Source organism: Mesoplodon mirus (genome assembly GCF_964341445.2).
Source record: "Mesoplodon mirus genome assembly, chromosome: 2".
NCBI classification, from domain to species: domain Eukaryota; kingdom Metazoa; phylum Chordata; class Mammalia; order Artiodactyla; family Ziphiidae; genus Mesoplodon; species Mesoplodon mirus.
The window spans coordinates 89,778,381-89,898,371 of NC_138977.1; the positions used below are offsets into that span (position 1 = coordinate 89,778,381).

The following is a 119,991-nucleotide window of genomic DNA, read 5'->3' on the forward strand; positions in this document are numbered from 1 at the left end:
TGGGTTGTTGTACAAGAAAGAATTTGTTCCTCACCAGAGGGTTGCTGGAAATGAAGACGCGGCGATGCTTTATCCAGTTTCTAGCTGTACGAAACGGCTAGCAAGAGAAGTCCCAGTTCAAGTTCGGGGCGGACTGGGCTCTTGCAGAGAGCCGCTCGGAGGCGTGGAGACAAGCAGGAGACTCCGACGCGTCGCGCCAGGCGCGAGGGAAGAGCCGATCCCCCTACTCTGTGCAGCGGGATGTAAGCCACACCAACTGCTCTTCCCCTTCTCGGTTCTTCGGGAAACACTTCGCGTGCTTTGTTTCAGACGCCAACCCATCTTTCTCGGTTGGTCTACAGCTCCACCAATCCCGCCCGCCCAGGGCGGGGCTTCAGGGTCAAGGTGGACCAATTCCCCATCCTCGCCCCTACACGCGCTTTCGGACCCCCGGGGCTGAGTGACAGTGGTCGGGTCCAACCTGCTCTCCCAGAACGTGGCCTCCGCCAGGGGCGTTAGGGAACGAGGCGTCGGGACCAATCGCATTGAACCTTGGGGGGCGGGGCCTCTTTGCCAGCTCCAGACCGGCGCTCTCCGCACTCCTTTTGCCAAATGAGAGATGAGGGGGCGGTCGCTCAGTCAAGGTTCAGCCAGTGGAGGAGGAGAGGTGGGCGGGCCGGGAGTGCCTGGCGGCGGGTCCTCAGCTCCTAGCCGAGGTGCGGCGAGCCGGTGGGGGGACCGCGAGGCGAGCGCGGGAGCCTGGGCGGCGAGCGCGGTGTGAGCTACCCGAAAATGCACTCGGATGCCGCCGCTGTCAGTGAGTAACAGAGAGCTAGCCGGCCGGGACCGGGCGGCTGCCAACACTCTCCGCTGATCTCCCACAGTCCCCGCTCTGCGCCTCCTGTCCCAAAACGCACCGGGAGCCCCTGCCCGGGAGCCACCCCTTCCCCTCCCGGGGCCGGGGCGGGCGGTGACGCTGCGGGCGGCGCGGGGCGGGGGCGGGCGTGGGGGGAAGGGGCCGGCCTGCCGGGGGAGGGCGGAGGTGAGGGGGGTGGGGGCTGGCTCCATTTCAGTGTTGGGGGAAGGGGGGGGCGGGACGTGCGATGAAGGGCCGGGACCAGAGTGTCCCGGGTGAATGGAGGTGGAGGCGGCGGCGGGCGCTAGCGAGCAGGGCTGGGGGTTGGCACCGGCGGCGGGGGAGAGAGAGGGAGCGAGCGAGCGGAGTGCAGGGGTGAGGATTTCCTAGGGGCCGAGCGGTGCGGGCGGCTCCGTGAGAAAGGCGGGTGAGTGCTAGGGGAGCGCGGGGGCGGGGACAATGGGAAGAAGGGCTGGATGGCGGGGGTGGGGGGGAAACAATGGGGTGGGGGATTGGGGGCAGCGGCCGTGCGGGGCAGGAGGGCGGGCGAGGAGATGAGGGCTGATGTAATGGGAAAGCGAATGGTGGGAGGGATTGGGGTGTGATGGGATAGTTGGGGAGTCCGGCGGACGGGAGGGCCTTAGGAAGCGTGGAGGGGTAACTGGGAGTGGTGAGAGGAGGCAGACGTCGGGGTAATAGGATGGAGCAGGTGTTGGGAAGGTAGGGTAATTGGGAGTGGAGAGGAAGAAGGTGGAGAGGGTTTGGGGTGACGGGATGGAGGTAGGGTAGAGGAGGTGCAGTGGGGGTGAAGATCTGGTTGGGAGGGAAGGGAGGTTGGGAGGGGCCGGGGCAGGGGTAAAACTGTCTTGTCCAGATTCGGTCCGCGTGGGGCTGGGGGGAAGGTGTCAGACTACGTGTTCGGGGGAGCTGTATCCTCCCCCGGATTAGGGCCTGCCTCCTTGAGGGGGAGCTCTGAGGTTTGGGGTGCTTGGAAAGGAGGGGGCGGGGCTGAGGTGGAGGGGACGGGGAGGTGCCCAGAGGTTGGCGCTGGCCGCGGTTTCCCCCGAGCGGCGGGAAGCGAGGTCAGCGCTGGCGCGGGCTCTGGCTGCGGGAGTGGGAGGCGGGGCAGGGGAGCGGGCTGCGGGTTTTCCGTGGCGGGAGCCGGAGGGGTCGGCCCTGGAGGCCAGGAGCGTGGGGCGGAGGGTGGTCCCTGGCGGTCCGTGGATTTGGCAGTCTGTGACGCAGTTGTCTAATTTCTGGTCGTCAGGTGTGGAGGCTGGTGCCTCGGGACCCGCTTCCCCGCCGGGAGGGCCGGACCACAGGGCCAGCGCAGCGCCCGTGGGACGCGACCTCTCCCAGCCTTGCGGAGAAGGCGCTTTAGGGGCTTCCTTTAGGGTCTGGCTCCAGTCGCCGGGTGTGAGGGGAAAGGCAGTCCCGCGGAAAGGGGAAAAGCAGCCCTGCGGAATTCTGGGACTTGTAGTCCGGGCCGCGGTTGGGTTGGGTGCACGTGGGTAACTGTGGAAACGAGTCCCAGAATGCAGCGCGCCCCTCGGAGCTTCCCAGCTCTGCTAACTCGTGTTTTATTCCCCGCGGACCCGAGCGCGTTGTAGGGCGGTGCTCCAGTCCCCTGGGACCTTCTCCCTGTGTCAGCGGCTGGGGGAGAACCAAGCCAGACGCAGTCCTTTCGCACTTAGGTTCTTGATCCCCGAGTTGACTACTTCCCTCTGCGTTTGGTGGCCTTACTTGTAGAATAAATGCTTGGTTTTGAACCATCTAGTACATAGGTTGTGGAAAAACATTCAAGATGCAACACAATCTAAAGCAGCGTTTAGGATGGGGTATATTTGTGACATCCAGTGTATATAAACACTAGGTTAAAATGTTCCGTCTTAGACAAATCTGGGAATGCAGTGGAGACACACGTAAACCTTGTGAAGATAGTATAAATGATGTGTTTGTAGTTCTTGGGCTGTTTGGATTGCCAAAGGATAAGGGGACTTTTGGAAAAAAGATGGTCTTGAAATGAATTGACTGTTGGAGGAGGCTTAATGGAATTGAGGGTGGCCATGGTCCCATTCCTTTAAACCAGCGTGAAAATGTGAAGATGAGCGAAGGGAATATTTGATGTCTTCAGTTTTCAGAGAAGCATGGGAAGCAAATGAGACTAGAGGAAGGTAAACTCAGTGCAGGACCTTAAGAGGTTTCCATGTTTTTTCGTTTCTGTTCTTTAATATTAGAAACCATCCATTTAGACTGTAGACTCTCCAAACATCACATCCTTTGCCAGATTTCTTTACCATTTATATGCGATGATTCCAAAACCTGTAATGATTAACTCAGAGATGACAGTGTATTTTTATGTGTTGTATAGGGTATTTTGAAACTGTTGGTAGCATGGTCACTAGAAGAGTATTATGATGACCCTAATGATAAAAATTTTACCAAGAAGTCCAAAGATTTGGAAACTGTCTGGTATGGTTACAAATAAACTGAACTTGAGTACTTGTGTGATTTTATCAGGAAAAGATTTATATCTATTTTATATTTTACTTAAGCTTATGGTGAAATACCCAGGAAATCTTTTGTGATATGTAACATGGTCATGTTTGTTTGTTTGTTTTAATGTGCATGTATCACTGGAATTTGCTCCTGTAAAGGGTGAAGTGTATGAGGTTGAAAACAAGAGCTGTACAAGATGGTGTTTTTATTTTTATTTTTTTTATTTTTATTTATTTATTTATTTATTTATTTTTTGCTGTACGCGGGCCTCTCACTGCTGTGGCCTCTCCCGTTGCGGAGCACAGGCTCCGGACGCACAGGCTCAGCGGCCATGGCTCACGGGCCCAGCCGCTCCGCGGCATATGGGATCCTCCCAGACCGGGGCACGAACCCGTATCCCCTGCATCGGCAGGCGGACTCCCAACCACTGCGCCACCAGGGAGGCCCCAAGATGGTGTTTTTAAAGAAAATATTGGGCTAGTCATTTTTTTCCCTTTTCTTTTTTTTTCAATTTCATCCCAAAGGGCAGGTGCCCTATACACACACACATGACACTCCCACTCCCCCAGCCCCCAAACCCTGGGTTCCTGTACATAATCACCTTATACCTTCTGCTCTGGTTTTTAGGTTCCTCTTTGATTTTTGGCCTTTGGGGGAGGTTCTGTGTTTTCTTATGAACAAAATTTTTTGACTGTTTTAAACAGATGGTTCCAACTTAATGATGGTTCGACTTTCCAATGGTGCTAAAGCAATATGCATTTGATAAAAGCTGTACCTCGAATTTTGGATCTTGATCTTTTCCCAGACTGGTGATGTATGATAACTCTCGTGATGCTGGGCAGCAAGCGGCATCTAGTCAGACACAGCAGCTCCCAGTCAGACACAATACGCTTATTACCATTTTGTACCCAGACAACCCTCCTGTTTTTCACTTTCAATACAGTTTTCAATAAATTACCTGAGATATTCAACATTTTATTATAAAATAGGCTTTGAGTGAGATGATTTTACCCAAGTATATGCTAAGGTAATAAGAGTTCTGATCATGTTTAAAATAGGGTAGGCTAAGCGGTTATCTGTAGGTTAGGCATATTAAATGCATTTTTGACCTAGGATATTTTCAGTTTGCAGTGGTCTTACTCAGGGTAAGTGGAGGAGGATCTGTACTGGTAAGGATTTTCAGGTTATCTTATCAATAACGTTGCCAGGAAAGAAAGCCCCTCATTTTCTCCACTTCAGAGGATTTCTGTATTTGTACTCTTTTCTTCCTCAGTTCTTGCCTGCAAGAATTACCCCTATTAACACTTGATCACATTTTTTTCAAATGTTATTTATCATCATATCCTTTTCTCTTTTCATCTTTAACTGCTCCCAGAAGGTCTTATTAGCTTATTGCTTGCTTCCTGACAATAATATATGCTTGCATTTTTCTCATCTCGATAATAACAATCTTGCTTAATCAGCAGTGTAAAAATCATGGTTTCAGAAACTGACCTCATGATGACTTTTGTTGTATCAGTTAGGATGCCTCTGGCAAATAACAGTACTCAATCAAAAATGGCTTAAGTAGTAGAACTTATTATTGTTAGCAAGAAGTTTAGCGATAGATGGTTCTAAGGCTGGTGCAGAGTCCTAATGATGTCTTAAGAATCTAGGCTCTTTGTATACTTTTTTCCTCTCTTCTTAGTATTTGGTTTATCAAGAGCCTCAGGCTCATTGCCTCATGTTTGCAATATGGTTGCTGCAGCACCAGACATCATGCCTATGTAAGAAAAGGAGGGAAGGAACATACTTCCTTACAGTTCCCTCTTAACAGAGTGGAGTCTTTTTCTCACCTTGGTGACTTCCCCTTTAGTCTCACTGGGTAGAATTGACCTCATGCCACTGCTAGTTGTGAGGGAGGTGGAGAAAGTGAAAGTCTGGCATTTTCAGCTTCTGTTGTGGGATGTGGACTTTGCTAGGGTGGAAGAAGGGTGAGGAGAATGCCCTGGTTTGGTAGCCTGCAGTTATTTCCCTGAATCAGCTACTTTGTCCAATTGTCTCTGGGTTGGACTCAGTTTTTTTTATCTGTTGATTTATTTTCTGTTTCATTCTAAAATAGAGGTGACTTACTAAATATAGATAAAATTCTGTCGAGAGAAAGAAAATATAGATTTACAGGCTACACATAAATGCTTGCCATATGTTAGAAATGGGCCATATATTTGGCTCTGAGCTTCCTAGTAGCCAAAATAAAGAGGAAAACAAGACCAATTAATTTTATTCATTTGGTTAATGAAACTGCAGTTCATTTAATAACCCAAGCTGGAAGCTTAGACATTTCTCATCCTCTCTTTCCCTGGTCAGTAGCGAGAGAGAGGCTGTATCTCTTCCCATGCCTGTCCTTTCTTTTCCATACCTATTGCCATTGCCCTAGGTCTGATCCATTCTTTCTTATATTGTAATAACCAGTAATCCTTCTGCCAGGCTCAGCCTCCTTTTTATCCTCTCCATCACCAGTTGAATATCTTTGTCCTTATGATCCCCCTACCCCAAAACCTCAGAGGCTCCTAGTTGCTTACTGAAATAGACTCCTCAGAAGCTGGGGTTGAACCTGTTCTGTAGTTTAAGCTCAGTTTTGAATTCCCCCAGTACTGCTCCCTCCCCACTGCCTTCAGTGCTACTTCTGTGGAAGTTCTGTGTTCCTTGTTCCCTCTCTCAAGGCTCTCCTTCCATTGAATCTCCAAAGACTGTTTACTTCTATTCTCAGTTTTATCTTATTTAATAGTAGCTGCTTGTTCACTTATTTGTCCCCTCCCCAATTAGATGATAAGCCCCCTGAGATCTGGGACTGTGTCTTACTTAGTAACCACTTTATGGTCCAGCAGAATGCCTCGTTAGGACCTCAAATATGTAATGAATTGAACTTAAATGGTCAACTCTTGAGCAGTTAGTGAATTATCTGGAAAATTTTAATGTTTCCCCCTGCTATCCTGCATGCTTCCGAGGTGTCTTTCATTGTCTTTAGATTTTTCTTCCGGGCATACAAACTTCCGCTTATTCATTCTATGCCCTTTTTTGACAAAGTTGTCCTGTGCAAACCAATTTAAGTAATATATATGTTTAAATACATGCAGATACCAGTTTTGAAGAATGACTGTGGCATGGAGCAGTTCTCGGGGAGGGAGCGGAGTGCTGGTGATATGCTGAGGGGCCGAGAGCATGCGTGACAGTACACAGCGCGTCTGCTTCTGACCTGGTGTGTAACAGGCCGCCGAGGTGGGGAAGGCTTGGGCAGAGGGCTTGGACGGCCTGGATGTGTCTGTTTTTCCCTTCTTCTTGTTTTATGACCAGATTCTGGTCCAAAGGGCTTATTTCTTAATGTTAACAATACATTGAGGCTCACTAAAGGCTTTCTTTCTTTAGAAAGTGAACTATGTTAGTTGGAGGTGAAGTTTCTGAGCCTCTGACATTAATGCTAACATCTCTTCATAGGTGGTCAGCTTAAATTAGAGTTAATAGCTCTTCACAGCTTATTCTTTTTTCTTGTTCTGAGATTCAAGTTAGGAGAAGTACCTCTTGAGAGTTATTCTTTTAAGCAGAATGTACATTTAAAAATATTTGTGGCTATAAAAGAGGCTATAATTTGTGGCTTATGTTTTAAATAGAAAAAGTATTGAAATACATTTTAAATAGAATCATATATTTTAGTAATTGTTGCTTGACTGTTTCAGATCTAAGGATCTTTTTTCTATCATGTTCAGTATTCTAGTAGACAAAGTATCTGCTACTTTAGATTTTAATTGTTTTTCTTTTAATCAGAAGATGCCGTTAATGAGTTATTTTCCATCTAGGAAGGTAGGCTTGTAGTTTTTGAAACTACTAATTAATATATTGAGTAAAACACTAAATAATGCAGAAAAAAATCCCCACCCTCCCCAAATAACATTACCTCTGGGTATGATTTTTTTTAGTTCCATCTTTGAGGATTTTTTTCCTTGTGAATATTTTTTGAAAACCTTTCATTACTTGCTGGCTGTATCAGTAGTACTTGCAGAGATGGTGTGTCATCCTTCTGTGTCCGTGATGGCCTTTGCCAGTCTTCGGGGCCCAGGCTCTTCCCCTGATTGGGGAATTCTTACCATCAAAGGCAGAGCTGCCCAGATACACCCACACCAGGGTGTGAATCTGAAGCTGAAGGCAAAACATGGGAAGAAATTGGAAGTGCCTGGGGTCCATTAGAGAGGATAGACAGTGGTGACTGCTGTTTCTAGAGGCCGTGGGAGCTACAGTCCAGGCAGGTCCGGGCTGTGTCAGTGGTGCACTCTGCAGTATGCCCTTAGGCATTGTTTTGGTTGTACAGCTGATGTGCTTGGTCCTCTGGTTTTCCTAGAGATTCTGTGAACTACCCAATAACCTTTTAAAAAAAAAAAATCGCTGTTCAAATAGCTAGTTGGTTTCTGATGCTCGCAACTAAGAATTCGGACAAATCCAACATCCAGACCCGTCATGGGTTGGTACTTGGCTGAGGCCCTTGTGGAGAAGAGCAGTGAACTGCCTTTCTACCCTGGTTGGACTCTGTTCAGAGTCCAAGAGTCCTGGCTCGAGGTGACCCAAAAGGCTAAAGGGGGACACAGGCAGTGTCAGTGGGAGCTGCCTTTGCCAGTGGTCAGGCAGGATTCTGAGGCACGCATCAGTCCCCCCACCGATCGCACTCTATGGAGCTCTTACTGCTATCTTTGCCTGATTCCATCTTTGTCCCCCCGCCCCCTCCCCAAAATTCTTGAGAATATTACGTATGGAAATAATATTGGTAGAATATTTATTTTGTTTAGCCAAAATTATATCTAATAGTCCTAATTGCTTTTTAATTGACTTTATTGAGTATAATTTACATTCTATAAAATTGTACCCATTTGATAAATACGTGTGTGTGTAACCACTACTATAATTAAGATATAGAATGGTTTCATTACCCCCTAAAGTTCCCTCATATCCCCTTGCAGCCTGTACTTCTCTACCTCCCACCACAGTTTTTTTTTAAAGATTTTTTTGATGTGGACCATTTTTTTTTAAAGTCTTTATGGAATTTGTTACAGTATTGCTTCTGTTTTATGTTTTGGTTTTTTGGCCACAGAGGCATGTGGGATCTTAGCTCCCCAACCAGGGATCGAACCTGCACCCCCTGCATTGGAAGGTGAAGTCTCAACCCCTGGACCGCCAGGGAAGTCCCCCACCACAATTTTTGGCTTTTAATATATATCATCTTAGGCTTCCTCTGTGTTAGTTGATGATTTGTCATTTTGCTGTTCATGGGGATAGTACAGTATAAAAAGGTGTAATAATCTCTCTGTCTTTTTACTGAACTGTTAAATCCAAAGAAAAACTATCAGTGCTCTATAAATTATAAATCTGGTAATTAATACTTTACCACATAGAATGGGCTTGAATTAGATGACTTGTTCCCTTGAAAGATTTTCTGGTGGCTGGCTTTTCTTGCTTCTCTGTGGGCCAAAGGCATACAATGCTAGGATTTGCTCCTTGGATACCACGATTTCTTTTAATTGTTATCTGGGTCAGGTTGAGAGGAGGAAAGCATAGTAGTTAAGTGTGGGCCCTGGTTCTGGGTTCTGCCTCTGTTAGTTGTGTGACCGTAGATAAATTACTCAACTACTCTGTATAAGCTTCAGATTCCTCATGCATAAAGAATACCTCCTGTATGGTATGGAGTTGTTTAGTCAACAGTGTTTATTGAACACCTACTACGTACCAGGCCGTCTTCTTCATCTGTCATGAAGTTCCCCTTCCAGTGTGGGGGAAGATGCAGATAATAAGCAGATAAATCATGTAGTATGTCAGATGGTGAGCAGTTCATTTGAGAAAACTGAAGCAGGGAAGGGCAGTGCACAGGTGCCCCTGTGTGTGCAGGTGGGAGAGGAGCAAGAGCAGGGACGCTGTAATTGTACAAGGCTGGGTCAGGGAAGGCCTCACTAAGAGGGTTGTCAGATAACCCTCATGGAGGTGAGGGGGCATTCCAGGGAGAGGGGACACAAACTCAGAGACTGAGGAGGGGAGCAAGGCTGTATTTGAGGAACAGCAAAGAGGCTGGTGTGCTAGGAGTGGAGTTGGGGACTGGGCAGAGAGAAAGAAGTAGGAGGCAAGATCAAAAGTGATCCTGGCGTCTGGAGCCTGTGCTCCGCAACGGGAGAGGCCGCAACAGTGAGAGGCCCGCGTACCGCAAAAAAAAAAAAAAAAAAGTGATCCTGAACATTAAATTAGATAGAACACAAAGTATTTAGAGAAATGCTGGCCCTTTTCTAATGATTACTGTGTAATGACAATTCCTTCATTAGGCTTTAAAAGGAGACCCTTGAGAGGAAAACAGGTTATAAGAAAGAAAAGAAGCAAGTGAAGCGTTCCCTCACTTAGTCACTCACCAAACCTTTTTTCTTGCTGCTGGGTGCTGCTGTAACAGCATGACTGAGCCTGGTCCTCGTGTTTAAGGAGCTTCCTTCCAGCAGGCTTAGTGGTGGATGCAGAGAGGTCCTGGACAGTTGAAGTATGGGACAGGGCAAGCCCAGGGTGCTTTGGGAACAAATAGGGAGTCATTAAAATTAGACTTCAGGGAAGGGTTAGCTATTGTCATGTGGGTTTAGCTTTTGAAGTTTTATCACGTGACGAAAAAGATAGGTGTGTGTGCCTGAGGGGTGAGGTGGGAGGGTGCTTTCCAAGCAGAGGGAACAGCCTGGCAATAGCATGGGAGTTGGATAGGTCAGAGCGAAGGGGGGCGAGGTGGAGGGATGGTCAGGAGCCACGTGAGAAGGGCTGAAAAGAGGCACCAGGGAGGGTTTATGAGTGGAAAGGAGGTGAGGGGAGAGAGAGAAGTTAGAGGAGGTGGGGTGTGGGGAGAGAAGAGGAACAAAGTGGGATGGGGAGGGGAGGGACTGACACATGTTTATACACAGTGATTATCCTTGGGCTGCTCCAGCTGCCGTGCCTGCGTTAACTCATGTAATCCTCACCACAGCGCTCTGAAGTACGTTATGTAGGTACTGTTATCCCCATTTTACAGATGAGGAAGCTGAGATACAGAAAGGTTAACTAACCTTCTCAAGGTCACACAGCTGATAGGTGGTGAACTGAGATTCTAACTCAGGCATTTTGACTCCGGGGTTTAGGTTCCCACCACTGCCTATGAAATAATACTCACTGTTTTATCTGTGCTTTTCATTTAATCCTTATGGTAACCTGGCAGGTATATTGGAATTCCATATTTTGTCACTGTTATCTTTGTTTTGCAGTTGGTTCTTTTCTTCTTGGAATGGGTCCCAACAGGATGAGGTCTAGGATGAATTCCTCCTTTCCCACTGCTGTTCTTCCCCTCATTTCTGCCATCTCACAACGACAGTGGGCATTTAAAAATGGATTCTCGCTGGGCAACTGATTGTTGAGTATTTCCATACTTTTTCTTTACTCACTAATGAAATAGTCCTTTTTAGTCTTAGATTTTATTTTAAACAGACATGTGTATTAAGAACTTTTTAAACACATAATTTTTATACATAGGAGATACCTAACAACATTGCAGAAAAGCCAGAAAGCTTACCTTTCAGTAGAGCTACTAATGTAGTTTTTGTGTAACATCTTTGAAATGATTCTTTCCTTTTCCTGTAGTTGAGGGTGGGTTTAAGTCTTTTTCCCCTTTAAGATCTCTTTCTACAGATTCCATTCCCAAAATTATTAGACCGCAGATTACTTGTTCTTAATTAAACAGGAAGCTGAGAAGGAGTGTTGTACATTCAAGTCCAGGCAACTGGCGATTGAAGTGAGAGTTTTAAACAAGAGTTTTCCTCTTGTCATCCCTTCTGCCCCGTCTTTACTTTTTGATCTTCTGGGTTTAGTCTGTCTTAGTCTCTTCTATGTTGAATAATAATAGGGATTAAAATAATAAACCTTCATTAGTGCACAGTATGGGCCAGCGCTGTGCTGAGTGCTTGGCATGCACCGTCTCAGGAGCCCTCACAAGCCCTTGTGAGGAGGGGCCTGCTGTTCTGGTCTGGTGAGGTTGGGTTATAGGCAGGGCCCTCAGCTAGGACGCCGCAGAGCAGGGACTCTAACCCAGGGCTTTCCGAGGCCAGAGCTGCACTCTTTACCCTAAATCTGGCCTCTTCTGACATTAGTGAGATGAGAGGGTGATTTTTACTCTGAGCAATGGAGTGGACGGATCTGTGTTCTTCCGTGGGTAGGGTGGGGTGAAGAGAATGAATCTAGGGCCCTGTGTACCTTGTCACGGTGGGAGAGCAGCCAGACCGGCTGTCCTGAAGTGGCCGACTCCGTTGAGATGGCACCACCAGCAGGCACAGGCTGGGCAGTGGATGACGGGTGCTAGGTGGCACGCCGCCTGTCCTGGGCGGGTGGCTTCTCTCCCAGCCGCTTCTACAGGTCCTGTGAGAGTTAGGAGGAAAAAGCCAGCAGCAGTGGTGTGCTTGGTTGGTTTTAACTTCAGATCTTGTGTTCTGTGAAAGCGCCGAGTCACCTGTGATGACCTGCTCCCATTCCTTGTCAGTTTTCCCTTCCATGCTCCCCTTTTTGGCTTTGTGCCTTATAAATAGCAAATATTTATTGATGAGGAAACACCTTCCTCACTGCTACTTTGCTTCATTTAGTTTTCACCTAGCTTTTCGACCTTGAAAAGCCTGGATCTTGATCTTTTCTTCACGCTGCAGGGCTTGCAGTGAATGAGTTGAACTCCCCTCTGGCCCATGCTGAGATTGTGACGTGGATAGGGATTGGCTGCGGCGGGCTGGGGATCGAGGCGAGGGTGGGGACGGAGCTCTCCTCTCTGGTTGCACTGTAGAGTCACCTGGACTGCTTGAGAAGCCTTTGACAACCCCACTCCTATTTTTATTTAGTTGGTCTGGATTGGGGCCCAGGCCCTGGCAATTATTCGCACTGCCCAGGTGACTCTGATGTGCAGCGGCTGGATTAATGCTCAGGAACTTCCTGGGTGCTTGGGGTTTGGTTTGGGCTCGGGGGCAGAGGACTCCAAAGCTTGCGGCTGCCCGCCTCGGGCCCTGCCCTGGGCGGAGAGCACAGGCCACCCCGCTCGCCATGCAAGTGAAGCAGAGTGCCGCGGAGCCGCCGCTCAGGTGGCGCCTGCCGTGTGCCGGGCACCGTGCTGGGCACCTTGCGGCACGGGTTAGTTTGATCCTTACAGTGTCCTTAGGAGGCAAGCACTATTACCATCCATTTCATAGACCAAGAAATTCCTACTTCTGACAAGTTAGACAGGCGCGTGGTATGAAGCTGACCCACAACCTGGCTTTCGGTTTTTTCCTAGCTGTGGAAAACTCGTTTCGGATCTTTGTGTTTTAATAATTTGGCCTCAAATGTGAATATGTTTGTGTTAACGAATGAGACGTGTACTTGTGCCATCTCACATAGCTAAATGACGATCAGTTGGTATGCAGAAGTGTAAATTGGTGTCTGTAATCCCAGTTGAAAATACTACTTTTTATAGCGTCAAAAGTAGACTTCATTTTATGGTGGATTTTGTCTGTCAAGTTATTTTGAGATAAAACTCATTTCTAATGACCTTTTTTACTTAAAATTGCATTTTGTATTTGTCTTTTAAAATGACTTATACTCTGTATGCTTGAGCTCATGTATAGATCCTCCCTGACTTGTAAGCTGACCCCCTCTTTACACTCTGGCTTCTGTAACCTTCCAGGGTACTAAGCAAATCGAATCTCAGCATTTTAAATGTGCTCCAGTCTCGCCATTGCAAAGCCCAAACTCAGCAGTCCCTCAGTCCCCCACCCGCACCCCAAAAGCCATTACTGATTTAGTTCTTCATATTCATTGTCATCAGAATGCATTTATTAGTACATATCTGTGCATAGTGCTTATTAAAAATTTTTATACCCGAGAGCATTGCTCACTGATTGGCCACCTGGAGCTTAGCTAATAATAAAATACTTTTGTGAATCTTTAGTGACAAGAGGAAAGAGGTGTACTTAATAGAAATAATATAGGCGTTATGTATCTTTTCTGAACCACCTTTTCTCCAAAAAAGAAAAAAAGAAGTTGGTAGGTTGTTTTAGATTTTACCAGTTTTAGTATCTTTTTATTTAATATTAAAGTTCTCTAACTTTGTGTGCTTGCTTATTAACAACCTTGGGTGGGAAATGCTGCTGCTTTTTACCCCTGATGGAGTGTGAAGATACATGGACACTTGCTCCCATCAGAAATAAGCTAGAATGGAGGAAGGGGCTTTGGATTGGGAATTAGAAGATGTGAATTATCCCAGCTTGGCCACAACTAGTTACCTGACCCTGCTTGGGCTAATTTTCGTAGCTCAAGGAGAATTTTTGAGACTTGGACAAAAGGACATGAAATGTTAAGCTTCCTTCTCAGCACCTGAAAGCAGTCTTGTTGGTTTTCCTCCCAGTACAATCACATTTTGTGTAGGGGTTAGTTCTAAAGTCCACAGGTAAGGTGAAAATCACCTGTATGAAAAATATCACTGGAAATACTTTCAGAAGGTGCCCCTCATCAGAGATTGTCTCCAGCACAGCAGTTCTTTCCTCTAGCATTGGGACAGGTCGCTAGCTCTTCAGGTGAGCACCAGTTGCAGCAGCTGGCTTATGTTTAGGGACTGTGTTTTATAAAGAATACATTTCTTTAAATACTTGACTCATACAGGTTGTGAGATCCACGTGGCAACTGAGCCGACCCCAGTGACTGTCAGATTCCTGTTGCCCAGCTCCCACTCATTAAGTAGAGGCCTTGAGGGCAGTTACTGGGACAATTGACTTTTCTTCTCTCTCCCTCTTCATTTTGCCAAGCAATTGAGTTGAATTTGTGTGAGTTGAATGTGGATGTCCTGCAATCCCGTTGTACTCAGGATGTCTTCCCTCCACTTTTGCTGCCACAGTATACCTTAAGACCCTAATCATCTCCCACCTCAGCCACTTCCAGTAGTCTTCATGAAAGGCCGCTCTAAATCCAGGCCACACACTCGCGTAGGGAAGTTTATCCAAAAAACTGATTAAAACACTTTCATGGCACCCAGGCTCACAGCAGTGCTTCTCAGACTTCTCTGCCAGCGTTCTGCTATGGCAGAATTAAGGACTCTTGGGATTCTGGGAGCGTAACTTGGTCTGGTGAAATTTCTTTCAAATTTTGTGCCATAGTCATTTTTTTTGTTTTCATGTGAAAACAGTTGTACATGAATTACCTTTGAGTAGGACTGATACTGCTTGAATGTGCCGTGTTTATCTGTTACATTTGCATACCCTCTGATGGTCCAATTGGAAATACAAGTCCTTAGGAGATTAAACTCTTAAGCAGGATTCAGAGCTGCCTTTTTCTGACCTTGCCTGCCTTTTGAGTCTCCTGATACCATGCTGCTTCTCACATATGAAGATCTAATGGTGTGAATGCACTGAAATACCCTGAACATATTGAATTTAAGTCTTGATGCCTTTGTACCTGCATTCATTTATTTCTTGAGTACTTATCGAGCACCTGATGTTTCCCAGGTATTGCTTTAGGTACGAGGGATACAGCAGTGGACAAGAGCAAGCAAGTTCTCACCTTTGTGAAGCTTACATTCTAATGCGAGAGGAAGATGACACACAAATATGACATATATGAGGAGGTACTAATGCCATAAAGAGAGGTAAAGCATGGTAAAGTGATAGTGAAGAATGGGTCCTGTTTGTTGGGTCTGGCAAGGTTCTGTAAGAAGGTGATATTTCAGTGGCAACCTGATTAAGTGTGAGAGCAAGCCATGTTATTATTAGAGGAGAGAGTGCTCAATACAACGAGAATAGCACGTGCAAAGACCCTGAGGTAGGAGCATGCTTGGAGTGTTCACAGAATAGCAGAAAGCTCACTGCAACTGAGAAGAGTGAGCAAGGGGAAGAGTGAGTAAGAGACGAGATTGGGTACATGGGTAGAGGTGGAATGTGCAGAGAGAGCCCTGAGTCCATGATACGGACTTTTCTTTTGCTTTGGATGCCTTGCCCTTCCATGCTTTGGGTGAGGTTGAAATTAATTTTAATTTGTTCCACATGGTAGTTGGTTGCCCCTCTGTTTGCGAAATAATTATCTCTTGCCCATTGGTTTGAAAAAAAAAAGGCAAAAGATTTATTCGATCTGAAGAGAAACCAGAGTATTTCATTGATTTGAAATGCCAGTTAATCATATTAATTATATGTGTTTATACATACTTACAAACATACAGACATGCTTGCAGGCATATATACAGACATATGTTTATTAGCTCTCTTCCATTGATTTGTATTATAATTATTTTTATAATTACCTCTATACCAGGCATTGCCAAACTACAGCCCATGGCCCCAGTCAGGCCCACCACCAAGTTTTTATAAATAAAGTTTTATAAATAAAGTTTTATTGGAACACAGCCACGCTCTTTTGCTTGTGTATTGTTTATGGCTGCTTTTGAGTTACAATGACAGGGTAGTTATAACAGAGGTCGGATGGCCCACAAAGCCTAAAATATTTAAGATCTGGCCCTCTGCAGAGAATTTACCAACCTCTGCTTTATATTATGTATTGTCTGATAGGGCAAATTCTTCCTCATTCTTCTTTTTCAACAATTTCTTGGCAAGTCAGGCATGTTTGTTCTTTTCAGATGAACTTTAGAATCAATCTGCTAAGCTTGCCTGACTCCCTTCCTTTTCCCCCACTTCTTTTTTGGGGTGGGGAAGTGGGAGGCAGGGAGAATAGGAATTTGACTGCATTTAATTTGTACTTTAGTAAAGGGTGAAGTGATCGCCTTACAATACTGGGTCTTTCCATTCCAGGAATATAATACCTCTGCGTTTTTGTCTTTCAGGAAACTTTCATTGTTTCTTCATTTGGTTGTTGCATGTTTTTTTTTTTTTTTTTTTTTTTTTTTTGCTGTACACGGGCCTCTCACTGTCGTGGCCTCTCCCGTTGCGGAGGACAGGCTCCGGACGCGCAGGCCCAGCGGCCATGGCTCACGGGCCCAGCCGCTCTGCAGCATGTGGGATCTTCCCGGACTGGGGCACGAACCTGTGTCCCCTGTATCGGCAGGCGGACTCTCAACCACTGCGCCACCAGGGAAGCCCCGGTTGTTGCATGTTTAAGCTTATTCCTACGTGTATTATTGCTTTTCATTGCTGTTGCAATTAAGATCACCTCCCAGCTATATTTAACAAGTGACTATTTATGTCATAAAAGAAAGGTTTGGATTTTTATGTATTTAAATTGTTTCTGACCCTCTTACGGAAGTAAACTCCTTAGGACTGTTAATTCTGAAATATGATTCTTTTGGTTGATGGTCATTGTCTGAACTTACCAATAATTGTTTTATTCCTAATATTTATGTCTCTGCCTATGTTGTGGGATTCTATACCGAGAGTAGTTTGGGGGAAGTGAATTTTGACTCTCATTGGCGTTCACTTTCTTCTATCATGTAGGTCACAGCAAATGGTAATTATGTAAAAACCCAAACAAACAAACCAAAAAAAACCCTGAAAAACTTTATGCCCAGTCAGCATTTGTTGATCATTTTTAAGAATGCCCAGAAGATAATTTAGGCAGACCATTTATCAAGCAGGCTGTGCCTTTCTGCAGAGCCATTTGTCGCTTTTAATACAGAATGTAGGGTTCGCATGTCACACAGGAGAGTCAAACCCAGTGACTACTGTGGAGGGCCTTTTGATCATGGACTAAAGTTGACTTAACTGAGCATTTATACTTTGGAATTAAAATATGAGCAGAAGGGCTTCCCTGGTGGCGCAGTGGTTGAGAGTCCACCTGCCGATGCAGGGGACACGGGTTCGTGCCCCGGTCCAGGAAGATCCCACATGCCGTGGAGCAGCTGGGCCCGTGAGCCATGGCCACTGAGCCTGCACATCCGGAGCCTGTGCTCCACAACGGGAGAGGCCACAACAGTGAGAGGCCTGCGTCAGCACAAAAAAAAAAAAAAAAAAGAGCAGAAGGAGATTTTATGAATGAGTTAGTACTTTCCTAAATATGTTCTCTATAAAGCATTTGATCTTTATCCTTAACATCTATTCCTTAAGGATGTGAAATCTATTTTAGATTTCAAGGTCTGTTACTTGCCCTGAGCACTGAACAGATGAACCGTAAATTCAATATGTGTTAACCTTTGTGGATTTATCTTTTAATGCCATTTTGGTCTTTTTTTCCTGAATTTGTGTCTTCTCCCCAGCTTCTTACCTTGGTGAAACTAAAGAAGAACTATTCTGTTCATGCTGCTGTTCCTTTTCTTTTTCCCTTTCTTTTTGGTGAAGCGATGATAAGGTGGTTATGGTAGTAGACGCTGGATATGGAAATAGAGAATTGCTGACATATACTATGTGACTTGTGAAATGAACCTTGTTGCTTGTGTTGTCTGTAAAGTGAAGCTTCATGTATAGAACCCGATCTTAAATGCTTTTGTATATTTTTTCCACCATCATTATGAACGTCAGTTGGTGATATGAATATAGATAGAAATGCCATCATACACAGTAGAGATGAATCAGGCCACATGCCTCAGTCACAGAGGGAGCTCCAACTTTGAGATCTTTGATGTGTGGCTTGACTTGGACCTACAGAAAGTAGAAACCATTGTAGATAGCTGTGTGGTGTGGAAAATGGTATAATTGAATAGAGTGATAATTGATGTCTTTTATTCGGCACTCACTGTGATCCAGGCATTACATTGGCTGTCTGCCACATCCAGGCATTGTAATCTCACTTCACAACTGAGGACATTGAAATTTAGGTTAAATAACTGGTAGGCCTGAGATTCAAATTGACTGTTAGACTCCAGAGTCAGGTTGTAAAGCTCAGTGAGTGGTATTTTGGCAGAAACCGTGTGTGTGTGTGTGTGTGTGTGTGTGTGCGCGTGTGCGCGCGCGTGTGTGTGTCTAGAAGGATTTAGCAGTTTTATTTTGTTTAGATTCTCCTGTGTGAATCTTGACAGTTGAATTAACATCAGGGTGGTATGGCATGAGTTCTGGAGACCTCATTGCTTCAATGATCTTTGGCAAACCCCTTCTGTGTGGCCTCAGTGAGAGAGAATCTAGACCCTTAAGTTTTCTGGTTTTGTTTTTTTGGGGGGCCCAGGAGCTTAATTAATATTTCAAGATGTTAATGTAGTATATCATTTGTCTTCCAAATTTTAAATTGAGAGAGTACAAAAAGGGGGTTTATGGCTTGGTTGTAGGTGCCAGGGGAGGGGGGCAATGTAAGATTAAGCTCCCAAAGCCTTTGCAGGTCAGGAGGAGGCTGTTGCTTCTAGTTTTAGAGCCCCCTACTCAGCTTTATGAAACAGAAGCATAAGTAAATAAATACACACACATATACACACTCGGATACCCCAAATGGTTTTTAATCCTTTTCTGTGCAGTCGCACTAATTAAGATGGAAAATCAAGGTCTGTGCACATTATGTCATTTACCTTAAATATAGCTAAACCATTCAGATGCCAAATAATTAATAATGCAAAATAGTTAACACATGTCTATATTTGAAGCCCTGCTCTGGTTGCCTCTCAGCCAAGAACTCTGATTCTTTGGACCATTCTCGGTGGCTGTGCCTGCAGCGTGCATGTGCCAGAGCTGTGCGTGTGCGCATGTACACGTGCAGCCCGCTGCTCCCAGCAGCGGCATGTGCATGTCAGGGTCTCCGCTGCCTGCTGGCCCCTCTGCCCTCCAGGCCAGCCTAGACCTGGATTCCTGGCACAATTTAGAAAAGAAGGTGAAGCTTTCTAAATGCTGGCAAGTCCGCTTGCTTTCCAGATTCGGAGCAGCAGCCCAGAGAGTCCAGCCCCAGCAGAGACAATTCGTGTTGTAGTGTCCGTGCTTTGCATCTGATACGTGTCCCACATAAAATTCCAGTGAAGGGAGATTATTTTCTTTTTTATCCGAATGGCATAACTTGGAAAGTTACAGCATCTTTTCAAGGTTATTTTCAGACTAACCTTTACTAGTCTTTATGATAGTAAAGAAAAGGAACTACTGTAAATCTTGATATTTTATGAAAATGCTTCTATTGCTTGTTCAAATATGAAATTATTCATAGACTTTTAACCCATATTCGCATAGCCTAATATGTAGGCAAGCATACTTTATAAAAGACATTTGAAATTGGAGATTCAAAAGCCTAACAGTTTAAAGTTTTATGTTGTGCAGGATTGTATGATGGAGCAACTTAATTCGCCTTGTGTGTATGATTCATTGTGCAGTTACTAGAGACGGCATGTGGAGACAGTCTTTGATTTGGCCATGTTTCTCTGCGAGTGTGAGTTCTGCCTCTGTGTTTCTGGTTCTGTGGCACATTTTACTGTTGCCATGCAGGTAACTATAGACTACATCCCAGAGCCCTGGCCTTTCAGACTGGGAGCTTGCAGGATAGTCCTTTGATCTGTCTGTGTTTGTTAAATTAGGAAGGGGAGGGGCTTAGATTCCATTTCTGCTCTATGTTACATAAGAGCCAACAAAATAAGTATATTGTAAGAAATGCTGAATGGTTGAGATGCTTTCCTATTATTTTCTTGCCAGGAGCTTGATATTGTGCTTGTAATTCTGGGGAAGAGAAAGAGAAAGTGAACAAGTTTCATTTGAGATCTGTCTTCTATTTTTGTGACTTGTTTAATTTGCTAGCATTATTGATATTTTTCTTTTAAGCTCAAGTTTATTGCTGATAGGCTATTGTAACTACTGAAGTATTTTTGTTTTACCTTACAATTCACATGAAGATTTCATGAACTTTATTTTAACATGTGGTTGGGAATTTAATTTTATTGTCAGACTTTATTTCTAGCAGATAGGTTGGTAGTTGCATGTTGTATCTTATTTAATAAGTATCAAATTAATGGAGATAGAATTCAGTTGTATCAAACCATTTGTTTATCTTCACTTCTGAGCTTTCTTTTTTAATAGTCCTTTTGCAATATGAGAAGTAAATGACACTGAATTTTCCCCTTTTCTTTTAAAGACTTTCAGCTGAACTCTCATCTCTCAACACTGGCAAATATTCATAAGATCTACCACACCCTTAATAAGCTAGTAAGTCAATCTTTTAAAGACAAAACTACCAGCTGTTTAAAGTAGTAGTTTTAAATGGATTTGATAAAATTTAGATTATGGATATTAAGATATCAGCTGTTTATGAAAATATTGAATTTTAAAGCTTGCTGTATGGTATGTGATTTCTTGGTAATGATGAACATATTTCTTGCAGAATCTAACAGAAGACGTTGGCCAAGACGATCACCAAACAGGTATCTATAAATGCTAACACTACTTAATTTTAAATAAACTTCCTAATATAAAGTTATAATGCATTCCATTAGCAAGTTGTTACTTGGTTGAGGGTTGTTTTTCAGGGTGTATGGAGGTAGCCATCTCACAGCTCCTTCCCTGGAGGAAATCTGTTCTAGGGCTCTGGTTTACAACAGAGTACTTCAGTTCCTTTAAAGGGGCTGGGGAGTCTCCCCAGTGGTTTCAAAATAATCATTTCTCTACTGAAGTGTTTTAGTTTATACTAAAAAGTTGCTACAGTTGTGCAATTTGGAAGGTATTCCATAAATATTTGTTGACTTGAGATGTAAAATGAGTTGATAGGTCAGTAGGGGCATGTGTGTGTATATGTTGTATAGGTCTTGAGGGTTTATGAATGGGAAAACTGAAAGTTGATAATTGTAAACAATTCTCTAGCCCTGTGGTTCTCAAACTGTAGCTGGCATTATAATCACGGGGGGCAGGGGTAGTTCCAATGGATTGCTGGGCTCCACCCACAGAGTTTTTGATTCTGTAGGTTCGGGGTGGGGCCCTAGAGTTTTTGCATTTCTAACCAGCTCCCAGATGATGGTGATGCAGCTGGTCTGGAGACCACACCTTGAGAACCACTTCTCTAAACTGTAATGATCATAAAGTTCAGAAACTTGCACTTGATCTGTAGTTATGAAAACTTCCAGCAAAAATGATTAAAATATATTTTAAAGTTTTTGAAACTTACTACAGTAATACATGAATACATGGTTGTTAGAGAATTGTGAATAGCACAGAAGCAAATGAAGTAAAAAGCCACAGTCCTCTTTCACGTCTCCCAGTCCAGCCTTCCCCCAGTTTGCCACTTAATGTTTGTTCTTTCAGACATTTTTGTACCTGCATATATTTTTGTAGTAGTGTTTTTTTTAAATTTATCATTGATGAGCTCATACTATACATACTATATAGCATCGTTCTTTTTTCATTTAATTTTTTAACTTAATGGTGTATCTTAGAGGTTGTTGGGATTTAGAACTCTCCCCACCCTTCCCCTCCAGATTGGTTCAGGATCAATTGAAAATTAGGCACAAGATGGAGATTGAAGTAACTGTTGTGTTGGAAAACACAGCTTAGAAGAGCAATAAAAATGCAGAGCCTTTTCAGTATTTCAACTTAATTAGATAGCCTTAACACGCAATCACTGCCACAGCTAATTAAGCACAGCACACCTCCCGGCCCCTCTGTAACCCACCACTTATGGTGGAAGGATATCAGCTTCTGCTGGCAAGTTGATCTGAAAGGGAGTTCAGAAGGGGCTGGGCCCCTCTGCTCAGTTCCTCCCCGCCCCAATCACCAGTTAGATCAGACATTCCTTCTTCCAGAGGAAGGAATGAGAGAAGGGGGAATGTATTCTAGAAGGCCAGGCCACGGAGGGTCCCTTCACCTGATCTTTCTGTTTTAGTAAATATAGGTCAACTCAAGGCAGTCAGAAACAGTTTGCTTAATAATTTTATTTATTGATTGATTATAGCTCCTTAATTTTAGAAGCAGTGTATGCACATGGTTTTAAAAGAAATGTCAGAAAGGTGTAAAGAAGCGAAGGTTGCTGGCCCATTTTATGAGCCCTAGCTCCCATCCCCACTAGTACTACACCCTTGACTCTCCAGAGATAACTCATATATTCTTGTATTTGTTTCCCAAATGACGATGATCTGTGTTTTTCCCCAAATGCAAGGAAATGTATGTGCCTCTTGTTTTTGTCACTCAGTATATCTTGGAGATCTTTTCATTGCAGCACATTTATAAAACTTTATTTTTCAATGACTGCATGATTTTCTGTTTCATGGATATATCATAATATGTTTCTATTGATACACATTTAAGTGTGTTGAACTTTTAGCTAGTTTTCAGGGCCAGTTTTAAAAGTTTAAAAAAAACCCCACATTTCTCTCTACTATTCTGGAACAATATATTGGTAGACATCAGAGATTTTTTAAACTTAAGAGTTAGTGTAGTTTTGATTTTTTAAAACTGAATTTTGTGTTTGTAAAGCCTTTAGGTTGTCTTTCCCTTGGCTAAGGTAATAAAACATCTAAGTGCTGAGTCTTGTACATTCTGTAGTTAACGTTGAACTTTGGATTTAAATGAGTATTGTTACCGTGGTAATTTCACATTTAAATATTTAACCTGAATGTGGCAATTTAATAACTATAAGCTAAAATTAAGGAAAACGAAAGTGGAGAGTGTGTTTGGCCTCATGCCTCCTCTTTCACCCTTGGGGACAGTGGATGTGCCTGATATTTGGTATATGACTTGCTGGTGCAGTGCCTGGTACCTCGTATGTGCCAGTCAATGTCAATTAACAGTAGTAATTTCTCAGAGTGGTCCATTTCCCCATCTGGTTATAGCATCACTTGTGATTACCATACCTGACAGAGTATACTTTAAAAATTAAGTAACGTAAAATCCATAGTGTTTGGAAATCTGAGAAAGTTAATCACTATAGCGCCTCTTTGTAGTACCTCTTTGAATTTCTTGGCCCATCAGTAGTCTGCGCCATTTTTATAACAACTGTATATGGAAGAACCAAACTAAGTGCAAAAGAGGCCTGTATCTTCTTCCTGCTCTGTTTCCTTTAACACTTTTCTTTGGTGCTTTCAGTCTTCCACCAAAAAAAGAAGAAAGAAAAAAAAAAGAGAGAGTGTGTATGTTAAAATTGGAGAAGTAGCACAAAATACTAGGAGTGAATTTAAAAAGCCAGAGAGGACCAAAAAAAAAATGATGAAGGAGGATGGTAGATGTCAAAAGTCAGTATTGTTTAGAGAGAAAGGAAAGGAAATTTTTTGGTCTTAAATAGTAGGATAAAAATTGCGCATTTGGACACTACTAGTTTTACTGAAGCAAGCAAGTAGTTCAATGCTCTGTTTAAGAAAATGAAATAAAATAATTAGGTACTGGTAAGATGTCTTAAAATGCATACTATTTACCAACTTAAATTACTATATTGTGACATTATTCAGTGAAAAGTGAGGCGAAATGGCTATATGAAAATATTGAAATGGCAGAATGAACATGTAAAATGTTATTAAGTGAGTCAAGGCTATATGATACAACAAACTCATTATAATGAAAATTATAGACAGTGAGATTTTTGTATTGGAACATGCGTTTATACTGAGTTTGGAAAAGTCAGAAAAATTCTCTAATTGTATAAACCTCTTTGGGGATGACTAGAAACTGGGCACACAATTTAATATGTCTTACAAAAAATGAATCCTGAACAGGACCTTTTTTTACTTGAGGCCCACAGCAGGAAGATTAAATTAACAAAACAAAACAAAACAAAACAAAACAAAACAGTGGAGCAGTGACTTAGATACCATTTATTAAGAATAACATGCTTAGTTAAATTATTTTCAAAACAGCCAGCTGCATAGGCATTAAAAGGCCTTTGGTTTGATCCAGGTAAACTTAAATTGCTCTTTAAAATTGATTTTTCTGCGACCAAATATTGGAATAGATATGTTAAAAATGTTGGCGGTATTTCTAGTTGTTTAATGTAAGAAGAATAGCTATATTCATTGACTACCTGATTTATTTGAAAATATAGTCAGTTAATAGAATAATTTATTTGTTCTTCTTAAAAACTGAACCAAAAAGAAACGACCCTGAACTCAAATCATAACCTTTGGTTAAAAAATAGAAACAATTTTTATTGCCTTCCTAAGGATCATTTAAACACTTCAGCATCAAGAAAGAGCTTCTAACGATGGGAGAGGTGATTTCAGAGTCACTGTCACAATGTAGAAATATTATAGACTGAACACCAGAATGTCTATCACGATAATGTGAAGGAGCCTGAACCATAGTTTGGGGTTACTAGTTGAGATTATTCATCTCCTCCTCTTCCTACTTCTTTTTTTTTAAAAATAAATAAATAAATAAATAAATAAATAAATTAATTTTATTAGCTTCTGCTTTATAACAAAGTGAATCAGTCATACATATACATCTGTTCCCACATCCCTTCCCTCCTGCGTCTCCCTCCCTCCTAATTAAGGTAGATAAAGTGATATAAGTTCTCAAGCAGTAAAGTCTAAATTTAATGATACGAGTAAATACAAATTTGTAAAACATTCATTTAGGTCTAAGTGTTTTTATTATAAAAAGACATCACAGAGTTATTTTAAGAAGCAGACATTCTAGAATATTTGTGTTTAAAAAAATCCAACCTGCCAGGAAACTTAGAATCAAGTGCTTGTCTTAACTGACAAATGGGAAAGAAAATCTGAAATGGTGGTGTATTATCTATTCATAGATATTTCAAATTTCTGGAAACATACTGATCTCTAAGCGTAACTTGATTTACGCTTGTTTTAGGAACACATTTATTCAACAAATATTTGCGAGTCTACTGTGGGACTCTCAGTACTGTATATACTGTATTACTGCTGTACTAAGATGATATATTAGCTGCTGTGTCTGCACAGGTGAACAAAGCAGAACCCTGCAAACCAAGGTGTACTTTTGTGCATGAACCTAAAAACCTGAGTTGTTGCTCTTGCTCAGGTAGAATCCCTGGAGCCATGTGGGGTTGGGGGAGCAGCTTCCGGGCCACCGAGCCGTGAGTTGCGTGCTCTTTGTGTATTTTTGTTGACTTGGTTCATGTTGGCAAATTATTTTAGGTAAACTTGTTTTCCTCAGCGTTAAAAAATTGCTTTTGAGATAGCCTGGAACTTTTCACTGTCATAATGGGTTCCAGGGTTCTACCTGTGGAGCTGTGCTGTGTCGTGCGAGTTGGACTCGTCCTTCCTGTGAGGTGGGGGGATGGCAAGAGGCTCAGTGAGCCAGTGGGTGCCTGGGCTGTAATGGGCACCGGGGACGAACAGACGCCGTTTCATTATGAAAGGTGGCCCCTAACAGTCACTCGCTTATGCCGATGATTAGAGCAGAGAGGTCTGAACGAACGCCATAGGAATAAGTGAAAGAACAAAATGCCAAATTTGGGATGCTTTGGCGCTAAAATACGAGTAAGTTTTACACCAGGAAAAGCGATTTGTGGAACTTCAACAGTAAGAAAAAAATAAAGTTGAAAAAGTTAGTTACTTTATGATGTTTGTATGTTTACCGGAAACATGATACTCTTGTCAAGTAGGAATCCGTGAAAGCAAGACATTATGCTAGTGTTTCTATGAAGAGGCAAATAGTAGAGGAGCCGGTGGGTTGATCTTTATTGGTGAATATTGGTGAAGACATTATTTTATTTTATTTTATTTTTTTATTTTTATTTTTTCCCCCTTGTATACCCATGAACTCATCCAGCTTTAATATTTACCAACTGATGGCTGTCATGTTTTATCTATACCCCCACCTGTTTCACCCCATTCCATATTATCTTTTTTTTTTTTTACATCTTTATTGGAGTATAACTGCTTTACAATGGTGTGTTAGTTTCTGCTTTATAACAAAGTGAATCAGCTATACATATACTTATATCCCCATATCTCCTCCCTCTTGTGTCTCCCTCCCACCCTCCCTATCCCACCCCTCTAGGTGGTCACAGAGCACCGAGCTGATCTCCCTGTGCTATGCGGCTGCTTCCCACTAGCTATCTACTTTACGTTTGTAAATATATGTGTATATATGTCCATGTGTATATATGTCCATGCCACTCTCTCACTTTGAAGACATTATTTTAAATGGTGTTCATCTTCCCACGCGCTGAGGAGATGAGTGCATTTCCTCTGTGTTCTGCAAACGCTGGTAGGAGGGAGAGGTTCCTCCCGGAACAGATGCTCAGAACCCGACCGTGACCAGTACCAGGAGACAGTGTCTTTCCTTCAGACGTGCACGTCCAAGGCGGGAGAAGCAAGCCTCGAGGTTGAAGGCAGACTCGTTTCTGAGCAGCGTGGCAGGCTTTCCGGCAAGGCGAGACCCACTTTTTCATTCTGCAAGCCCCACCCCGAGGCATTAACGGACAAGAATAAATCTTGACCGTTGGCAGTCTGCAAAAGCTTGGGTCTCCGTGCACCTCTTCAGACCTTTCTGCACGCTTCAGTGTAAACAGGACTGCCGTTGCCCTGGGAGGACGAGCGGGGCACGTGTGGTGGGCAGCACGTTCTCTGGCTCTTTCTCTTCCTGATTTTGCTGCTGTTGTGGGGAGAGAGATACGGGCGTGCCTTGTGTCTCTGAAGAACCTCCTACTCCCTCCGTTGTTGGGCCCCGGGAAGGGTGGCTGAGGATCATCGTCTTTTCAGTCTGGTGGGCGCTGCCTCTGGCTGAAGGAGCAGGCAGGGTCCAGTACCCGGCGCTGCACCCACGCCTCGTTCGCGCTGTCATCCTGGTTTGTGGCAGAAGAGGTGCTTTCGGCTGTTCTGTTCCTGAAGCGCATCGCCCGGGAACTTAGCGTGGTGGTGGAAGCCTGAGTATGTCCTGAGATTGAGGTTCCAGTCCCGACCATTGCGCTTACCAGGTTGGGACCGTTAGCTACTGACAACTCTCTCCCTGCCTTCTGAACAGCTTTCTAGAGAGAACTGTCCACATTCACTGGGATCACACCCTCCTCTCACATCCTTCCCCAGCCTGTTGCAGCCCTGTCCCCAGCCTCTTCTGCATCTGACTGTTGCCACCGCCCTGTGCATTCCTCCTGCTTTGGCTTCCGGGAGTGCACACTCGCCCAGGTTTTCTCCCCACCCAGGTCTTCACCCTCTTTTCCCAGCCCTCGAATATCCACACTCCATGGGCTCTGGCCTTAGTCCCCAGCTTCTCAGTCTCTGCTGCTGAGGCTGCGTGGAGGCGGCAGTGAGTGGTGGTGGGGAGCTTGGCCTCGCCGCTGAGCTGCTTGGGTTCCATCCTCGACTTCACCTACTGCCTTCCAGCTGCCGCTTCATCTCTCTGCCTGAGTTTCCTCATTCGTAAGAATGGGGTGATTTTGAGGATTGGGTCAACGCGGAGGTCCAGCCTGAGCACGCACCTCCCTGGTGGCACTCAGATCCCAACATCTGTCTACTCGCAACACTTGGCCATGTGAGCACGTGTTGAATGGATATTTTTCCCTCATAAAACTCCGGAGAGGTAGATCTCATAGCTCTCATTCTTCAGATGATGCACCAGAGACCCAGAATAGGTCACTGGCTGACTGAGCCACGTGACTAGGTGAGGAGCTGGAGCTCATCCACTGAATGCAGAGCACTCAGACCCTATCACCCGGTGCTGCCCTGTCCCAGCGGCTCACTGAGGGCCCTGGGCCCTCCCACCAAGGCACCAGCGGAAGGAGGAGGACGCGCAGTCCAGATTTCACCACTTAGCACTTCCGAGACCTTGGAAAGTCTCTTGAATGCCTAAGCCTTACTTTTTACCATCAGTCAGTAGAGATAATTAACTCTGCCCTGCAGGTCATTCAGCGTTATTGTGGGAACCAAATGACATAATATCTCTGATAGTACTTGTGCCAAGATGGGTATTTTAATTATGTTATAATTGTCTTGTAATTTATAATGGTTTAAGACAGTCTAAAGTGAGACTGTCTGGGTTTGAATTCCAATTTTGCCCCTTACCTGACCCCTCTCTGCCTCCGTTTTCTTATCTGCATAAGCAGTAATGATTATTCTTTTTTTGTAAGCTTGTTGTGAGGTTAAGTGAGGCGTCATACGTGTAAATGTTAAGAGCAGGGCCTGGCTCACCATAAGGTTTCCATAGGTGTTCCATGTTGTTGTTACATTTTAATATCTTTTACCAAATGAAAGTTAATGCTTCCGAAAACCCTGACTGAAAGTGGCAGAAACAAATTAAAAATTTTTATGGAAGTTTTGCTCAAGATCATGTCAGGCTTTTGCCCCAAAAATCCAAATTCTGTTTTTTTTTTAATTTTTTTTCTTTCTTTGTGGTACGCGGGCCTCTCACTGTTGTGGCCTCTCCCGTTGCGGAGCACAGGCTCCGGATGCGCAGGCTCAGTGGCCACGGCTCACGGGCCCAGCCGCTCTGCAGCATGTGGGATCTTCCTGGACCGGGGCATGAACCCATGTCCCCCGCATCGGCAGGCGGGCTCTCAACCACTGTGCTACCAGGGAAGCCCTGTTTTTTTTTAAATCAGATATTCCTTGAAGCTTAAGAGTGTTGGGACTGATGTACTTGTATGTATTTTAGACCCAAGGTCACCAGTCGAGCTGGCCTTGCTTAATGAAGTACAGAAATGAGATAGCAGTGCAATTCCTTCTGAAGGAACATTGTCGTGTAAAGGAAGCTGGAAGCTTAGATGATTTATATTAGTATTTTTGGAGAGTAGACTGAAGTTATGATAACTTCATTTCTGGTGTGTGTTTTCGGGGGACTATTAACTTAGTTGTGTCATTGCTAGGTTTATTTCTTGACTCTAACATTTTCTCAAAGAAGAACTGAAAACCAGTTTTTCACTTTTCATTTTTTCATGTTTACAGATAACGTCTAAACCCTTTGCAGTGTAAGTTGTGAAAGCTCTTCATTTAGCGCTGATGTTCTTTGGAAGGGTTTCAATGTGGCATTCCTTACTTTTGTGCTCTTCACTCTGTTTTGTAGGAAGTCTGCGGTCTTGCAGTTCTTCGGACTGCTTTAGTAAAGTGATGCCGCCGAGGAAAAAGAGAAGACCTGCCTCTGGAGATGATTTATCTGCCAAGAAAAGTAGGCACGATAGGTACGTCGCAGAGACAGTGGAACCACATTGATGGCATATATGTTGAAGAGGCACCTTTCTACCCAAGCCCAGTGTGGGTCTTCTAAGTGTACAAATGCCAACCGGAATATTGTTTTGGTTCTGCCAGGAAAACTTTCAAAGTGTAATTTTTCGTGATACTTACTTAACGTGTGGGCTCGTGAAACAAAAACAAGTTAGGTAACCTGAGTTCTTAGAAATTCAAATTTTATCTCAGTCCATTGATCCACCAGAACTGGTGTAGAGTTTCCTTCTTTGCTTTTAAGAGCTTGCCCTCTGTGCCTGTTGAGGACCTCAGGATTGGTACTTATCTCTTCTTTAAGAGGGTCTCACTCACTACCTACAACTGCAGGAATCCTGTAGCTGCCTTTTCCAGGACCTGGGCTGCGTGGCTGGAGAGAGCTGCCTGCACCAAGTGCTCTAAGCCTGCCTGGAATATTAGCTGAGCTGACATTTCTTCTCAGAAGAGTGAGCATTTGTTAGAAACCATGAAAAACAAGACTGTTGAAACCACTTCTCTTTCAGACAAGTGAACTGTTAATTTTGGTAACTCCCAAGGTCCATTAGACTTGCTTATTTTAGGCATCTTTACTGTTTCACCCAGATTTTATTAGACATTTTTTGGTTCTTTCTCTCTCTCTCTCTCTCTTTTTTTTTTTTTTTTAAACAATGAACAAACATCTAGTTTTAATCTTTTCTGCCTTTTCCCATCTTCCTCCATTCTGGCTCTATAGGTCACTTCACTTCACTTATGTGGCCTGAATTGCCACATCGATAAATCAAGGGAATTAGATGAGATTTTTCTGCTTCTTTCTCTTTTTTTTAATTAATCAATTTATTTATTTATTTATTTTTGGCTGCATTTGGTCTTCGTTGCTGTGTGCGGGCTTTTCTCTAGTTGCAGAGAGCGGGGGCTATTCTTCGTTGTGGTGCGTGGGCTTCTCATTGTGTTGGCTTCTCTTGTTGTGGAGCACAGGCTCTAGGCGGGCGGGCTTCAGTAGCTTTGGCACGTGGGCTCAGTAGTTGTGGCCCGTGGGCTGTAGATCACAGGCTCAGAAGCTGTGGCGCACGGGCTTAGTTGCTCCGTGGCATGTGGGATCTTCCCGGACCAGGGCTCGAACACATGGTGGATTCTTAACTACTGTGCCACCAGGGAAGCCCTGAAGCCAGTTTAAAAACTGGTAATTGAGTTGCAGAAGGGTGCGAGGTACTCTCATTGATAGCATTTTATCGGTCACCTAGGGGATGGGGAGCTGCAGCGTTATCCTAGTTTCATTCTTGGTCTTTTTTGAAAAACAACTTTATTTACATACCACAATGTATATGATTTTAAGTGAACAGTTTAGTGATCTTTACGGAGTTGTTGGAGCTGTGCAGCCATGACTGCAAACCAGTGTTAGAAGAGTCCCATCACTCCAGTTGGAGCCTTGACGCCCATTCACAGTCCATCCCTGTGCTTATTCCCAGCCCCAGGAAACCACAAATTCACCTTCTGTCCCTACGATTTGCCTTTTCTGAACAGTTCACGTCAATGGTCTTTTTGTGCCTCGCTTCTTTCACTTAGCATAATTTTTTTGAGGTTCATCCGTGTAATAGCATGTATTGGTATCTTTTTTTTGTAATGTTATTCCATTGTCCTTTTTTATGTAGAGTATTTTTAAGTGATTCAATCATTACAGTGTCATATAGAGGTCTCCAGGATATTGACTAGTTACAGACTTTTGAGCTGAGATAGGATGTCCAGGCCCAGGGTTGGAGCAAATCTGTTTGAACCCCTGGGCAGTATCCACCTTTGTTTCCAGGTGGGATGGCTACTTTTTATAGAAGAAATACAAAACTGGTGGTTTGCGGTTTCAGTATCTTAATACTTTATAACCATGTTTTGGGGGTTTTCTGGGTATTAAAACCCAGAATCTCTGATCAGCAGTGTATACAGATATTCTGGTGAAAGCCTTGATCATGAATAAATGCTCTTTTAAAAAGAATTATACATGATTTTATATTATATGCTATGTAAATAAAAACTGTATTCATAATGTTTATATAACTATCTAGACAGTTTATTTATAAATACTCATAATTTTTCTATCAAAATCACTGTTTTAAAAGTACTGCTGCTTCTCCCCTCCCCAAGTAGGGCCTATCTTGGTTCTCAGCCCCGTGTCATCATGAAATAAGGAATCCCTGCCAAGGGTCACAGTGTTGGCAGGAGGAGGCTGCTGTGCTTGCTGACTCAGTTCTCCAGCTTATGTGTCTGTTTCCACAATGCTAGGGCATGATAGGAGAAGGGCAGAAGCCAAGGGTTCTCTGTACTTCGTTTTCCTGAGGTTTTTTTCCTGGAGGCTTGGACATAATTTGATGTTTCTTTTTATTTGCTTGACAAGTTCCTTGGTGGTGTCTAATACTGCCAGGTTCTTCCTTAGACCATGTGCTGCCCAGCCTGACTCGTATGGCACGGGAGTCAGGAGAACTTGATGCAGAGACATGAGTGAGTCCTAGGGTCACCAGTTGAAGAAACACCATCCACATTTCTTGCTGTATCACTAGTGTTCTGTAGTTAGTTCTGGCTAGAGAGGTAGAAAGGAGAATATTAAATACTTGTTCTCTTCAGTTTTTACTGATTATTTGTTCATCAGAGAAAAACCTTTATTAAGTGCTTACCACTTAATTTTATACTGGGTGTGACTGTGTTTAAAACTATAGTTATAAAAGCTGAAGCTTCCAAATGCAAGAAGTGAAATATTTTAAATATACATGAAATAGTGACTGAATAGATGTTTGGTTGGGTAAAAGAATAAAAACTATTTGCTACTTAAAAAAACTCAGTATCTTTACTTTAAATAATTTAAAACCCCTTTCTTAATTTCTAGCATGTATAGAAAATATGATACAACTAGAATAAAGACTGAAGAAGAAGCCTTTTCAAGTAAGAGGTGCTTAGAATGGTTCTATGAATATGCAGGTAGGTAATCATTTATATCATCTAAGACTGAGCCTCATAAAAATAAGGAGTGCCTTAGAGGAGATTAAAGAATTAAAAAGGAGTACTTTTCAAATTTGGTGTGTGTGTGTGTGTGTGTGTGTGTGTGTGTGTGTGTGTGTGTGTCTGTCTGTCTGTCTGTCTGTCTGTCTCCCTGTTTTCGGGAGGGAACACAGTTGAAACAAATCACCAAATGTCCTATTTATAGCCAGCAGCTAAGCCAAAGAATTCAGAACACTAGAAGGGAACTGAAAAGATGAAATGTACTTGGGAGAAATACTTTGGATTGCTAGGAAACCTCTTGAGAATGCTGGTAATGGGTGACTATTTGGTTTATGCATCCAAGTTAAAATAAGCTTTGCTGCTTTGAACCTTTATGTAGCGCAATGGAATTTCTTATATTGTGTCTCTATTTTGAAAGATAATTTGGCAGACAGTGTTTGTTTTGTCATTTAAAATGTCTTAAATCCAATCCCATTTTTGCAACTTATTATAATTGGTTGGATAATGTAATACTGAAATAAAGGGTTTGTTTGTTTTTGTGGCTGTGTATGTGTAAAAAAGGGGGAAAGAAAAATTTTCAGACAAGTTTGAACTGAAGGCTCTTTTACCTTTCCTCTTCCCCACCATATTTCTGGCCCTATCATAACTTATCAACTTGACAGTTCCAGTGACCTTCAAACTAATTTTCTTGACATCAGCCTCTACTCCCAGTCAGTTTCTATGTGTTTCCTGTTGTATTATTTGAAAAAAAAAAAAAAACTGAACAGATCATACATGTCATTCCCTAATAATCCGCTGTGCCCTTGCCCCCCACTTAAAAATCCCTGCTACCTACAGGATAAAAGACAACTAACTCAGTGCCATCCCTTTGCCTGGAGTGTTTTTCTCCACTTTTCCATATGACAAGCTGCTATGCATCTCTTAGCTTACTTAGCTTAATAGCCTTCTTTGTACTCTTACAGGAAGGACATTGTTCATAACTGGTTTTGATACCCTTTTATTGGGTATCAAAATGAGGATTCCTCCTGGGGCCAGTGTTTGCCTCCTACCCCTACCCTACCCTTTTTCTGATAAAAGTCTTGCCCCTTTGGCCACAGAGATTTTTCCAGGGGCTGCCAGGTAACCCAGGTCAGGACAATCAGATAAAATTTCCTAGGGTTTTCAGATTGAAGCTGGGAGAAGAGCATCTTTCTCTTCTGGTGGTAGACTTGAAAGGATGCGATCCTGATTCCTGTAGTTTTTTGGATTTTTGTGAGCTACCCCAATATCCTTCTAGTGAATTCTCTTTCATTACTTGAACTAGTTTGAGCTGGATTTTGTTTGCAGGGCACAGAGACATGGTACAGACACTAACATAGTATTAGAATTTATCTGTTTTTAGGTCTTGAGAACATGAGTCTCTTGAAGACATTTTGTGAAAGTGGCTAGCACGTTTCCAAGTGTTCAGTACTTGGGTCTGAATGATGGAACGTTTTCTCATGTTCATATCACTTTGATTATGAAGATCTCTTGCTTCCTCATATTGGTTCACATTTATTGTTATGAAATATATTATAAAAAGGAAAGTTTAAACAGAAAAAGTATACTAAATCCCACCACCATAGCACAGCTATTTTGATATTTTTGTGTCTTCCTTTATAAGCAAATATGAATTTTTCCATAGTAAAAGCCACACTTCTGTTTTCTTTTAAAAGGAAGCAAGGTACAGTTTTCCTTCTTGTTTGCTTTTCTCTGGCTCAGAAAGGTGACATTTGGGATAAAGATTAAGCCACATTCTTTAGGTTCCTTGAGGCCCCTGCCAGGTGGTTCCTTGGGATTTCATCACTGTGAGAAGTTTATGTGGGTGTGGCTATCCCTATTTTTATTAATGCCCTCACCTTTCCTTTTTTTTTTTTTTTTTTTTGCTTTCTTTTTTTGTATTTTATCAGGGAAAATAGCTTGAAACTGAGAACAACTGGCACCTGCTTTCTTTTTTCAAAAATTAATTAATTAATTAATTTTTGACTGCATTGGGTCTTCGTTGCTGGGCGTGGGCTTTTCTCTAGTTGCGGTGAGCGGGGGGCTACTCTTCTTTGCGGTGCGCAGGCTTCTCATTGTGGTGGCTTCTCTTTGTTGTGGAGCACGGGCTCTAGAGCGCAGGCTCAGTAGTTGTGGCGCGCGGGCTTAGTTGCTCCGCGACATGTGGGATCTTCCCGGACCAGGGCTCGAACCTGTGTCCCCTGCATTGGCAGGCGGATTCTTCATCACTGTGCCACCAGGGAAGTCCTCATTTTTTAATATCCCAACTACATGAATAAAAACCGAAGATAAGTATTATTCAAGAAAAATGCATGGCGAGAAGTCCCTGGAAGGTTGTGCTCTGGGCAAGTCTGTGGGAGCAGACAGTGAGGCCGTGGGCCCCCTGTGCTAGGGTGAGGGCCTTCCCCCCCTCACTGTGCTCCTCTTCCCTCGGAGAGAGCCACCTGCTTTTGGTTGACTCCCTGCACTGAATCTGGAGTGCAGTGGAGGGTGGTAGGGGTCTTGGTGCTGCAGTTGTGCTACACAGATGGACCTTAGTTCTTTCCAGAGTCCTCAGTTCCACGCTTGCCCTGTGCTCTGCGCTCTGTCCTCTGCACTCCTTTAGCCTGAGCCCAGCTCCTCCCAGCTCCTGCCTGGCCAGTTACTCCCAGCCCTCTTTTGCACATCCTGTGCTGCAGCTTCTCACCTTTTTAAATCCCTGTCAACTCAGTTTCTGATTCTCAGAGATTTAATAAATGAAATGCTCTCCACTGGGGCTCTTGTCCTGTTCTCTGTGGTTATAGGCTTACTCCTTTTTGTACTTTGGTTCTTGAGTCCTCTGTGACTTTAGAAAGGATTGCTGGGGGCAAGATTGGGGGAGTGTCTTATTGAGACCTCCGTCTGAAACTGGAATCCCATTTCTTTTCATTAAAATAACCAGTTTTACATAAATGATTTATCTAATAACTTCCACTTTCTGAAATATATCTAAGAGTAAGAGATGAGACCAGATACACAAGTGCCAGCATTTCAGAGTCACACTGAAGCTCACACATGTAGGTCATAAAAGTTCTACAAATCCTGACTGTAGGCCCTTCATCTCTACTTTCGATTAGGTTCTATAGCAGAATTGTTTCTTGGTTTACCAAAGTGAGATTTGGAACCAGGAGTAGGTGCCAAGTGACAAAGGAGACAAAGGTTTTGCTGACAAAGGTTTCTTGGCAAAGGAGACAGTGTGGCCCCGTTTGCCCCAGAGATGCAGCATGGTGTGATTATGGAAATTCTGCCACGAGCATCTTGGGCTCTCATGAAAGGGTTATGTGTATTTAGTTAGGGGCCCCTGCTTAAAATGGCAGTGAAAGTGGGAGGACCACTTTTTTCTAGATTATTGTCAGTACATCCGCCTTCTAAATGTACCTCTAGTATCTTTCACCAGGGCATTCTATAGCTTTTAAACCATCTCCCTCAAACCTACTTTTAATCCACTTTGTGTTAACCAGTGGCCTATTTATTAGATTAAGATTGTTCAATTCTACAGGTAAAATGATAATCTAGTGTAAATATACCCATAGTCCCAATGAACAACGCGATTACAAATAGATCTAAATGTGTACATGGGAATGATAATGAGAAGAAAGGAAAAGTTGTTGTAGATATCAGGATTCTGGGTAACCTTTAAGTAATGTTGACTGATAAGCTATATTTAATATTTTTAGGATAAAATATTAAAGTAATGTGAGTCATGCCATTGCAGATCATATTGTTAAAACCTTGCTCTTTTCAAATACACAGGTGCATGTGTATATAAGTAACATGACAATGGCATCACATAAAATGTGGAAAAAAGAAAAAAGCATGGCTAACTTAATGTTTACCACTGCCCAGTGTACCTCAGCCAACCTTTGAGGGCCTGCTGTGTGCCAGGCTCTGGTGTGTGGATGACAGAAGCACTGTACTCAGAGCTTGTTTTCTGGTGTGGCAAACAGACAAACAAATGAGAAGCATCGTCATTGTAATGAGCACTGGCAGGGAGAGGAGGCCAGGTTGGAGGGGGTGTGAGTGGGACAGCCAGCTGGGAGACCCCAGGGCCCTGTGCACAGGCAGGGGAAGGGCAGGTGACTTGCCAGGCTCAAGAATAGGTTGCAGTAAGAGAGCTTTTTTAAATCACGAAGAATAGAAGCCAAAGACAAATTTTTTTAAGATTATAAAGTACCTTTTTTTTTTTCAGCTCTGTGCAGCCACCTGCCAATGAGTCCTATCAGTAGATACCAAAGAGTCATCTGTTCCTACAACCAAACGTCTTAGCAAAATAGTAATAGATGGATACTTCCATATGAGAATAATTACTCTTTAATGTCACAGCCTAAATACTTTACAGTAGTGGAATGAGGAAAAGAACGATGAAACATGGGATACACACACACACAGTCACCTACAGGGGGGTAATGTAAAGTATGTCAGCTAGGTGCTCTCACAGGAAGATTATCAGACACAGTTGGTGAAAAAAGCAAGGTGTAGAATTTATAGGTACAGTATGAACCCATGTGTATAGATAAACAAATTCAGGGCTACATTTCACTGTATATTTGTACATACATAAATACACAGCAAAAAGGTCTGGGAGGATACATGCCTGTCTCGTAAGGAAAGGAAGAAGGCAGTCTTTCTCTTTTTACTCTATTTTACTTGGACTTCTTTATTTGAACATTTCATCATGTGAATGTCTTCATATATCGTTTGTGTAATATACACATGAGTGCCCACATGCGGGGCTGTGCACACTCAAACCCAAGTGATAAAATGCTAACTGTATTTTCATTTGAGTCAAGAATGAGATAAAGATGCCCACTCTCACTCTTCTTATTTGCCATCGTTTTGGGAGTTATTAACTAATGCTGTTAGGTAGGAGAAAGAAAGAAGGGGCATGAATACAGGAAAGGAGGAGGCAAAAATGATCATTCATTGAAGGTGAAATGATTGAATTGTTGTGTACCTGGAAAGCCAAAGAGAATTGCCTGAAAAACTAAATAAATATGTATATATATTCTGCAGGTAGAATTTATAAAATGGCTTATTTGGGGAAGGGTTCTTAAAGAAATTCTTTTATTTATTTATGGGCTCTGTAGTTTGCAACACGTGGGCTGTCTGGTTGAGGCACGTGGGCTCGGTAGTTGTGGCGCGCTGGCTTAGTTGCTCCGCAGCATGTGGGATTTTAGTTCCCTGACCAGGGATCGAACCTGTGTCCCCTGCATTGGAAGGCGGATTCTTTACCACTGGACCACCAGGGAAGTCCCAGAAATTCTTTAATAAGTGGTCGTCTCTGGGGAGTAGAGAGAAGTTAGGGGGAAACTTTTGCTTTTTTAACATTTTTATTATCAGTTTTACTTTTAAATGAAATTTTATATCATGTTCATGTATTAATGTTGCCCAAAAAACTAAGTTAAAAATTAAGTAAACTTTTATTTGATTTTCCCTCCATAATTAAGATTAAAAAATTAAGAATTCATAGGAAAACATGTAAAATAAAAGGAGAAAAAAGAAAGTCCCAGAAAAAGGTAACAAAGTTGAATATGTGAAATAAAACTTTGTAACAAAGTAACACATTTCTGATTAAAAGGAAAACAACACATGCAGAAAAAGTATTTGCTCTGGCTAGATTATGTGGAAGAGCCTGAGTTTGGACTTCAGGGGAAGCCAAGGATTAGAAGCAGAAAAGTGACACGAGACTGTCCAAGGTGATTTTAATGGTCACCCTTTGTTGAGAACAACCACCTTACACTTTTATTGTGATCTAGTTATTACTGTATTGAAATTACTCTTATGCTTTGTCTCCCTTCCTGGAGGGCAAGGACCATGGATTACTCCTCTTTAGCCCCTTCTATGGTGCATCGCTCCAGGGTGTGCCCAGTAGATAATATTTGAATGAAACTGAGACATTTTCAGATGGTGGATCCTGCTGGTCTTGGCAGCTTGCTAGATCTGAAGGCTATGGAAGATTGTAGAGTGATTCTTGTGTGGTCCAGTGGCTAAGACTCTGTGCTCCCAATGCAGGGGGCCCAGGTTTGATCCCTGGTCAGGGAACTAGATCCCACATGTCGTAAGTAAAAGATACTGTGTGCCACAACTAAGACCCAATGCAACCAAATAAATAATTTTTTTTTTTTTTAAAGAATAAATAGCTCTTACACTTGAGGAACTTAGAAGGAAAGGCATATGAGTTGGGACTTAATGCAAATGTGAGAAAAGCATTCCTAGCATTGCACAGGGTCACACAAGACTGCCTGACCCAGCCTCCACTGCTGGGGGTGGGGAGATTGGGAGGACTGCCTGTGTGGTTCCTGTCTTAAAGATTGAAGAAGCTGGCATGGGAAGATGGTGGGAGGGGAGAGGGAGATGGGCTGAGGCCACAAAGAGTTAGTACTGCGTTGGGTATGTGTCAGGATGTGTGTGCATAGCAAACAATGGGTAGGTGTTTCTGGATCTTAATTTTTGTTCATTCAGCAGTATCTATTTGATTCTTTTATTTCCAAGAAACTTGATATGAAGGTGGAAAGCTATGAGGCTGAAGAGGAAGGGACACAGTAGATCATAGAGAACCTTATTTGATATGCCAGAGACTTTGGACTTTATCCGTAGGTAGTAGGGAACTTAAAATCGAAGGAGTTTGTGTTTGAGGTGGACCCTCCAGGTGGCTTTGTAAGGGATGGGTCCGAGGGGGATGAGGCTCTGGAATTAGGGAGATCCTGAGGAGACTGCTGTGGTCATCTAAGTGAGAGAATGACATCTGAACAGGTCAGTGCAGTTAAGAAATATTTGGAAAATAAGATTGGCAGCACACTTGGTAACTGATTGGCTCTGGAGAATGTAGGAGAAGGGGGGACTCCAGGATGATGCCTCAGTTTCTATTTCTGGTGGTGCCCCCGTTGAGACGCTACAGGAGGATAATCTCAGCTACCACAGAGAAGCCACATAAAATAAAGATTGACTGTGTCTACTGGATGTGGCGATTAGGAGTTTATTGGTGACCTTGGCAAGAAGAGTTGCAGTGGAGGGAGATGAGCAAAAACCAGATTGCAGTGGTTGAAGAACGAATGGGGGCTACAGTGGAGCTGGGACATGTGGACCGTTCTTTCAGGAAGAAACAGAGATAACGTGGAATGTGAAGAAAGGGGTTATTGCCTTGTCTAGAACAAGAAGACTGCTTGCTTTTTTTTCTGTGTAAAAGAAACAATTATGTTATCTCCCAGTTAATTTTTAAAAGAATATTAGGTGGTTCTTTGCTGTGTTTCCAAAAATTATTGTATGTGTTGAAATTATTACCAAACTAAGAGTAGAGATTTAAGCTACTTTAAAGAACAGGAATTGAATGCCTGTAGCCTTATCTTTAGACATAAATTATGTGTCCATCTGTCCACAGGTTGAAGCCATAAACTGAATTAAATGACTGTGCAGAACAGAGTCCTTTAAAGATAGAACTGAAATTCTAGAATATTTTTCAATATATTCTTGGTGATTTCTTCCTTCAGAAAGGATTTATGGTCTTTAAGTGTTATTTGATCTAAGTTTACTTTAATAATAAGTATTTTAACAGTATAATACTACTATAGTAGTAATAGTGTATGTACATGGTTAGATTTAATTTCTGTAAATTGCATTTCATCACAGGTACTGATGATGTTGTAGGTCCCGAAGGCATGGAGAAATTTTGTGAAGACATTGGTGTTGAACCAGAAAATGTAAGTCTAACTTGCTAATTTGGGTAGATCAGTTGATCTGATTTTGTCTCTTGGCAAATAAAGCAACAATGAAGAAGTAAGGGTGCATTAGTTTTTATGAGGCAATCTAAGAAATAAGTTCCAATTCTAAATTGGTTTGTAAGCAAAAGTTTTTTTGCAATTGGTATGGTGTAACTACAGTCAGTCATTTTTTTCTCTCATTTAATTTCTTGTCTCTAAAAGGTACATTAATAAAGTAATTAAACTAGATGTTTAAAAAGTGGCGTGGGCATGTGTGCCTACCATGACGGATAACTGGGGACTGGGGGACTGAGGGCTTTGTGTATCTTTGTCCCCCTCCGTAGTTGTTCCAGCCTAATGTAGAGTTTGTCCAGGACTTTGAATAATTAATTATTCATAAGAGTTTTGAATAGGTTATAATTAAAAAGGTTTTTTCACAGTTCCTTCACTTCCAGGTGAACTTAGCTCAGAAAGTGATTGCTTTTTAGTGTAAAGCCCCTAAATATTTCCTTTAAAACATTTAATTAGAAGTTTTTTTATATGCTTCATTATTTTTGCATAATTCTTATCATCATGTTATTTTTGAATATTTTTTCCTATTCCCACATTTGTCTTACTGCAAAATGAAACATACAAATGCTCTGACTCATTAACTATGCAGTTTAATATTACATCAGCCTCCAACTTAACAAATACCTCTTATATCCTAAATGAATTTATGCTCTGGAAGAGCTCTCAAGGGATCATCCCTTTCATTCAGACTGTTGGTGAGATATCTGGTACCCATGCATATCATGCTCTTCGAGACGTCACACTTTTTTCTTTAAAAAAATTTTGTTGGGCTTCCCTGGTGACGCAGTGGTTAAGAATCCGCCTGCCAATGCAGGGGACATGGGTTCGACCCCTGGCCCGGGAAGATCCCACATGCCACAGAACAACTAAGCCCATGCGCCACAACTACTGAGCCTGCACTCTAGAGCCCGCGAGCCACAACTGCTGAGCCCGCGAGCCACAACTACTGAAGCCCGTGTGCCTAGAGCCCGTGCTCCGCAACAAGAGAAGCCCACGCACCGCAACAAAGAGTAGCCCCTGCTCACTACAACTAGAGAAAGCCCATGCACAGCAATGAAGACGCAACGCAGCCAAAAATAAAAACAAATTAATTAATTAAAAAAAATTTTTTTTTGTTACCATTTCTATGCCTCCATCCTCCCCACTCCCCCCCGCCCCAGTAACACTGTAAATTTTCTAAAGAGCCTTTGGACTGTCTTTAACTTACTACATGGATTTTAGTCTTGTATTTTTATTTTAATGTAATCTAGTTCAGGTGTCTTGATAAATTATTGAGTTTGGTACAGAGGTTTGGGGACAGCTAGGTCAGTAGTATTTTGCCTGATCTAGTCCATAGCCTGGTCATAGACAGACAAAAACATTTCACGGACTTTAAGAAGGAAGTTTTCTGACGGGCTGGGCCAAGGTTGGCAGTGTTTTCTGGACAGTAGTGTAAAAGGGGCGAGAGTGAGCTGGGCCTGAGAGGAGATCCAGAGGTTCCACCCAGGGGACAGTAATCAGCATGTGATCAAAGGGGTGGGTAGCAGGGCCCAATGGTGGGGAGGCTGGGAGGCATCAGGCCGCCAGTGTGAGAGGGATCAGGTGGGCATCTACTCAGGGCCAGAAAGGCCTGTCAGGTGGGAGGAGTGCTGACACTGATTCTAACCGAGAAAACAGGGAGGCCCAGCTCTTTAAAGTTCCTCAGCCCCAAATACCAGTACTCAATAAAAAAATAGCTACTGTTATTATCGTTTTTTGGCAATTATGAGTCTTTGGTTCTCTATTTCTGTAGCAGTAGAAATAGTCTTGAAATGTTGAATCACATAGAAGATTGAACGACTGAATTTAGACTATTATTCCAAAGTATTGATTCCTGTACTTCAATTCTAAGATGCCACTAATAGAATTTTTATTATTTTATTCATCACTAAAAAGGAAAAATGTTGTTAAGTAAATTCTGATAAGCCATCCATTGTGGATACATCCCAGTTTCAGAAATTGTTTGAAAAACCGGCACAAAAATAGTTTTTTAGAGGCTTGTCTGCATTGATGAGTGAGCACTTTAAAGTATTTAAAACCCTCACCTTGCCTGATATTTATAGCTTATGAAATTTAAGCAGGCTTGTAAAATTCAGTTCAACTTCCATTTACTAAGGTAACAGCAAAATCCTTTAAGTAGCTAGCTTCCTTTTTAGCTGTGCTAGGGAAAGGTCTGTTTGTAAAGAAGTACTCATTGTGAATATCTGCTTTGGCTGTTTGGCCACATTACGTGCATACTTGTATGTGTGTTCCTTTACCATAACGGGTTTTTTTTTTAACTTAACAGGTATTTATGTGGAATTTTTTAATCCTTCTGATAGAGGATTGAGTATAGATAATGTTTGAGAACATACGAAGTTTGAATTAGAAAATATGTAAATAGATACATAGGAGTCAGAGTTCCAAGAAAAGCTGAGGGATGAGGAGAAAATCCACTAATGTGTGAATAGTTTGAAGAACATGTAACACCTTCTTTTTGGAAAATCCTTCCTAGTAGGCCCCTGGTCTCTTAAGTCACCATTTACTAACCAATTTAACAATCGTGTTTTGTGGTGATGTGCATAATATGTAGAAAAATAGGTTCACTTATCAGTTCTAGTTATCTACCTAGTAATCTAGATTTTTAAAATCTAAAAAACCTAGTGACTTAAAAAAAATGGGTAAGTACTGATTGAATTGATATTTGATTGATATGTCCTAAAGATTTACTGGGTTCTCACTGATACTAATCTCCAAAGTAGAAAACCATAAAGTCAGCACCAAGAGAAAGCTTTGCATTAATCTTCCAGTTATAAATTAAACAAAGCTGGAGATTTTTAGTCTACAAATGAGCTCATTGGCAGTTGAAAGGACAGACCTTCTGAACCTCCTGAATGCTGTTGTTCTGGAGTCCTTCATGTGCCTTTTGGCTCTCAGGGCCTAGTTAAATCATCTAAAGTGATTTCTGAGTGGCTGCTTGCCTCATTATGGTGGGGAGTGTTATGCTTTTTGCATTTTGTTGTTGTTTGGGATTTTATAAACTTTGGTTCTATTACAAAAAATAATATGAGGCAGGTGTGAAATTGTATTTTTTGATTCATTTTCAGGGATAACAGCCTAAAAATATGTTGATGCTCCTTTTTTTAAAATTTTTATTTTATATTGGGGTATAGTTGATTTACAACATTGTGTTAGTTTCAGGTGTACAGCAGAGTGATTCAGTTGTACACATACATGTATCTATTCTTTTTCAGATTCTTTTCCCATGTAGTTTATTACAGAATACTGAGTAGAGTTCCCTGTGCTATACAGTAGGTCCTTGTTGATGATCTATTTTATATATAGTAGTGTGTATATGTTAATCCCAAACTCCTAATTTACCCCTCCCTGCCCCCGCCTTTCCCCTTTGGTAGCTGTAAGTCTGCTCTCTGTGTCTGTGAATCTGTTTCTGCTTCATAGATAGGTTCATTGGTGTCATACTTTAGATTCCATATATAAGTGATATCACATGATATTTGTCTTTCTCTGTCTGACTTACTTCACTTAGTATGATGATCTCCAGGTCCATCCATGTTGCTGAAAACAGCATTATTTCATTCTTTTTTATGGCTGAGTAGTATTCCATTATCTATATGTACCACATCTTCTTTCTCCATTCATCTGTCGATGGACATTTAGGTTGCTTCCATGTCTTGGCTTGCCTCATTTTTTTTTTTCTTTTTTCTTTTTTTTTTGAAGATGTTGGGCGTAGGAGTTTATTAATTTATTTTATTTATTTTTGCTGTGTTGGGTCTTCGTTTCCGTGTGAGGGCTTTCTCTAGGTATGGCAAGCGGGGGCCACTCTTCATCGTGGTGCGTGGGCCTCTCACTGTCACGGCCTCTCTTGTTGCGGAGCACAGGCTCTAGACGCGCAGGCTCAGTAGTTGTGGCTCATGGGCCTAGTTGCTCCGCGGCATGTGGGATCCTCCCAGACCAGGGCTCGAACCCGTGTCCCCTGCATTAGCACGCAGATTCTCAACCACTGCGCCACCAGGGAAGCCCCATGCCTCATTTTTTTATGTTATGTCACCCTGATTCCTTTCACTGTCACCACCCTCTGACCCATTTGGGCACATGGATTGTAGTTTAATGGTTTGGGGCAGTTCTTCTGTTAGTTGAAATGAAGCATTTAGGTCCTGGGTAAAGAAATCAGATTAACTGCCAAATGCAGAGTATGCTAGTCCCCGGCCAACTGTATACAGAAACATTTATTTTCTTCCCATTGCCTTCTTTTTTTTTATTACAACAAATGGATATATAGCCATTCAGCAGTGTATGTGTGAGCTCCCCTTTTGTATTCGGGTTCCCTTTTGTGTGAATGACTGTCCAGAGATAGCCAGCCTTGCAGAGTGGCAAAGCTTCCTAGGACGGTCCTAGGAAGGCCCTGTCCCTCTTCTTTACCTCTCTAGGAGTGGCATACTTTCTTTTTTAGTTACCCCTCACCTTGTCTTGGGTCTTTGAGGTAGACAGGATGGGAGAGCTTCCTCCTCATCCCCCAATCCAGGCGGCCTCAGCTCTGTCCCGGTGTAAGAGCCCTGGAGAGCTTGCAGTTGGAGGCATCTTGGAAATGTAATTTTGTCTTTTATACCTTTAGGTATTTATTAAACTCACCATCACTGTCTCGATGCCACCTTTTCTCTAAAGCAGCTGAGTGAAGAAGCGACAAGTGGTGCCAAAAACCCTAGTTGTCACACAGTTCCTTATGTCTGCCCAGTTTCAGAAGATGCACTGATGAAAGCAAGGATGGCGCCCCACTAGAAGTGATTGAGTGATTGTCCGCTCATCCTGTGCTCACTGCAGGCACAGTGCTATTGCTATCGAAGTGGAGTGTTGGACTACTTTAAAATCATTTCCCCAGTGTATGTAGTTGAACTCACAAACATCGAGTCCACTGTCCGTGTCCCACCACCTACCGTTTGGGTTTTTTTTTGTTTGTTTTTTTTTGCAGTATGCGGGCCTCTCACTGTGTGGCCTCTCCCATCGCGGAGCACAGGCTCCGGACGCGCAGGCTCAGTGGCCATGGCTCACGGGCCCAGCCGCTCCGCAGCACGTGGGATCTTCCCGGACCGGGGCACGAACCCATGTCCCCTGCAACAGCAGGCGGACTCTCAACCACTGCGCCACCAGGGAAGGCCAGCCGTTTGGGTTTTTAACACTCTGTTCTGCACCTCACTCTTTTCATTTTCACTTAATAAATCTTGGCAACTGTTCCATATTTGTACTGATGGCTCCACTTCATTTGTCTCAGTGGTGACATAGTATTCTTTCGTATGGAATGTGTTTAGCAAAGAAGTATTTAAGTAGTCCCTTATTAGTAGATGTTTGGTTGTTTTCAGTCTTCTGCTACTACAAATAGTACTGTAGTCAGTCTTGTTGACTATACAGCTTTGTGTATATGTGCAGGTGTATCTATGAGATAACTTTCCATAGGTGGAACTGCTGGTTTCAGTTTTGATACATACTGCAGAACTGCCCTCAGGAGAGGTTAATGGCTTTACACTTCCACCATCAGGCATAAGAAGTCATGTTCCTCCAAACCCTTGTCAGCAGACTGAATTATCAAACTTTTTAGATGTTTGCCAAACTAGAACTCATTTTTGAAGTTACCTTGTTCATATTTCAGTGACTAAACTACTGTGAACCGAAGCATTTGGCTGATGTTAATGTATTTAATTACCGAGGTCTGTCCTCCTTATTTGATTGGTCTTTCTGCTTTGTTTTGTTTTGTTTTTGTTTTAAACAGGTAGTTATGCTCGTCCTAGCTTGGAAATTGGATGCACAAAACATGGGTTATTTTACTCTACAGGAATGGTTAAAAGGAATGACGTCTCTACAGTAAGTCCTGAGGCTACCCTGGGGCAAGGGTTGGGGGTGGGTGTCCTTGCCCTCCCCTGGCTGCCTGCCTTCCCCCTGGGGTCTCCTCAAGCCTGGCTTGGGTGACTGGAGGACCGCCAGGGGATCTGGGCAGCCTTCACCTGTGCATAGGGGTGAAGACCAAGCCCCATTTTCCTACGATGAGGAGGGCTATAACGGATGAATCTTAGAAATTAAAGTTTTTATGAAATGTATATCGTTTATTTTAGTATTCTTTAGAGCAGCTCAATAAAAATAGGCCATCCTTTTCTCATATATGTGAGCCACGTATATAATTTAAAAATTTCTAATACTCACATTTAAAAAAGTAAAAAGAAACAGGTAAAATTTATTTTAATATATTGTACTTAATCCAGAATATCCAAAATATTATCATCCCAACATGTAACCATTATTTTTAAAAGCTGTTTTACCTTCTTTTTCATATTGAATCTTGAAAATCTGGTGTATATTTTACATTTATGGTACATCTCAATCTTCATTAGCTGCATTTCAGGTGCCCAGTAGCCACATGTGTCTAGTGGCTACCGTATTGGACAGCGCAGGTTTAAAATCAAAGTATTAGCATCTGGTTTATAATTAGTGAGAAAAGTTGAGTAAAGTATAACTTGTAAGTAAAGATATTCAATATCTTTTATTTGATATATTCTGATATTAGCTTTGGGCAAAGTTAGAACTTCATTACTCTAGTGATTAAAAAAATAATAATAATAAAGATTCTGTTTATATTACCTGGGCCAGAATTGAGGGAAAAAAATGAGTGGTTTTATGTGTTCACTTCGTGCTTACATGCATGTGTGTCTGTGCGTGTGTGTTTACCTGCGTGTGCTTGCTAAGAGTTTCACTCAAGAAAACAAATTGTCATTCTCTGTTACTCATTGAAAGATACACTTGAGGTGGATGATGAAACATTTCAAATGATATTTGAAGAGGAAGTGCTAATTCTTAATATAGTAACTGATCTAAAGTACTTGAATGGCTTCTCTTTTTCTTTTTCCTTTAACTAGGAATAATAGACTTAAGTTTTTACTGGATTAAAATTGGAATTGAAATGGTTTTATGGTTTAATTTAAATAATTTCATAATTTGTCAACTTTCAATATCACTGTCCCTTTGTCATTGGTAACAGTGCTTCATTTTCATTGTGCTTTAGTAGTTTTATGAGGCCTGTTCACTGTTCTTTCATTTGAGCCTCACGGCTACCTAGGCAGATCAGGCTTTACCCTGCACATTTTACAGATGGGGAAACTGAGGCTTAGAAGGGGTATGTGATTTGTGAAAGAAAGTGGTAGGATGGGAGGAAAACCTAAAACTTCTGATTCTTCAGTCACATTCTTTCTCTGACAACTATTGTCTGATGACAAGTGCGTTTTAGGTAAAAGCCAAATCACCCTTTTACAGATACGCTTTCCTCTCAGCATGCTCTAGAATTTTAGGGTTAAGTCTCTGGAATCTCCTAAAATTGTGTATGTCATGTAGGGAAACACCTCCTTACAATTTTCAGCCTACTAACTCCTGCATTGTTTTCCGTGCTGCCTCCCTTTGTTGCTTTCCGGCACGTGATGGCTGCTCCTTTTTAAGTATCCTTGTAATGATGAATGCACAGCCAAATCAAGATTTTATTCATGGCTTTAGAGAAGGCACCATCAGCATTTCTTCAGGCACAGTTTCGTGTGTCTTAAGAGGGTGTGGTATCCATTTTTGGACAGTTCTAGATTCGTTTTTACATTTGCCTTTACAAAAGAATATTACCCCGTGCCAGGCCTTGCCCATGTTTTGAGGATTGCGTCGCCTGGGAATTGAAATAAGCAGTTCCCTGGAAGAGGCCTACGTGTATGTTCATGGGCTGGGGGGCACTCCACAAGCTCTTTGTGGAGAACTCTGCTTGCCACTTTGTGTGACACGGGTAGTGGCAGGTGGATTCCCATAGAATGCTGCCACTTGGCCCTCGCAATTTACAGTATAGTAACAAACCTGATCCACTGTTAAGGAATTGAGGAATCTGCTTTCTTTTGTGAGATGAAACTCTGAGATTAGTTTCCTCATCAGTGAGGTGAAGATGATTACTCACAATAACCTTTAAGGTTCTTTGTAGTTCAAAAATAGTACAATTTCAAGGTTTAAGAACTTCCTCCCCCTTTCGCTCCTGCCTCCCTAGATTCGTCATTTGTTCAGCAAATATTTGAGTGGCAGTGGTGTGCCAAGCACAGAATTCTAGATCCTGGGGAAACAAAAGCCATGAACAAGACAAAGTCCATTTGGAGCAGGAGCTTGGAAGCAGTGTTCAGGCAAAATATCCAAAAGTAATAAGGTCACTTCTCTTTATGCTACTTGTATTTATAAGGTATTTGCACCCAATAAATAAGAAAACTCAGAGGCTAATCCTTTATGTCCTCTAAAGATGGAAAGTAGTCCATCTTTTGAATGATCTATTTTGTCTTCTATTTGGATTTTTTCTTTTTTTCTCATTTTTGGCTTTATTAAACCTGTCCAGTGAAGTTTTACAGACTCAAGCTGGAATTAAAGTGTATATAACAAAACCTCTTGTAAAAAAATTGTAACTGTACAGTGAGCGCATGGTAGCAATAGGAAGCCCATGGGTTTTGGAACCAGAGTTTTGAATCGGTTCTGCCACTTCCTGGGTGTCCCTGGTAATGTCCCTAAAACCAGGAACGATGAAGTGATGAAATGTGGCTTTCCCCAGGGCACCCAGAAATCAGTCTCCTGGATGCCATCTGGAGTTGTGTGCTTGGCCTCTCCAGTGCCATGTTTTGTGACCCTCGGAAGCAGTGACAGCAGCTGGTAGGCAACATCTATCCCCAAGTTCCCGCAGTTGTTCTCAGAGAAGGCACAGCTCTTGATTGATTGATCTATGTATTTATTTATTGGCCACACAGCTTGTGGGATCTTAGTTCTCCGACCAGGGATTGAGCCCGTGCACTTGTCAGTGAAAGCGCCGAGTCCTGACCACTGGACTGCCAGGGAATTCCCAACTCTTGTTCTAATTGACTGTTTTATTTATTGCCTTGTTCCAACATGTGGTTTAAGGTTACCTCTGATGAATTAAGCTTATAGAGTGTTTAAGCTAAACAAAACCAAACCCCAAAAAAGTGCGTTAGAGTTGTAGCTAACTTTGCAGAGAACTGATGATGGGCTGGAAAAATACCTTTGGGCTGACCAAGTGAAGGGGCAAAGGCTGTCCCGGGGTAATGGGAGAGAACTACCTTTGATTTTATAACCTGTGAGGATTATTATCCTGATTCCTGTTGCTTCGGACTGTGTTACAGCAGCAAAGTTCAAATAAGCAATGATTTCATTCCACAGTATATGCGTATTTTCTCATGGGAAAAGATGCCCCTTAGCGGTGTGGCACTGTCACTGTATGACTACCACAAGGTTTCTTATACGTGGTACACAGAAAAGCAGGGGGAAATGTATTGAATGATGTGGCTGCTTTCTGAAAAGTCTCAGGCCAAGCCTGTTTCTTCACAGGCCCTTTGTTTGAACTGAGCCCCTCTGCAGATGGCCTTGTTGAGTGGCCACTAGATGGCAACCTGCTGTTCAGACAGGGTGACTCAGCGGCCTGTCTCCCTGATGGGGGTTAGTCCACAGTCTCCGCAGGACAAGACCCCTTTTAAAGCAGATTAAACCCTTTATTGACAGTATCGTCTCTAACCCATCCTTAATAGATACATGAAGTGAAAATTTTACTTAGGGCATTTTATGCTTGACACTCCAGATGAGCTCTCTGAGCGTCTTTCAGACGTAGGGACGTCTTTGCCAGTGTGGCTGGCCTTGCTTCCAGGCACGCTGCAGAACGTCATATTCACCTTGCAGCGTCTTTATTTTCTTTTAGCTATGCAGTGGTCATCTAAATGAGTGGTGCCTGCTCTAGAATCTGTTGAAACAAACAACTGCTCTTCTTCCTTTCACTGGGCAGGACTAATTAAACTAAACCACTGGCCCAAATCTGGCCAGTTTCCTGTGGTTTTCATCCTTAACCTTCTTTCCAAATGAAGAGGGGAACCTTGGCCTTAGATGTTTTGGGGTTAGCTGGTTTCCCTCCTTTTTGATCCTCCCCCATATTATTACTAATAAAATATTATTCGTTATTTATATACCTGGTAAGAAAGTCGAGCCATACAGTAGGGTGCTCAGTGCAAGGTAAGCCCTGTTCCCATTCCTGCCTCGCAGGCTCTGCTTACTGCTTTCTTGTGTATCCTTTTAGCCTCCAGCAACCCTCATTTGGGTTCTGGCAGTAAATCTCTATAACTAGGCTATCAATCATTGTCTCTTTTTTTCCTTCCCTAACCTTTCTCCACAGAGATCCAGAGTAGGCTTTTCAAGATGGAAGCCTGATCACGGTCTCTCCCATGATAGGAGGTGGCTTCCATTGTTTCTAGGATTCAAAAAAACCTCCCAAAACAAACAAAAAAACCCACTATGGACCACAAAAACCCTTTGTGGTCTGGCCCTACCTCCCTTTCAGCTTCATCTTGGACCACTTACCCTCTTACTCTACCCAATCTAGTCACAGTGGTTTTCTTTTAGTCTTTGGACTTGGCATGCTCCCTTCTGCCACTGGGCCTTTGCACATACTGTTCCTTTAATGTGGAAAGCCCTCCCCTCCAAAAACATCTAGTTTCCACCTATCTTTCAGCTCTCAGCTTACATGTCAGTCCCTTAAAGAAGGGTTTTCTGACTTCTAAAATAGTCTAATTTTAATCTTTTCTAGTTTTCAAAAACATCAGGAAGAAATAAAGCACATGCACTGTGCTTTATTTCATTATAGAATCATTATTAAATGATTCTAAACTGTTGTAGACTCATAGAAATGAAATATTTACTGTAGCTTTTGACTTTTAGATATTTTATCTCAATAGATCTTGGGGAGTTTTTTGTAGATAGCTACAAAAAAAAAGCTTTCAAAATTTATTGCTAAAAATACATTAGTATGCTCTATTATGAACCATATTTTAGTTTATAAAGTATGTAAAATATTTACATTGATAATACTTGTAATATGTATTGTCAATACTTAGTAGGAGGTAAAAGCTCTACAGAGAAACGCAAGGGTACACATGCAGCATTGAAAAGCTTTAATATTGTCAGTGAAAATGATGACTCTTTGTTCTCATTTTTAAGGGCTAGATGTTATGAACAGAAAATTAGTTTGTAAAAATAACCAATCAGTCTACTTAAGAAAACTACACAGTGTGTCTCTTACCTGTGAAAATAGATGGTTATCACTAGGGGCTCCCTGGAGAAATAGCTGATTTCAAATTTAGGGTAGAGAGAGTACAAGGTGAGCTAGAATATCGTGTGCCAGAAAGTGAGGACGTGCTCAGAGACTGACGGGGACTTGTCAGAGGGACACTGGAGCCAGCTTGAAGGGGCCACTGCCCAAACAAGGACAATTTATGCATCAAAAAGAATGAAGAGAGTAGCAGATTATAACACTGAGTAAAAGGCAAAAATCCTTAAGTCCAGAAAGTAAGAAAGATGGTGAGCAATTCCAGCCTGTAAGTGTAAAAGCATGATAGAATTAGAAAAATCACCATTTTGTACCTTCAGATGTAAAACTGATTCAGGCAGTGCTCTCCAACAGATGCTAAAATGTTTCACCTGGTGAAATGTTGTTGAGGAACAGGATTGTCGGTCTCAAGGTATCATCCCCCAGATTACACACCATTTCAGAAGGGCGAAGAGTACCGTTAAGTGGAGAATCTGGTGGATGCTACCTTCACCAAATGAATCAACTTAATATCACCAATAATGGGACAGACTGACGTTATGAGCCTCCTCACGGGGTATACTGAGAAGGACATCACGTGGAGAGTTCTTATCATGAGTACTTAATCTAAACATAATCATAGGGAAATTATCTGACAGACTGAGATTCTGCAAAACAACTAGTTTGGTCTTTTAAAAAATGACATTGTCAAGAAAGACAGAAAAAAGGCAGGACACCTTCTAGATGCTAAGGAGATAGATACCTGAAAGCAGTGCATGAGCCTTGATTGGATCCCGGATGAAAAGAAACAGCTGGGGGAAAATTGGGAAATTTGCGCATGGGTCATATATTAGCTCAGAAAGTGAACATTTCTAGGATATTAAGAGTGATGATGGCATTGAAGTGTTTAGGAGTAAAGTGGCATTATGTTGGCAACTTACTTTCAAATGGTACAGAAAACAGTGCATGTATGTGAGAGAGCGAGCACAAATGTGACAGTGCTCCTGGTGAACCCAGGGGATGGGTGTCTGGGTGTGTATTTACTAGACCTTCAGCTTTTCTATACATTTGAAATTTCTTAAAATAAAAAGTGTAGGAAGAAAATAGCTCATCGTGGGCATGTTCCAACTCCAGGGTTTTTATTGTCTTTTGGTATTGTGTTTTATATTACTGCCCCACATTAAAAAAAAACCTCGGGTTATAATTTGCCTTTATTCTGTTTTTCTAGATGTGATACAACAGAAAAACTCAGAAATACTTTGGATTACTTAAGATCATTATTAAATGATTCTACAAACTTTAAACTTATTTACAGATATGCGTTTGACTTTGCACGGGTGAGTTCTCTGGAGCCTATCCAGATGTTTCCCTCTCTCTCCCTCCCCTTTTGAGGTTTGTTTTACATACTACAGCAAGGAAGTTGAATAAGCTACTCCCAGGATGCTAGTTAGAATTTCTCTCTATGTGCACCCTTTCTACACTAACTGATTCTGGGCAAGAATGTAGTATGTCAGCAAAAAGCTCTAGTGACAGCCTATTAATAGCTCTTGAGATTGGCTTAGAAGTAACTTGTAAATGGGCATGTAATAGACACTGTTCTAAATGTCTCTTAGGTAAGCTTGACAAATCTTTTCCTTCTCACGAAACAGCAAAGCTTCACCCATTGAGTTTACTGGAATAAGTTAGATCAAAGCCAGTTTCATTTTGGGTGCTATATCGTATCTGAAAATCGTTTGAATTTCAAACATAAGCTAATTTCAGTGGACGTTATTCAAACATAGTTTCTAGTCATCATTTTGAAAAGTGATCATCTTGTTTGTCACGTAGTGAGCCAGTCCAAGTAGGTGAATAAGTAGTTCTACTGAAGTGACATAAAGCTGTATTTTTCAGCCTGGTCACCGTAGGTAGCGAATTCTGAGGTATAAGTTGGCATTGTGTTCATTCACTGTCCACGGCCCATATGTACAATTACACTTTGTTGCAGAATGGTGGTTTCTGTTATGTTTGTGTGTTTGGTGGATTTAGGTGACTAGGCTTTCTTGATTGATGATTTCTTTTTAATCTTTTTTTTTTAAGCAGAGAACTCAGTGACAAATAATACTTTTTTCTTACCTCCGTGTTGATCTTTTCACTTTTTCTTCGCTTTGGCTCTGTTAGCTCAGCCAAAGGTTCACTTGCTGATGAGTTCCGGTGCATCTATAATAACACATTAGTAGTTTGCTGTGATGTCCTCACTTGTGAATTTTTGCAACCTTCAAGTAAAATCAGGACACGCATGAAAATTTATAGATGTTAGAAGTAACATGGTGAAATTCAGTTGCAGTGTTTTACTAAACAGCGTTTGTGTAATTGTATATAGAATTTGTTTGCCAGATGCTTTTAGAATAGATGCATAGTTTTTAGGATTAAATGTTTTGTTTCATGAGATTTTTTTCCTTCCAAAGTCGGCAGTGTCCTATTGTATGGGCAAAAGTTTGTTTAGAAGCATCTCGCCTTCTCATGAAAATATTTTCTAACTTCCTTGTTTGAGGGTCAAATTTTCCCACATATCCACTGCTTTAGAACTGGGTTCCATTTTCCTCCTCCCTGGCTTTCCATCCCCTTCTCGGCTGGTCACCGAGGCCCCTTCTGTTGCCTCTTTCTCGGTGCTTCCACCACAGCCTTGGGGTTGAGGCCGTGCTCCTCGCCTGTACTGCTGCCCGGGCCTCGCGTCCACATTCTCTCCCTTCTCACCCACACTCACACCGGTAGGGTGTCCTCCATCTTCCTTCATCCTGGGGCCACTCGGGCACCTTCAGCTCACCAAGCCACTGCACCCGTCGCCTCCACGTGAACGTAGTGCTTCACCCACCGTGTGGGTGGTACGGTTGCGCCCCCCGCAGCTGAGGGAGACGGGCTGGTTTGTCCTCCTTCACAGGGGAGCGGGTAACTTGGGTCAGGGCTGCCTCGTTGCTCAGCAGTAGGTTCAGGACTCAGACTCAGGTTCTGGCTCCAGGTCGCGTCTGTGGCTCCTCCAGGCCCTCGTAGTCCAGTCCCAGGCTTCCTCTCCCACAAAGACGCCTGTGTCGTGCTGACGTCGAACGAGCAGTTCGCTGAACCTGCCGCCTGACCCCGCCTCGCTGCTCTCTGCCTTTTGTGCCGCCAGGCTCTGCTTGGAGCCATGTCTCTCCCGCGACTGCTCTCTGCAGCGTCGGGCTTCTGGGCCCAAGCCACATGCCTCCGCTGTCACACAGAATCATCCTGCCCCGGACAGAACATGTGCCCTCACTTACATGGCCCTCGTATCCCTCTAGCTTCGCCTTGGAGTTTGGGTACCGGCCCGCATTTTTTCTGACAGGTTAAGGGAGTGCGTGTTTTCTTTCGTCATATCCCTGGGAGCAGCCCACAGAGATCTGTGCCGTTTAAGGAGAGTATCAGTAAGTATCAGCAAATTAAGCCCCTTTATGTAATGATGAATAACAACCACCCGTATTTAATCATCACCAAATAGATTTCAATTTAGCTAAAATATGCTCTAAGATGAGTTTGTTATTGAATCCTTTGTTTTGTTTGGTTTTAGCTGTATCCCACAAGTGTCGAGGTGTTGTGTATTCATTTGTATTCAGTTCAGAATATTTTCTAGTTTCCCTTGTGGTGGTTTTGGACTCATTGGTTATTTAGAAGTGTGTTGCTTGTGTTATTTGCCAACTATTAGGACTTTCCAAGTAATCTTTCTATGGTTAATTCTGCTGTGGTCAGAGAACATACTCTGGACAGTTTCAGTCCACTTAAAATGCAGGGAGGCTTGATTTGTGGTCCAGAATATGGTCTGCTGTGATGAATGTTTTATGTGTACCTGAAAAGAATGAATATTTTGCTGCTGTTTGGTGAAATGTTTTATAGATGTCAGTTAGGTCAAGTTGGTTGATAGTGTTGTTGAGGTCTTCTGTATCCTTATTGATTTCTGCCTACTGTTCTATCATTTACTGAGGGAGGAATGTTGGACTCTCCGACTATAATTACTTCTGTCATTGGTATCATTTCTTGTTTCATGTATTTTGAAGCTCAGGCATTAGGTTTAGATAGACTTAGTATTATTATGTCCTCTTGAAGAATTGACCCTCTAGCATTATGAAATGTTTTTCTTTATCTCTGATAATATTCCTTGTTCTGAAGTCTACTTTGATACAAACACAGCCATTTCTGCTCTTTTTTTTAATTAAAGTCTGTATGATATATCTTCTTCCATCCTCTTTAAAAACCTATTTGTGCCTTTATATTTAAAGTGGGTTTCTTATATATAGCATATGCATAGTTGGGTCTGACAATATATGTCTTGAGATGCTTAAACCATTTACATTTAATGTATTTATTGATATGGTTAAGTTTACATCTCCTAAACTGCTATTCATTTCTTTTTGTCCCACTTTTTTTTTTTTTTTTGCGGTACACGGGCCTCTCACTGTTGTGGCCTCTCCTGTTGAGGAGCATAGGCTCCGGGTGCGCAGGCTCAGCGGCCATGGCTCACGGGCCTAGCTGCTCCGCGGCATGTGAGATCTTCCCGGACTGGGGCACGAACCCGTGTCCGCTGCATCGGCAGGTGGACTCCCAACCACTGCACCACCAGGGAAGCCTTGTCCCATTTGTTTTTGTTCCTTTTTTCCTCTTTTCATGACTTCTTTTGCATTGAAGGGTTTTTTTAGATTCCATTTTAATCATTCTTTTCCACTATTGTCTTATTAGCTGTGTCTCTGTTTCATTTTTTTTTTTTTGCGATTGCTCTAGGCTTTACGGTATACATCTTTAAATTTTCACAGTCCATCTTCCGATAATATTATACCACTTCATGTATAATGCAGGAGCCTTTACAATAGTGCACTTTCATTTTGCCCTTTCATACTTTTTGCTGCTGTGTCATACATTTTACTTACACATTATTATACATCTCACAGTCTATTGTTTTAGTCTGTTCAGGCTGCTGTAACAAAATACGAGAGACTCAGTAGCTTATAAATAATGGAAATTTATTTCTCATAATTCAGGAGGCTGGAAAGTCCATGATCACAGTGGCAGCAGCATAGGTGTCTTTCTGCCGTAAGCTCACATGGTGGAAGGGAGGAGGGAGCTCTCTGCAGCTGAGGACCCCACCTCCTATTACCATCATCTTGGCGATCAGGGTTTCAACATACGAATTGGGCGGGGGGGCCAGACACATTCAGATCATAGTATATATTAATATCATTTTTGCTTTAAATAGGCAAAAATATCTTTTACATTTACCCAAATATACTCCACTCGTGTGCTCTTTCTTCCTTTTGTGTGGATCCAGATTTCTATCTGGTATCATTTACCTTCTGCCTAAAAAAATTCCTACAGCATTTCTCATAGTACAGATTTTCTGGTGATGAATCTCTAAGCTTTTATTTTGCCTTCAATTTAGAAGGTACTTCTCTGGATAAAAGATTCTAGATGGACCATTTATTCTTGTAGTACTTTAATGATAGTTCTCCATTGTCTTCTGTCTTGTGGAGTTTCTAATGATAAGTCTGGTGTCATTCATTATTCCTTTGAGCATACTGTCTTGTTTTGTTTTCCGACTGCTTTTATTCTCTTTTCACTGCTTTTCAGCAAGTTGACTGTGGCGTGCCTTGGCATAATTTTCCTTATGTTTATTCTGGTTAAGGTTTATTGAGTTTTTTAGGTCTTTGGACTTACAGTTTATATTAAATCAGGAAATTTCTCAGCTGTTATTTCTTCAAATATTTCTTCTGTTCTCCCTCTCTCTTCCTTCTGGGACTACAGTTACATCTATGTTAGATGCTTGATATTGTCTGCAAGCTACTGATACTGTGTTCAATTTTTTTGTTTTCCCTTTGGCTAATATTTATTACTATATCTTCTAATACTAATCTTTTCTTCTGCTAATCCTAGCCCCAGTATATTCATTTCAGATACTATATTTTTCATCTCTAGAAATTCCATTTGTGTCTTTTTATATACATTTCTCTAATCATGATAATATTTTCTTCTACCTTCTTGAACATCTAGAATGTGTTTATAACAGGTGTTTTAATAGCATTGTCTTCTGGTTCCATCATATCTGTCATTTCTATATCTCTTTCTCTTGGTTAAAATTTTTATCTTGGTTGTGGGCAATATGTTACCGCTTCTTTGCATTCCTAGTAGTTTTTTTTTCCTTTTTTGTTGGATGCTGGGTATTGTGAGTATTATGTTGTTGGTTGCTGGGGTTTGTTGTATTCCTTTAAATAATGTTGGATTTTAATTTTTTTCTGGTATATAGTTAAGTTACTTGGAATCAGATTGATCCTTTGAAAGGACTGGTCCAGAGCAGCCTCAGTCTAGGGATGACTTAGCCCCACTAGTAAGACAATAATACCCTTCTGAGGATTCTATCCAAGGCCCTGTGTATTATGAGATTTTTTCCACTGTGGCTGGTGGAAATAGAAACTATTCCCAGCCCCATGTGAGCTCTGGGAATTTCTGCGTACTCTTCTGCAGTGAGTCTTTCCCAGACTCAGGTGGTTTCCTCTCACATGTGCACAGACAAGTCCTCAGCCAGCGGCTGGGGAGACATTCTGCGGGTCTCCAGGTCTCTCTGTGCAGCTCCCCCATTGCTGGTACTTTGCCCCACCAATTATATGCCTCCTTGAACTCCACCAACTCTGTCCTTTCCAACTCAGTCGGTTGGGGTTCCACTGGGCTGGGGCTGGGTCCCCCTCCTGTGCTGTGGCCCGGGAGCCACCCCTGCACAGTACGCTGCTGTCACTGGGGACTTATCCTTTTTCTCAGGGGTCACACTCCTGTTCTGCACACTGACCAGTGCGTGAGAGCCATTGTCTCATGTATTTTGTTCAGTTTTCTGGTTGTTTGACGTGCACGGGGGTGGGAATCTGGTTTCTCTAACTCTGTCTTGGTTGGAAGCAGAATTCAACCACCCCCTTCTTCCCTCCAATCCTTTTCTTTTCCTACTAGAAAAATGACTCGTAGAGGTAATAACGCATAATTACACAGCAGACCTTTTAAAATTAAACTTTTAGTAAGAACTGAACTTTGTTATAGTTTTAATATCCTAAATATTCTCGATTGGAAATAACAATGACATATGTTAAATATTCTGAATTACCCTTTAATATACCAGGAAAGAAACTGTAGTACCAGAAAGTGATAAAATGCCCCTTTAACATCTCTCCACCAAAATTATAATCCTAAGAGTGTGATTGTTTTCCCCTTACCTTAGAACCTTGTAGGCAATTAAAAATAGTACTTGGTTGTAAAGTTATATTATTTTTCTCCTAATTTTACTTTGACTTGAACTTATGTGTAGTCTTAGGGATGGCAGAGAATCGTGAAACTTGAAAGTTGAAAGAAACCACAAGAGGACACTTGGTCCAGTCTTGTCACAATGCAGACGACAAGGCTGAGGGCCAGAGAGGTGGGGACAACACGAGGGCCCGGGCTCTGTCCCTGAGTGCAGACCGTGTCCTCTCCATGGAGCCACACCACATTCCTGACTCAAACTGTCCACTGTCCTGTGGTGTCCTGTTACAGGAAGATGGTGGGGTAGAGACTCAAGAGCAGAAATGGCCAGTTCCTTCTACAAGTGGAATTTTGTCTGAGTACTTTTATGCTTAGCGTTTTCCCCCTAATGTAGATTTTATTTATTGTATAAACAAATATGGTTGTATGGATTCCTTAAGTAAAACAGCCGTTTTTGCCTTGAGTCCTTTAAAAGGACCTAGTGAGAATAAGATTGGACAAATAGAATGAGATAAAAAGACTAAATATAGTGATTTTTGGATTGATCTTGGACTAGTTACTAAATATGAGTTAAATTTGCTTTTTCTACATTCTCTGGGTCAGAGACAGGGTACTGTGCTGAAAGCCACAGAGAGTCGCCTCTTGGGGTTCTGAGAAGGATGAATGTTGGGCTGAGTGAAGTGCTGATAGCAGCAGCATCTTGGCATCTGGCTGAGAGTGGACACCACGAATTGACGGTGATGCCGCTATCGGAGATCTTCCAGCGGTGCTGCATCCGACAGCCTTGGTGTAGGAAGGCGAGAATGATGGGGAGGATTGAGGCAAGGCCTCAGTGGGCTCGGAGGTGGGGTGGGGGAGATGGGAGCTGAGTGGAGCCCTCCCACGTGACTGAGGTGGAGAAGCGCTGGATGGAGAGAAGGGAGGCCTTCAGGGTGAAGGAGAGGAAGGGCAGTGAGCAAGAGAAGAATGGGAGATTCCTCTAGGGGCAAGTCCTTGTTTTTCATTCCTTTCAGTAAAGCTTGAAGAAGTTGTAATGGAGGGTTTTGTGGAGGCTGAAGGTACCAGTGGGAATCCCCCCTTCCTGAGAGGTGATCCTGTGACAGTTAATCTCTTGTTACAAGTCAGTCCTCACAGCCTGTCCCTTGATGGCGCCCACTTTTCCAGCTACCAGTGCTTTTATTTAGTTTCTGAGGAGGTGTTTCAAGAAAGTGTAGGAGGTCACAGGTGAAAGCTAACGTCTACGTCACTTCCATTTAATGGAATGGTTGTGGATGTTACTCATAGAATTTGCGAAGGAAAATTTTGCTGGGTCTTGTGTTCAACACCCCCTGTTATCAGAGAACTCTGCCTGGCTCTAATCTGACATCTGCTCTGACCATTTGATTCATTTTTCTCTTCTAACCTGAGTCAGTTTCTTACTTCTTAACGGTTGTGTTTGTCTAATTTCCCTTTCCACACAACCCCCAACGCACCAGACACACACACGTATGTACTCCTCTCTACTTCTACCTTGTACTTTCATTGTAAATTATGAGGAAAACAGAAGGTGGGCCTGGGCGAGGACAGAAGTAGGAAGACTATGTGGTCATCTAATCTGAGGTCTGTTACCCTGCACATCTTGTCAGCTTTACCTTTAAGATTACTGTTTGGTTATTGCCCAGATTTGCTCAGCAGTTGTTTGTAAAGCGAATTGGACTGTGTGTCTCTTAACATTGAGAGCTGTCTTCCCCCCTTCCTTCTCGGGGAGGTGGATTGGTGGTACACGATGAAATGCTCAGGCTTGGAATCAGACTCCTGGTTCAAGCCCCAGCTCTTATCGATTGTCATTTCATTCCTGTGCCTCAGTTTCCTTATTTATAAATTGGGGATTATAACAATGCCTATCCAAATACGGTTGTTGTATTAAATGAGTTTGAAGTATGAGGCACTTAAAACAGTTTCTGGCTCAGTTTAAGTTCTCAGTAAAAGTTAACCACAGAATTAGAAATAGTTGTTGAATTATTCTTCGCTGACATTACTTAGGTTTCAAATAATAATTTACCTTCCAAGAGTAGTGCATACAGTAATAGAATCTATGCCAAACAAAACACTGTGGAGAGGCTATGCCTGTTGGCAGATCTTTCTTTTTCTTTTGTTTTAAAGGAATTGTCAGTAGTTGAGCTTAATCAAGTAATTGCCTTGCAAACATTGTTATTTGAAAACTATGCTGGGGTAAGTTCTAAGAGCATCATGGTTTAGTTTCACTTTTCCCAGTGGGAGGGCACTCATGGGTTTTATGACCTTTTTGCTTGTTTCTAATGTGTATTAAAAAAAAGAAAACAACTCTCATTCAAAAAACTGATTTGCTGTATTTTCAGCTTTGTAAACAACCACTTGAAGATTTGAGTTCTTTAGCGCTCTCTATTTTTGCCTTATGTTTGTTGAACTGTGGTACGGAAGACTGCATTTTCTCTATTTTGTAATCCTGTGGTCTCAAATGAGAGTTCCATGACCTGTATATTACAGGTCTTCAGTGAAGGCCTTTTGATTTCATGTACTGATTTCTGACTTGGTTGTCACCATTTAAAATGTTTGTGATCATGGGCATTTATATACTGTTTCTCAAGTTCATCTAGTCTCTCTCGAAAATCTTAAGGATTTCTTTTTGAATGTTGAAGATTTTTTCTTTATAATTTTGGTAATTCAGCATTCCCCTTTTCAAGTGCAAGTCTTTAAGCTATTAAAACTTTGTGAAAACTGGAAGTAGATCATTTGACACAAGGGTCGGTGATACAGCGTATCTGGATACCTATATGTTTGAAGATTAATTTTTGTAATATCATATTTATATTTGCATATTGACAATTAACTGTTTAATTACTTTGATTCAGTTTGTGCCATTGGTGCCATTTAAGAAAAAAAATGCTTAGTTTTCACATGTTACAGGAAGACCTGTGTTGGAACAGTCTTACATAAACAAAGGCAATATTTGTTTTCATTTTTGAACGTCAAATCAGAACTTGGTAAAACTTCATTATTCTCTACTCCACATTAGGTGTTAGTAGTCTTTAGCTTGAGTAGTGCATTCCATGTACGAAACATAACTTCATAGAATATTCAGAGAAGGATCCTTTGGTCTTGCAGCTGCAAATAAGAGGACTGATCTCATCTGTAACTGAATTTTAAAATCTGTGTTTAAGGAAGACCACAAGGCAGAATCTAGTTGTGTATTGTAGGGGGTTAGTACGTCTTTGGTGTGTGTATAGAACCTGTTCAGTTCCTATTATTATTTGAAAAATAAAATTGCTTTTTATTTTGTTATCTTAGAAAATGAAAGTTGGGTTAAGAGGTGGGCAGGGAGAAAAGTTTCACTTCTCCCTTAACCTCAGTGGGCCTTCAGGGGATGCTTATTTACTCTGGACAGCCTGTCTCAAGGTCCTTTCTGCTTAAATTCTGACCTTGAGATGCAGAAATCTGCCACTTGCTCCCTGGTGCTCCACGAGCAGAGTCACAGCGTTGGTGTTGACAGTGTACTATTTGAATTTCCTGCGAGGGGGTTCTAGATGTCTTTGCTGTATTCCTTGAATTTGTTAAGGTGATTTTTTTAATACTTGTAATGTTGATGGCTGCTTCATAGCATTCTGGGAGATTCATTTCACTTTTAATTGGGAAGCCCTTTGAGAATGCCATTAGGATCATTGTCAGAGAACCCCTTGGGCATGTCTCCATTTTGCTGTTTAGTAGCTGTTTGCTCTGGGGTCTCTGAGCTGTGCTGTCCCCAGGAATTCGGAGTGCTCCGAGTCATGGTCATTTGCACGTAGCCTCACATCCACCCACAGGCAATGTTGGTTATCAGCGAGATGCCACTGTTCAGATCGCAAGTGCATCCATAATATCTCTCTCTTATTTGCTAGGCAGAAGATGGTGTTAGTGATTGCGAGCTGCTGGCTGGCACCCTTGCAGAGCAGGAGTAAGTGAGTGCTGTTCAGCTTTCCAGTCCTGTGAGTCTGATGCCTTTCATCCATGTTTTGGCATCGCTGCCAAACACATGCATTGAAATCCTTCATGATCATCAGTTTGTCAGATGATTGCACTGTTTCAAAGAGTCTGTCCAGGTCCTTTGTATCTTTTTTTTTTGTCACCTTAGTGTATGTCCATTGTGACGGGGACATGGATGATGTTGGAAGAAGGCACAGTATGTTACCAGGGCAAGACTAGGGACTTTAGGTTGAGTGAAGGATTACAAACTCCTCGAAGGGAGAGCATTTCCAGAGCGCCCATGCCCTCAGCCCAGTGCTGCCCGAGCTGTTGTTCAGCAGGTGACCTGGGGCCCGGTCCTGTGGTGCCGCGTGTGTTTTCAACAGTTCCCTCGTTTTCCTTGTGGATGCTCCATAGCGGGGTGTGCCGTTGCTGCCAGACCTATGTGACACGGTGAGAGGAAGCTTTCCATTTCCTTGCACAGTGCACCGCAGAAGCAAGAGCCCGTCCAGTGCAACAGACCTGTGAGGCTTGGTGGCAGAAGGTGGGCCCCCTCGAGGGCACCTTTCCTGCCGTCATCCTCTCCACGGAGTGAGTACTGCAGCCCTGAGCAGGATGATACGCGTGGCCGGGGACAGCAGAGCAGGCTGTAGAGAGGAGGCCCCTATTTGCACTGAACTGTGGAGTTGGAGTCCCCCGCCATCCTCAGACTTCAGTTGTGTGGCCAGAACAGGGAAGGGTGACTCGGAGCCATCTGGCCTGGTCTGTTGGTGAACGGTCGTTGTGCTGTACAACCAGGACCAAAAGACAGACCCATCACACATCTTCCCGAATCTTCATCTACTTTGTTGGCTGTTGAGTTAGGCCCTTACATTTGCTGTATTGTTTAAGTCCATCACTTTAAAATTCAGTGTCACGGCCAGAAATTCTCTGTATACTAAAGAGCACTTCACTGTTAGAATCCTTGCGGTAACAATTTTTTGGGGAGGTGTGTGTAGCTGCATATGTGGCTGACAGTGGTGGTCACGGCATCACCCCTTAATTTGGTGAACATCTAGATTCCACCCCACGTGGGATAGCCAGGCACTTTTCCTTTTCCCTCTGTAGAAAAGTACTTTTGCAAACTTTCTTTGAAGTTGAGATACCACGAGGAGGCTAGCTCTGGATATATATAGTTACCACCTAGGGTCCCACGTTCTCTGTCCTTTTGCATAGAAACTGCCCACCTGTAGTTCCCGAATGGAAATTTGTAAGAAAGATCAGTGAGAAATTAGGATTCTTAATTGCAAGTATAAGTAAAATGAGCTTAATCTGCCCATATTCAGGTTTATGTAAATGTCTTTCCTGGATTCCTTATGCAATGTTGTCTTTCACTTGGCTGTTAGTTAGGGGTGTTCTGCTAGGAGATTTCACATCCAGCGACTCCAAGGTAAGAAGGACTGTAACAGGTAGACAGACTGCTTTCCCCCAGAGTGGGGGAGTGAATGCATCCTCTGATTTGGGAAGACCCTCCAGAGCCCCAGCATTCATTATGAGCTCAATTTAACAACATTTTTAGGTATAAGAAAAACATTTACCAAAGAAATAAAAATTGGTGGAAAAATGATTTTTATCAAGGAAACCTGATTCCTAAGCATGGAATTAGAAACCTTTAAACTCCATTTCGTCAAGTTATGGGCTTTGGGATCAGTAATTATGATGTTGATAATAATCATAAATGTCAAACAGCAAGTTACAGATTTTTATTTATCGCATGAAATAATCATAGAGATTGTTACCATGTAACTAATGTATTTTGCATTGGATTGATCATTCAGTTGACATGACTCTTTCTCACAGTAAAATTATATAGTACAAAACCGTTTACTCTTCCCACTGTGTCCTGACTACCTCCCCTCCCCCACCTTAGTCTGGATTGTGGGTTTTTATAGTGTATGATACATGAGCTGTTTACTAATTTTTTGTTGGAAGTAAAACAGAAATTTGGATTATTGGGATTTATTATTTGGGGGCACCTGGCTCATCCTTGTTTTTGTTTGTTAAACAGGAAAAGGACCAGCGCAGCCTAGACATAAACACTGCCAAGTGCATGTTGGGACTGTTATTAGGAAAAATCTGGCCCCTTTTTCCAGTTTTTCACCAATTCTTAGAGGTACTAAATTGTTATTTTATGGAATGTATGTTTGCTTGCTTAGAACAACCAAGTATACTTGATTTTACTCTTTTATGTAATTTTCTGTTTGTTGTACTTTTCTGCCTGTAGGAACTGTGGTGACGTAATTGCTGTCAGTGAGCACTTCCCTGCGTTCTGAGTGTGCCTGTGTGTGCATTGCATGTGCCGCATCGCTCCCCAGTGCAAACGCATCAGAGACAGCGCGGCTCTGTCCTTTCCTCTCTTGTCCCCATTTTAAAAGCTGCTTTTTGTTTAGATTTCCTGCTCTTTATAAAAAGAGTAAAACAAGATTTACTTTCTTTTGTGGCTTTAGGTGAAGTTCTACTTTTATGAAGCAAAGGTTAGAGGACAGCCACCTGCCTTCTCACTAACTTAAGTTTGTAATGTATTCTTATCTACGCTTATCTCCAAGTAACTTGGGGACCTAGATCAATCTAAGTGGCAAACTCCTTCAGACAGCATCTCCTGCAGTTTAAATTTTCTTCACATTTGTGTTAGAAGTAATCCAGCACTTTCCTCTCTCATTGTCGTTCGTTTGCTTTAAGTATTAGTGATAGAAATTTTGAGCTGTTGGTTATTAAGAACTGGCTTTGTTGCAGTGTAATAACTCTGCAGGACGTGAAAGAATCTGAGATGTAAGTTTGAGTTACATGGGTTGTCATGTCATATAGAGCATCCTTCTTGCCCTCTAGTCCCAGGCTCCTTTAAAAAATGCTTTCTGCTTGAAAGGATTAGGGTGTTGCATCTTTGAGAAGATCCTGGGCCTTCCCCTGACGCCAGCTTCACTCTTGAAATGATCTTCCTTACAACTTACTTGGTGTAATGGTCCAGAAAAACCTCCAACTGGTAGGATTCTTTGAGAACTATTATTAAAAATTGCTTTTAGCATTATTAACTGGGATTCCTGAAGAAAGGTATAAAAACTAGTTTTTAATATAAGAAGTACTTGTTTACTTGTACTTGTGACAACCCATATTTACCGGTGATCTGTTCCAGTTTCTCTGACAACCTTCAGAAGTGTTAGCTTTGTTTGGAAAATGAGTAGAAACAGGTTCCTATTCTCATAGAGTTGGGCAGAATTTGAGCCCGGGTGTGAAGGGTTCTGTAGCTGAAGACCTTGCCGCCAGCAAATTTGACTTCGCACAGTTCCAGGAGCACCATCAACTGTTTCGGTGACTGGGTTTTGCTTTTAGTTGCTTAGAAAGTTAAATTTGTGGTCTGTGCTTTGTTCTCTCTCTTATATTAGTTTGCATTTTTCTTTGAAAAGGGCACAATAATCCTTTCATTTGAGCTTTTCTTGTGTTTGCATCCTCCAAACTGTTGGTGCAGCTCTCTTTGCTTTTAAGTAGTTGTTTTGTTTTCCAGTGTTCCTGATTTTGGTGGCGAGGATTTTTAAACATTGTTGGACTGGGTTTTATTTTTAAATCTTTGTACAGGAATACTGTATTTTAAAATATGCATGTGGCGTATTTCTTGTCTGGGAGGAAGAGAAAAACTAGTTCATCGCTATTCTGAGTTCTTTTATGATCAAACTCAAGTTCTGAATTATTAGAGCAGTAACTCTTCGGTGGCTAGACCGCCTGGTCCTGAGACCGCTTGCAGCACTTAGCAAGGTCTCGTTGAGTCAGCCCACCACTGCGTGCGCTGTAAGCTAACAGCTTGACAGTGAGCATGCCGTTCATGTCAGGGGATGTTAATGGGAGCAACTCTTTATTTAGCACTTACTGTGTGCCAAGCACTAAATAAAGTACTTTACGTGAATTAGAGAAGTTTTCTCTTTAAATCCTTGCCACATCTCTGTGGGATAGGAATTATCGCTCTTTTACGTAAAAGGGTTTCTGCCGTTTAGAAATTTCACTTCTGGGGATGTAAAATTGTGTTTCTTTGATGTATTTGTTGTTTTGTGTTGAGCCCCCATAATATTTTTATAATGAAAATTGCCATCTGAAGCCCCCCTCTTGCTCTCTCTCACCCTTCTCCTAGATTAGTGCTGACTTCCCTGGTGGTCCAGTGGTTAGATTGGTGCTTAACGTACCTCAGATGGAAAGAGTTAACCTTCGTGAACTTTATTAAGTTGATTGTTACAGCAATTGAAACCATCTCATTTGTTAATTGTGTGTGTCAGTAATTCATACTACTTTTCCCTCCATCAGCAATCAAAATATAAAGTTATTAACAAAGACCAGTGGTGCAATGTGCTAGAGTTTAGCAGAACAATTAACCTTGACCTCAGCAACTACGATGAAGATGGAGCATGTAAGTACCGGGCAGGTGTTCCCCCGCCCTCCCCCCGCCCCTGCACATTTGCTCATCTGCCTCATTGTGAGAAGCCTCATAGCCGTGTTGTTCTCTCTCTCTCTTCAGGGCCAGTTTTGTTGGACGAGTTTGTGGAATGGTATAAAGACAAACAGATGTCCTAGGACTTTATGCATAGCAGCGAGAGAGTCACTGTTACCACAGTTATGTCAACCATTAGCCATAAATTGCTGTTTGTATCCAAGCGCATGCTGCTTTTCTTGCACTGTCTCCCTTTGGCAGGGACGTGTTGGTGTTTGCTATTGAATGGGCCAGCTCTGCTTGCTGTGTAGCATTGTTCTCTTGGAAGGCTGCTTTGCAGTTTGTATTTACACTACAGATTGGTGAATTTGCCAACGTCCTCACTGTGATTATGTGTATATTGCTGTTTAAATTTTGTATATGTGTATAAAAAGAAGAAGCTTCACCTAGAGATTATTTCTGCAAAAATGTATTGTAAAATAATTTTTGTGGCATATTTCTAGTCCCTTTTTTCAGATGAACCAATTATACATTTATTTGGTCTCAAATGTAGCATTTCAGAAAACAAGACAGAACAACTGTTACCATATGCAAATGTTGCCAGAATTAACCTTATTGTTTAAGAGGCCAACTTTGGAAGGAGGCGGGAGTCATAACTTTTCAGAGGCATATGCCAAATATAATTTGGTTTACTTAAGTATTAGTATTTTTAAATGATGGAAGTTAGAATAATTGAACATACAGACACATACTATGCCACAAATCATTTCCACCATGCAGGGTATAGGTTTTGATTTTCTAATGTGAAAGCTAGCATGGTTTGACTATAGGTACAGATGAACAAATTAAAATTGCATCTTTTTTTTTTCCATTGGTTTTAAACTTTTGTACACTTTTTTAGTGTTTTTTTTTTTTTTTTCCTTTTGCATTCTTCTAGTCAGTGTTTGGTCTGCTGATGCTTTCTATGCCATTCTAAGTAAAATTTATTTTGCCACCTCCATGAAAACCTAATGGTTTGCTGGCAATTTATAACTGCAGAGCACTTTTAGTTGTGGCTTGAATTTTTAGTTAAGCTTTCATGGTGTTTAATTCTCTAGTTTTGAAGCGGAAAGAACTATACTATAAGTGAGAGGTGTTTTGTTTTGTTTTCCATTTTTGTTTCTTTCACGCTAGGCTTTTACTGGCAGAATGTCCATTGCAGGCAGTGGACACGACACCACCAGCATTGAGCTAAAATCTCTATTACACGGTAGGACCTTTCCTGGAGGGGCTGCTCATCATTACCTGAGTAATGTGTACAGAGAGGTGATAGCCATTATTTATGTGGATGAGGAAACAAGAGTAAACAGGACGGTAGTTTTAGGTTTGTATTTTATGTCTTCTTTTTTTTTTTCCCCTTGTCTTACCCTTCTCAAGGAAATGTATAAATAACATGTTTCTCCCTCAACTATCTGGTGCTATTGAATGACTAATTTAGTCCCTAAAGTTTTGTGAAAACACAAAAGTCTAATGACTTAAACCAAGTGAAAGCTAGTGGTGCATTTAAACAAGTGAATGCCTAGTTGTGAGCAAAATCCATGATTGAACATGCAGCAGTTGGAAGAGGTTCCGATTATTTCAAAATCTGGCCCCAAAACCTTTTGGGTCAAATGTGAACCTCTAAATGGCATTAAATGAGTAAAGCACACAGACAGCGCTACTCTTGACCATGATTTCACAGTTTCTTTGCCAACAGTGTTCAGATTTTCATATATTATTTTTTTCCCTAACTGAACCACCAAAGACAGGAATTTTGTATGTATATACAGTGTGTGTGCATATACAAAATCATATGGTAGAATGAAATTACTTCCTTTTTCTACTGAATAGAAAGGTTTGGTTTGCTGTGAAATAAACCAGAAGTTGGAAAAACTCCGTAGTGATTAAGCATACTTAACCATTCCTTGTTGAGAAGCTGTAGACTCCCTTCTACCTTACACATTCATACCAGTTTGCACCAGTTTGCACAAATTCCTATCTGCAAAGGATAGAAGATGTTGAGCAAGCACTGCTCCTGAGACCAACGCGTTGAAAGGGCTTCCGTTCTGACGGGCGCCTGCTACTCCAGTGGCGATTGGCCATAGGCAGGTTCCAATCTGTTGAAAACTTGAGTCATTTTCAAAAGGATCCCATAAAGTTAACAAATTACACTTTAAAGGCAGCAGTTCTTAAATTTGATCAACTCTAGTTTTGTTCAAAGCAAATATAAATCATAGATGAAATTGGTTTAAAAGGTATCGTTAGAAACTGGAGAATTTTTTAAACACTAAAGCACAGTTAATCCTAAAATAAAAGGATTGTTACAGGGAAGATGTTACATTTTAACCACAATGGACATTTTGATGATAGGGGTTTTGGAAAAGCCAAGTAAAAACTATTTCATGATGTACCTAATATGGAAATAAGTATTCCAAAGGGATAATCTTGCGTATTTAGAGAAGTCCAAGTAATCTTTGAACTCCCTTGAAAAATAAATCATTGTGACTGCAGAGTGCTTGCCCTTGGTTTTCTTGATTCTGTGCAGTTATTTTTAAGGGGAAGAAGAGGGGCCAGGGTAATAAGATACTTTTTCTTAAAAATGTCCCTCAGTTACATAAGCACTTGTTTATGGGTGAATGCCAAGTGAATGAGGGTGCCTTTTTCTGGTTTATCTTTCTCACCTACGTCTCCCCACTTTCTCTTTCCATCATGTTTTGAACTCCACGTTGCAACACTCTGTCATGATAGAATGCAACTTTTAGATGTTTACTGCTGCGGTAGGTTGGAAATTTCCTTATTTGATTTGCCATAAACACTTTCTATAACATTACATGCAGCTTATTTGAAGCATGACCTCTGAATTAAGTTTTTATAAATCTGACTAGACAGACCTCTAGATTCTGGATTAACAACAAACTTCTGTTGCCTCTCAGTCTCCATCTTAACAGTGCTTTTGAAGTTTATACAGAAAGCTTTAAAAGTTAGTTTGTGCCCTTGGTTTTTATTCTTACAACTGCTAAAATACCTCTGTACGCCTTATCTTTTATTCTTTCATACGTTGTATAATAAATGTATAGAATTCATTGACCAACTGAAAGGTTGGGTGTCTGTAAATGAGACCAAAACGTGGGTTGCTTTTTTTCATGAAGTCATTTCTCTTGGGGGTTACTGTTAGTGAACAGCAGCTAACCTGTAACTGTGAATGCTTCGTGTCGTCAGTATTTGCATTACCTTCATAAACGTGTGCAAGTCCTGTGACTCCCAGCTTAACTGAAATACTGTTATGCCATCTAACTTGAGTACAGCAAACTGGTTTTAGGTTTTAATGGAATTGATGTAAAACAATACCCCATAAATAAAAAGTATTTGTGTTTGGTTTCAGAACTGATGTGTCAATTCTTTCTTCTCTTCTCTGACTTTTTCTTTAAAAATCACTTAAGGTAGTTTCAAAGTATTTCGTTTTTTAATCTTTTTTGCTTTTCCCCAACTTTTTATATGGAAAAATTTCAAAGCTACGGAATAAACGCAAGAATAACATAATGAACACTCATATACCTATCACCTACGTTTTCCGTTCACATTTTGCCACATTCTCTGTGCCACTCTGAGTGTGTGTGTTTGTGTGTGTGTGTGTGTGTGTGTGTACTTCTCCCTATAGATACAGAGATGGAATTTTTTCTGAACTATCCTAAAGTAAGTTACATTATGACACTCCATATTTTGAAACAAGGACATTCTTATAACCACAATACACTGCTCACACTCAAGAAATATAACATTGATACAATACTATTACCTAATATACAGTCCAGATGAAAACCTCCCCCTTGGTACCAAGAATGGCCTTGAGAATTATTTTTAATCCAGGGATAAGCAATGCATTTAGTTGTCATGCATCTTCAGTTTCCTTTAACCTAGAATAGTTCCAGATACAGTATTTTATTTTATTTTATTTATTTATTTATTTTTGCGGTACGTGGACCTCTCACTGTTGTGGCCTCTCGCGTTGCGGAGCACAGGCTCCAGACACGCAGGCTCAGCAGCCATGGCTCACGGGCCCAGCCGCTCCGCGGCATGTGGGATCTTCCCGGACCGGGGCACGAACCTGCGTCCCCTGCATTGGCAGGCGGACTCTCAACCACTGTGCCACCAGGGAAGCCCATACAGTATTTTAATAAGACAGTACAAACAGTCCTCAGCCAAAGAGGAAAAAAAATTAAAAAATTTTAAATAAAATTAAAAATGTACTACTGTAGAGTATTTCTAAACATCGAGCTAATAACCTAGTGCTTACCATGTGCCAGGAGCCAGGTAGAAATAACCATTTTTACTATCTCCCAAGGCTACCACCCACTTAGTTTGTAAGTGTGTGTCAGCGTTGGTCACCACTTTCTAAAACTGTCCTATGCTAGAATCTTACTTCCCTGTGGCGGGACCTCCAGCTCAGAGTGGATGCCCAGAAAATGGATGAGGAAGGAAGCAAGTCACATGGCCAAGAATTGTCAGGACCTAAGAAACCTCGTGTAGAGATCAGAGAATCCAGGAAGGACTGATGTTAAGATTTTTAGAAGCTTGAAAGCAAGAGAGGTAGAGAACAAGATTCCTAAAAAACAGGATCCAGGTACACACTTTTATTTATTTTTTCCTTGGGGGCCATTTTCTTTAACATCTTTATTGGAGTATAGTTGCTTTACAATGTTGTGTTAGTTTCTGCTGTATAACAAGGTGAATCAGCTATACATACACATATATCCCCATATCTCCTCCCTCTTGCGTCTCCCTCCCACCCTCCCTATCCCACCCCTCTAGGTGGTCACAGAGCACCGAGCTGATCTTGTGCTATGCGGCTGCTTCCCACTAGCTATTTATTTCACATTTGGTAGTGTATATATGTCCGTGCCACTCTCTCACTTTGCCCCAGCTTACCCTTCCCCCTTCCCATGTCCTCAAGTCCATTATCTACATCTTCACCTTTATTCCTGTCCTGCCACTAGGTTCTGCAGAACCTTTTTTTTTTTTTAGACTCTGTATGTATGTGTCAGCATGCAGTATTTGTTTTTCTCTTTCTGACTTACTTCACTCTGTATGACAGTCTCTAGATCCATCCACCTCACTACAAATAAATCAATTTCGTTTCCTTTTGATGGCTGAGTAATATTCCATTGTTTGTATGTGGCACATCTTCTTTATCCATGCATCTGTCAGTGGACTCTTAGGTTGCTTCCATGTCCTGGCTATTGTAAATAGTGCTGCAGTGAACATTGTGGTACATGACTCTTCTTGAATTATGGTTTTCTCAGGGTATATGCCCAGTAGTGGGATTGCTGGGTTGTATGGTGTTTTCATTGTCATTTGTTTCTAGGTATTTTTTGTTTTCCTCTTTGATTTCTTCAGTGATCTCTGGGTTATTAAGTAGTGTATTGTTTAGCCTCCATGTGTCTGTATTTTTTACAGTTTTTTTCCTGTAATTGATATCTAGTCTCATAGCGTTATGGTTGGAAAAGATACTTGATATGATTTCAGTTTTCTTAAATATACCAAGGCTTGATTTGTGAACCAAGATATGATCTATCCTGGAGAACGTTCCATGAGCACTTGAAAGTGTATTCTGTTGTTTTTGGATGGAATGTCCTATAAATATCAATTAAGTCCATCTTGTTTAATGTATCATTTAAAGCTTCTGTTTCCTTATTTATTTTCATTTTAGATGATCTGTCCATTGGTGAAAGTGGGGTGTTAAAGTCCCCAACTATGATTGTGTTAATCTCAATTTCCCCTTTTATGGCTGTTAGCATCTGCCTTATGTATTGAGGTGCTCCTATGTTGGGTGCATAAATGTTTATAATTGTTATATCTTCTTCTTGCATTGATCCCTTGATCATTATGTAGTGTCCTTCTTTGTCTCTTGTAATAGTCTTTATTTTAAAGTCTATTTTGTCTTATATGAGAATGCTACTCCAGCTTTCTTTTGACTTCCATTTGCATGGAATATCTTTTTCCATCCCCTCACTTTCAGTCTGTATGTGTCCCTAGGTCTGAAGTGGGTGTCTTGTAGACAGCATATATATGGGTCTTTTTGTATCCATTCAGCCAGTCTATGTCTTTTGGTTGGAGCATTTAATCCATTTACATTTAAGGTAATTATCGATATGTATGTTCCTATTAGCATTTTCTTAATTGGTTTGGGTTTGTTATTGTAGGTATTTTCCTTCTCTTGTGTTTCCTGCCTAGAGAAGTTCCTTTAGCATTTGTTGTAAAGCTGGTTTGGTGGTGCTGAATTCTCTTAGCTTTTGCTTGTCTGTAAAGGTTTTAATTTCTCTCTCAAATCTGAATGAGATCCTTGCTGGGCAGAGTAATCTTGGTTGTAGGTTTTTCCCTTTCATCACTTTAAATATGTCCTGCCACTCCCTTCTGGCTTGCAGAGTTTCTGCTGAAAGATCAGCTGTTAATCTTATGAGGATTCCCTTGTATGTTAATTGTTGCTTTTCCCCTGCTGCTTTTAATATTTTTTCTTTGTGTTTAATTTTTGATCACTTGATTAATATGTGTCTTGGCATGTTTCTCCTGGATTTTCCTGTATGGGACTCTCTGCATTTCCTGGACTTGATTGACTATTTCCTTTCCCATATTAGGGAAGTTTTCGACTATAATCTCTTCAAATATTTTCTCAGTCCCTTTCTTTTTCTCTTCTTCTTCTGGGACCCATATAATTCGAATGTTGGTGCATTTAATGTTGTCCCAGAGGTCTCTGAGACTGTCCTCAATTCTTTTTTCTTTATTCTGCTCTGTGGTAATTATTTCCACTATTTTATCTTCCAGGTCACTTATCCTTTCTTCTGCCTTAGTTATTCTGCTACTGATTCCTTCTAGAGAATTTTTAATTTCATTTATTGTGTTGTTCATCTTTTGTTTGTTTGTTCTTTAGTTCTTCTAGGTCGTTGTTAAACGTTTCTTGTTTTTTTCTCCATTCTATTTCCATGATTTTGGATCATCTTTACTATCATTACTCTGAATTCTTTTTCAGGTAGACTGCCTATTTCCTCTTCATTTGTTTGGTCTGGTGGGGGTTTTTCTTGCTCCTTCATCTGCTGCATATTTCTCTGTCTTCTCATTTTGTTTAACTTACTGCGTTTGAGGTCTCCTTTTCGCAGGCTGCAGGTTTGTAGTTCCCGTTGTTTTGGTGTCTGCCCCCAGTGGGTAAGGTTGGTTCAGTGGGTTGTGTATGCTTTCTGGTGGAGGGGACTGGTGCCTGTGTTCTGGTGGATGAGGCTGGATCTTGGCTTTCTGGTGGGCAGCACCATGTCCGGTGGTGTGTTTTGGGGTGTCTGTGAACTTATGATTTTAGGCAGTCTCTCTGCTAATGGGTGGGGTTGTGTTACTGTCTTGCTAGTTGTTTGGCATGGGGTATCCAGCACTGGAGCTCTCTGGTCGTTGAGTGGAGCTGGGTCTTAGCATTGAGATGGAGATCTCTGGGAGAGCTCTTGCCGATTGATATTATGTGGGGACAGGAGATCTCTGGTGGCCCAGTGTCCTGGACTCGGCTCTCCCACCTCAGAGCCTCAGGCCTGACACCTGGCCGGAGCACCAAGTCCCTGTCGGCCACACGGCTTGATGAAGAAACGCCGCGATGCAGTGATGGCATGACTGGAAGTCCTCACTCTTTTAATTGGTGATGCAGTTGGTTCATTCAACTATAGCTTGGGCCAAAACTATGGGTCAGACCAGGAAAATCTCTGTTCTTCCAGACATCCACAAAGACTGGAGATGGGTGGTAGATGTAGATAAAGGAAAATTCTGACCCTAAATTGATGGAAAGCAGTGGGAGGTGACAAATCTTAAGACAGGGAATTCTTAACCTGGGCTACAGCAAACAGTAGGAACTCATGAGGCAGTTATCCACTAATAGAAAATAGGAACACGAGATGTATTCTCCAGGCAATACTAGTGGTCCACCTAAAAATTAACGGGAATTGAAATAAAGTTCTCCAGCAAGGTGATTGGAACAAGGTAGACTGGAGAGAGATTAAGTCACTAATGCCTGCTCCAGATGAAAAACCCAGCTGAAGTGCATTGCAGATAGACCTATAAGGGAAAAATTTACAGGAAGGTCACTCTAAAGGAAGGGTGTTTTTAAAGATAGCTTTTTGAAATGATGGAACAAAGAGGAAAAAGAACCAAAAGATGAACCACATAACCCCCCGCCCCTCCCCCCCAAAAAGGGAAAATTATTGAGTCGGTTCCAGGGCTATAAAAGTGAGGAGGAAAATAACTACTTCTGGACTTTATTCATATGTCTGAACCTACGGGAAGGCAGGACCTGTTTTCCATGATGCTGTAAGGTGGGTTACATCATACTGAAATGACTCATTTGAATGTTATCCCCAAATTCTGATGTGAAAAATAGCTTTTAGGCAGAAGCGTAGAGAAAAGCTTTTGTGATTCCTTTAGAAAAGAATTGCCTGTGGAACTGTGCTATAGCTAGAAGGGAAAAAAAAAAAACTATCATGTGAGGAAATAATACATCAAGCTTTCTGGCCCTGTCTACTTAGCTAAGCTCGTAAGGCAGAAGATTATCCAAAATAAGGCACGTTCGCCACTTTTGGCACATTCAGCAGAAAATAGTTTGTTTTTTTTCCCCCTGAATTTGTTCCTAACATTTATCTTCGATTGCCTTAACGAAAAATCATCCCAAGTATAGAAGTACTTGCTTAGAAATTATGGTGAGTGAGTAAGTAGGCTGTGCTGAGAATAATAATTGGAAACTGAAAAAAAAATAGCTATAGTAATTAAATGGAAATTTTTTAAAACACCATTTTAAATGTAAATCTCTTCTCCCAAAGAAATGTATTCAGTCCTTTGAAGGAAATTCTTTTGTAATCACTCTGAAGAATGTGGATTGTGAAGAACCCTGGCCATGAGAAGGTAAGCTGAGGAAGTTTGTTTTTTTCTCTGACACTTTCCAGCAGAGACATCTCAGAATTGCCTAAATTTGAATATCTGAAATTCAAACTACTGTTCTCTAGGAGTCTTAGGATAAATGTATGGTGATTAAAGAGAGCTGCAGCTGTACTCGTTACCAATGAACTAACTCACCAAAGAGTTTTGGACCAACTTTTAATAGTATATTGAAAGCCGCTGCATTTTGCCTCTAATTGCTTATTATTTATTTTGGCTTCATTACCTGTCATGGCTCCTACATGTTCCGTCTCAAGAGTAGGACTTGGACAAGGGTTATCCTTCGCATGTACTCCCAGAGTCACCACATAAAATAATAGGTACCTTTTAACAGCCTATTCTGCGTGTCTTAAAGTGCTCGTAAATCCTTCCAAACCTTATTCCTCCTCCATCAAGGTTGATTTTCAGATTCTCAATATAATCATCTTTATTAACTTTAATTGTATGTTTAGGCAGAATTCCTATATGAAATTGGGACTATAAGCATTAAAATGTATAAGCGTGCAGAGAGAGGACCAGGGTAAATAGAAAATCAACAGACTGAAGAATTAGGAAGGACCTCTGGATGGGTGGTCTTCTGCTAATTGGGCATAAGTGGCATCAACCACTTATAAATGGTAGACCAGAAAGACACTGACTCAGTTGGAGCTGAGAGTTCCTTTTGGAGAGTTGAGCATTATAGGGACAGATGGGTACTCATCCAAGGACTGTTCCTAGGGAGGTACAGCAGTGCACACAAAGATAGCGATGGAGGTGGCAGAGAGGTTGACTGAAGAGTTTGTGGTTGTCACCAAGAGATAGCAATATAATTGATGAAAAGATGCCAACAGAAGAAATCTCCTTTAATGGTAGAGCATATGGAATGTACTGAGGCAGCTGCATAAAGCAAGAGATGATAAAGCATGTTCCCTGGTGGTCCCTGGTGGAGGAACTGCTTCCCAGATCCCCAGAGTTCACCATGGGGATGTCCAGCTCTAGTTAAGTGCAAGGATTCCACCAGGCACGAGATGCTTTCTTTGCCCTCTCACGGGAGGCAGGGGGTGCATAACCATCTGCTGTCCTCTGGAGCCTTTGACCATAAGCCTGCCCACCCACCTGATGGGAGGAGCTGATGCAGGACACCCAGCACGTTCCCTGCAGGAAGGGGTGGAAGGCCAGTTGTCCAGAGCACCTTCCCCAGGCCCAGCTGCTAGGCATTTCATAGAGGGGAAGACACACATGAGAGGAAGACCCCAAAGGTTCTGGAAGGGGAGTGGGGAGCCGAGGTGCTGGGAGGTGAGAAGGGTCAGACAGCACAGCTTAGTGGAGGGCACCTCCATGGGGAGAGGTGGGGAGCAATGGGAGACCAGTGCTGGGTGAGAAGCAAGTTCACCTGAGACCCAGAGCTTGTATTGTGTTTGGGTCAAACCTCCCACAGAGGCATTGACTGCCCGCATTCAGTTACAGAGAGGGCATGCAGGCTAGCAGAGATCCTGTGCTCTTCCCTCTTCATCAGAAAGGGCATAATTTTCATACAGCATATGTTTTTCTGTGCAATGATATCAAAATCTTTGCAGCTAGGCAGCTGCATTGCTGAGAACTCCCCCTGCCCCCAGCCCCACCCTCCCTGCTATTATAAAAGAATAGGTTGCTGAAGGCACCTGTAACCATCTCTTGCTCCAGAGGTGGAGATTCGGAGATAAGGGAGCAGACTTCCATGGGTCTTTTTAGGCAGAGTATTTTTAAAATTCTGACCACCATGAGATGACATTGCAGGATCCTGAACAAGAGAAAATGAGACTTTTCGTCTTTCTGGTTCATCGCGGTCATCGTCGTGACTTTAACACACTCCAAGTGCATACACGTGGATTTTGTTTTGAGAGTTGGTTGTCAGCAGGCTGTAGTGGATTCGAGGGGTGCAGTAAAGAAGGCCAGTTGTTGGCTTAATAACATCGTGGAGCTCCTTTCAGAAGATAAGGCGGCCAGCCAGGCAATGTGCTCTACACTGATCTACATTGAAGATCTACTAACTGATCTTCCAGGAGATCTGTTAGTCTCTGAGTAACTTGTCCTAAGTGACGTAGCTGGAAGGTGGGGGAGCTGAGGTTTGAGCCCAGGTGGATGTCTCCACCCAGCAATTTGCTGGGGTGCCCACGTTGTGTGGAGAAAGTTGGCCAGGAGGCAGATGGAAGCGTGTAAGCCCTACGTGTGCTGCTTGTTTCTCTGATGGATTTACTGTTGCCCCTCTCCTGCTAATTTTATAGAGTTTTGGCCAATTTTTCAGAAGTGGGGATGTTTAGGGATTGGTTGAGCATCAGCCACGGAATTGAAGTCACTGGAGTGAAGCTGTTGCTGACTGACCGATTTTAGAAGTTTGGGGCTGGCTTCCAAAGGCATGATCTGATGTGTGGCTGTTTGCCAACATCACCAAGCAATTAATTCTGACACTGTCTACCCAGAGACAGCATCCGATCCTACAGGTTAAGGGCTCAGTCCCACAGGGCTGCACCCACACTTCAGATGCTAATCCCAAGTCCAGGTTATCACCTGTGCTTCTAGCCAACTGGCTATAAATTTGCTAAATTTCCCACACCGCTTCCTTAGTTTTGATTAATTTGCTAGAGTGGTTCATAGAACTTAGAGAAACACTTACTTATATTACCAGTTTAGTATAAAAGAATATAACTCAGGAACAGCCAAATGGAAGAGATGCTTAGGGCAAGGTATGTGGGGCACAGAGCTTCCATGCTTCCTGAGCACCACCGTCCCCAAATCTTCACGTGTTCATCAACCTGAAAGCTCTCTGAACTCTGTCCTTTTGGGTTTTTAAGGAGGCTTCATAATAATAGGCCTGATTGGTTAAATCATTGGCTATTGGTGATTGAACTCAATCTCCAGCCCCTCTCTGAAGATGAGGGGGTAAGTCTGAAAGTTCCAACCCTCTAATCACAGGGCTGGTTCCCTTGGCAACCAGCCCCTCCTTAAGTTACCGAGGGGCTTTCTAAAACCCATCTCATTAACATAGCAAAAGACATAATTTCTAGTCACCTAGAGAAATTCGAAGGATTTTAGGAGCTCTGTGTCAGGAACTGGGATGAAGACCAAATATATGTTTCTTATAAATCCCAATATCACATGTGGATCCTGATACAAGGCTGTCACTGATCAATAGAGACAAGTTTAAAATGAGTTCTAGCAGTTACACGTTCCTATGGCCAATGAACAATCCACTTTTCCCTCCTGTTTCAAATCCGGAGTATTTTCAAGATAAAGAGGAGAAAAGAGATGGTGATGGAGTGAAGGACTGAAGGAAGAAGGAGGAAGGACCCCAAAGCACAAGTGGAGGTTTAGGAAAGGGACCAGTTTTCCTGAGACAGCAGATGTTTGTAAATGGGTAGGACGCAGTAAGGAGTTCTCGCCTTACGGCCTTGATTTTATCAGGGACTGACTCAAAGATTTCTACTGAGAGGGAGAAAGAAGAGGTAGGAGTTTAAAGGAAAGAGATGAAAGTTTGGAAGAGCCTCTGGGGAGAATGAGAACAGATTATTAAGGAATAGACCTCATTGCCCTGAGAGAAATAAAAGTAAAAATAAGACTAAGCTCTGTAACTGTGGCACAGGAAGAAGTGAAGGATCCAGGATTAGGTCCAGGTGGCATGGCCAGCAGGCTCCAGCCCCCAGCTGGAATTGATATAAAAGGCGGCAGGATTTGGACGTTGGGCTCCTCTGACCTGGGAAACTCCTGTCTTTTTGCAGACTGCTGAGACTACCCACCTCTGCACATGCCTTTTAAGAAATAAGGGAGACCCAGTGAAGCCATGGCCCCTGACATCCTTGAAAGCTTGCATATACTTTGCGTTGTTTCCTAGGTGAAGGGATGGCGAAACAAAGTAGAAGTTTCCATAGCTGAGTTGCCATTCCTACCAGTCTTCAAATCCAAACCAGCCCTGTGGTCAGCCCTGTTCCTGTGGAATGGCCAAAAGACTGGGGCAGAGTGACCTCATGCGTAAGAAGTAAGCAGGGAAAGACTGAGGCAGGCATGAGAAACTTCCTAAGTTCCCGGAGTGGTATAATCCAGCCAGGGCTTTCTGTGGCTTTTGAGCTGCAGACACAATGGAAGATGGCATCTGTGTGATTATTTGGGGGCACTGGAGGGGATCAGCTGGTGGATTAAAAAGGAAAAGTGGGACAAGGGGCATGCTGTGCCTCAGAATTACAATTCCAGGAATACCAGACTACTCCTTACTAATTTGGAACAAACATCAGAGGAGGTCAAATTTTTCCAAGGCAGAGCGTGATATACTAAGGTAGAAGGACAATTAATGACCACTTAGGTAAAGAGGACTCATCCAGTGGTGCTCCAGTGGGCCATCTCCAGGGCTAGATTCCTGCCTGGCATCTAGGAGATCTTGAAGGATGTTCTGGAGGAAGGAAGTGTAGGAGACCAAGACTCTAACTAGGTAGGAGACAATCAGTCTGGTGGGGAGCAATCTAGAAATGGAACTGACGGTCAGTGGGAGGAAATGGAAGAATGGGTCTGGTGGCCTGACCCCAGGACTATGACATCGTCATAAGCATGACAACACATTTAAGAAATATAGAAAGAAGAAACAAAGCTTGTCCTTCTCCATCATTATCCCATCCTGTACTCCCCAAATCCAAGCTGGATGAGACTAGCTGGATGAGCTCCATGGACCCAGGTGGTCCTAATATCAGGCCCATCAGAAGTTAGGAGACTGTACCTCTTTCAAGGTGTTAGTAAAGTGGAGGGGTTGGAAAACATATTCTGGGGTTTTTTTCAATATGAGAAGTCAAATGATAGCTGAATAACCCCTGTCATTTTCAAGATGTGTCTCCTATTTGATGACAAGCTGAAAGGACACATTGCATAAGAGCCAGATTGTCTGGAACCCATTATCTGGTGGTTGTGATTGTGGGAGGCCAGCCAGAATGCATTGTGGACCCTATTCGGGAATGAGCGGGGGAGTGAGAGTTTCTTCTCTTACATGAAAATCCATGTCACAATGGTGGGTCAGGTCCACTCAAAACTTCTCACCTTACCTTAACTGCCCCATTAGTTTAACATTTTGTCATTACCTATACAGCAGGCAGAGTGGAGGAAATCACAGCCCTCATCAAAAACAAAAGTGGTGGTTGTGTAGAGGAGGATGTATATATCACACTAGATAACACTTCCATATTCATTCATTCATATTCATATTCCATATTCCATATTACACATTCATTCAAGTGTTCACACTAGATAACACTTCCTGCACTTGGGGTCTCTCTTTGAGACAATGGGACAAGAGCAGAGAATGTGCCATATTGGCCTATGTTTTCAGAAAGCTCTTGAGAAAAACCATCAGGTGCAACAATTAATGTAAAAGTTAGCTATAAGACCTTTCATAATATGGAGGGACCAAAGACCCTGAGAAATAGGACCAATTCTTATTCTAAAATGATAACACTCTAGGGAAGTATGTGGATATCATATGAAGTTTGGCTTCCTGCAGTGGCTAAGTTGTTTTGGACAACCTCCTGCTAAGAATAACTAGAAAAGTTAGGCAAAATATTAAAAATCTGTTTGAAGGGATTGAAAAGCTACTAAGGAAGTGAACATTTGTTAGGTAAGATCTAGAGGAAGAAAGAAGCCAAGAGAAATGAGCCTAGTATCTGAGGCTCATCTTTTTCCTTTCAGACAATTGTCAATTCTGAAAGCGAAAGCAGAGGCTGAGGGGCTCAGAAGACCTTTTTGGGGTTTCACAGGGACAAGGGTGACAAAACTAGAGTTTGGAGTGTCCCAGGGAGGATGGGCTCTGGTAACCAGACTTATGGTTAGGACCCTGAGAAGCTGGGGGCATGGTGAGGTCTATGAGTAAGGATGAGCTAGAAATAGACCAGTACCCACAGGACTAGAGCTCAGTTCCAAATCAATTCAATCCCTCATGGGATTAGGTTAATTGCCTCAGTCTAACTGCCTGACAGAACCAGAAGTAAATTCTCTCTGGAAAAAATACGTCATCCACAGTGATACATATATGAAGTAAAATTCTATTCACTCATGAAAAGAGAATTAAAACGGAAAGCAAAGAGATGTAATTTATCTTCAGGAAAGCTAACAGATGAAGAAAATAACACAAAATCTAGTGATGCTGACATTGGTGTTTTCATACTAGATATGAGTATCTTTGGTTTCTGCTGAGACTTACTTCTAAGCTTGATCTTCCTGCCTTTTTGGAACATGTGAGTTCACACCTCTCCAGCTACAGTGACTGGACCTTGGGTACAAACCTGTCCCGACAGGTACCAATCCACCACCTTGGCTGAGTCTTTCATATTCTTTTCCTCAAGAATTTGAACTAAGATATACTGAATCAGTCAGGAGGAAATAGGTGAGTATGAGATCTATAATATCATGAAGATTTGGGGTAGCTTGACATTTTATACTGTTTACATGTCAATAAGTCAGAAGTAAAAGCCGTTTAGCAAAGAGCAAAAGTAAGAAACAGGTATGGGATGTACAGTTGCCTGAGACATGGATGGGGCAGCTTTGTGCCCACAGTTCCAGGTCCACAACCCATTTTCCCAGCTCTTTGTTCTGCTTTTCAGTGTCTTTTTAATATCCATAAGACTACTGAAGACTTGAAATAAACTTTCTTTTATTAGTTAAAAAAATATCATACAGAACATCATACTATGTCTACAATTTCTTGTACACAATGTTAGCAATCAGTAAAAAATAACCAGGCCTACAAAAAGGACGAGATTTTTTTAAGGGGGAAAAATCCATATAAAAAAGATACATAAGAGATTCAGGTATTAGGGTTATCTGACATGGAATTTAAATAACTATAAATGAATATTTATAAGACAGAATTTCAGCAGAGAACTGGAAACTATAAAAAGAATCAAATGGAAATTCTAAAACTGGAAAACTTAATTCGATGAAACTAACAACTCAGTGGATCGGATTTAACAGAAGATTAAACATGACGTAGACAGAATTAGTGACTAGAAGTTGATGTCAGAAAAAATCTAGATGAAAGCACAGAGAAACTTAAAAAAAATGTAGAAAATATAGAGACAAGTCAAGAGATTTATGACACAGTGAAAAGCTCTAAAATACACATAATTTGAGTCCTAGAAAAAGAGGAGAGAGAAAGCAGAAGAAGCACTATTTAAAGAAATAATGTTCAATAATTTCCCCAAACTAATGAAAGATGACAAGCCCCAATTAAAGAGTCCTACAAACACCCAAGCAGGACAAATATAAAGGAACCAGACTTAAGTACATACAAGGAAAGCTTCTGAAAAAACAAAGACAGAAAATCTTAAAAAGTAGCCACACCTGTAGGTAGCAACTGTAAAATATTATAGACAAATTAAAAACAAACAACAACCAGAAGGCACTGGAGAGTAAGCAAAAGCAGAGTCTGAAGGGAAGTTGATGCCATTTTTTATAACGTTTAGTCTAGGGCATGCCAAAGTCTGTACCACGTGGGGTGAGTAAAACTTTGTTAGAAATCCTGCAATCTTTCAAATAACCAGAGGACAGATTTCAGGGCAATCATAGCCCCTAGAAGTAAGAGGGGAATCCCAGAAACAGAGCCAAAAGGAGAAAGCCCAAATTCTGAGTATAAACGCTGCCCAAATCTTCACCTAATCCCTGAACCATGCGTGTGCAGGGCAGTTTGCAAGGGGCCCAGCTCAAGATAAAACTGCTGAAATGAATTTTGAGTTGCCACACAATAGACAGAGTTTGCCATTTGAATGGAAGCAAGTTAACACTCTATGGAGGAACTTAACAGAACCCAGAGTTTCCACAACAAAACAGTCACAATATCCAGGATACAGTCTAAAATTACTTATGAAGAACCCAGAAAATATAAATGAATCTCAAAAGATGACTATCAGCAGAGACTGGTCCTGAGATGATCCAGATATTAGAATTGGTAGACAAGAATTTTAAAGTAGATATTATAACTAGCTCAACATAAAAGAAAATGTGGTCATAATAAGGAAAAGGATAGGAAATTGCAACAGAGAAATTAGAATATCGTGTAAATACAACAAAATGAGAATTCTAGGATTAAAAATATTCAAAACTGAGGGCTTCCCTGGTGGCGCAGTGGTTGAGAGTCTGTCTGCCAATGCAGGGGACACAGGTTCGTGCCCCGGTCCAGGAAGATCCCACATGCCGCAGAGTGGCTGGGCCCGTGGGCCATGGCTGCTGAGCCTGCGTGTCCAGAGCCTGTGTGCTCCGCAACGGGAGAGGCCACAACGGTGAGAGGCCCGCGTACTGAAAAAAAAAAAAAAAAAAAAAAATGTACTGTATCCTTTTGTGCACTTTCCTGTATGTTCTTCTCAATAAGAAGTCAACAACAGGGCCTCCCTGGTGGCGCAGTGGTTGAGAGTCCGCCTGCCGATGCAGGGGATACGGGTTCGTGCCCCGGTCTGGGAGGATCCCATATGCCGCGGAGCGGCTGGGCCCGTGAGCCATGGCCGCTGGGCCTGCGCATCCGGAGCCTGTGCTCCGCAACGGGAGAGGCCACAACAGTGAGAGGCCCGCATACCGCAAAAAGAAAAAAAAAAAAAAAAAAAAAAAAAGAAGTCAACAACAGAAAAACCTTCCTACGAAAAAAAATGAAGCAAACCTTGAAGATTGGATAATGCCACCAATGAATTCTTCCCAACATTTGAGGAAAAGATTACACTAACATTTTGAATCTTGTTTTATAATCAGTGTAATCTACGAACTTTACAAGAAAGAATACTATAGGTCAACTTCTTTTGTGGCATATGTGCAAAATCTTAAAATATTACATCAAATTTGATAAAGAGTATAAAGTTGGGTTTATTCCAAGAGTGAAAAGTTACTTTTGAAAATCAATCAATGCAATCTACTATATTTACAACATGAAGGGGAAAATCATATAATAATCTCAATAGTTAAAAAAATTTCACTCAAGCATCTGAGGTTCATTAATTATGTATTTGATGATTCATACAGCTAATCATCTGAGAAATACAAATTAGAACCCAGTGAGATGCTTTTACTCAAACCCTGGAGTGGCTACGATGAAACATAAAATGACTGACAATCCCCAGGTTAGTGAGGAGATGCAACAACTGAAACTCTTATCCATGGCTGGTGTGAGTAAACTTGGTACAAATACCATGGAAAATCATTTGTCATTATCAATTAAACTTGAACATACACAATCCCTGTGATTCATCATTTCCCCCCCAGGTATAACTCACCAGACATGCTCACGCACCTGTGCCAAATGATACTGAAATGCAAGTTCAGAGCAAACCACCCCTACGTGCAACAGCATTGGTGATTATTACAATTCTACTACCAAGTGAAAGAAACAAGATGCACTTCACTCTGTAATTCCCTTCAAAACCAGGAAAACTAATTTGTAGTGTTAGAAGTCAGGACAGTCGTGACCTCTGAGGAAGAGGGAAGGACTCGTCATTTGGAGAGAGAATAGGTGGTGGGCGGGGATGAAGTTCTAAGGTTCTGGTAGTGACTTGTTTGTCTTAGGATGGTTGTCTTTTTTCACTTGGAATAACTCGTGGAGATGTACACAATATTTGTGCCCTTTTTAGGTATCTATATTCTGCTTCAATAAAAGAACTTATATTAACATAATAGCATAGGAAATTGTCCATTTTACTGAAGTTCTAAAATCTTTGCATTGCCATACAAATACTATCTTGGTTTCTTTTTTTTTTAATTAATTAATTTACTTTTGGCTGCGTTGGGTCTTCGTTGCTGCGTGCGGGCTTTCTCTAGTTGCGGTGAGCTGGGGCTACTCTTCGTTGCGGTGCACGGGCTTCTCATTGCGGTGGCTTTTCTTGTTGTGGAGCACGGGCTCTAGACGCGCAGGCTTCAGTAGTTGTGGCACACGGGCTTAGTTGCTCCGGGGCATGTGGGATCTTCCCAGACCAGGGATTGAACCGTGTCCCCTGCGTTGGAAGGCGGATTCTTAACCACTGCGCCACCAGGGAAGTCCCTATCCTGGTTTCTTTTTCTGAAAGGCAGCAACAATTCATCCTGTGAGTGTATAAACCCTAACATAGCCCAAGAATCAAGCCAGTGGGCGCAATGTATGTGGAATGTGAAGCATCCAGATAGATCCCTTGGCTGTCATAACAGAGCCACAGGGCTGCCAGGAACCTCAAGGACCAGAAGATGATTTAAGAAAATCCTTTATGGGCCAAGAGCTTCGAAGAAGTCTCAGTTAACAAATATCCTATGGGCACTCTCCTCCTCTGCTGACTGGTCGTCATGGATCACAAGCAATCGAGGCATGAAAAGTTTGCTGCCAAAATTACGGCACGTAATATCTGCTGAGCTCTTTTTATGATCCAGGCCCACTTTGCAGGCAATAACTTTCTTAGTCCTCACTATAATCTTATTATTCTCAGGACATGGATGAAAATATCAGAGGCACAGACTGGTGTAGCTATTCCCACAGAGTGAAGAGACAAGGTTTGAACCTAGGCAATCTGGCCACAGGGTCCCTATACCTAACTTCTATCCACGTAGCTGCTCCAGGCTAACTAGCAGCTTTACAAACTACTCTTGCACACATCTCAGTAATGGGATGGAAGGAATACAATTTTTTTTTATGCACTGGTAGAATGTTTTTCCCTCCCAAAGAAAATATTATATATTTTTTCCTCTGTTGGCTGTGGTTAGAAACTCATCTGCGTGGAAAGCCCTTGCTTTAGCAGCTTTACAATAGAAAACTCACCCTCCTAGTCGAGGCAGAGGCTTGGGATTAGGGGAGGCTGCTGACCCACTAGAAGCTTCTGACCTCAGGAGAGCTTGCTGTGACAGTGAGTAACTCTACCTGTTTCTGGAAGCAATAGAAACCCTCTCTTTACAAAGCCCTGTTCTGCTCAGCCGCCTGTCCAGTTCAAACCCTAATTCTTCAGGAAGAAAAGAGATTATAGACTGTAAATCATTTTGTAACATCAGAGTTTCCTCAGTGGAACAGTGTTTAAGTGTTTTTTGTTTTTTTGGTCTGGGCTTTTTTGGTTTTTATTTATCTCTTTATTTTGAAGATACATGAAATTCTGTGAATCTATTTTTTGGTTCTCTGATGAGCAACTGGGCCAAGGTAGGAACCAGAAATCCAGATTTTGACACTTTCCCTCCTCCTTTAAGCTGTTTAAAAACATTCTGCATTTCTAAAGTTTCACATTTTGGCTTGATCAGACTTTATCTTATAGTAACTGAAAGCTAGTTACTTCAAATTAAGTTCTAAGCAAGTAAGTGTCCCAGGATACACTAACAGCTAAAATATTATGCATCATGTCCTTATGACTCATTTCTTTCTGTAAATGTGTCTCTGGAAATAGTTGATTAAAGAAAGTGACTTAAGAGAAGATAAGTCAACCCTGACACAGTTCAGATTGTTTAGGGGTGCCGGGCTGTCTGGGAAGTCTGATTCCAGCCCAGGTAACTGTTGGGTGTCAGCAGATGGCAAAGTGTTTGCTGGGATGAAGTCTGACTGAAGCCAATGTGAATTGTAACTGCTGCGGTGTTTCTGCTTGTCCGGGCAGTGATCTCAATATGTGAGACCTGCTAGTCTGGCTCATTTCATGCAACTTAATTATATGAATACTAATTGTATGGATTCTCTTGGATGCCTACTTGGTGCCACAAACAACTCAAATGTTGTTAGTCATCAAATATTAAGAAGAGTCATAAAAAAAAAAAAAAAGAAGCGGCATAGAGGACTTCCCTGGTGGCGCAGTGGTTAAGAATCCACCTGCCAATGCAGGGGGCACGGGTTCGATCCCTGGTCCAGGAAGATCCCACATGCCGCGGAGCAACTAAGCCCGTGCACCACAACTACTGAAGCTCGTGCGCCTGGAGCCTGTGCTCCGCAGCAAGAGATGCCACCGCAATGAGAAGCGCGCGCACCTCAACTAAGAGTAGCCCCCGCTTGCCGCAACGAGAGAAAGCCCGTGTGCAGCAACGAAGACCCAATGCAGCCAAAAATAAATAAATAAGTAAATAAATTTATTGAAGAAAAAAGAGAAGAGGCATAGAATGACAAGTTTACTATGAGCCAGCCCTTCCTGGATTCTAGTTTCTGTTTCTTGGAGAAGAGCTGATTCCAGTGTTCTCAGTGGAACAGAATTTGGATTCTGTTGTTTTCATGTTGCGTCCCCAGATTGCAGCAGCAACCAAGAGCATACGACTGGGATGCTTCGCTTATTGCTTATGACCTAGTGATAAAATGTTGTCCCTTCCCTAAATTAAAAATTTTTTAAAATAACAAATGAGCATGGTTATGAATTATATATAATTCAGAGAGGATCCTAATGAAAGTCAACAGTCACCTGCATCACTCATTCATTCCCAGCTCAGTTCAAGCCACACTGTGAAACTTTGCAAATGCAAGAATGTTCTTAACGGCTTAATATACAGGAGTTAATATGCAAGAGTTTTCTCCTGCTGTTTGATGGTTTGTTCTCCAATTTCTCTGTTTACTACTGAGTCATGTTATTCAGTTGGTTTATCATATCTTTCTCTTTAATGTTTTGGGCCTTAATCAAATACGAGATGACCTGGCAGAAAATCTGCAAATTCCCTTTTCTTGAACCTATCAGAGAGCTGAGGTTGCAGGTCAACCAACTAACTTGAAATCTAGGGAATTCCCTGGTGGTCCAGTGGTTAGGACTCTGTGCTTGCACTGACATGGCCTGGGTTCAATCCCTGGTCGGAGAACTAAGATCCCGCAAGCTGCGCAGTGCGGCCAAAAAAGAAAAAAAGAAATCTAAGGAAAGACAGGCACCTCCAAGGAGGAATGGGCTGTGAGCATTTGCTTGGCCAGGGCAGATGCTTCTAGATCCAGTACAAGTTGGTAAGAAGAATTCAACTAAGATTTTTAATGAATTGCTAAGGGCTGAATGCAACTAGCATAAAAATATGAAACTCCTTGGAGCTACAGAATTTGCACCGATTTGCATGTTCTTCACTGGAGCTCACCAGGTGCTCACAGAAAGGCTGGGGACAGGACAGTGACGATGGTTTGGGTCACGGCCAGGAATACTGAGTTTAGGGAGTCACCTCCTTCAGAGCAAGCCTGCTCTTTGTCTTCGAGGAGGCGTCGCCTCATTCCTTGAGCTGCTGCCTGCAGACACAACACTGAGAAGTGCCCTGGGAAAGGGGCTGAGAGCTTGCATTCTTGGTACACCCAGTAGGAACTTGCAGGCACCCACATGGCCGAGCACCTCTCCCGACAAGGTCAAGAACCAGTCTCAGAGGACCCGGCCCAGAGAGTTCTTCCGTTGAATAGGGAAGATCCCTTTCCTGCCCACCAGGCCTGGGCCACGGGCTTACTGTTTGAGCAGGAGGATGTGAAATAGTGGAAATGAAAGGTCAGAACCTGCCCCTCTGGCCTTGAAGGATTGTAGGAGGGGATAAGAGACGAAGAAGGAGGAGAAAAGAGAGGTGAGGAGGGAGGGACGTGGGTTACACGAGACCAGGGGATGCTGAGGGCATCAGGTAGGATTCTGGGAGGGGGTTGCCTCAGACACTACCCCCTCCCACCGACCTGGGGCCACCAGAGCCAAACTGCCTCAGCCAGGCCAGGAGGAGGGAGCTGGAAATTAGCTTTCCAGAGCTGTTCTCTGTACCACTGTGCTGTGGCTCAGACCAGGCAATCCCGCAATGACCCAGAAGGGGGTGCACTGGACCTAACTTACGTGCCTCCCTGGATTGCTTTGGCCACGTGCTCCTGGGCCCAGTCATGGGGCTGCTGCCAGCCATGCTGGACCCTTTCCACCCTCTGCTGCTCTTTTCTCATGGTAGGCAGCCTGGGCCAGTAATGCACAGCTCCAGCAAGCCTGTTATTGTTAGTGACCTGTTACTGACCTCACCCCGTAACTGTTGAAATGTGGGCCCCATGGGAGCCATTGTGGCTGAAGCCAGAGCCCCACCATTTGCAAGTTCAGATGCAGCACGATTTGACAGGGATTTGGCTTCTCTGAGTGCTGAACGGAGGGGCCAGGAACACAACGCAGAAGCGCAGGAGAGTCTTGGCTTGTGAGGTAGAGTTTGAACAGGGAGGGACAGGAAGTGGAAGCAGCCAGCGGATGCATTCCTTGCCTTTCCTCCTTTCCCCTCAACCCACCCGCCTCCCCGCCCCACCTCTTGACTAGTTCATGACTCCAAGATCCAAACAGCCACTCTAGAGATGTCCATGTGCCTGGGCAACCAGCTGTGTTTCCTTGAGCATTGTCTTGTATTTACATTCCCTGTCCCTTGCTTCAGTGACCTTTTCCTCTCACTCTGGTATCCCGGGGATTGTTCTCCACAGCCCCATCCCTCCCTGCCAAAAATACACTGGCTTTTAAGTTTTCCTGCATACTCTTTTTTCTAGGGACCCCAGGCTCAGGCAGCAAGTGTAGAGGTTGGTTAAGGTTTTTCCTGGGGATCTTGCCCCAAAGCAGATCATAGACGTGGGGCTGGGTGGCCCTCGGTGGAGGGCTTTAGGGCTAAAAGTGCAGGCAAGTAAAGCCGACCTCAGTGCTTGTGAGAGCCTGGGTGAGGATCGGCCTGTGAGGGACAGACCTTGACAAAGCCAAGGAAGGGACAGCCAGAGAATGACAATAAGATGTGCAGCCACTGGGCAGTCAAGGGACACCTTCTGCAAAGCCTAATGTGAGAACCCTTTCTCCCAAAAGCCCCAAAGACAGAGCGTGTCCCTCATATACCCAGACACTGACAGGAGGAAAAGAACAGAGAGGAGACAAAAATCAGAGAGATGAAGTCATTCTAACGAGGCTGCTCAAACCAGTCCTGACAGAGAGTTCAATTACTTTTCAACAGACTAAAATTTTATTCAGAAAGAAGACAATTTAGATTGGAAAAGATATAAATTTTTTTATTGGCAAAGCTAAGTTGTTCCTGCTAGCCCAGGAAGAATATCAGTTACAGATGAAAGAAAGAAATCGCATTTACTCTCCAAGTCTGCGTGGCTTTTGAATGATTTTGTGGCCCTGCTATAATTCACGGGGGTACTAGGTGAGAGCCAAGATTATAGGTCTAGGAACACCAGAAGTGGCCCTGGATGGGCAGACAACTGGCCAGCACTGCTGTTCACTAACTTCGTGATTGGGAGGTCATTCTTTCTTGTCTTGAAATGTGGCTGTTTGGCCAGATCTGTGGTTCTAAGGCAGAGGTTGCAGACTGCAGGTGCCCACAGGGGCCAGGCAGGTAATGAAATGGGTGAAGAGGACCCGGTGGGAAGTGTGTGAAGTGGAGTATGTTTGGCCCGTATGAGCAGGCAGCCACTCCTCGACTCCCGCAGAAAAGAGGGTGTGGTGTTCCCAGGTAATAGCTTACATTTACTGAGGCAAATAGATGATCTCATCTTAAGCTCACAATAACCCTATGGGGGAGCTACTATTTTTCAGATGGGGATGATAACTTGAGTTGCTTTGAGTCCTGAGGCACAGAGACGTGAAGCAATCTGAAGGCCAAACAAGTAGAAAAGTGGCCGAGCTGGGCTTCAGACTCGAGCAGTCGGGCTCCAGAACATGACTGGTAATGAGAGCACAATTCTGCTGATTTTCCATGATTATTTGGAAATGGAGATATAAAAAAATTTCCAAAAATGATACAAATATTTAAAAATGAACTTATTTACAGAATAGAAGCAGACTCACACACTTAGAAAACAAACTTATGGTGACCAAAGGGGAAAGGTGGGGAGGGATAAATTAGGAGTTTGGGGTTAACAGGTACACACTACTATATATAAAATAGATAACCAACGAGGACCTACCGTATAGCACAGGGAACTCCACTCAATATTCTGTAATAACATACATGGGAAAAGAATCTGAAAAAGAATAGATACATGTATATGTATACCTGAATCACTTTGCTGTACACCTGAAATTAACACAATGTTGTAAATCAACAATACTCCAATATAAAATAAAAATTTTTAAATTAAAAATCAAACATTTTAAATCTCCCAATTTAAATATTCAGAGTTAAAAAAAAATACTCTGCAAGCCAAAGAAGCCCAAAGTGTGGGCCAAGATATGACCTGTGGGTCGCCAGCATGTGTTTGGCCTTCCATGAGAGTAAGTTAGGCAGTGTCCTTGGAAAGCAAAGTTTTCGTTTTTTTTCCTCAGATATTCATAGCAGTGTTTAAACTTGTGTGTTTCTCTTCAGAGCAGTCAAGTTGGGCACCTACATGCTTTTACCAACAATGCTTTCATTGCTCAACACATTTCCGGAATTCTTCTTTTGGAATTGCCTTCAGAAAGGTTTACAAACCAGCTATATTATTTTGTAACCATATCTCCTTTTTTGATGAAACTAGCACTTCCCTGCATGAGTCCAATCATCTTCACCAGATGTGGCTCTGAACCACTTTTAGTTATTTCCAGAAATCACATCCATTCCTAGTGCATGGCAACTTACTGCCAGGGGAATCATTCAAAATAATGTGTTTCAAAAATCATTAAAATAAGTTTATAGCCTTCAAGATATCGACATTCAAAAGGACACACCAATTCACCCCTACATGTTCTTATTGGTTAAAAAACCAGCCACTAATATCAGGCTTCATCTCATTTATATTAGCTGGGTCAGACATTTGGAGAGATGATATGATATTATCCCTTGTAAATTCTGCCATATGCAATCAATCATCTCTCTTTCTTTCTCTCTCTGTTTGGTGCTAAGAGTTATGACAAGGTACAGATTTAAATGGTTTAGGTCTACAATAGGATAATATCTGAGATCTTGAAAAGCTGAACAGTGTGCATTAGATTACTTTTTCTAGGCTTTTTGCTATGTACGAGGTGGCTCTGTGTAGCACAGCATTTCTAAATGCACCTGTTATGTGCAGTTTTCCTTTAGTTCCTGTGATCTGAAACAAATTCCAGTGTAGTTACTAGCCGCATAGAGAGTGCAGTTTTCCATAAGTTATTTAAATGGGAAAAAAACTACAGAGGAATATGAAATAAAGAGGAACAGCAGCAGTGGCCAGTTGGACAGATCATCCTGTTTCTGTTTAATCCATTCTCAACTCACAGCCTCCCCGGAAGTGGGGTAGGGGAGGCAGGGCGTACTCCGATTCGATCTGCTACCCCTTCTGGATTAGAGTGAGTAAGACTGGTTTCCAGCTAGGAGATGTTATTCTGTCTCTATTGCATCTATGCTAGAATCCATTTATTTTCTTTTTGTATTTTGAGCCCGTCCTCTTCTTACCCTAAGCAAGGATTAGTGCATTTATTGCTGTTTCCTGCCCATTCGTTTCTAGACTTGGATTTTATGACCTGAAATTTTTCTTTTAATGGCAGGGATTGACCTAGCAATGTCAACTTTTAATTTTCCCATGTAAGGATATTAAAAAAAATACCATCTATGATTGCTGCCATTTGAGGAAAGAAAGGTGATTTTAACCTTTAAAAAAGTAAAAGAAGACACAATCCTAAAATAAAGGATGATGAAAGAAATTTATCTCTTCACACCCTACATGATCACACCCATTCTTGAAAAGAAATAACAAGTGTTGGTGGGAATGTGGAGGTATTGTAACCCATGTTCCCTGTTGGTGGGAATGTAAAATGTTTCAGCTGCTATAGAAAACAATACAGTGGTTCCTCAAAAAATTAAAATTTTCATATGATCCAACTATTCTACTTCTGGGTAAATACCTATAAGAATTGAAAGCAAGGTCTTGAAGAGATTTGTATACCCATGTTCATAGCAGCACTATTCACAATAGCCAAAAGGTGGAAGCAACCAAATTGTCCATTGATAGGTAAACAGATGAAGAAAATATGGTATATAGATACCAAATAATATATATATATATATATATTTTATTTTTTTATTTTTTTATTTTTTTGCGGTACGCGGGCCTCTCACTGTTGTGGCCTCTCCCGTTGCAGAGCACAGGCTCCGGACGTGCAGGCTCAGCGGCCATGGCTCACGGGCCCAGCCGCTCCGCAGCATGTGGGATCTTCCCGGACTGGGGCACGAACCCGTGTCCCCTGCATCGGCAGGCGGACTCTCAACCACTGCGCCACCAGGGAAGCCCCCAAATAATATATTAAAAGAGAATGAAATTCTGACACATGCTACAACATAAATGAAACTTGAGAATATTATGCTAAGTAAAATAAGCCAATCACAAAAAGACAAATACTGTATGATTCCACTTATATTAGGGACCTAGAGTTGTCAAACTCAGAGACAGAAAGTAGAATGGTGGTTGCCAGGGACTGGGGAGAGGAGGATATGGGAGTTGTTTAATAGGAACAGAGTTTCAGTTTTGCACGAGGAAAAATTCTGGAGATGTGTTGCACAATAATGTGAATATATTTAACACTACTGAACTGCACACTTAAAAACGTTAAGATGGAAAATTTTATGTTTTATGTATTTCATCACAATTAAAAATAAAAAGTAAAATAAAATAAATGAAACCATCATTCTCCTCTTCAAAACAGAACAAAACCCACCCTATATGAGTGTATCTCTTGCATCACTCATATCTCAGCAGGCTGGTAAAACTTCATCACAGTTGGGCACTGATCCTCAGTGACTGTTTGGGAATCATTGGGCCAAGAGGCCTCATGCTTCTAGGAGGGAGCCGAGGTTCTATGCTAGAAACAGAGAAGGAGCAGTGAAATGTCCCTTGCCTCAACCAACAAGGGAGTTTACCTGGGACAGGGCAGCTCTGTGAGAGGAGGCTGGCTCTGTCCCCCAGGCAGTGGAAGTCTGCCAGTCTCTAGACACTCAATTTCAGATGAGGAATCTGACTCTGGAATGTGTAATCTTACTTATTTCCCTTAGCATGGGGTAGCAGTCAACTATTTTAAGGACAACCATTCATCAGTGGAATGGATGCTGGCTGAGTGTTGGGGCAGGGATCTGCAGCGCCCCCTGCTGCTTTACCGGGTGCTCTGCCTTTGCTGGAGGGTTTCAGGAGGCTTGGGGAAACTGCTGAATGAATACCAGTGTTTCAATATCTTACACGTGCCTCCCCCCCAGCTTTATTAAGGTAAAATTGACAAGTAAAAATTATAAGTATTTACAGTATACAGTGTGATGTTTTGATATATGGATACATTGTGAAATGATAACCATGATCAACTCAACATATCCATCACTTCACATAGTTACCATTTGTGTGTATGTGTGTGTCTGTGTGTGTGTGTGATGAGAACATTTTGCCTGACCAAATTTCAAGTATATGATATTGTTACCTATAGTCACCATGCTATACATTAGATCTCCACAATTTACTTATCCTGCATAACTGGTACCATTTTACCAACATCACCTCATTTTTCCTTCCCCACCCCACTCCCTGGCAACCACCATACTCAGTACTCTCTGCTAGTGAGTATGACTTTTTAGATTCCACATATAGGTGAGATCATGCAGCATTTGTCTTTCTGTGCCTTGCATATTTCCCTTAGCATAATGTCCTCTAGGTTCATCCATGTTATCACAAATGACAGGATTTCCTTCTTTTTTTTTTAAGGCTGAATAATATTCCATTGTATATATACACTACATTTGCTTTATTTATTCATCCATAATGGACACTTTGTTGATGCCATATCTTGGCTATTGTGAATAATGCTGCCATGAACATGGGAATGCAGATATCTCTTCAAGATCCTGATTTCATTTCCTTTGGATATATACTGAGAAGTGGGATTTCTGGATCATAGTGCCAACTAAAAATAGGCACTTGCCATCTGCTTCTACAAGGATTAAGTCACAAACTGCTGTACTGCTGACCTTCAATGCACTCTGAAAGGAGTTCAGGGTGGAGATCAGGAATGAGGCACTCTGCTCTGGGAAAAACCGGCAGAACAGGCCTTCAGATAGTTAGATATTTTCAGGAGACGATTTTATGAGCCCCATTCTTGCATCTCCTCATATCCGGAAAAGCACTAAAATCATTAATGATGACCTCTGCTCCTCGTGACTACTAGCAAGCCTCTGCCAACATGTGTGCTTGATTGCATATAACCCCCTTCACTAAAATCGGATATAATACTGACCTCTCCCCTACCTCTTTGGAGCAGTCTCTCAGAGCTATCTGAAATGCTGTCTACCGGGCTATAGTCCTCATTTTGCCACAAATAAACTTAACTCATAACTCTCATGTTGTGCATTTTTTTTCTGTCGACAACAGATAGTTAAATTTTTAACTTTTTGAGGAACCTCCATACTGTTTTCCATAATGGCTGTATCAATTTACTTTCCTATCAACAGTGTGTAAGTGTTCCTTTTCTCTACACCCAAAACTTGTCTTTTGTCTTTTAATAATAACCATTCTAACACATGGAGGTGATACCTTATTGTGGTTTTGGTTTGTATTTTTCTAATGATAAGTGATGTTGTATTTTTTCATATATGTCTTCTTTATGTCTTTTTAGGTCCTTTGCCTTTTTTTTTTTTTTTTTTTTTCTGTACGCAGGCCTCTCACTGTTGTGGCCTCTCCCGTTGCGGAGCATAGGCTCGGATGAGCAGGCTCAGCGGCCATGGCTCACGGGCCCAGCCGCTCCACAGCATGTGGGATTTTCCCGGACCGGGGCACGAACCCGCGTCCCCTGCATCGGCAGGCAGACTCTCAACCACTGCGCCACCAGGGAAGCCCTATTTTTTAATAGAGTTATTTGTTTTCTTGCTATTGAGTTGTTTGGATTCCTTGTATATTTTGAATATTAGCTCCTTACCCATACAGTTACAGCTCCTTACCCTTACAGTACAGTTTGCAAATATTTTTTTCCTGTTCCAAAGGTTGTATATTTACTCTGTTGATTTCTTTGTTATGAAAAAGCTTTTTAGCTTGATGCAATCCCATTTGTCTGTTTTTGTTTTTGTTGCCTGTGATTTTTGGGGTCATATCCAAAAAATAATTGTCCAGACCAAGGTGAAGAAGCTTCTCCCCTCTGTTTTCTTCTAATAGTTTTACAGTTTCAGGTCTTATATTTATGTCTTTAATCCAAGTTAGTTTTTTATATGGTATGGTACAAGGGTCTAGTTTCATTCTTCTGTATGTGGCTATCCAGTTTTCTCAACACCATGTATTGAAGAGATTATTCTTTTCCTATTGTGTGTTCTTGGACCTTTGCCAAAGATAATTGCCTGAAAATGCGTGGATTTATTTCTAGAGTCTCTATTCTGTTCCACTGGTCTACTTATCTGTTTTTATGCCATTACCATACTGTTTTGATTACTATAGATTTGTAGAATATTTTGAAATCAGAAAGTGTGGTGCCTCCAGTTTTGATCTTTTTGTTTAAGATTGATTTGACTATTTGGGGTCTTTCATGGTTCCATATAAATTTTGGGATTGTCTTTTCTATTTTGGTGAAAAATGCCTTTGGAATTTTTTTAAAATTTAATTTTATTTATTTTTTTATACAGCAGGCTCTTATTAGTTATCCATTTAATACATATTAGTGTATACATGTCAACCCCAATCTCCCAATTCATCCCACCACCACACCCCATGCCACTTTCCCCCCTTGGTGTCCACACGTTTGCTCTCTACATCTGTGTCTCAATTACTGCCCTACAAAGCAGTTCATCTGTACCATTGTTCTAGGTTCCACATATATGCATTTATATACAATATTTGTTTTTCTCTTCCTGACTTACTTCACTCTGTATGACAGTCTCTAGATCCATCCACATCTCTACAAATGACCCAATTTTGTTCCTTTTTATGGCTGAGTAATATTCCATTGTATATATGTGCCACATCTTCTTTATCCCATTCATCTGTCGATGGACACTTAGGTTGCTTCCATGTCCTGGCTATTGTAAATAGAGCTGCAATGAGCATTGTGGTACATGACTCTTTTTGAATTATGGTTTCCTCAGGGTATATGCTCAGTAATGGGATTGCTGGGTTGTATGCTAGTTCTATTTTTAGTTTTTTAAGGACCCTCCATACCATTCTCCACAGTGGCTGTATCAATTTACATTCCCACCAACAGTGCAAGAGGGTTCCCTTTTCTCCACACCCCCTCCAGCATTTGTTGTTTGTAGATTTTCTGATGATGCCCATTCTAACTGGTGTGAGGTGATACCTCATTGTAGTTTTGATTTGCATTTCTCTAATAACTAGTGATGTTGAGCAGCTTTTCATGTGCTTCTTGGCCATCAGTATGTCTTCTTTGGAGAAATGTCTACTTAGGTCTCCTGCCCATTTTTTGATTAGGTTGTATGTTTTTTTGATACTGAGCTGCATGAGCTGTGTATATATTTTGGAGATTAATCCTTTGTCCATTGATTCATTTGACCATATTTTCTCCCATTCTGAGGGTTGTCTTTTCATCTTGTTTGTAGTTTCCTTTGCTGTGCAAAAGCTTTGAAGTTTCATTAGGTCCCATTTGTTTATTTTTGTTCTTATTTCCATTACTCTAGGAGGTGGATCAAAAAAGATCTTGCTGTGATTTATGTCAAAGAATGTTCTTCCTATGTTTTCCTCTAAGAGTTTTATAGTGTCCTGTCTTACATTTAGGTCTCTAATCCATTTTGAGTTTATTTTTGTGTATAGTGTTATGGAGTGTTCTAATTTCATTCTTTTACATGTAGCTGTCCAGTTTTCCCAGCACCACTTATTGAAGAGACTGTCTTTTCTCCATTGTATATCCTTGCCTCCTTTGTCATAGATTAGTTGACCATAGGTGCGTGGGTTTATCTCTGGGCTTTCTATCCTGTTCCATTGATCTGTATTTCTGTTTTTGTGCCAGTACCATATTGTCTTGGTTACTGTAGCTTTGTAGTATAGTCTGAAGTCAGGGAGTCTGATTCCTCCAGCTCCATTTTGTTCCCACAAGACCACTTTGGCTATTCAGGGTCTTTTGTGTCTCCATACAAAGTTTAATATTTTTTGTTCTAGTTCTGTAAAAAATGCCATTGGTAATTTGATAAGGATTGCATTGAATCTGTAGATTGCTTTGGGTAGTATAATCATTTTCACAATATTGATTCTTCCAATCCAAGAACATGGTATAGATCTCTCCATCTGTTTGTGTCATGTTTAATTTCTTTCATCAGTGTCTTATAGTTTTCTGCATACAGGTCTTTTGTCTCCCTAGGTAGGTTTATTCCTAGGTATTTTATTCTTTTTGTTGCAATGGTAAATGGGGGTGTTTCCTTAATTTCTCTTTCAGATTTTTCATCGTTAGTATATAGGAATGCAAGAGATTTCTGTGCATTAATTTTGTATCCTACAACTTTACCAAATTCATTGATTAGCTCTAGTGGTTTTCTGGTAGTATCTCTGTGTATAGTATCATGTCATCTGCAAACAGTGACAGTTTTACTACTTCTTTCCCAATTTGTATTCCTTTTATTTCTTTTTCTTCTCTGATTGCCATGGCTAGGACTTCCAAAACTATGTTGAATAATAGTGGTGAGAGTGAATATCCTTGTCTTGTTCCTGATCTTAGAGGAAATGCTTTCAGTTTTTCACCATTGAGAACGATGTTGGCTGTGGGTTCGTCATATATGGCCTTTATTATGTTGAGGTAGGTTCCCTCTATGCCCGCTTTCTGGAGAGTGGGTGTTGAATTTTGTCAGAAGCTTTTTCTGCATCTATTGAGATGATCACATGGTTTTCTTCTTCAATTAGTCAATATGGTATATCACATTGATTGATTTGCATATATTGAAGAATCCTTGCATCCGTGGGATAAACCCCACTTGATCATGGTGTATGATCCTTTTAATGTGTTGTTGGATTCTGTTTGCTAGTATTTTGTTGAGGACTCTTGCATTTATATTCATCAGTGATATTGGTCTGTAATTTTCTTTTTCTTTTTTTTTTTTTTTTTTTTCTTTTTGAGGTATGCGGGCCTCTCACTGTTGTGGCCTCTCCCGTTGCGGAGCACAGGCTCCGGATGCGCAGGCCCAGCGGCCGTGGCTCACGGGCCCAGCCGCTCTGCGGCATATGGGATCCTCCCAGACCGGGGCACGAACCCGCATCCCCTGCATCGGCAGGCGGACTCTCAACCACTGCGCCACCAGGGAGGCCCCTGTAATTTTCTTTTTTTGTAGTATTTTTGTCTGGTTTTGGTATCAGGGTGACGGTGGCCTCATAAAATGAGTTTGGGAGTGTTCCTTCCTCTGTAATTTTTTGGAAGAGTTTGAGAAGGATGGGTGTTAGCTCTTCTCTAAATGTTTGTAGAATTCACCTGTGAAGCCATCTCGTCCTGGACTTTTTGTGTGTGTGTGTGTGGTATGCGGGCCTCTCACTGTTGTGGCCTCTCCCGTTGCGGAGCACAGGCTCTGGACACGCAGGCTCGGCGACCATGGCTTAAGGGCCCAGCCACTCTGCGGCATGTGGGATCTTCCCGGACCAGGGCATGAACCCGTGTCCCCTGCATCGGCAGGCGGACTCTCAACAACTGCACCACCAGGGAAGCCCCTGGTCCTGGACTTTTGTTTGTTGGAAGATTTTTAATCACAGTTTCAATTTCATTACTTGTGATTGGTTTATTCCTATTTTCTATTTCTTCATGGTTCAGTCTTGGAAGGCTATACTTTTCTAAGAATTTGTCCATTTCTTCCAGGTTTTCCATTTTATTGGCATAGAGTTGCTTGTAGTAGTCGCTTAGGATGCTTTGTACTTTTGTGGTGTCTCTTGTAACTGCTCCTTTTTCATTTCTAATTTTGTTGATTTGAGTCCTCTCCCTCTCTTCTTGATGAGTCTGGCTAAAGGTTTATCAATTTTGTTTATCTTCTCAAAGAACCAGCTTTTAGTTTTATTGATTGTTGCTATTGTTTTCTTTGTTTCTATTTCATTTATTTATGCTCTGATCTTTATGATTTCTTTCCTTCTACTAACTTTGGGTTTTGTTTGTCCTTCTTTCTCTAGTTGCTTTAGGTGTAAGGTTAGATTGTTTATTTGAGGTTTTTCTTGTTTCTTGAGGTAGGATTGTATTGCTATAAACTTCCCTCTTAGAACTGCTTTTGCTGCATCCCATAGGTTTTTGGATCATCGTGCTTTCATTGTCATTTGTCTCTAGGTATTTTTTTATTTCCTCTTTGATTTCTTCAGTGATCTCTTGGTTATTTAGTAACGTATTTTTTAGCCTCCATGTGTTTGTCTTTTTTACGTTTTGTTTACTGAGGCTTGATTTGTGACCCAATGTGTGATCTATCCTGGGGAATGTTCCATGCACACTTGAGAAGAAAGTGTACTCTGCTGTTTTTGGATGGAATGTCCTGTAAATATCAATTAAATCTATCTGGTCTATTTTGTCATTTAAAGCTTGTGTTTCCTTATTAATTATCTGTTTGCATGATCTGTCCATTGGTGTGAGGTGTTAAAGTCTCCCACTATTATTGTGTTACTGTCGATTTCCTCTTTTATAGCTGTTAGCAGTTGCCTTGTGTATTGAGGTGCTCCTATGTTGGGTGCATATATATTTATAATGGTTATATCTTCTTCTTGGATTGCTGTCTTTATCATTATGTAGCGCCCTTTCTTGTCTCTTGTAACATAGTTTATGTTAAAGTCTATTTTATCTGAAATGAGTATTGCTACTCCAGCTTTCTTTTGATTTCCATTTGCATGGAATATCTTTTTCCATCCCCTCACTTTCAGTCTGTATGTGTCCCTGGGTCTGAAGTGGGTCTCTTGTAGACAGCATATAGATGGGTCTTGTTTTTGTATCCATTCAGTGAGCCTGTGTCTTTTTTTTTTTTTTTTGCAGTACTAGGGCCTCTCACTGCTGTGACCTCTCCTGTTGTGGAGCACAGGCTCCGGATGCGCAGGCTCAGCAGACATGGCTCACGGGCCCAGCCGCTCTGCAGCATGTGGGATCCTCCCGGACCGGGTCAGGAACCCATGTCCCCTGCATTGGCAGGTGGACTCTCAACCACTGTGCCACCAGGGAAGCCCAGCCTGTGTCTTTTGGTTGGAGCATTTAATCCATTCTCGTTTAAGGTAATTATCGATATGTGTGTTCCTTTTACCATTTTCTTAATTGTTTTGGGTTTGTTTTTGTAGGTGTTTTCTTCTCTTTTGTTTCCCACTTAGAGAAGTTCCTTTAGCATTTGTTGTAGAGCTGGTTTGGTGGTGCTGAATTCTCTTAGTTTTTGCTTATCTGTAAAGCTTTTGATTTCTCCATTGAATCTGAATGAGATTCTTGCCGAGTAGAGTAATCTTAGTTGTAGTTTCTTCCCTTTAATCACTTTAAGTATGTCATGCCACTCCCTTCTGTCTTGTAGAGTTTCTGCTGAGAAATCAGCTGTTTAGCCTATGGGAGTTCCCTTGTATGTTATTTGTCGTTTTTCTCTTGCTGCTTTCAATAATTTTTCTTTGTCTTTAATTTTTGCCAAATTGATTACTATGTGTCTCAGCGTGTTTCTCCTTGGGTTTATCCTGTATGGGACTCTCCGTGCTTCCTGGACTTGGGTGGCTATTTCCTTTCCCATGTTAGGGAATTTTTCGACTATAATCTCTTCAAATATTTTCTCTGGTCCTTCCTCTCTTCTCCTTCTGGGACCCCTATAATGTGAATGTTGTTGCGTTTAATGTTGTCCCAGAGGTCTCTTAGGGACATTTCTTTTTCATTCTTTCATTCTTTTTTCTTTATTCTGTTCATTTCTTTTCATCCTTTTTTCTTTATTCTGTTCCACAGCAGTGAATTCCACCATTCTGTCTTCCAGGTCACTTATCCGTTCTTCTGCCTCAGTTATTCTGCTATTGATTCCTTCTAGTGTATTTTTCATTTCAGTTATTGTATTGTTCATCTCTGTTTGTTTGTTCTTTAATTCTTCTAGGCCTTTGTTAAACATTTCTTGCATCTTCTCGATCTTTGTCTCCATTCTTTTTCCGAGGTCCTGGATCATCTTCACTATCATTATTCTGAATTCTTTTTCTGGGAGGTTTCCTATCTCCACTTCATTTAGTTGTTTTTCTGGGGTTTTATTTTGTTCCTTCATCTGGTACATAGCCCTCTGCCTTTTCATCTTGTCTATCTTTCTGTGAATGTGGTTTTTGTTCCACAGGCTGCAGGATTGTAGTTCTTCTTGCTTCTGCTGTCTGCCCTCTGCTGGATGAGGCTATCTATGCCATTGGAATTTTGGTAGGGATTGCATCGAGTCTGTAGATTTCTTTGGATAGTATAGTATGGACATTTTAATAATATTAATTCTTCCAATCCATGAACATGGATATATTTCCATTTACCTGTGTCTTCTTCAATTTCTTTCATCAATGTTTTATAGTTTTCAGTATACAGATATTTCACCTCCTTGGTTAAATTTATTCCTAAATATTTTTTGGTTTTGATGCTATTGTAAATGGGATTTTTAAAAATGTTATTTCTTAGATAGTTTGTTGTTAGTGTATACAAATACTACTGCTTTTTGTATGTTGATTTTGAATCCTGCAATTTTACTGAGTTTGTTTATCACTTCTAATAGTTTTTTAGTGGAGTCTTTATATAAGACTATATATAAGATCATGTCATTTGCAATATTTCAATGTCTTTATAACCAGTAGGATCACACTGGTGAATACCAGCTCAATACTAGCTTGTCCATTAGTTTCTTAATAAAGGTGTTTCAAAAAATTACCAAACTCTGCTGCACTGAACTGAGGAGGGAGGAGATTTGTTTGTATCTGGAACAAGTTAGCTAAGGAAAACAAAGTGGCTTAGATCAGGTGTATGGGCTTAGTGGGGAGTCAGGGAGGAGGGATGGTGAGCAGCTGGCCAACTGGAAAATCATGGAAGAGCTAGGTAAGCTGTGGTAAGGATGTGGGCAGAAAGGATAAGCTGGAAAGAAAAGTGGAAAAACACCTCTCCCTTCCCTCTTTTCAAGCGAGTGTACAGAGCTTTGGCATACATGATTAACCTTGCAAACTCTAATAAAAGTAAGGACAGTTAATGTTTTATCTTCCTTCCACCACTCTGTTAGAGCTCAGAGCAAATCACAAAGCAGATTTTCTGAAGCCAGCAAACTAGATAAATGGCTGGTTAGTTCAGGGAAAAGTTAGTTTTTGTATACAATCAGGCTCAGTAGCTTTTTGGCATCACATGGGCACATCTCAGTGTAACCTACTTTCTCTTCTTCCATCCGGAGGTGATGATATTGACAAACGAGGAAAGCTGAAAGCCAAACAGGAAATAGAAATAGCAGCAAAAGGCCTGGAGAGCATCCATGAAGACTGAGTGTCAGGCAGCACCTTCCATCGGAGAAGCTTGACCATCACAGTTTAAACCTGAGAATCCTCCCACACTAGGGGTGGTGGTGAGCCCCCAGCTGGGAAGAGAGGCACAAAATTTGCTCCCCTTTCGCCACTGGAGCCAGCACTAGCACATCTGCTTAGAGGAGTTAGGCCACTTCCCCCAAAGCACTTCCCTGGGCACTAACAGCAGAGCCAGAGCTCAAACCGAGATCTCACCCCGGAGCTGTCCTCCTCACCAGTGCACCAGAGCACATTGTGATATATCACCCAGAGTGTAAAAAGTGTCCACTTGGAATGGGGGGTTGGGACAAAGGAGAGGAAAGGATGGTGAGAAAGATTTTTGCAGAAAGCACTCCAAAAGACAAATGTTATTCATTTTTCTCAGCCCAGCAGTCTGAAAAAGCATAGTTCAAAGATCAATGACCAATTAATATCCAGCTGCTGAAAGAAAACAGTGCTTTGACCTTAGCAGAAAGTTACATAAACTCTCCTCAGGGCAAGAGACTTCTTAGGGAGAATTAAGAGGTAGCATAAACACAGCTCATTTGGGAAGAACCGGAAGAACTTTCCTGTTTAATCCCTAGAATTCCACTGAAAGCTGCGGTGGGTGGGGCAGCCCAGAGGGGGACTCAGCAATAGCTCAGGAGATTCTGGGATTAGGGGATCAGGTTTCTAGAGGTATCTCAAGCCAAAGACAGTGGGATGGTGGTGGTGTTGGGGGTGATTTCCAAATTCTTCCTCTATGCTTCTGTGTTGCTTTTTGGACCCAAGCTTGATTATTGCAGTAAAGGCTCTGGCTTGCTCAGGGTCCCTGGCACATGGTGCTTTGTTTGATAAGCACGGATGCGGTGTGGCATGTTGGAGAGAACTCTGAACTTCTGAACTTCATTCTGGTCCCAGCCCTGAGTTATGGGCTCGCTGACCTTGGCTGTGCTACTCTGAGCTGACTTTTGTCATTTGAAACACAAAAGTGTTGGGCTTGACAAATTTTTTAAAATTCATTCCAGCTCTAAAAGGCTATGATTCTGTGACACAAATATTTTCATTTCCTAAGTGAAATGAAACTTTCCTAAGTTTCACACAGAAACTTTGATGAAGCAAATCTAACTTGCAAGTAGAATAACAGTAACAATAAACATTTGCATGGTGCTTATTAGTGCCAGACATGGTTTAAATGCTTTATAAATGTTGCATCATTTAATTCTTACATCAGTCATTTGAAATAGATAATATTATTATCTTCATTTTGCAGATGAGGAAACCAAGGCACAAAGTGGTTATGTCAGCCTATGGGGTGGGTGCTATTCTTATCCCTATTCCATGGATGAAGACACTAAGGCATACAGATGGGGATGTGCTGCTAGCTTTTGGCAGAGGGTGGAAAGGGTCCAGCATGGCTGGCAGCAGCCCCATGACTGGGCCCAGGAGCACGTGGCCAAAGCAATCCAGGGAGGCACGTAAGTTAGGTTCAGTGCACCCCCTTCTGGGCCGTTGCGGGATTGCCTGGTCTGAGCCACAGCACAGTGGTACAGAGAACAGCTCTGGAAAGCTAATTTCCAGCTCCCTCCTCCTGGCCTGGCTGAGGCAGTTTGGCTCTGGTGGCCCCAGGTCGGTGGGAGGGGGTAGTGTCTGAGGCAACCCCCTCCCAGAATCCTACCTGATGCCCTCAGCATCCCCTGGTCTCGTGTAACCCACGTCCCTCCCTCCTCACCTCTCTTTTCTCCTCCTTCTTCGTCTCTTATCCCCTCCTACAATCCTTCAAGGCCAGAGGGGCAGGTTCTGACCTTTCATTTCCACTATTTCACATCCTCCTGCTCAAACAGTAAGCCCGTGGCCCAGGCCTGGTGGGCAGGAAAGGGATCTTCCCTATTCAACGGAAGAACTCTCTGGGCCGGGTCCTCTGAGACTGGTTCTTGACCTTGTCGGGAGAGGTGCTCGGCCATGTGGGTGCCTGCAAGTTCCTACTGGGTGTACCAAGAATGCAAGCTCTCAGCCCCTTTCCCAGGGCACTTCTCAGGGCTGTGTCTGCAGGCAGCAGCTCAAGGAATGAGGCGACGCCTCCTCGAAGACAAAGAGCAGGCTTGCTCTGAAGGAGGTGACTCCCTAAACTCAGTGCTCCTGGCCGTGACCCAAACCATCATCACCGTCCTGTCCCCAGCCTTTCTGTGAGCACCTGGTGAGCTCCAGTGAAGGATTTGGTGGGGGGCGGGGTACTGATTTGGAGCATTTACCTCTTTTTTCATTGTAGGCAGCTTGAATCAGTGCCTGCTATGGAGCCTGAACATGTACAGATTCAAGTGGCTAAGTGTTTCTAGAAACAGTCAGCTATTTATTGGCTTCCTGGCTCCAGGTAATCTGATTTGTGATTTCATAAGATCTCCAACAGAGCAGTGGGAGGAGGATGAATTATTAGCTGTCCTTACTTTTAAAGTTTTTAAGATAATTTTTTATGCCAGGGTTGTACATACTTCCTTGAAAAGATATTTCAAAGTAAGAAGACAGATGAAAAATCTCACAATTAGATGCAGGGAGGCCCTCGGTTGCTGGCTGTCCTCACTGTCCCGGGTTTGTAGACTGAGGTGCTGAGACCCATGGAGGATTATAGAAACCTGCTCCTGGCCCTTGAGGAGGAATTCAACACATCCTCCCTGACGGGAATGACGGAGATTTATAATAAAAGGCTCCTACTGGGGCATGACTGCATTAGGCACATGGGTCATGTAGAAATCAAGGCGGGGGCCCGGTATGGGTGGGAAGTCAGAGCAAGTTCAGGGCTTTGGTTGAAGCACTGAAAGGGACCGAGGAAGGTATGTCAGACTCAAGAGATGAGGGTAGATACCACCGGGGACCTAGAAATCCCAAGAATCTTTACCCAAGCCCTTTTAAAATACACTCACAAGTGGCTTTCCATTTACCAAAGCATAGAAGAGTTGGGTCCAAGCAGCCCTCTTCCAAGGGTGAAAATTGTCAGAGAGATAGTACTTGGTCACTCTATCTATTGAAATTTTATGAAAATGTTTTAGGTGAAGAGAAAGTTAGACTGAAAGTCAGGGATAGTTAACATTCATCTAACTACAAAAATTTTTAGAACATGAGGATGCTTCCCAAGAGATCACATAAAGTTATTATTAGAGGAGATTGACTGCATTCTTCTTTAGTGATTTCTGCAAAGTGAACAGTCTAGGACCTCCTTCCCATCACTAACATGTGTGTCCTTTCTCATAGAAGTATGTCAAAAATCACTTTTTCTGGCTTCAGTTGAAATTTATTTGTTCAATCAAAAATGTTTATTGAGGGTTTCCCTGGTGGCGCAGTGGTTGAGGGTCCGCCTGCCGATGCAGGGGACGCGGGTTCGTGCCCCGGTCCGGGAAGATCCCACATGCCGTGGAGCGGCTGGGCCCGTGCACCATGGCCGCTGAGCCTGCGCGTCCGGAGCCTGTGCTCCGCAACGGGAGAGGCCACGACAGTGAGAGGCCCGCGTACCGCAAAAAAAAAAAAATTGTTTATTGAGACACCAAGGGGGGAAAGGGGAGGTGGGATGAATTGGGAGATTGGGATTGATATATACACTAACCAATATGTATAAACTAGATAACGAATGAGAACCTGCTGTATAGCATAAGGAACTCTACTTCACTTTGCTGTACAGTAGAAACTAACACAACATTGTAAAACAACCATACTCCAATTAAAAAAAATGTTTATAGAACACTCACTCTGTGCCAGGCACTGTCCCCAGCCCAGGGAATGCTCTAGTGACCAAGACAAATCCAATTTTTGCTCTTACTGGGAAGACAGGCAATAACACAAATATTTAAATAAACAATAATTTTATAGATAATTTTAGGAGGTATGAATGTGATAATGCTTTGGGTGGGGTGTGCTACTTTATTTTTACTTTTTAAAATAAATTTATTTATTTTTGGTGGCATTAGGTCTTCGTTGCTGCGTGGCCTTTCTCTAGTTCCGGGGGAGCGGGGGCTATTCTTTGCTGTGGTGCGCGGACTTCTCATTGCAGTGGCTTCTCTTGTTGCACAGCACGGGTTCCAGGCATGTGGGCTTCAGTAGTTGTGGCTCGTGGGCTCTAGAGCGCAGGATCAGCAGTTGTGGCGCATGGGCTTAGTTGCTCCATGGCATGTGGGATCTTCCCAGACCAGGGCTCAAAGCTGTGTCCCCTGCATTGGCAGGCGGATTCTTTTTTTTTTTTTTAACATCTTTATTGGCGTATAATTGCTTTACAATGGTGTGTTAGTTTCTGCTTTATAACAAACTGAATCAGCTATACATGTACATATATCCCCATATCTCCTCCCTCACGCGTCTCCCTCCCACCCTCGTGGCAGCCGTTTGTACTGCTGGTGAAGGAAGCTTGTCTTCCTGAGTCTTTCCCTCTGAATTCTAAGCAGTCTGAGGGCAGGACGGCGTTGCTGTGGGTTCAGCCCTGGCCCCCATCCTCCCTCGGTGGCCCTCACTGCATTTTGCACATGAGAGGCTTTACGCTGAATGGAGGGGTAAATCCAAGCGCGTTCCCGTGCCTATGCGTGTACAGTTTAGCGAGCCAAAGTCGGCCTGCCATAAATACCATAAATACTTAGGGGATTTAAAAATGTGCCACCGAGTTAACTGAAAGTAATTCACCCCAGGCTGTTGAGTCAGCCAAAGTAAAAGCTGATACATTTTGAAGCCATGAGGTCGGGGAGTTGGTGGAGTTACATGCGCGCTGTGACCTACCGCTGATGGTAGGATTTACCGAACGGAAGGATCTTAGGAGCTTCTCCTACGGAAACTGCAAGCTTTTACAGAACCCACTCTCCCTACAGGTAACTCTTTGCTTCTGTGCAAGGAAATGCTTTTGCATCTATTTGGTTTTATCACGTTTCCCTCCCACCCCCCGCCCTTGGCAACAGCGGGCAGGACTTGTTCTAGGTTTTCTGCTCCCTGGATTTGAGTGTGAGTGAATTTCCATTTTTACTGCTTGTAAATCATTGTCTAGGCTTTGACGAGACACTTTTGCTGGCATGGGTGGCATGTGCTTAAATGCCTCATGCAGGACATACCAGACATCTGATCACTGCCTCCGAGGCAGCAAACGTAGCTCACCAGTGTTCACTGTCTCACACCCTTGCTGGAGTTGCAGACTCTCTCAGGACCTTGCGTGGAAGATATTTCAGCTCCTTTGTATTTGAATGTTAAACTAGGGTTGCCAGGTAAAACACAGGTCACCCAGTTGGATCTGAATTTCAGCTAAACAACGAAGAATATTTTAGTAAAGTAAGTCCCAAATATTGCATGAGACATACCTACATAGGAAGAGAGTATTTGTTGTTTACCTGAAAGGCAAACTCAGCTGGGCGTCCTGTATTTTTATTTGCTAAACATGGCAGCCCTAATTAAAGAGAAAGACAAATATCATATGATATCACTTATATGTGGAATCTAAAATATGGCACAAATGAACCTATCTACAAAACAGAAACAGACTCACAGACATAGAGAACAGACTTGTGGTTGCCAAGGGGCATTGGGGAGGGAGAGGGATGGACTGGGGGAGTTTGGGTTTAGTAGATACAACCTATTACATTTAGAATGGGTAAACAACAAGGTCCTACTGTAGAGCCAAGGAACTATATCCAATCTCCTGGGATAAACCACCATGGAAAAGAATATTGAAAAAGAATATATATGTGTGTATAAATGAGTCACTTTTCTGTACAGCAGAAATTAGCACAACGTTGTAAATCAACTTTACTTCAATTTAAAAAAAGAGAATAAAAAAAATCCCAGTCCCAGCCAGCTCTGCAGGCGGACGCGCTCCCTCTGTAAGTGAGGCACTGAGGGGTGAGTTGATCTCACGTCAAGGTGTCCTGCGGCACCAGGTCCCTCCGTGCTGGGAGCAAGCCCGGGTGGGTAGCCGCGCCTGGGGCTGGCAGGAGGCAGGGAGGCTGCTCTCAGAGCAGACGGCCTCTGCCAGCCGGGTCACGGCTGTCTGTAGCAGGAATAACTCCAGAACACACAAACACACTCAGCTGCTTGAGTTTAAAAAAAAAAAAAAAAAAAAAGAGGGTGGGGAGCGATTTAGCAACCTAGGGCTGTTTTAGATTTTACCGCTCTTTGGGGGTTGTAGAGTGTCCCGGTTGCCCCCAAGCTGAGGGCGCCCAGCCCACCTGAGGGAAGGAGCGGGGCGAGAAGGGATCCAGCCGGAGGGAGAACTATCCAGAGAGGGAGAACGGCACGGCTCCCCTGGATCCGGAGGGAGCAATAAAAGGTGGGAACGAGGAAGCCTTGACCCTCGTCTGCTCATCTGCAGAACGTAGGAAGGTGAAGTTCGGGGCTGGAACTGTGGAAAGCCCAGGGCTACACTCAGCTGCCGGGTACCACCCCCTGTCCCCGTGCCCAGAGCAGCGAAGACAACAGGCGTGGCGTCTGCTGCAGCAGGCGGCCGGTCTTCTTGGGAAGGAGCGTCTGGAAGATGTTGTGACATCCTGAAAAGAATGTTTTCTAAATCTCCTGGGTGGCAGGGCCCTGGGTCATGCAACCGAGCCAGCGGGGGAGGCAAGGATAAGGATTGTCCTCAATGGTGCGGGACATCCAAAGTGAATTCTGGTTGGAAACAAGGACTAGCTGGGTGACCTTGGGCCCATCAATTTACGAATCTGTGCTTCAGCTTTCTCCTCTACAGCATAAGGTTGGAATCAATGATGGACTCTGCCAGATCTGATCCGTTATTCACCGGGAAACAGCTCCAAACTGGAACAGTGCTTCCCTGAAGTCAGGTCAGTTACGTACACCAGCTATTAGAAAGAAGAGAATGACAAAGCTGGAAAAAAAAAAAAAAAAGAGGGGAAGCGGATTTGTTATTTCCTGCATAATTATCAACATTATTTCTTATCATCCAGCATCAGAAGTTTATTCCCCTTGCTGAGGGATGGCATTCTGAATGTGACCAACATTAATAATTCGATGCTGAGGCAAAACAAAACTATAGTTATAGTGATTGTGTTATCTAAAGATGTCCATAGAGTCTGGAATCATAGATAATACTGTTTACTTTAAAAATATTTGGCAGATTAAAGATATCTGTGATATTATTCACCCATGTTTCTGGAATGTATATATATGTATGCGTGTATTTAGTGTGTGTGTGCGTGTGCATGCATGTGAGAGAAAAAGCAAATATGGCAAATGTTAGTAATTAGTGAATCTAAAAGTAGTCAATGAATGTGTATGTAACTCTAGGTTTTTCACAGGTGTATTCAGGTAACTACTATTTAACCAGTCAAAACATTGCATTTGAATGGAAAACGAGCTTTTAAATCGATGAGATATAAGAAATGACTGCAATATTTACATTAGTTATTAAGGGCATTAAGTACATAGAAAGATGACTTTACATGAGTGTAAAGAATTTATGGAAGGGACTTCCCTGGTGGTGCAATGGTTAAGAATCCTCCTGACAATGCAAGGGACACAGGTTCGAGCCCTGGTCCGGGAAGATCACACATGCCAGGGAGCAACTAAGCCCGTGCACCACAACTACTGAGCCTGCGCTCTAGAGCCCGTGCTCTGCAAAAAGAGAAGCCACCGCAATGAGAAGCCAGCGCATGGCAACGAAGTGTAGCCCCTGCTTACCGCAACTAGAGAAAGCCCGCGTGCAGCAACAAAGACCCAACGCAGCCAAAAATAAATAAATAAAAAATAAATACATTTATTTAAAAAAAAGAATTTATGGAAATATCTAGTCTTATTTTTCATTTTTGTTCATTTTGTTACTTTACATTTGATTTGAAAACATTGCTAATTTCTACATCACATCTTAGGCAAAAATTGCAGGAACCCATGGGTTCACTCCTTCTAGGTACATCTGCTATTGAATGAATGGGTTACAAAGCTCCACTCAGAATTGGTCAAGGCCTTGCTAATTCTCTTTGTTTATGAGCTACCCAGATTACTTTTCATTAAAACTGAAGCATCACCTAAGTGTCCATCTACAGATGAATGGATAAAGAAGATGTAGCATATACATACAATGGAATATTACTCAGCCATAAAAAGAAACGAAACTGAGTTATTTGTAGTGAGGTGGATGGACCTAGAGTCTGTCATACAGAGTGAAGTAAGTCAGAAAGAGAAAAACAAATACTGTATGCTAACGCGTATATATGGAATCTAAAAAAAAAAAAAAAAGGTACTGATGAACCCAGTGGCAGGGCAGGAATAAAGATACAGACATAGAGAATGGACTTGAGGACGTGGGGTTGGGAGGGGGAAGCTGGGGCGAAGTGAGAGAAGCATCGACATATATATACTACCAAATGTAAAATAGGTAGCTAGTGGGAAGCAGCCGCATAGCACAGGGAGATCAGCTCGGTGCTTTGCGATGACCTAAAGGGATGGGATAGGGAGGGTGGGAGAGAGGCTCAAGAGGGAGGGGATATGGGAATATACATATGCATATGGCTGATTCACTTTGTTGTACGACAGAAACTACCACAGCATTGTGAAGCAATTATACTCCAATAAAGAGGTATATAAATAAAAACAAAACAAAACAAAAAAACTGAAGCATCAACTCTGTGTTTAATTATTTTGATGAAATAATTCACCAAGTAAAGATTATTTGAAATCTGCCTTTTCCTTAATTTCTGTTCACTATTTAATGCTGGAACATAGGGGTGGGAGTTATATATAAAGCATGACTCTTGCTCTCAGTGAGCTTGCAGTCCAGATGATATAGGACACGGGTTGCATAAGGACTGACGTTCCGTTCTGGGGATGGAATTGGAAGCAGGGTCTTTTTTTCTCTAAATTAGAGTGGATCTTTACACAGCCCCACGAGGTGCAGGTAAAACACCAGTAAGCTTCAATGCCATCTCCAGCCCTTCTGGGAAGAGCAAAGCTTGTTGTCAAAGAAAAGGAAGAAGGACTTGTTCTGATGGCCTGGAGTCTCCAGGTGGTACCCAGTACACCACCCAGGGCACATCCTATTGCCTTGGGCTACCCTGCAGAGAAAGTCAGAGGGCCCTGTTTACTGCAGTCAGTGATGTAGTCCTGACCGTATCAAGAGAGGCCAGCTTTCAGGGCCTGGGCTGTGCTGACATCATAGCCCACTAATCCTATAAAAATACATGGCTGAAAGTCCCACGCTTACATTTCAAACATAATATTGGGGCCTAAATTTAAGCTGCTATTTAGCAATCGAGTTTCATCAGCCAGCTTTTTGTCTCAATACATTTGGAGAACAGTCTGATGACTAAAGAAAGCAAATCTGAAGTCTTGTAACATGGTGTTGTAGGGAAGCTCCTGAAGGAGACCATCCAGGGACCACTGCCAAGACACAGCCAGGTCAGAAAAACCATGCAGTGCAAGGCAGAGTGGAATAAAGGCTAAAGAGAATTGTAAGGTATGCGTTTGGGGAACACAGAGAGAGAAACGAGGAAGGTTGATTCTGGAAAAATCAGAAGAGGCTTCATAAAGAGGGGAGCAGCTTTTGAGGTGGGTTCTGAAGGGTGGGTGGGATATTCACAGGGAAGTAATGGAGAAACATAACTCTTGCACTCAGGAACAGCCAGAATTCCAAATACTAGATGGCATAAAATGATACTAGGAGGAAGCAATTAGCCACATCCAGACTGTAGGTCACTCTGCAGGACAATTTACCCTGTGTCTTTAGCAAGTCAAGGGTATGGAAAGAGGTGGTAGTGGAGTGAGGATTAATCTAGATTTAAAAAGACCTACTGCACCTCATTATAGCACAATTCTCTGCCTTCCCTTCTTTCTCCTGCTCCCCCCTTCCTCCCTCCTCCCTTCATCCTCTCATTCACGTATTTGACAAATATTCATTCAGCACTCACTATGCGACAGGCACTGGTTTAGTCAATCAACTCTGTGGATTCTACCCTCATGACGTCTCTCCAGTTGGTCCTTTCAGTTCCTCTCCCTCCAATCTTCTATCAATACCTTTCCCACAACCTGTAAAGCTAATGTGAAAATTGATTTGGAATCAACAAATCCCACAGAGCCTGGACAGAGGCCATCTGCCCAGGGGAGGGCAGATGCGTGGGACCTCACGGAAAGGGCTCCATAGAAGAGAGCTCACAGACAAAAATTATAAGACATGTGGGGAAGTTACATGGCAAGAAAGACAAATAGAATGTTATACACCCCAGAGTAATATAAGCTCCTTTTTGAGAGAAATAGGGAACAAAAAAATTAAGTCTCTTTAAGAAAGGAAAATATTTTAATTAAAAGGAACTGTGAAAGACAATTCCTGTTCTGAGAGTAAAGGAAAGTCCCTGAAGATTTTTGAAAAGAGATATGACATATTTGTATAAAACATCCCACTGAATGTAAGAACATGAGTCATGAGTCTGGATGCTTGGGCAAGATTGTAACTAGTGGAGATCAAGAGAAGGTAGTAGATTTCAGACAATCCAGGAGATAAAATGGACGAGAATTGGACAATTAGTTATGGGAAGTAAGGAAGAAAATAATAAGCAAATAATAAGCATTAATGATGGCTCCTAGGTTTCTGATTTGGGTAACAGGTGGACGGGGATGTCATCCACTCACATAGACATCATTCATGTTTTTGAAGTATAACCATTCTAATATGTGTGTAGTTGCATGTCATTTTAAATTTCCATTTCCCTAATGACAAATGATCCTGATCATCTTTTCATATGCATATTTGCCACCTCTGTATCTTCTTTGGTGAGGTGCCTGTTTGGATCTTTTGCCTATTTTTAAATCAGGATGTTTGTTGTTTTATTGTTGAGTTATAAGAGTTTTTTATATATTGTTGATAGAAGTCCTTTACCAGATGTGTTTAAAATTTTTTCTCTCAAAAAAAGGGAACTGCGAGCAGATGCTCTTGCACCTAAATGTACATTTGTTTAATTGGGCATCATATGCAAATAATACCTTTGTTGAAAAGAGAAGGTGTTGCCACCAGTACATATTTGCTAAATGATAGGGTTGAGACAAAGTCTCAGGTGAGTGAGACTGCCTATCTCTGGTGATAATTGCTTTTGGCTGTTTCCCAGACACTCAATGTAAAGCCATCAGAACTCTCTTGTTATCAGATTGTTTTATGATAAAAGTTTCTTTTGACCCACGTGAAATGTAAACCTCTATTGTTCATTTGGATGTCAATAATCATGAAACAGATTTTAGAGAAGTTTAAAAAGTCACAAAATACAGGTAAGAGATAGTAAATAGAAAAAAATGGTACTTGTTAATGACTGCAAATGTAAATAAACTTAAAACAAGTTATGTTTTCTCCTTTCTCTACTAAAAGCTGTTTCTGTTTCTACTAATACTTTAGGAAGTACATTATAATTTCTGGTATTTGAAACAAACAGTAGCATGGTAAAGATAAGGCTTTCAACAATCTCAAAACCTAAACACAACAGGAAGCTTTGTTTATGTTTCAACCCCAATAAATCAAAACAAAGGAATCTGAGTAGCAATCAGTAATGGGATATGTACAAATGTAGCTGCCAAACACTGCAATGTTAAACCTTATTAGTCATCCAGTAGCCTTATTATCTGTGTTAATATTAACATTTTTACTTTAGACTTATTTTGTGTGGAAGGATAAAACAAGTAGTTATATTATTTGATTTTAAGTTATAAATAAAGCTAGGACAGCAAATTATGAAAGAAAAGGAGTTAAAATTAAAGTTAGGAAGAGAAGCTAAAAGTTTTAGCAGGCATGTCACAGAGCAAATGTAAAAACTAAACCTTAAAAGTGTTCATGTGGGGCTTCCCTGGTGGTGCAGTGGTTGAGAGTCCGCCTGCCGATGCAGGGGACACGGATTCGTGCCCCGGTCCGGGAAGATCCCACATGCCACGGAGCGGCTAGACCCGTGAGCCATGGCCGCTGAGCCTGCGCGTCCGGAGCCTGTGCTCCGCAACGGGAGAGACCACAAGAGTGAGAGGCCCACGTACCGCAAAAAAAAAAAAAAAAAAAAAAAATGTGTTCATGTTAACTCATGTATACAAAGGAGACCTTTTCTAACTCTGCCTCTAAATAGCCCAGCTACAGTTACCCTAATACTACACTCAACACAGATAATCTATTCTCCATCCTTATGCCTAATTTTCATATGCTAGTATAGTATATTCCTCCATGTTCTGGTCAACTACATAACAGACCACCCTAAAACTTAGTGGCTTAAAGCAACAATCTGTTGGTACTATTATCTCTCACATTTCTGGAGGTTGACAGGTTCAGCTGAGTTGTTCTTACTTTGGGTCTTATAGGGTGCAGTCAGGTGTGGCCTGTGGCTGAAGTATATATATCTTTATTATATATCTTTTTTTTTTTTTTTTAATTTGGCTGTGCCACGAGGCTTGCAGGATCTCAGTTCCCCCTCCAGGGATTGAGCCTGGGCCACAGCAGTGAAAGCGCTGAGTCCTAACAACTAGACCACCAGGGAACTCCCTGAAGTCATCATCTTTAAATATCTGACATCCGATGGGATTTCTGGAACAGTGGGGAGCTGGTTGGGCATCTCTCTCGCCATGCGGCTAGCTTGAGCTTCCTTACAGTATGGTGGCCTTAGGGTAACTGAACTTCTTATGTAGTAGCTGGCTTCACCCAGAGTGAGCATTCCAAGGCACACAGGCAGAAGCTGCAAAAGTTCTTATGACAATCTTGGAAGTCCTACAGTGTCACTTCTGCTGTACTCTATTGGTTAAAGCAGTCACAAGTCAGCTCAGATTCGAGGAGGTGGGAGAATAGTCTCCACCTCTCAATGTACCCTGCATATATGAAGAGAGAAGAAATTGACGGTTTCACAAAGCAGGTTTCTACCATATGAATTAGTTCATGTGCAATTAAAGAATGATGTCAGTCTAACCTAGAAGTCATGTTTGATCATATCAGATTTTTTTCTAGGCAAGGGGAGCCAGAAGGGGAGGAGTAGAATTGTAACCTTCAGCAGGAAAGAAAACAATCCCACAATTCAGTGCTGTACTGGGAGTAAGAATCCTTTAGCTGTGTTTTGTGAAAATTGAAAATGAGCACCTGCATCAGGCTCTCTGGGCAGGCCCAGAGAGGTGCACCCCAGCCTTGTGCCACTTTTGGCTCCTGTGCCTGGGAAGTTCCTGGCTTGGAGCTGGTTTGGGCTGGATTGTCCCAGCACCCCCCAAGCTCTGCTCTAACTAAACTGTGGCCAGCATTGCCACTCAATGTTTATGTGAATTTTTAATGTCTACTGTTGTAGCCTCTAGCCATGTCTAGCTGCCTGCCTGGGTTGTCCAAGGTGATTTCCAAGGTACCAGTGATTGTTTTTCTTAGTCCTTTGGTTACAAGTGTGCCTATTTTGAGTGGTCTCCCCAACTTTATTATTATTATTTTAAATTTTATTTATTTAATTTATCTTTGGCTGCATTGGGTCTTCATTGCTGCACACGGGCTTTCTCTAGTTGCGATGAGCGGGGGCTACTCTTTGTTGCGGTGCGCAGGCTTCTCATTGCGGTGGCTTCTCTTGTTGCGGAGCACGGGCTCTAGGCATGTGGGCTTCAGTAGTTGTGGCTTGTGGGCTCTAGAGTGCAGGCTCAGTAGTTGTGGCTCACGGGCTTAGTTGCTCCACGGCATGTGGGATCTTCCCGGACCAGGGCTCGAACCCGTGTTCCCTACATTGCCAGGTGGATTCTTAACCACTGCGCCACCAGGGAAGCCCTCCCCAACTTTATTTATCCCATAAGCCCCATGACTTTTAATGTGTGATTTTGTAGAATGTGAGGTTTTTCCGTAATGCACATTTCACCTTATAGCAGACAAACCAGAACTATTTATTCTCCACTAAATGAAGGCAGGTCTCCTTGGAGAGAAGCTATTTCCATTCTTGGGGTAATAGTCTAGGCTGACTTGGAACATTTATAGCCAGAAAGTAATGATGCTTTAGAAATTCTGAAGAAGGACACAGGAACCAGCTTAAAGGGGGATGCATTGACCAAATTGCCACAATTTGAGTATCAAAAAATAAAAATAAAACAAAAACATTATGGTAATTACAATATATTGAGTCATGAAAAGCCAGAGTCAATAACGATATTCAAAGAAAAATAATGAGAATTTTCTTTTCAAGTAACGTGTTATATTTGGGCTGTATTTATTCAAAGGAGCAAAGATGTTATTATGTTTAAGTGTACGAATTGCTTCAGGATTGCAGATACATAGACACACAAAGGCAGATGAAATACTCGTCAGCAAAAGACTGAAAAGATTTCTGGCCCAGGTTCGGGATGTCCTTGTTCATTCTGGCGACCGAAGTACATTTGTTATATGTTAAATTATAGAGTCCACAGAGCCTTAAAACTCATTAACACTTTCATTGCCCACATCACCTAGAATTTTCAGATAGTAGTAGAACATTTGAAAAATATAAACTGGCTGAAGTTTACGCAGAAACAATGTTCAGATAGCCACAGTTCTTGCCCTCAAGTTCTCATGCATATAAGATTTTTCAGGCAACAGAAAGATGGCACTCTCTCCCCTTTACTTATTAGTGGATAGGCTCGTGAGCCCTCCTGCTGTTAAGTCTGTGGCCTGCCACTTAACTTTATTTGATGACATAGTAATCTAGTATAAAGCACTAGTGAAATTCACAGGCTATAGGAACCCCTTCTCCCCCTCTCATCTGCATCTCCCTTGGGTCTGAAGGTACTTCAAAGAAAACTTGTAGCTTTGAGCTGAATGGATTTTGTCTTTCAGATAGACTGGAAATATGGCGATATCTCTTTGCTTGCATTTATTTGCCGTTTGGTGGTTCTAGCGGTTATTCCTGGTTGTTACTCCCTGGATTTTCTCCTTTGCCCTGCATGGCCACTGCAAAGAACTGGATGCATCTTTCCTGAGGAGTGAGGGAGAGGCCTGAGGCCTTACGTATTGAACCATTCTAGAGGGTTAGGGGAAAATTTTGTCAGCATGAACCAAAACTGACTTTATTGAACCTGAAGGGTAGAAGGTAACATTAAAAAGACAATTAAATGTGGCACTAGTTGCGCTTCAAAGAAGAAAAGATTTTAATGTTTCCTAAGGTGGGTTTGCAGCCATTAGTCTAAGTTGTATTTAATAGTTTTAGCAACGTGTAAAGGTAAATTATGCCAGGGATTTTTTGAATGTTTCTTAGATGAAAATATGCTATTATGGAATTGTTAGGCTGACAAAAAATTGAGTTACTCTGCTAAAGAAATGCAAAAAGACTTATCTTAATGAAAAGTGTGATGTCTTAAAGGTCATTTGTGTAAAAATAGAACTAGAGACATAATCCAAATAAGTGAAACTAAAACAGAGGGGGAAATTGGGGTAAAGGAGATCTATGGAACTTAGGTAGTTTAAAGTTTGAGTCAGTTTGGGGGCAGACCCCAAAGGTGAGACATTTTGGAAATCTGGAAGTAGCAGGCCTCAAATCTCACTCACATCAAGCAGTGTTAGCCAAGCCTACAGCAAGAGGTATTGAGAGGGGTTTTAAAGTTTTGTTTTTATGAATGTTTGCTGAGACACGGAGCTACTAAATTGCAATGCCTGTGATGTTTATGCCATATTACCAGAAGCTTTTTTTTTGGAAGTGTGAACAAAAACAAACAAAAATAGTCAAAACTGTATATACTTTTTTCTCAGTGCTGCTGAAATAGTAATTTTTCACTTTATAAAGTAACTGCTAACTCTGAGATGATTTTTCGGCTTCGTAGACTCTATGCTGGCACTGAACTTCACCCAGAAGTTGGATGTTGGCCCATAGAAGAGTCTCTAGTAGATCTCAATCAAACCACGTGAAAACTTGTTTTCTCCATAATGCACAGCAGTGCAGTGGGGGCCGAAGGAAGGAAGGAAGTGGTCTATTCTACTTGGGTGGAATGAGCCAAGAAAGGCTCATGGAGGAGGTGACCTTAAACAGTGTCTCGAAAACAGCAGA

At 42.1% G+C, this 119,991-nt stretch overlaps 1 protein-coding gene across 7 annotated transcripts; it reads left to right on the forward strand.

Moving 5' to 3' along the window:
- The first annotated feature begins 662 nt into the window (after positions 1–662).
- DCUN1D4 (defective in cullin neddylation 1 domain containing 4) lies at positions 663–70,278 on the forward strand. Of its 7 annotated transcripts, none has more exons than XM_082638576.1 (13): positions 663–796; positions 14,857–14,996; positions 19,569–19,624; positions 20,321–20,391; positions 20,567–20,606; positions 29,149–29,263; positions 32,152–32,243; positions 39,927–39,997; positions 45,849–45,940; positions 52,441–52,549; positions 64,474–64,578; positions 66,753–66,855; positions 66,964–70,278. In XM_082638576.1, the coding sequence occupies exons 3-13, from the start codon at positions 19,609–19,611 to the stop codon at positions 67,017–67,019; spliced, it is 870 nt and encodes a 289-aa protein (XP_082494702.1). In that variant the 5' UTR covers positions 663–796; positions 14,857–14,996; positions 19,569–19,608; the 3' UTR covers positions 67,020–70,278. The 7 variants fall into 7 exon arrangements, with proteins under 7 accessions (XP_082494702.1, XP_082494704.1, XP_082494701.1 ...); XM_082638578.1 differs by having other exon boundaries at positions 14,857–14,975; XM_082638577.1 differs by lacking the exon at positions 663–796 and adding an exon at positions 1,163–1,262.
- Positions 70,279–119,991: the final 49,713 nt, after the last annotated feature.

What these genes read in the sequence shown, in the direction of transcription:
- DCUN1D4 (XM_082638575.1), top strand. Translation starts at nt 772, where the DNA reads ATGCACTCGGATGCCGCCGCTGTCA. An exon ending in ATGGTTCTATGAATATGCAG is followed by an intron (nt 32,244 to 39,926) that starts GTAGGTAATCAT and finishes ATTTCATCACAG; the next exon opens with GTACTGATGATGTTGTAGGT. An exon ending in ATGCGTTTGACTTTGCACGG is followed by an intron (nt 52,550 to 64,473) that starts GTGAGTTCTCTG and finishes TTTGTTAAACAG; the next exon opens with GAAAAGGACCAGCGCAGCCT.